The sequence below is a fragment of the Cibotium barometz genome, chromosome 43 (genome assembly GCF_041138505.1).
Source record: "Cibotium barometz isolate CiBa-2024 chromosome 43, ASM4113850v1, whole genome shotgun sequence".
NCBI lineage: Eukaryota > Viridiplantae > Streptophyta > Polypodiopsida > Cyatheales > Cibotiaceae > Cibotium > Cibotium barometz.
This window is the reverse complement of record NC_141088.1, coordinates 4,067,320-4,211,498: the sequence shown is the minus strand read 5'-3', so window position 1 is coordinate 4,211,498 and position 144,179 is coordinate 4,067,320. Positions and strand designations below refer to the sequence as shown.

Sequence of the window (144,179 nt, the reverse complement as noted above, 5' to 3'; positions counted from 1 at the left end):
CACATGAGGGCCATGAGTCGAGGTGTGAGTTACCAAATGTGAGTAAACAAAATGTGAGTATGCCTTGAAGACTTGTAAGGACATAGCTATTCATGTCCTTCAAGGATTTTTCTGTCATATAATCTGTACTAGCTACAACTTTTTAAGGAAAATTCTTGTCTTTATTACCCATAATAATTGAGCAACAACCCTATCACATAGCTCAAATTTTAAAAATATTTGGTGTTAATCATCGAGATTTAGATTTATCCCAAGCTGACCATGGCCAACAAGTAGCTGACAACCACAATTATAGTAATCATTGAGACGTCCCTTTTACTATACCATTAAAGACAAGCATTCCACAAAATTCCTAACATAGCCTAGACAACAACGGTTTTCGCTAATGCCATGGGAACCATGACATAGCTCATTTTGTTGGTACCAAGAAAAACCCAATAGGGTGGACTGTGGCACCACGACCCCATGCCAAGGCAACCATTAACCCTACTAGCCCCACCAATCGCTCCTCAATTGGCACAAGCTCTAGTTCCTACCTACTAAAAAAGTTTATTGAGAGGAATGTATAGACCATATTTTCCACATATATACATCTTTGAGAGGAATGTATAGACCATACTTGCCACATATATACATCTTTGATACTACCATCTCAACTAGTTTCTCCAAGAACTGCACTAGTATAATATAATCGATGAATTTGATTGTAGAGGCAAAACCCATGAACAAGAGAGCTATGAGTCTTATGTATAGGAAGACTCATACAAGCGGAAATAATATGATCCCTATGGGTATCCTAAACATTCTTCACCCATAGACTATGCCTCTGTTTAAAGCCATGGTATGTGGGCCATCAATACAATGCTTCCAATGTAAAGTCCCACACTATATTATAGAGTGCCCTCACAAAGACCTTGCACCAAATCCCTCAAGGTCTCCAATGATGCACATTTTACAAGTGCAAATTTGGCCATGCTTAGGACTACACTCGCCCCAATTACCACATTAACGAGCCTTAACTTGTTGAGGACTTATTCATACATTCCCTCTTATTGCCACCACAAGGCTCCAAGCCAAGATGAGGACAACGGTCAAGGGAACATCCAAGGCTACACCAATAAGCAGAAAATTCAAGCTTCAACTTCAAAGCAAGTAACAAAAGAGTTGAAGGAATAAGCCTCGAAGGTCATAGTAGCTCCTAAAAAGGCTAATGAACAAGAACCAAAGGTCTAAAAGAAGACCTCTAAGAGTGCACAAAAACATAAAGTGTAATAAGTTCAGGACAATGACATCATGACTATTAAAAGTTGTTTAGATAAGAGTTGTGAAGTTGCCTCCTGCATAGACAACATGTGACCCACTCAAAATTGCTCTTCCCCACAAGAAAAGAATAACCTTTTAAAGAAACTCAAGGAGTACTCCAACCCCATGTGTTGAAAAAGAGAGAATAAAACAAGCCTAGCAACTTGTACAGAAAGTAAAAGATAAACTACATCTAGCCCTTGAGCAAGTGTTCAACATCCCAAATCCTATACCAGAACCAATCATAGAGCCAATTATGAGGGAACCTCAGAGCATGCCAAAGGCCTTGACACAACCCATAACCATTCTCAAGAGGCTGCAAAAGAAGCAAGTTCTGAAGCCTCTATCTTTGGAACCAATCTAATCAGATCCCAAATTACTTGATGCAATGGAGAACTCAATGGAAGGAGAAAGTTGGCCTTCCATGGGTCATTGTAGTCACCATAATATGTTGTCTAAGGTGATTCGCAAGACGACTTCATTTTGTCCCCTTTTTAGAGGCACCACATCCTAGGGAAGGATCAATCCATATCCCCTACACATTGGTAAGTCCTAGTCCACCTTAGAGTGACACGAGCCACGCGAGTGCAAATATTTGGCCACGAGACATAGCAGGGGCCTCACAGCCTTCTTGTCTTTGGAAGTTTGAGTTTCGGTAAGTTGTCTTTTGCAAGAAAATTTTCAATGAAGAGACTAATCCAATTGCATGAATGGGAACCTAAGGGCCCACACAACTGGGGATGAACCTAAACCTAAAGAGGAGGAGGATGAATTATGCCATATTGAGCATCCTCTCTCCATAATCAAAACCAAAGGACAACCAAAAATTTCAATGAACATGTTGGGGTATTATTTTGAAAGCAACAAAACAAATGTTGTGTTACCTATCATATACAAAGGAATGACAGTCTCTGTGATCTTGAATGGTGGTGTTAGTGTCAACATAATCACCAAGGACTATTATGAGACACCACTCAATGGCATAAGCCATATTGTGGTCAAGCTTGCCTAGAGAACATGGCTAAATCTTAGGTGTCCTTGCAAAATGCAAAGTTTAAGAACTTTGGACTAAATACACATTTGTGGTGATGCATTTCCAAAGAAGAGGTTCATACACCATGATCCTTGTCGGAAGGCCGTACATGAGAGAAGCATGGGTAGTTCAAGATTAGGAAACAATCACACTTGCATACACAAAGGTAGCCAAACCTTGAAAAATAAACTTAAAAACAATGAAGACTCATCCCATGGATCAAGGAATTCTCACTAATGAGTAACACAATTGTCCAAACCACTTCAACCGAAACCACATAGAAAGCCTAAGAAGTACCTTCTCCCTATGGATATGGATCTTCATTGGCTTCATTATGTTAAGGTCGTGGATTTACATGAGACCTACTCTAGGTATGGGAATATGACATAAACAAGATGACCCTTCATGCCAAGACAATGATGGCCAATAAAAGTGACAAGGAATCCATGAGCTCCGAGCAAACCAAGCTCTATCGAGCTACTAGTTGCAAGCTTAATAAAGTCAAGGCTAAGGTAGATAACGAACAAAAACTAAAAAAGATCATTCAGCCCCAATAGGAAGGTCTGAGGCAACGAGTACTTTAAGTCCTACAACATCGAGAACAATGTGAAACATAATAAGGAGTCTCAAAGAAGTGCAAGTAGAGAGCCTCATGCTTCATATGACATCCTCACAAAGGTCAAAGAAGGAAATTTTGATGGCCCATATGAAGAATCTAAGCTAATGTTATTTTAAAATACCTCATCCGGACCAAGAAGGAGAATCGATAGCCTTGCTCAAAGAAATTCAAGATGTGTTTTCCTAGAAACACTGGCATGAAGGGAATCCCTCTGACAAGTTGTGAAACACACCATCTCTCTCCATCAAGCTCTCCAATAAAGGTGAAAAACTATCCAAAGAGAGATATCCTACCACATGAATCCCAAGTATGGATGAATAGCTAGACAAGCGATATTTGTGTACAAAATTGAGCACATCTAGTGATTTTGTTCATTGATAGTAATTGTTTCTAACATGAACAAAAATCTTAGAGTGTGTGTTAGCCTCAAAAGGGTGATGCTGCCATGGTTCATGATTACCTCTTGCCTTACACTATTACAAAGAGTCATGAGAGAAAAATCTTACATCTCTTGGATAGCTTCTTGGGTTATAACCAAGTGACAATAAATCTAGCTTATCAATATAAGACATAATTTGCTTCAAACTAAGGAACTTACTCTTATCACCACGTCATGCCATTTGACCAATGCCTCCACCACCTTTCAACACTTGATGTTGTGTACAAACCTACTTTGGAAGATCCTAGACATATGAACATCGATGACCTACAAATGCAGTTGAAGTGGAAGGAGCATCTTGCTCATGTCAAGCAAGTATTTAGGAGTGTAGGCTCTATCACATCTCATTGAACCCACTCAAATGTTAATTCTGAGCTAAACATGGTGTCATTAGGGTAAGCCATGGTATAGGCATTACCTCTTGGCTACTACCAATTTTGTTTTCTTTGTGTCAACAAGCACTCCTTAATTTGGTAAATAAGCCTTACCCCACAAGGCACATCACATATGGTTACTCATCCTTGTGGAGTTTGATTTCACCCATTATTGTGTAAAAAGGGTTTGTTCATGTCCATGCAAATCGGCTTTCTAGAATTTCAAATGGAGAGAATCCCCTCTAGAAATGGAAGATAATCTTTCCAACACTCCATTATTCCATGTTGACCACATAAGTACTAGAAAGGAGTAAAGACATTGCCAACTTCTTTTTGGCCAGTGGATTTCTAGTTGGTTGTCCCATCCAAAAGGATAGAACTAAATGCCTCATTGGCGATGGTCTTTTTACCTAGATTTTTCTCTTAAGTTTCCCTGAGTGGCCCATTAGTACAACCATATGATCATAACATGTGATTAGGGTCAAAGCTGGTATACATGTGCATCCTATGGAGTTAACACATTATGTAAAGTTTGAATTAAAGTTAAGCATTTGGTAAATTTTGACCCAAGCGATCTCCTTTCAATTGATAATGGAAATACTTTACAAGAAGGGTCAAGACAACATCATGAGGAAATACATAAAGATGACTTTGTTGTTATTATTGAGCAACCCCATTCTGAAATATGTGGACACTTGCCAGAGACACTATTGCCCACAAGGTTTCTCCAAGCTCAACTATTGTGGCCTCTTTTGGAGACACTTGTCTTCGGACACTACTGCCCCATAAGGTTTCTCTAGGTTAGACTATGGTGGTGGTGGCTACACTCTTTGGAGGCGACGTAGATAAGTTTGTTCAATGTTGCAAAATGTGAATGCAAAGGTTCACCATGGTCTAAGATATGAATGCCCCTAACCCTCTTAGTTTTGAAACAACCATTTAAAAAATGGGGCGTAGACTTCGTGAATCCCATCAGCTCATCCGCTAAGGGAACCTAGGCAAGTTTCATAATTGCCACCGATTCACTTCACGAAGTGGGCTACGCCCACAAGTACACAAAATGTGAATGAAGACCTACCACCAAGTACCTTTATGAAGGTAATTAATATTTTCTATTGCCCACTAGAAATAGTGAGTCATCACAGTACACATCATAAACAAAGTGGTGGATTTCTTGATCAAAGAGTTCCTTGTGGTGTGTTTCTTGTGGTGTAAAGGAAATTACCAAGTTATTACTCACAAGTGAGCGATATAGTCGAGAGCACAAACAAGAGTTTGTGCACCATTTAAGCACCCAAATATTACAATCCATGTATAAATTAATGGTTAAAATACTACAGCCTAAGGAGTGGGTTGATGAACAACTCCTCAATGTGATAAGTGCATGAAGATAGGAGATATGGTACTTATGTATAGTGTCAAGAACACCAAATGACAAGTGCATGAAGGTAGACATGTTACTTATGTAGAGTGTTAAGAACACCAAACAAAAACTCAAGTACAAAGGCTAAGGTCCTTGAGTCACTCAAATTTCTCCTCAAGGTGAAGTAAAGATAAAGACTCTCGATGGGCTAGTAGGTAGAAAGGTAAAATGCTACTATGGACCTCTCACCCATGATATGCTCTATCAAATTCACAAGAAAAATAAGTAGACATGAGAGGATAACAATTAAAAATCAAGGGCATGCTCAAGGCAAACACCCGATAAAAATGGAACCAAAGAGGCTACAAGACCCCAAGCATATAGATCTTTATACAAGTAGTCGACCTTTATGAAATAATTTAGACACAAATGATGGTAGAACCTAGTCGTCTTGAACTAGAGTTCCCCCAAATAGACCACATAGCTATGTTCTCAGCCTTGGTTGACACTTAAGCTAGTCACAATGTCTTCTCTTAGGAGACCTGGACCTTGTCAAGCCATCCACCATCCTTCACACCATTTGCAGAGCAATGACCATCGCTACAGGAACACTGATTTTGGTGAGCAATTTAATGCAAGTGGAATTGACACGAGCAGTTGAAATCGTACCACATAGATACCTCTAACATTAATCTCTTAAACTCTCTCTCTAGCTCTAACATTACTCTCTCTCTCTCTCTCTCTCTCTCTCTCTCTCTCTCTCTCTCTCTCTCTCTCTCTCTCTCTCTCTCTCTCTCTCTCTCTCTCTCTCTCTCTCTCTCTCTCTCTCTCTCTCTCTGTCTCGGGTTATTGACACATGCACACACTAAAATACATTGCAATTGCATATGATATATTGAAAAAAGTTACTTCCATACATGAGACATTCAATACACAATCCATGGTAAATATCAAATAAGTCTTTTTGGCAACCAATGACATGGCCATCTCCATGACTCCTGTTCCATGTGGGGCACTAGCACTAAAGTTGCATGATCTTGATGGTTAGTGTTGGGTTGTGGTGGTCCCCCTAATTTGGATACTGAAATGGGAAGAAAGTTGTCGAGCTATTAATGGCTCGAGGTGGTGGTGGATATAATAAGAAAGTTGCCAAGCTGTAGAAGTAGCACTACATGGTACATATACATTGGTGTTGTCCATGCCAAGGTGCCTCCAACAATGAAGAAGAGGTAGTGTTCTTGCTTGAATAATCTTTTTAGATTATATTCCTTCACACAAATTGGAACCTAGGTCTATGGGCATAACAAATAACTTCTTTTTTAAAAAGCCATCATTACTAGCACTACCTTGGACTATAAATGTGACAAACCATTGTTACCTAATCCATGATGCATCTAGTGTGGTCGAATTGGATCCAAGCTCTTCTTAGATCACCTTTTCTTGAACGTCTCATTCTATTGAGATGAGTTCCATACCTGAGGCTGGTTCTTAGGTAGACATCTTGAAAACAAAACAACGATTAGTTTCATTGCCTTGATCTAGAAATCAGCTTCCATGAAAGAAGTCATAATTGCAATCCCTCTTCAAATGTAGCAAGTCATCATAGCCGAAAGATCAGACAAGGGTCCTTGGCGTGCATATGTCACTGACCTTCTCAAAACTTACAAGAGAAAATTTTAATCACTTTGTATATATGGCCTTAACAAATGCTTCATTAAATTCACTCACCACTTGTTCTCAACTAGCGGGCCGAGCTTTTCTAGCACATTATTGAATTCTTTATCTCCAAGGTCATGTCCTTGATCTCCTTCTCGGAATAATCAAGTTAGCACCAACTCCTTTGGCAACACACATCTGCACCTTTTTTAGGCCAATACTTGTATCAATTTTAATTACTCTTTGAACCATTACTTTAGTCTTATCAAGCAATGTCTTTGATGTTCCAACCTGGACACCATGTGAATGAATTCCAATGTGTATTAGGAGTGTTAGTGTGTCATCCACTAGGCATAAAGTGGTACACATAACATGCACAAGATGCCTTGCAAGTAGCTGGCTTTTCACAATAGTGACAATTGAGCATTCCAACATTAATGGTTGGGACACAAACTGCACAAGTTTTCTTTATGCACCCTTTGAAAGCAATGTCATTATGGAATCCATTGTTCAAATACCAAGGATATAAAGTGATTATTACCAAAGTATTAAATTAATAAAAATCCTTTATTTTAGAAGAATCATGAGGCATGGGCATCAAGCCCATAATATTGTACCCAAATTAGAGCCCCTAGATAATGATGTTAAAGAAGCTCTCCACAGTTCCCCAATCAAGACCGTTGCAAGGTGAAGGCAACAACCTCAGTGAGACAAAGCTAGATTGACTCTATGGATGAGTATTTTGATATTGCAAGGTATAATGCTTAGGAGTAAGATGGCTCTTGCTAGGTTAAAGTTTACTATTGTGGCCAGAAGGAGTTGGAGGAACTATCTTATATCTAACCTTCTTAATCAAGATGAGTTACAATGGGAAGGTCCATGAAGAACTACCTTCATCAGAGATTTTGCCCTCCTAGAAGAAAAGATAAATAAGTTATTCTTAGAACTTTCTCAAAATGGAAAACCTATCGAAGTGTATCATCAATATTATGCTACCCTTGTCAGATACACCCCAATAAAATGGATGATGAGTCTCTTCTTCATCGGTTCGTTAGAAGATTCTGCCAGGTTTTTGTGATTCAAGCCCCTGCCAATTTCCAAGGTAAATATTTTAAGCTTTGAATCGATTTAGATAGCACTCAATCTTTTATTTTGACAAGATACAAACATAAGTAAATAATCAGCCCCAACAAGCACTGTAAACTAATGTAAATGGAATTGGCAAGCTCTTTCATCCGCCATGTGATGGTGGACATAATTCAATTTTCCTTGGATTGAAGCTGACTGAGTGTAGATTAAGAGTCTTTTCCTTGAGTGTGTGTGATGGAATCCTTGTAATGGATTAATTAGCTCATGTAGAACCAAGATGATATTCATTATTATAAAGGGACCATCTCCTTACTAGATCTCCCGTGAGAAGCGCTAGGTCACCTGCGAAGGATCCTAGAGGGTGCTGACCATACGGTGCTTAGGCTCTGGGTCACCGAAGATACCCACACGTGCGTCGTGGAGATATTGGAACAAGGAGTAAGAGTTGTTTTCTGAAATCGGGCATGGATCTGGTTGATTGACCTTGCTGGTCAATCAACGGATGAGTCCATGGCTCTTTTATATGGATCTGTTGGTTGAACTTGCTGAACGGAGATTCCATCTTGATTTTTATAAGTGAATATATTGCCGGTTACTATGAGCTAGGAACTATCGAAAAGACCCCTGAGTGGACAGGTGGTGAGCGTTCTGGTTGCCAATGATGCCATAGATACACCGATGAAGGAATGATTGGAATTAAGGATTCAACCAGAGATTTTGAGGATTATGATCAGTGACACTATGGTTTCATTAAATGATTCTTTAAAGATAACTGAATCTGTGAAAAAGAAAATTTCATATTGGGTGTGTAAGTGGTGTGACTGGCGTTAAATTTGCATGAATATCCAGCTAGGGGACCTGGGAACTCTTTTCCCTGGTACCCGAGATAAAACCTAACCAAATTCCTAATTAGATCCCATTACTACAGTGGTTGGGGTGGCTAACCCATGGCACTGAGGCTAGACTGATGGATCCGTAAAATGAGACTCAATTCTGCTATAGTACGATAGATGAAATAAATCCCACATAGAAATTGTTCTATGGAAAAAGAATCAACGGCTGTGCCTCTCGAAGGGGAAAAAAGCATTGGTTTCTATGATCCAAGTGCAAGTTCCTTCCTTGATCTGACCCAAGAGACTCACAGTTTCGGTCGGATCAGTTTGTTAAGTAATGACCCTGACTACGTTAGAGTAAAAATATCATGGAGGAATCGCCCGCGCTTTCTGGGCGAGGGAATTTTTTCCAGGTTCAGTTTTTGAAGAACCGAGGGATTAGTCTCTTGTCCGGATATCCGTGGTGGGCGAGGCCCCGAGTGAGGGATCCTACCCCGCATAAGGAGTGCTACTTCCGCTGCTAGCACCCCCAAATTCGTTACGTGGAAGGGGCAGGAATCTTTTAGAGAGAGCCTTCAAAGTGTTATATTACTTCTCGATATGTGTTACAAACGCCATGTTATGCCATATACAGGACACACAAAATCCCAAGGGTGCATGGGATACTTTGGTAAAGTTGTATGATACAACTACATCACCAAAGAAGATGCAATTGAAGCAGAAGATTCATGGTGTGACTCGAAGCAATAGAAGTGTAAATGATTATGTGCAAGAGATCAAAGAATGTGCTGATGCACTAGCATCTATTGGTGCTCCTATGGATGATGATGACTTGATAGCAACGGATGGCGAAAGATTTCACCAAGGCCTTTGATGGCTTTTGAATACTATTGAAGTTCTTTAATGTATTGTAATGAAGTAATACATAAATTTTCATTTATGCTTAATTTATAATGATTTTTAAGCATTTCTCTCTCTCCCCCAAAGAATGGTCATTCCTATGACCTATTCTCAATTCGAATGAAGCTTCTCATGAAGCATTTCTCTAATCTAAAAGTAATTTCTATGCTTGTCTAATTGGAGGCCAAAATAATGGCTTTTTAATACTTTTATGCTATTAAATTTATGGTAAAATTAAGAATCAATCCATAACTAGTGGTTATTCTAATCATAGGGATATTACTAAACTTTATGCTTTCAAATTATTTGAGAATTATCAGTAATAGCAGCGGAGCTATGGTAAAATTTTTGAAAAAAAATTAACACATAAATCATTTTCATTCATAATATGAAAAGAGGACTTCCTACCATATTCTAGGATTAATCATCCTAGATTAATTAAATGATTCTCATTTTAATCATGAAAAATTTAATTTTTATATTTACACATAAATAGTTAATTAGGAAAAAGAGGAATTTCTAGTAATCCATTTTTATGTTAAAAGAGTAATCCTCACCATGACAATGGAAATCCATGTATTCCAATGAACTAAGAGAAAAATTTGTGATGCTAAAATAATGTATATTTTATTTAAAAATTAAAGAAAGATTCTAGTTAAATTTATCTTTTTGTATAGATAAGTTTAAATGATGAAAGGAAAATTTCCACCGTATTGGAATTCAAATATTTAAATGAGGAAAGTGTAATTTTTAGCATATTGGAATTAATGAGCATTTTATTTAAATTTAAAGATGAATTTTAGATAAATTTATTTTATCTAAGAGAAATATTTAAATGGTAAAAGAGGAATTCCTATGACATTTGGAATTCCATCATTGAAATGAAAAAAGAGAAATTCCTAGTATATTAGAATTAATGAGTATTTTAATTAAATTCAAAGATAAAATTAAGATAAATTTATTTTATCTAAGAGAAATATTTAAATGGTAAAAGAGGAATTCCTATGACATTTGAAATTCCATCATTGAGATGGAAAAAGAGAAATTCCTAGTATATTGGAATTAATGATGAGTATTTTAATTAAATTCAAAGATGAAATTTAGATAAATTTATTTTATCTATGAGAAATATTTAAATGTTAAAAGAGAAATTCCTATGACATTTGGAATTCCATCATTTAGAAAAAGAGAAATTCCTAGCATATTGAATTAATGGGTATTTTATTTTAGATGAAATTACTTTATGAGAAGTATTTAATGTGATAAAAGAGGAATACCCATGACATTGGAATGCAATTAATTAAATGTAAAAAGAGGAATTCCCATGGTATTTGAGATCCAAGAAATTATGAGAAGAAGATGAATTTTTAGTATAATTCAATTTATGATTATTTATCAAAAGTGGAAATATGGGTAGAATTGATTTCTGTAAATCCCATGAATCCTTTTATTCGAAAGAGGAATATTGAATTTAATTCATTTGAGAAATTGAGAATGAATATGGAAATAGTCGTCGAGAAAAAGAACCTTTAATTAGGCCAAGCAATTGGCAAAAATTTAGAAAAAGTCCCATTATCGGGATCAACCTCGAAAAAGCTTTTAAATGGGAATAGCATGTGAATGGATGAGATAAGGTGAAAATAGGATGTGATAAGATGTGTATGGGATGAGATAGGATGTGATAAGATGTAAACGAGATGCGATATAATAAGAATGGATGTGGATGTGTATGTGGAAGAATGGATGTGGATGTGGATGTGGATGTGGATGTGTATGTATGGATGTGGATGTGTATGTGGAAGAATGGATATGGATGTGTATGTGGAAGTATGAATGTGGATGTGTATGTGGAAGAATGGATGTGGATGTGTATGTGGAAGAATGGATATGGATGTGTATGTGGAAGTATGAATGTGGATGTGTATGTGGAAGATGTGTATGTGAAAGAATGAATGAAGATGTGTAAGTGGAAGATGTGTATGTGGAAGAATGAATGTGGATGTGTATGTGGAAGATGTGTATGTGGAAGAATGAATGTGAATGTGGTTGTGCATGTGGAAGATGTGTATGTGGAAGAATGAATGTGGATGTAGTTGTGTATGTGGGAGAATGGATATGGATCTGTATGTGAAAGTGTGAATGTGGATGTGTATGTGAAAGTGTAAATGTGGATGTGTATGTGAAAGAATGGAAGTGGATGTGTATGTGGAAGAATGGATATGGATGTGTATGTGAAAGTATGAATGTGGATGTGTATGTGGAAGAATGGATGTGGATGTGTATGTATGGATGTGGATGTGTATGTGGAAGAATGAATGTGGATGTGTATGTGAAAGTATGAATGTGGATATGTATGTGGAAGAATGGATATGGATGTGTATGTATGGATGTGGATGTGTATGTGAAAGAATGGATATGGATGTGTATATTAAAGAAGGGATGTGGATGTGTATGTGAAAGGATGTGATATCGATGTGAGTGAATGAATGAGATGTGATGTGATGTGAATCGGGATGTGAATAAATGAGATGTAATGTCATGCGAATCGGATGTAAATGTATGATATGGGATGTGAATGGATGGTGATGTTATGTGAATCGGGATAAGAATGAATGAGATGAGATGTGAAATGAATGAGATGAGATGTGAAATGAATGAGATGAGATGTGATGTAAATTGAGACGGATGTGAAATGAATGAGGTGTGATGGATTGAATATGGGTTGATGCGAGTGGATGAGATGTGATGAGAATAAACGAGGAAAGATGTGATGAGATGGAAAATGATGTGATTGGATGAGAATGGGTATACATATGAATTGGATATGGATTAAGTAATGTGGACGGATGTGAAACAATGTAAAAGACAAGAGTTAATTATAGGAACTGTATTTATGACCTGTTTTTAAATGATTGTTTTATGTCAAGAATGTGGGGAAAGCATTTTTGACCGTCTTGTGAATGAGGTCGTGGGGCGACCTAACACTAGTAAAGTTACAACAGCTGACGGAGAGTTGATGGAGGACGTCTCACGTAGCAAGGTCGCGGCCAAGGTCTTGATATGGTGAGCTTCCGGTACGGTGGATGAGGGACCAAGGAAGCGGCCTATGAGTGAAGCGCTAGGTCACCTGCGAAGGATCCTAGAGGGTGCTGACCATACAGTGCTCAGGCTCTGGGTCACCGAAGATACCCACACGTGCATCGTGGAAGATATTGGAACAAGGAGGAAGAGTTGTTTTCTGAAATCGGGTATGGATCTGGTTGATTGATCTTGCTAGTCAATCAACGAATGAGTCCATGGCTCTTTTATATGGATCTGTTGGTTGATCTTGCCGATCTTCAATGGAGATTCCATCTTGATTTTTATAAGTGAATATATTGCCGGTTACTATGAGCTAGGAACTATCGAAAAGGCCCCTGAGTGGAAAGGTGGTGAGCGTTCTGGTTGCCAATGATGCCATAGATACACCGATGAAGGAATGATTGGAATTAAGGATTCAACCGGAGATTTTGAGGATTATGATCAGTGACACTACGGTTTCATTAAATGAAGCTTTAAAGATAACTGAATCTGTGAAAAAGGAAATTTCATATTGGGTGTGTAAGTGGTGTGACTGGCGTTAAATTTGCATGAATATCCGGCTAGGGGGCCTGGGAACTCTTTTCCCTGGTACCCGAGACAAAACCTAACCAAATTCCTAATTGGATCCCATTACTACAGTGGTTGGGGTGGCTAACCCATGGCACTGAAGCTAGACTGATGGATCCGTAAAATGAGACTCAATTCTGTTATAGTACAATAGATGAAGTAAATCCCAGATAGAAATTGTTCTATGGAAAAAGAATCAACGGCTGTGCCTCTCGATGGGGAAAAAAGCGTTTGGTTTCTATGATCCAAGTGCAAGTTCCTTCCTTGATCTGACCCAAGAGACTCACAGTTTCGGTCGGATCATTTTGGTAAGTAATGACCCTGACTACGTTAGAGTAAAAATATCATGGAGGAATCGCCCACACTTTCTAGTAGGTGAGGGAAGTTTTTCCAGGTTCAGTTTTTGAAGAATCGAGGGATTAGTCTCTTGTCCGGATATCCGTGGGCGAGGCCCCGAGTGAGGGATCCTACCCTGCACAAGGAGTGCTACTTCCGCTGCTAGCAGCCCCGAATTCTTTGCATGGAGGGGACAGGGATCTTTCAGAGAGAGCCTTCAAAGTGTTGCATTACTTCTCAATATGTGTTACAAACGCCATGTTATGCCATATACAGGACACACAAAATCCCAAGGGTGCATGGGATACTTTGGTAAAGTTGTATGATACAACTACATCACCAAAGAAGATGCAATTGAAGCAGAAGATTCATGGTGTGACTCGAAGCAATAGAAGTGTAAATGATTATGTGCAAGAGATCAAAGAATGTGCTGATGCACTAGCATCTATTGGTGCTCCTATGGATGATGATGACTTGATAGCAATTACATTAAATGGCTTGGATAAAGAGTACAAGGCATTTGAAACCTCTATTAGGGTTAGAGGTGGAGACCCCCCCGACTTTAATGAGCTGATTTGATTGCTTATTGTGGAAGAGATGAAACTTGGAATACGTGCCTCATCTAGCACAAATGAAAGTTCAAGGGATCAAGCATTCTACACTCATCGTGGTGCTAGAGGCAGGGGGAGATTCAGCCCAAGATGGACGTGTAGGTGGCCGTGGTTGGCAGGATGGATCACCACAGTCTCAACAAAATTTTCAGCCGTCATTTGGTGCTAGAGGTGGTCGTGGTTTTCACCCTCATGCTATAGGGAGATCTATATCTAGAGGCAGGGGGAGATGGCAAACATCGCAACAGAATGCTAGTAGCATTAAGTGATACTATTGTGGTGAAATGGGACATATGGCTAGAGACTTCTATAAAACGCAGAATGACTTCCGTGGTGGTGGAAGAGTGCAGCATTGGCAATTATGCATCATCTAGTAATACAGAACATAAGGAGCACTTGTTTGCCATGAAACATGTAATAGGTACTATGACATCACAAAGGGAGAGTGATGATATTTGGTATATGGATTCTGGAGCATCAAACCACATGACATGCCATGGTGTGAGTGGTTTGACAGGATGACGCCTACACATAAGGGCTATGTTGCAAGAGGATGATACTCAACATCCTATTACACATGTTGGTAGTGTGCCATTGTGTATGCATGATGGCAAAGTAAAAACCATGTCAGATGTGTTGTATGTGCCAACAATTACAAAGAATCTTGCATCGGTTGGTCAAGTGGTGGATCAAGGAATGCAAGTCATATTCAATCAACATGGCTGTTTTGTTGAGGACTTCAAAAATGGTTGCAAGTTAATTGCAAAGGGGGAGAAAGAAGGTAGATTGTTCAAATTGAGTGCAGGCATTCGAGAGTTGAAATCTGCCATGTTTTCAAAAAGTGAAGGGGTTGTGCCAGACATTGAAATTTGGCATAAGAGAATTGGGCATGTGAATATTCAAAAGCTGAAATCGATGCAAGCAAAAGGTATAGTTGGTAGTTTGCCTAGGTTCAAATAAGTAATCATATATGTGAAGCATGTAGATTTGGGAAGTAGGCAAGGTTTCCATTTCCAAAAGATGGTCAAATCAGCAGAAGACCATTGGAAATCATTCACAGTGAAATAAGGGGTCCTGCACAGACTCCAACTATCAATGGTTACAGGTATTATGTCACATTTATTGATGACTACAGCAGGATGACTTGGATTTACTTCTTGAAAGAGAAGAGTGAAGCACTTGGGAAGTTCATTGACTTCAAAGCATTGGTGGAAAAGCAGTATGGTCAATGGATCAAGTGTTTGAGGATAGATGGTGGTGGTGAGTACACATCCCGTGCATTTGATGCCTTCTTGAGAGAGCATGGGATAAGAAGACAAATTACATGTAGGTACACACCACCTCAACTGAATGGTGTTGCTGAGAGGAAAAACAGGATCATTAGTGAGATTGTAAGAGCTATGCTTAATGAGAAGCCTATGCCAAATTATTTTTGGGCAGAAGCATGTGGTACTGCAGTGTACTTGTTGAACATGACTCCTACCGCAGCTATACATGAGAGTACACCTATTATGAGGATGACAGGATTTAGGCCGGACATTGGTCACTTGAAAGTCTTTGGATGTGTTACATATGTTCATGTACCAGATGAGAGAAGAAGGAAATTGGATCCAAAGACTGAAAAATGTGTTTTCATTGGGGTATACACAAGAGAGAAAAGCATACAAATGCTATAATCCAGTGACAAAATAGGTTGTCATTAGCAGAGATGTGATCTTTGATGAGATAGGAAGCTGATGACATAGATGCAAATGAGGATGTGAATCTTCCTATATGCAAGAATCTATGAGTATAAGTGGACCACTTTAGTCATCCAGTGATAATGTGAGTCCATGGTCAGGAAGATTAAGACATGATGTGAGCACTGAGAGTAGTGTTGTGGACAAAGAAAAGAAGAAAGTGGAAGGAATTGGTATTGGTGCTACAGGTTATGATTCATCAAGCTCAGAAAACCTTGATGAAGAATTGGGGATTCCAAAAATGAGAACTCCAGGTGTTATGAATGACAGGTATGTGCCACCACATGCTAGAGAACATGGAGCTCATAGTGAGCCACAACCAGTGAGGAGATCACAGAGAGTGAGATACCCAGTACTACAGAGGTTGACATACAGTGGTTATGCTATGCATTATGCATATATGACATCAGTGGTAAAGCATGTAGAGCCTTCATGTTTTGAAGAGGCTATTGGCAAGGAGACATGGGATAGAGCCATGGATGAGGAGATGGATGCCTTGGTGCATAATGACACATGGGATTTGGTAGATTTGCCAGATGGCAAGAATGTGATTGGTTGTAAATAGGTTTACAAAGTGAAGTGTAAATCAGATGGTTCAATAGAGAGGCATAAAGCAAGGTTGGTTGCAAAAGGATATGCACAGAGACATGGTTTGGATTATGCTGAGACATTTAGCCCAATGGCTAAGATGGCTACAGTTAGGTCTGTGATATCTATGGCTACTTCTCGTGGATGGAATCTGTTTCAAATGGATGTGAAGAATGCCTTTCTCAATGGTGAGCTACAAGAGGAAGTATTTATGGAACAGCCACAGGGGTATGTACACCCTAAGTATCCCCACACGTGTATGGAGATTGAAGAAAGCATTGTATGGTTTAAAGCAGGCACCAAGAGCTTGGAGTGACAAAATAAGCAAGTATCTTATGAGCATTGGTTTTCATGTGGGAAACTCAGATTCTTCACTTTATGTGAAGAAGACACAGAATGGAGGATTGGTTGTGATAGTCAAATATTTTGATTGTGACAGATGATCATGGGAAAGACATTGAGGATATGAAGACATCTTTAAGCACAGAGTTTGATATGAAGGATTTGGGTGAACTAAGATTCTTTCTTGGCATTGAGGTGATCAAGACATCTCATGGTATATGGCTGGTGCAAAGGCAGTATGCCTTAGACATGTTAGCAAAGTATGGAATGACAAGTTGTAAGCCTATGATGACACCTTTGGAGCATAATATGAAGCTTATGGAGGCTGATTTGGGTGATGAACTGGAAGATGTCACCATGTACAGGAAAATGGTGGTAGTCTTATCTACTTGACTATTATGAGGCCGGACTTATGCAATGTATGCTGTGGGACTAGTGAGTCAGTTTATGCAAAGTCCCACAGGAAGCCTCATTTGGATGCTGTTAGGAGGATTATGAGATATGTGAAGACCACTGCCCATTATAGTGATCTATTTTATGAGTTAGGGAAAGAGTTGAATGTGTATGGTTACACAGATGCAGATTGGACAGGAAGTTCATATGACAAGAGATCTACTAGTGGGTATGCGTTTAGCATTGGGAGTGCTGCAGTGAGTTGGAGCAGCAAGAAGCAACCCACAGTTGCCTTGTCTACTAGTACAGAGGCAGAATATAGAGGTGCAGCTATGGCCGCATGTGAGGTGATGTGACTGAAAAAGCTACTTGATGATTTGGGTCAGCATTGTGATGATGGAGTTGTCATACATTGTGACAACATGAGCAGTATACAGTTGGCTAGTAACCCTGTCTATCATGAGAGGACCAAACACATAGAGGTCCATTATCTCATCAAGGAGAAAGTGTTAGATGGACAGATTGATTTGTCTTATTTGAAGACAGATGAGCAAGTGGTTGACATATTCACTAAGTCACTTGGGAAGTGAGTACTTCCGAGACAGGCTTGGAGTACGAGAGATGGATATGATGAGCTTGAGGGGGACTGTTGACAGCCCAAGCTCATCTTCTTCATCTATGGCTATACATCATGAGCTTGAGAGCGACTGTTGAGATTACAATCTTGATGACAGCTAGAGCTAGGCACGATATGTGCTGGCATGGTAGATAGCAGCATGTGTGTGATAATAAATGACCGCGTCCAGCTGGCCACAGTGTGTGGACATTAGATAGGGTTATTTGGTGTGTGAACACAGCACATTGAGTGTGTGGTGTGTAGTTCTCTTCTATTATGCAATGTGTGAGAGTGGATATGGCTTCCCTCTTTGGTTAGGGTTACACTAATGGATTAGGGTTTGCTCTCTTGTGTGTGTGCTCTCTCTTTATCAATCTTTTATCACAATCCCTTGGTTGTCCTGGCCTGGAGACTTTAGCACTTGTAGATGAATAAGATGATTAAAGCTGCCTAGTCCATTTGCATATTTGGCTATGAGCTTATTGAGATGAAGCTCCATGACTTGGATAAACACTTAATAATAGGAACCTTTTATAAGTGTGATCCACAAAGGCTGGCTAACTAGCTCTATGCTTACACTAGTGTAAATCTTATACTCGTTGGTACCCTTAATTAAGCTATCCTATGGAGTGCCTTTTATATACAAGTGGCACGATCACACACGTAAAATAATACATTACAATTATTTAATGTGAATTTTAACTTTTGATGCGCGTGGTTAAAAGAGGTAAAAAGGATGGAGTGGCCAGTGTTGATAGTAGCTATGAGGTCTCCATCTCGAGGGTTAACATACCACCCTTCTCGGTGCACATTCTCTCCTTGGAATATGTCGATGAAGATGAGTTGATGCTGCATGCAGGATAGGTTGGTGTTGCTTGATTGTGGATCTCATGGAAATATGTTGAGAAGTCTGGCGATATCTACATGACAACATGGCAACTAATAAAGTGTTCTTATTGGCAATACTATAACTTTAACAATGATTTAATACTTAAACATGTAATCGTGAAACTTTGTTTATGGTTGGTCATATTTCCCTAGTTTTTACATGGAGTCATATTAAAGTTGGTCCAAATTCTATCAAACCAAAACTTATTTAAGAATATGCCTAGGGTCATGGCCTAAGTCTCACCACACACTCACTTATGTGAACCCATCTCTCAAGCTATAGTCTAGTCTTATAACTAAAATCGCTAAGTGATTTATTTATAAAGCCTTATTTTTAAATTATATATATAATCTAAAATAAATAAATAAATATCCAAAAATAAATAAGTAAAAATAAGGCACCATCCTGTAGAGACCAAAGTAATGGCCTAGAGATATCTGTTAAGAGTAATTAAGAATCGCTTAAGTATCACTTGATTATGGCGAGCGATGGCTTTGCTTTAGCCTTTTTTTACACAAGGTCCCACCCCCTGAAGGTCAAGGCTATAGCCCCAAGACACCGGTACTAGGAGCTAAAAGACCTACTAAGATCTAACATGGTGATGGTTATCTTCTTGGTTCCCCTCTTTAAAAAAAATAGATTCTAGATTTTTGTTTTTTGTTTTTTGATTTTAAATAAAACTGTCCTCACCTTTGCAACTCACGTAGAAGTCTACAGTCTAATTAGAGACTAGAGAAGATGCAATAAAGGAAGGTGGAGTACTTGGAATACTCCTTTGGCATACCTTAAGTTCAATCTAGGTAAAGATTGAACTAGGACCATTTTCAAGAGAGGAATTTAGTAGTTAATGATCATCCAAAGAATAACCATATGAAATTTGAACCAGTCATATGAAAGATAATTAGGCACTCAATTAAACACTATTATTTTTAAGAATTAAAAATAATAGTGGCATGTGAGTGATTGGTTTTGAATGCACCTAGTTGATCATATGGTTTGGAAGTTGCTCTTGTAGAATTGTATCTTATATTATGTAGAGACTTCTTTCCATGGTTGCATCCTGCTAAACCTATAAAAATCTTTAATCTCATCGCAAAACAATTCATTAGATAGCTATGATTCATACACCAAGTCCTACTCAGTTTCACTAGGGCCATCCTTCTTCTCACAAGTTGCCTCTAACAAGTACACCTCCTCGAGTGTATGGGGCAATGGTATGAGTGCATGCTGACTAGGGCCATCCTCCTTCTCACAAGTTGCCTCTAACAAATACACCTCCTCGAGTGTATGGGGTAATGGTATGAGTGCATGCTGACTATAAAATGGCATAGGTACTACAGGCAAGTGAGCTAAGTAGCTACCTCTTTCTAAGCTAACAAGGAAATCATCTACTATGCTCCAAAGTGGACAAATGGTTGGCAACATTATTTCATAAAATGGTTGGCATAGGTACTACATGCAAGTGAGCTAAGTAGCTACCTCTTTCTAAGCTAACAAGGAAATCATCTATGCTCCAAAGTGGACAAATGGTTGGCAACATTATTTCATAAAATGATGGTGTGAGTGCATAATATCTTTCATTTCTCCATTATTCTATGAGTTCTTCTTGGGCAGTCCTTACTTGATAGAGTCCACTAACTATGTAAAGCACACTAAGGCCATCATGTCGTTGTGGGGTTTCTCCTCCCAAGGACTGAAGGAGCCCCATCCCATAGCGCCTAAAGTAAGTTCTACAATGCCATCATCATCAGTAGGATGCTGTGGGGAGAGCGTGTGATGCTCACATGCAAGACACCATATGGTGCAATGGGGTGAAATTGTAAGCAAAAAAAGTCAACACAGGTAGTTCCACAACATCTCTCTCTTAATGATGCATAAAAATAGCGCAAGTGAGTTTGGAACAGGGGAATAGTTAACTCCCCTTGATAGTACTAATCCATACAATCCATGTCCAGGATAGGGATAGCCGAATCAATCCATGATGAAAAGTCCATGTTCAAGGCCTATAGTAATAAAAGTAATATAAGACAGACTTACATTTCTCTCTCTCTCTCTCTCTCTCTCTCTCTCTCTCTCTCTCTCTCTCTCTCTCTCTCTCTCTCACACACACACACACACACAAATTTGGCTCTTTCTCATTATCTTAAAAAAATAAACAAATTTGTTTTTTGTTTTTTGTGTATGTGTTATCTTGTACATGTTAGTGCAAGTAATATTGTTATGGGGCTAGCTTTTCCCAACAAGCTCCCTCCTTATACGGGCATGAAATTGTCAAGGAGAAAAAACATGGGATAGAAGTGTAGCAAATAGCATGTTTTTCCCTCTTCCTACATCAGTGTTAGTTGTTGAGAGGTACACCTTTGTTTACTTGTTACAGCACATTTAAGGGTGGTAAAGGCTTTCATGAGACTGAATGGGTCTTCGGAGCTTTCCTCATGAGAGCGTGCATGCAAGGTGAGTTCTGTTTGTGTGATGGGCCCCCCTTAAGACATGAATGGGGTTTAGGTTTGGATATTTAATGAGGGTACTGTAACCTTTTACGTAGAAGTAGAAGCTTCCCCGGGCATTCCCCTTTCTGAGGTACTTGTTGACCTTGGGTGTCTTTAGGGATCCAAATTTGCTGGGGTGATGATGGTGAAGGTTCATCAAAAATTTTCTTCCCCTTGTCTAATTTTGAACCTTTAGAGCTTGTGACCACTGACAAGACTTGGGAGTTTGTTAACAGTGAGTTTGTTTAGGGATCCAAATCCAATGGGTACCCTTGTAGTAGAGCCTTGAGCTTCAATTAAGCATGTAGGTATCCATTTTGGGGTAACTCATAGTGTGGACCTTCTAGAGAGATTGTCTCTTCAAGATTTTCCTTATTAGGCTAGTTAAGGTGGCATGGATAGTGAAATTTTAGGAACCCATTTGAAGGTGGATCGGGGTTACCAATTTTTAGCCCATTGGGATGGTTGGTTCTTTTGATAAGGAGGTTTTAAGAACATGAAGGGAAAAGAACTCAGAGTTCTGATTCAAGAGGTTTCTTTAGGCTTAGACGATGGTGAGGTGTTCTCCTTGTGATTCTTGATAAGAGTAAGAGGCAGCAGAGTGGTGAGTTATGTGTAGAGGGCCAAGCAATGAGGGTTGGAAATTCCCCCACAGAGACACGCTCTGTTGCGACCAATTAATAGTGCACTTTACATCTTTCATCCACCTACTATGACCAAGTATTAGTGGTTCCTTTAGTGTTCTTGTGGGCATAACCAGGAAGTGTCCCACTAGGTACTTATTATCACAATATATGTCAGTTTGTAGTTTTGCAAGTACTTTAGATTTCCTACCATTGATACCTTTCACTTTCAAAGAAGTATCTACAAGTTGAGGCTTCCCCCCTCTCGTTCTATGTATTAAAAGAGAGTAAATTGGTACTAGCTCTAGTATCAAGTAATGCATTATAGAACACTTTACCATAAGAGCTAGTCAAAGTACAAGATCTCCAATTTTCATTTCTTTATCCTTGAGATTATTATCAAACCATTTCATAGGAATCTGTCTTTCTTCCTCAAGTTGTTCAAGAATGAATAATCAGGTTGCCAACATATTACCTTCAAGTCTCTTGGCTATTGTTATCCTTAAGCTAGGTATCATCAATTCTCAAGGCATTACTACCTCAACCCCGTATCCTTAAGCTAGGTATCATCAATTCTCAAGGCATTACTACCTCAACCCCATATCCTTAAGCTAGGTATCATGAGCATTACTGCCTCAACCCCATATACCATCTTAAAAGTTGTGCAACCAATTGCAACTTTGTAAAAGGAGGTGTGATAAGCCCATAAAGCTATGATGAGCTTAAATTCCCAATCATTAAGCTCAGCCTCAACAATTTTAGTTTAGTATAAAAATAAGGACTTTGTTGGTGCTCTCGGCTTGACCATTTGCTTGTGGCATGGACTTGCAATGTGCAATCATGAACGTTGTGGTAAGATGTTTAATTATATCATTTTTAAAGTGCTTTCCTTGGTCACTTACCATTCAAAAGGACAACCAAAATGGGTGATAATGTTCTCATAAAGAAACTTAGTTATAGCCATAGTATCTTGTTACCATCCTCAAAGCTCTTGCTTCAGCCCATTTTTTTACATAGTCTAGCTATTAAAATGTATCTTGCTTGGGCGCTACATGTGACTAGATTGATGGGCCCCACAAAATCAATGCACCATTTTATAAAGGGTTCTTAAACTTTGACAGGGTGCAAAGGCATCATGTCCTTTTTTGTGGTTTGGGACATCATTGGCACTAGTCACATTCTCTAACAAATAATTTACAATCCTTAAAAAGCATGGACCACTAATACCCAAATTGAAGTATCTTTTTTGTAGTAATGTCTACCTACAAAGTTTCCACCACAGCTGCCCCTTGGTGTATAAGTATTCATCCTCAGTGGGGCAACATCGTAGTATGTCATCCTTACCTCTTCTATAAAAGGTTCCAACAATTAATTATTAAGGCTCTACTTCTTTTAGCAATTTCCTTGCTAGATCTCACCTGAAATTCTTCAATTTTGGAAAACCATTAACTAGAATGGTAAGAATTTTCTCACTCCACTATGGTATAGCTTCAACCTTGAATAGTGTAGTATCGGTAGATCATCATCTACTCCAATTGGCATAACTTCAACCTTGAATAGTGTAGCATCAGGTAGATCATCATTTACTCCAGCTAGTGCTTCATTATTAAGCATGAGATAGATAATTAGCCACCATGAAATGTTTTTTTCCAAGTCTCACAACCACTATAAAATCAAATTCAACAACCACCTAGTGATTCTTCCTATGGGCATGGTTTATTAACAAGGTATAATAAGACTTGATGGTCAACATAGAAAACAAACTCATTAGCTAATAGGTAATGTTGAAATTATTCACTGCATACATCATAGCTAATCCTTCACGATCTGTGGTGGCATAGTTTATCTCAACCTCACACAATTGTTGGCTAGCAAAACTTATAGGGTAGTCTAGTTTGTGTTCACCAAGTTGAGCTAGGATGCATCCAATAGCAAAGTTAGAAGCATCTATATGCCCATGGAATATAATATCCTAGTTTAGCACTCTCACAAGATAGGAGAGCTAGCTACAGCTTACTTTAACGTATCATAGACATGTTGGCACTCTTTTGTCCACTCAAATATAATGAGAAGCTTATACAGCAGACGAGAAATGCTGACATAGAAGAGAATAAACAGTTTGTAGTAACTTGCATGTCCCATAAGCCTTTAGACTCCCTTGTAGTTCATAGGTGGGGGTAATTTTAAGATGATTTTTATCTTGCTCCTCATCTGTGGAGATCCCATTTTTTGAACACTATATACCCTAAGATGACTCTGTGTTTTACCTAAAATTGGCACTTGTTGAAAGAGTTTAAGGATATGTGATAAAGTCTACATTGTTCAAATACCTTACGTAAATAAGATAAATGCTCCTTCCATGGCAAATGAATGCATAAGTCATCTAAGAAAGGTTCAAGAAACTTCCATAGAAAATCCTTAAAAGCAGTATTCATAAGTTATTGGAATGGGGCTGGTGAACTTGTGAGACCAAATGGCATAGCTCTATAAGTGAATACACCATGTTCTGTAACAAAAGAAGTCTTAGCTTGATCCTCAGGAGCAATGGAAATTTAATTATATCCCAAGTATCCATCTAAAGAGCGGTATGCTTCCTTGCCAGCTACGCATTCAACATGTTCTGAATATGGCAAGGCTAATGGTCTCTTCTTGTAATTGCATTTACCTTCTTGAGATCAACACATACTCTCAATTTTCTATTCTTTTTAGGTATAACCACAATTCATAAAACCCAATCTGAGTGTTCAATCTCATAGATGAATTCACATTCAATAATTTTGTCACTGTCTTCCTTAACAATTTTAGTTTACTTGGGATTCGTAGGATACGGTCGTTGCTAGATTGGTACCATGGGATTATGTGTTGAATAACCTCGAGTGCTCCCTTCATGTCATGGGAAAGTCCATGCAAAGTAATCCTTATATTATTTGAGAAGATTGGTTCAGGGTCTTCCCCAGGTTCAATCAAGTCTACTTCTTTTACTTTAGCTGGGCCATCGTAGACTCCTTCTACCTTGTTGGTTTTTATGTGGAATTATACACTAACTTATGGTCCCCACCGTCAGGTGTTAGTTCATGATCTTCTTTGAGTACTTTAGCTATAGCTTCTACTCCCTTCTCCTTTTAGGGCAGCTTTTTATTTTTCTTTCGCCTGGCCAAAATGATTAAGCTTTGGTTCGCCCCAGTGATATCCATTTTAGCTATTAACTCAGTGGTGGGAGGAGGGTGGCAATACATAACATTTTGTAATTCGTCTCCCTAATTGTAAATAAACTTGCAATGTGCATTAAATGCACTAACATACTATAGCCATTGGGCAATAGTCATCCTTTTTTACAGCCTTTTATGATGAGACGATTGGCCATATAACACTTACATCTCTGTAATTTTTTGAGATATTCCTTGGTTTTTTGAGAATGCTCATTTCTTTCTTTAGATTGGGACTTAGTGTCAATTTCATAGCTGCTAGTTTTCGTTCAATATTATCAGTGGTGTTTTGTTCATGGTTTCTATAGAGTTGGTGTCGGTTTTGGTTTCCATTTCAAACTCATCACCACCTGTACTTATGTTAGAGTTATCCCATGTGAATTGAAGCTCATTATGTGCAGTCCCTTCAATATCAGAGTGTACAGCACGCAACATTCGTAATGGTACAACCTTTGAGAGTTCACCATTAGGTGTAACCCATGTAGACCCTCTTGTTCCCCAACTATCAATTGTGGCTATCATGTGTATAAAATCAAGATCATCTTCAGGTTCTATGGCTTGTTTTTTAGCATCCTTGTAGGGCGAGTCCTTCCCTACATTGGTCTCTTCTCTACAAGTATAACAATATTTTAATGGAGCTGAACGGATGGTGGTGTCAAAATGATTTTCAAATAATCCTCCATTACCCACATAGGATGTATGGAGCCGGTGACAAGATCAACCCTAATAACTAAATCATTGAATTAGAGATAGACATGGTTCTTATACTAGTTGTGTACCATCTTTGCTTCTCTCATGAAAGGACATCCTAAGATCATTTCATACAATTTAAGTTGTTTTGAAAAGTCCATAACAATGAAAGTATGTTTAACTCGATGTTTAAGCACCCCGATCCTAAGATCTCGCAATAACCCGACATGTTTAGCGACTATTCCATAAGCCATATTAACAATAATATCTACGACTTCAAGACACAATTTAGCCATATTTTCCCAATATTTTTTTGGTAATTATGCTTACTCCTATGTTTCCATCTAGGACTCCCATTATTGTAATACCCTTTATAGTGACTAGTATAGCAATGCATTAGACTCATCGCCTTCAAAATACTGGGCTAGTTTATTGAGTGAAATTTTACCCCATAAAAAATGTTTTCTTCTTCCATGGGTTGATTTGAGCATGGCTCGAGGTGTTTTCATCGCATAATGGGGATGTTCCCTATACATGCCCATGAATGGTGGTAATCCTATGTTGAGTTATCCATTAAGAGGAGCTCTCATTTTGCTACAAACAAGTCCGGATCTTCACTCAACCAGGTTGTTATAGTTGTGCTTATCTATGAAGTTATAAAATTTAATACTTTAGGGATGTTTAGAGGTAAACCCGTCACCCCCTTTTCATAATAAGGAGGTGTGTGTGAAACTACAATATCCATCTCTGAGATAAGCTTAGTGTTATTGTACTCTAATTGTCCCTTGAACTAATCAAGAATTAAACTATGAGTAGTGGACACCTTAATCTTTTCTATTATGACACACTTGGCACTTTTAAGGGTTTGTAAGTCTCGGTATGTATTGAGGTGTTATGGTGCACAGTGTCTAAGAATCTCGCCTATTTGGGTTTTGGTCCTAATTCATCTTGTGTCTTAATAATTAAATCATTGAGCTCTTAGACTTGCTTAATCTCCTTTTGAGGGTCAAGATAAGAACCTGCTTTGCCTGATTTAGTTTCAAGAGCTCTAGTTTCCTCTAGCGTCTTGATTTTTTATTTCCTTGGTTTTGGTTTGTATGTCCCTCTGCTATGTTCAAAATCAGCTCATGTATCTAGGGAATCTAAGTCCTCTCTAGGTCCCTTATGAAGACTGTTTCTTATGGTATTCCCAAGTTTTTCTTTTCCGTTTCTCTTACTTTTCCATTCTTAACCAACTTGTTTTTCCTATGGCCCTTCTTCTTTTTTGACCCTACTATCGAGGCAATGGATCGTTGTTAGAATAATGGTTTTGAGCTTGTAGCCAGGTGATAGCATTCAAGGGTGTAAGATCAAGTTTTTTTTTAGGTTTTCTTTTACATTTAATCACTCACTCCAATCATTTTTAATGGTGTAATGATGGGTCCCATTTATAGATTTGTTGTCATAGGTTTGTTGTGGGGAAGTCTTTAATCCAATGATCTATGCCACAACGATTACAAGTGGCTGGTGGAATGTTTGAGGATGTAGCCTAGTTAAGTTGAGGAAACTTTATAAGGCACTCCAAGACTCAATAGGGAGTTTAGCACTGGTGGTAACAGTGAAGAGGCATCCTTTTTCTTGTAGTATTTATGCCATGGCCTCTTCCTATAGTATTTATGTCCTAGATCCTTCCTACAATGTGGCAAGTTAGTAAATTGGCTTAACTCCTCCCCTACCATCAACTACATAATAGTCAAGGTAAAGTTCCCTGGGGTCCTCAAACAAGTATGTGATAGGTTTTATGTCAACCTCGTACTCTTGGTAATCACAGCGCTTCAAAGCTTACTTAATGATGTGGTGTAACCCTTGGTGGTGGTGGATGAGGTCCTAAAACTGATGAAGGTAATGATACATTATGCATTGTTAAGGCTCTTAGATATAAGTTGTGTGAGATGCTCAATAATGGCCTGATTTGTTATGGGCAGGTACTAGGGCTAATGTTTGTGGTACGCCCTTGGCAAATTGAACACCAATGATTCTCTCTCCTTAGGTACATGTGTACATTATCAAGAGCTTTGTTGGTCTTCATTTCCTCTTACAAAGCCTTTGAGAAGTAATTCTAGGTCATTTTCACTAAAGTACTACCTTCAGCTATAGGTTTTACAGTTGTGGTGCTACAACTGTGGGCTACTGATGTAACAAACTTATAATTTGAAGCTCTGAGTCCCTTTATTGTTAGATTATCCTCTAGTTGGATAGCAATAGCTATGACTTCATCCCATGTGGTGATACCTCTAATGACCAAGCCATTATAGATATACTCATGCTTAAGCCCATGGATAAATCAATCAAGTAATTGATTATTTGAGAAGTGCTCATGTAGTACACAACAAGAGTTCAAATGTTTACAAGACTCCTTCATGCACAATATTTTTAGGAATAACCTTCTAAGACCCGTAAAGTTTAGATGCTTCTCAACTCTCAGGGTTTGATACCAATCACCTGCCTTGCCATCTCCAAAAGGTGTTGGTCTTTGTAAGTTTATTTCTCTTGCCTAGGGATTCAAAAACTTGATCAAAACTTTTAAGGTGTCCTCTAGGAGGGTCATAAAAAAAACTCCAATAGGTGTGCTGATGAAATATGGGCTAATGGTGCCAATGTTCTAGTTGTTTGTGAAGATATCCCCCTTGCTGTTGGGTGCATTTGTGGCAATGGCAAAGTAGAGGGAGATGCAGTGAATGGAGGATATGGAGTGAAGCTCCTAGAGTGGCCCTAGTAACAGGTGATATGGATGTGTTAACTAGGCCTAAAGCAATGACTATGGGAGTTGCAAACAACCATGATTTTGCCATAGTTGTGACCAAGGGCATGAGACTAATAGGTAACGTTGTGGGGTTGGTCATGGGTGCTATTATGAGTGGTGTAATAATCAGCACCATAGGGTCTCGAATGGTGCTAGTAGCAATATCTTATGTAGGCACATCTCTACGGTCTAGAAATGTGAAGCTTATGCTTGCAAGTTCTTGGAATCCCACGTAACCTTGTCGAATGGAAACTGGAGCTTGGTCTATGGTGTAGCCAGGTGTCACCACATATGTGGGATTGGTCGAGCTTATCGGTGGTATCTCTATCTGGCTTAGAGTAGGACCTTGTGCGTTGCTCGTCCAAATTTGTCTAGGATGTCAAGAGGACATGGTGTTTCCATGTCTCAACTTCTCTTGATCCACCATAGCATGACTATAATCCATGACCATTTGAAGATGCTCTTCCTCATCCTTAGTAGTAGAGACAATTTACTTAATTTCATCCCAACTAATAGCATAGATGAGGCCCGTAGCCAGGTCCGTCAGGGTTTCATGAGTTGCATCAAATTGCCAATTCTTAGTCTATAACATTATATCTGAGAATATTATGCTCGGATCCGTTTTGGATACAAATCTGTTGGAATCACGGGGGTTCATTATGATCAAGAAGATTCATTGTGAAGCATAATGAATGGCTTAAGCTAAAGATATTAAGACATGGATTAACTAAATCATACACATGATTAGTATAATCATGCTCACTTTTGTATTAACTGACTTGCCTTTTAAATAGGTATCATGGATACATTGACTCACCGAAGGAACTCGTGAGCATGAACCTAGGGAGCATCTCCTACATCTTCTCCTAAACCTCCTCCATAAGGCCTAGAATCTTTTCACCTCTCCATAACTCTTGGACTCTGATTTTTAACTCAACTACTTGTGCTTTTACATGGATAAAATGATTATGAACCTTAGTCCCTTGCTCCCTAATATCATAAAGGATATTTTGGTGTATTTAATCCAACACCCCCTCAACAAAATATCAATGACTAAAGTTAATGACAATGCTAGTCCTAGTTACTGTTTACAATGATGGATATGATGACCATGCTGGTGCCCATAGGTCTTACTCTTGTTAGGTTTAGGGTTTAGGGTGCCTTGTTGATGATGCTAGATGCTAGACCCTAGTTATGTTTACATCTAGTTTAGGATAAGGGGATGACTATAGGAGGGTCACTTCTCTTTTGTTTAGAAAGCCTAGCTATCTTCAAGGTAGTTAGCCTCATGTGAGGCTCCTGCTTCTTCCTTTCCTTCATATCCACTTGAATCTACTTCCTTTGCAAGTAAGGCCTTTTGAGCCTTTTTCTTGGGAAAACAATCCTTCTCTTCGTGTTTAGTTTTCCTATACAAGTTACAAGACTTCTTAGAAAACTCCTTTCTCTGAAATGATCCTATGAAAGATGCCTTTGGTACATGTTTCTTATAACCTCCTCCGGGTTAAAGTAAGCTTCCTCCTTGTAATAGTGACCTTTCCTCTGCTTGCTCTTCTTCTCCTATTTGAGTAGAGAAGCCTATATATCCAGTAGTTGATAAAGAAGGGAGGTTGGTAAGTGTGGTAACAATGTTACCATACTCATCTTCTTGTGGTAGGCTCTTTAGAAGTACTACAATAACTTCATTATCTTTAAAGTGTTTATTAATTCTTGTAAGTTGGGTTGGAATGCTCTTCATATAGTTTGGGTGAGTTGGAAGAGAATCTCGCACGTTCATTTTTAATTCAAAGAACTTTATATAAGAAGAGAGATTTTGGAGCTCTTGGCTTGTGCTCCAAATAGTACATCAAGTTTTTCTTAAGCTTCATTCGAGGTGTCCTTCCCATCGATATGGTGGATGAGATTCTCACTTAAGCCTAAGGTTATAATGGCAAGTGGTTTTTCATCTTTGGTTAGCCATGTAGCCTTTGCGCCCCTTGTATACTTGGTTTTTTGTCTGAACAAGCATAACTAGGAGATGGCTCGGATAATGATCCGTAAAGGAAAGAACGAAGGCCGAATCTCTATGGAAGACAAGGATAATCTGAATCTAGTTAGAAAACTACTACATGAAAAAGGGTTAAATTGTGTGGAAGGTGTGGAAGGTGAGGAGGAAGAGCAAATAATGAGGGAGAACCCCGACCTACTCTCATTGGTTGAAGTGAATGTATAGAAAATTATCCTAAAATATAGTCCGAATGTACTAGTAGTCCATATAGAAAAGTAAGTGCAAGATAAGGCATGGTGAACGTGGATGTAAAGAGTAACAAAAGACAGAACCAAAGCTCCAACTCTAAGAGGAAGGGGAAGCCATATTGGTAGTCATCAAGAAAGAGGGTAGAAAGCACTATGGCAAAGTTTAAGAAGATGAACTCACATAGATAAGTAGATAAACTTGGGAGATGAAGAAGTGCAAAACAATTAGAGTTAGTGCAAAGCTTGGTCAAGACCAGAAGGAAGAATTAAGAAAATTACTAAATGCATATACAAGGATGTCTTTACTTGGAGTTATACAAACATGAAAGGCGTTGACCCCAGAATTTAGCAACACAAGATCAACTTAAAGGAGACAACTTGAAGGAGGATACGATTCCTATCAAGTAAAATGGACAGGAATACAAGGATGTCTTTGATTGGAGTTATACAAATATAAAAGGCATTGACCCTAGCATTTATCACAACTTGAAGGAGGATGAAATTCCTATCCTATCAAGAAAAATAGATATCGGATAAACCAAAATTATGCCAAGTCGATGAAGGACGAGATGGCTACTAAGGGTTGGGTTCATTTACCCACAATAGATAAGGTAGAATGGCTATCACCCATTGTCATTGTCCCCAATGAAGAATGGAAAGCTTAGGGTTTTTATAAATTACAAAAAACTAAATTCTACTACTATTACTGATCCATTTTGTTACCTTTCACAATTTCATTACTAGATGTGGTGGTAAGACACGAGATGCACTCATTTTTTGATGGATTCAGTGAGTACAATCTGGTCTAGATGGCACCAAAAGACCAAGAAAGAGTGCATTTGTGATAAAATTATGATAGAAGCGCCATATTTTGCATCAAATGTTATGACATTGGCTTGAAAAAAGCACCAGCAACATTCTAGAGAATGGTTCAAGAAATATTTAATGAATATTTAACAAAATTCATGAGAGTGTTTGTGTGCATTTACAATTACAAGTGGATCCCTAATAGGACACTTAGTGTTGGCAGATGGTTTGGCAGTAGACCCAGCCAAGGTGAAAGTGATTGAGAAACTACAAAGGTACCAAGGAGTATGAAGAAACTTGCAAGATTTCTAGGGCAAATCAAGTGTTACAACACGTTTCTCAGATTCTTGGCAAATGTGGCAACATCACTATACTACAAAGTATGTTAGGTCTAGAGGATGGAAGCATTCTAGAATTTGAAGAAGATGGTTGTTTTTCATCTGTATTACACCAACCAAATTTTGACCTCATTTTCCATGTGTTTGTTGATGCATCTGATGTGGCAATTGGAAGTGCCTGATCCAAGAAGCCTGGGAAGGGTTTTTTCAACCTGTACTATGCAAATTGTAGGTTGTCCACAAATTGAAAGAAATTATTCTACTACAGAAGAGGAAGCCCTAGGGATGATCTAATCCATCAAGAAATTCAGGCATCATTTGTTAGGGAATCCCTTTGGGTTTTATATAGATCTCAAGGCACTACTATTGATAAAGAAGCTGGAAGTTGGAAAGCTTGCAAGGTGGACATTGTTACTTCAAGAATTTAGCTTCAGCATTAAGCATACATTGGGTGCAGTGAGCATGTTGTGGCAGATTTCCAATGGAGAATGGATCAAGAGAAGTGCAAACAAAGCAATAGGACTGTAGGATAACTTCCCAGACACTCAATTCTTCATAGTCACCCAAAACAAGAGCAAATGGTATGATCAGATGATGGAGTTCTTAATTGACCTGACATTTCTAGAAAGCATAATGAATAGGGACCATAATAAAATACTAATCCTCAAAATTAAGTCATTCATTCATGATGATATCAAGATAATTATATAAGATGGGCATTGATCAGGTCTTGAGAAGGTGTGTTCTAGATCATGAATAACAAGCTATGTTGGCATAAGCACACCAAGGAGCTAGTGGAGGACACTTCTTCAGAGATATAAGTGTAAAGAAGATATTCCAGATTGGATTATGGTGGCCACCATGAATGGTGCTCAAGAATGCCCATGTATTTACAAAGGAGTGTGACACATATCAAAGGATGGGACAAACCAAATGCATCAGATAAAATGTCTCACCATCCTATGTTACCCCCAGGAGTCGTTCCACAAGTGGGGTTTGGACTTTATATGATCTTTCAAACCTATAACTCAAAGGACAAGAACAAGTATATTCTAGTTAGCCAAAGGCTACAATAAGTGGATGGTAGTGAATACAACAAGTTTTAACATGGTTCAGCAGAAGCAATAAGAATCAAATAAGAAAAATTAACAAATCTAAGAGAGCAAAAACGTATGACCTGACTAATAACAAAAAGTCCAAGAAACGTGTTATTACATGTTACAAATGTCGTCAAAAGATACATTATGCTAAACGTTGTACAATGAAAAACGAGTTCGTTCCTCCATGCATAGCCAATGCAAACATCTCAAGCAAGAGAGGAACATCATTGATAAACAATTAAACAGTGGAGGTATCTACTCAAATCCTTTTTATAAACATTTCATATTTGTTTCTATATTTTTTATATCATTTCTATAACATAAAGACTTATAGAGTAAAACTTAGAAACCCATAGTTCCAAGGTTAAGTTTTACTCAAATTGAGTAACTGAAGAAACATTTAGATTTTATTGTGTTAAGTTTACCAAGATATTAATACTTTAAGAATTATCAACACTCCAAGATAAATTACCAAGATATTAATACTTCAAGAATTATCAACACTTCAACACTCGTGTGCCATGCCAGTGTAGGTACATGTGATTTGATATTATGGTTGCCTATTTCTCGTGACAATGTTGGGATTGATTAATGTATTCAATTGATTGTTTAAGTAACATGGATCATGACTATGGGTATAGGTAGTAAGATATGCGAGGGTACCAATTGAGATGTCACACTGGATCATGACTATGGGTATAGGTAGTAAGATATGCGAGGGTACCAATTGAGATGTCACACTGTACGAGAGCACCGATTGAGGTGTCGTACGGATAGTGGATTGAGCGGAGGTGTGAAGACAAAGATCATGTACTAATTCTGATATTTTTGCATTAGCATTTAATTGATAATTTGTAGCCTATCATATAGCTAGAGTTTATGTGCATATGTGTACAAGGTTATTTTATGTGTATATGTGCACAAGATTATTTAATGTGACTGTGTGCACAAGTAGTTGTGTATGTAAAAGTTCATTTAATTTATTATTGGGCAAATGTTTAAGTATGTGTAAACATTTGAAACTTTGGACAAGGTTATTTATATGTAAAGAAAAAGCCCAAAAGTGAAAAAGGTGCTATTATTGGTCTCAACAAGGGCTTAAAATATGAATATGACATAAATACCGCGTGTGGGAGAAGGCACCACACATGTAGGGGAGGAGATTGTGCCCAATGTCCTTGTTCATGTGCTAATAAGTAATTTCTTCTTCTTTGCTATGCTATGGATTGTTAATTTACTGTGTACACCCTTGCTTATTTGAATTGCAAGCTAATTTATTGTGTACACCCTTGCTTATTTGAATTGCAAGCTACGCAAATACTTAGAGAAAAGATTCAAGTTTCAATTATGTAACAAAGTGGCTTGAATCAAAGGTGATGTGAAGACTGCAAAAGGAAAGAATGTGGCCCTGTTCTTAGACGAGAATATCATTACAAGATTTGGTAGCCCCTTAGTTGGTAAGCGATCAAGGAGCCCACTTTATTAATCGAGTCATTGAAGAACTTTGTGAAGTATACAAGATCCGTCTCATGAAGAAGTCCACCCCTTACGACCCTTGTGAAAATGGTCACAGTTAAGTGAAATTCACCAATAGGATGTTATGCTTCATCCTTACTCTCACGGTGGCAGCCCATAAGTGGGACTATGATGAGAGATTAGTAGAAGCTTTGTGATTGCACATAAGGTAACAATAAGCCAAACCCCATGTATGAAACCTAAACAACCTTTCTAGTGGATTTGAAGTTATCATCTCTTAGAGTATCTTTATCAAAGGTTGGGAGAGCAAGAATCCATGAACCAAAGGCTACTTCATTTTGAGAATGTTTAGATGAGATTCAAAGGATGTCCTTGCAATGCATAGAGGCCACACAATTAAGATGAAAAGTTTACCGTGATAGGTTCCTCAAGCCAAAAGTGTTCAAAGAAGGTGAGCTTATCCTCATCTATGATTCTAGGTTTGTTAAGTTCCTAGGAAAGCTCCAGCAAAGATGGATGTGACTCATTCTGTACATCTGAAATCCTTGCCTCTAGCCTGGAAAGAGTTCAAATTTATGTATGGTTGTGGCCTAATGATGTATTAAAAGCCAGCCATGAGCCTTGTATATAGGGGTAGAGATAGGCAATGGGCACCCACTTAAGTTGGGTGGCTAGTCAAAGTCTACTTATATATATACAACTTTTGATAATGTGAATGGGGGAATTAAATCATTTCTCAAATGTAAAGCTTTCTTCTTCTGTTTAGCTCTCTTCTTCTTGCTTGTTTGCTTGGTTGTAGGATGCATGTTTGTGTGTGCGATTGGAATGTGTTGAGTGTGCATGCTTGCTAGCTTGAGTGAGAGTGTGATTGAGAAAGAGTGAAGAAGCAAGGTGGTTCAAGATTTCTACCTTTTGGAAGGATCAGTTAGTAGATTGAGAGTGGAGGAAGGGCTCACAAACAAGAGGGATTGACACACCTTTTTGCCTCTTTTGCCTCTCCAATTGGGACTTCCACAATCCGAGAACTCTTTGTCTTTTACTCTCAAATGTCTAAAAAATGCGACAAAATTTAGAACATCAAAAAGTTCTAACACTACCTGTGTAGAAATGCCCTATTTGGCGGCAATTTAAAAATGGAGGAGGAGATGGAGCGAAGCATGCATTTGCCTCTCCTCATGCAATAGCCTCAAAGATGGAGCCGGTCTTTGATGCAAGCATCCAACCTACGGTGATGCAAACAGAGAGACCATCTATCCCTTGGGAGACACAATTTAGCAGAGGAAGCAGATATGGGAGCAGTATGCAACCACAAGCCAACGTAGTATGAGAGAGAGAGAGAGAGAGAGAGAGAGAGACGTGCACAAGGCACGTACTAGAAAATTTCCAAAAATCCCTACTTTCTTAAAAAAGTAGATTTAACCTTAATAACTCACAGGAAAACCACTGCGGCCGGTTAATTAATTAATGCCAAATAAAGAAAGATTTTAGTGGTCTATTTGGGGGCAATTTAAAAAATGGAGAATTTTTTCTTAAAAAATAATACGTGGATTAATCTATGAATTTTCAGCGCACTCAACACTACTCATATTCATGGTGCCACACTCCCGGCCCATACATTTGTCCAAGCCTTGCTAAGGGTCGCAGTGGGTTTGCAGCCATGCAGCACTCCTGGACGAATCCTTTTGCAGTGAGTTTTTGTCTCGTTCTTCTTCGATTGCCCCCGTGTTGTGGTGGTTATCTGGGCGATCTTGCTCTATCGGGAGCTTTTCAAATTTTGTTCCTGCAGGAAAAGCGCGGGAAAATCAATTGGCAAAGCTGTGCGGGTGACCTATCAGACGGTATGCAATTATAAATGCCTTTACATGCATTTGAGATGCTGATTATGTGGAATCATTGATCGCCTTCTAACCTTAATTTGCATTTTGTATATGTGTGTGTAGATGATGACAGCTGCCCAGATCAAGTTGTCTATCATGAAGACCACCTGGAAAACTTGTTCGGATTATACAATCGGTCTGAAGAGGTACGCACAGGAAACCACCCTTACGTGCTCAGCCCTGCCGTGGGAAACACTTTCAGCTAAGCACCTAAATGTGTGCCCTTCTCTCAGACATTTTGCACCATTTTTGTCCAAGAGATTTGGGCACGTCTTCTGCAAGGGCCTGCCTGGCCCCAGCTGATGCCTGGATTGCTGATGTGGATGTTGTCCTGTCCTGGCTGGAGATGGTCACCATCCTCAACCATTTCATACGTGGATTTAAGGCTGTTTGCTCTTGAGGTTTAAGAGAGATTTCACAAGCTTTTGTGCACATAAAGCTCAAGCTAACTGACAGACTGGAAGCAGATGGAGGTTCACGACTGTGGAATGAGCCCTCACCATCTGACCTGCAGCATGATCTGCTCCAAACTGGATGATGAAAGGCTCAACAACCTGGATCACATCAGGTTGCTCACCAGATGATGATACATTATCTTAAAGGGAGTATGTTTCTAGACGCTCAAACAATGTCAACCCATCTGTAGCCCATAGATTCAGCTCAAGACCTCCCTTCAAGGATGAGACCATACAAAGAGCCCTTCCACATGCTCATAGAGGATGCATTCTTAAAAATGCTGTTATCTTAAAAATTACAGACCAGCAGATGTCCAAGGCATAGAGGAGGTGTTGACAAGTGAGCATTAGGAGCAGAGTATGTGCTAACCACGAGGTGAAAAAAGGGGAAGAAGCTATACTTAGCTGCTTAGTGTACTATGAGCTCCAGGACATTAATCTTGCCACTGGAAACCATCATGCAAATTTTAAGGTGTCTTTTATGGCTTCTTCATGAAGATTGCAAATGATGTTTTCTTGGGGCAATTGCTTTGTCCCATCACGTTTCAAAGCATACGTGTAAACCTTTTCCTTTGTGAACTTATGCACAGGCTAAACCTAAACATCAAGGTTCTTCACAAATTGAGTTGGCGGAGGCAGGTATTCTCTCAATCCCTGAGAATCATGTCATTTGGCAAATTATGGTTTACCGTGTGGTTTGTGTGAGTTGCATAAGAATCATGATGTTGTATGTTCTTTGAGATGAAAGCAACTTTTTGGCGAGTGTTGCGTAATTTCCTAGCTTGGGTTCTTTTCGGTCCATCTTTTTAATGTCTTACAATGGACCAGAGAGGATTTGGGTTTTTTTGTTTTCTCCTTCCCCTTCAGTGCAAGACCTGATCCCAACTTGTGATGGGATGCCCAAACTGCAGATGTCACATTTAAGGAGCAGGTGATTCTCTTCCCCCAGAGCATGAGCGACATGTGGATCATAGAAATGGTCGAGAACTCTTGGTGCATTGTGTGTATTGAGTTCAATTGATAGTAGGTACTAGAGCGAAAGGAGCGTGGTCCCATAGTCACCAAAGAACCCGTTTTGGTCTGGCGAAACTTGCGAAACGTTTTGTCAATTGCGAAACGTTTTGTGACAAAACGTTTCTACAAAACCTTCAAAACCTTTGACAAAATGTTTTGTTCACTTTTAAAAAGTCAATTTTTTTCGTTTTTTTTCTTCCAAAAAACACGTGCGACTTTCGGCTGCGCCCATTTGCCTGCTGCGCTCTTCTGTCACCGCCTCACCTTCGTGCGAGTCTGCTGTAAGTCTCCACGTTGCTACGCCCAGGCCCCACATCTGCCCATGCTGGAGACCACAATGCCCCACATCTGTGCCCTGTGCCCCTTGTTGCCGACTGCCACTCCCTCTTCTCCTCCTCCTCCTCCCCCTCTTTGCCCTCCTTACCCTGATCTTCTCTTTCCTCTCTCTTCCCTCTACTATGTATATATAAATTAAAATTTCATATATATATATATATATATATATCCAAAACTTGTGGTTTTGTAGGTGACGGACGAAACCTTTCGAAACAAAAAACCTTCAAAACTCAAAACGTTTTTGGTGACTATGCGTGGTCCCCATACTCCGGAGTGGTTTTTCAGAGTCTTCTCTTCCAAATAGAAAGAGGAATCTACAGGTACTTCGCACCTACTTACACTACAAGGTGATGAGGAATTGGTCAGAAGTCGAGTGGACCTGCTTGTTGGGTTGGATTTGGGCTCACAACATGAAGCCATTTTGCTTGGTGATTGACAGCCACTTGTTATGTCCCAAGGCCAGAGGCAGGGTAGCGGACAATGAGGGCATGGGACATGGCATCTAAAGGGGAGGGGTCTAGATATGAAAAGGGCCAATAGGCTAAAAATACCTCCTAGTTATTGGGGATTATACAAGTCAGTTACTGGGGTCAGCTCAGGGGATTGATCATTAGAGTTTTGGACTCAAGGCCCAGCAGGATCTACTCCATTGAATGACACTTGAGGGCTGTGTCATGGTGGAATGGAAACACCAGGGCTTATGGCACTTGGAGCCATGTCTCTTGGATGCCTCTAGAACTCCAGCTCGGGGGTGAGCCTAAGGGGTTCAATGGTTGGGCGGTGAGCTATATGCTAGGTTCAATGTGTTCCTATGTCATGTCCTGAAGCTAACCACTGGTCACTGGTGGTTTACAGATTGTGATCCTTCTGATGGTATCAGAGCTGGACCTATTGCTCTTGAGCTTCACGCACAAGGCAAATACTGACTGGGAAGTTTTTTCGTTATGCTTTCTCCATCTCATCATAGGATTCCTTTTGACAAGAAGGGAGGAATTGTGATAAGAGATGGAGGAGATGCTTCTGTAAAAAAAAAAGGAAATTTTTGAGGTGCTTTTGGTAGGAGGACAGGCTCTGCAGGGCAGGTCGTACACAACTAGGGCTGTTCAGGCCACACAACAGAGCCAGAAGTCTATGGGAAACCTAGATTAGGTGATCGAGTAGGTGGCAGGTTTCCCATATTTGAAAACCTTGACCTAGTAAAACTCGTGACTTGGGCAGATTTTGAGTGCGTGTTTTGGGTTGGAGTTGTCCAAGGTGCATATGAGTTTGGGTGTGCAGCAAATTCTTTGACTTAAGAGATTCGGAATGTCTTTGGACACTTAAGTGCAGAAACTCCATTGACTTCATATATGTGGATTCTTTGATTGTAGCCTATCTCGTGTTAACCATATATTTATGAGGGATTGATAGCACGAGAGAGGATGCTGCTATCCATTTTGTATGATCTTCGTTTGAGACTATGGCCGGCATTATTGTGTCGAAAATTCCCTCTGATCACCACAATTCACTTATTTTTAATCTTGAAAAGGCCGTCCATTACCAATCCTCGACCCATTTGCGAAGATATTTCATCAAAGCTGATAACTATTTACAGTTATTATTCGTTTCCCGTTTAATCATTGATCTTGTCTATTTTGAAATTACTGATTATAACGGGGCCACGATCTTATCTGTTGGTGAGATGGACCATGGATAAGATTGTACACAGTCCTTTGTTGTATTGCACATGTTTTAGATCTCAAGGAGTACTGTTTTGAACATTTCTCACATATGAGAATCCAACCGAGTTTTCTAGCATTATGCTTAGGTTCAGTGTTGCTTCATGATTGCATGAATATTAGGGAGACACCGTTGAGTCAGAAACTTGGGAAGCATGTCTTGATCATTATCAAGACTGATTCATTGATGGGATTTTTTCTGTTGGGTGTCTACCAATTTTCACCTAGTGATTGCCATGTGATAGCTGGATAGTTATCATCATGACAACACCTATTCACTGATGATATTTTTTCTGTTGGATGTCTACCAATTTTCACTAAGTGATTGCTATGTGATAGCTGGGTAGTTAGGATGTTTATATCACAGTTGGATATATTCTTGGGGTGCACGCACTACGTTACTAGTAGTTTCGGAATGTGTTGTTAAGGTTATAGGGAATATATTTCCTTTCCTGAGAAGGGCTGACCGATTGATAAACTGCAAGCTGTGTTTATTTTATTAAGTTAGTTTGCGTACGGAGTTTACACCAGAGCCGTATCGCTGAAGATGATGTCTTGATGACTCAGCTGGTCATTATCTGATTACTTTTGGTTCACATGTATGCGAGCTCGTTTAGATGCAAATGTTGGTGGCTAATCCTCTTAAGGATTGTTCGGTACATTTGTGGTTTACCTTTTGAGGTGATATTTTTGGAATTTTACAAATCTCATTATAGGTTCTATTGGGGCACCTACAACTGGTTTAGACATTTTAGAGACGCGAGTCCTTAGGATCTTGAATTGGTGAGTCCTTAGAATATCTTTGAGAGAACTTGATATCAAGAGATTTTGGATCCTTGGGTTTGGGAGCAAGCATTGGTTTGCGGATTCAAAGGGTGGAAGATTTGGTCAGTTTCCTTTGATTGATTGAAACTTCGTGATGTTGGGATTTCCTGTTTCTTTTGAGAGTCAGGACGATACTATTCTTTGTAAAATTTTGTTTCCCAAGGATTTCTTCTCTATAGATTTGGACAGATGTTCAAGAGTCCTTGATCCAAAATGAGAAGCTAGATGACACTTCTCCTCTCTTGTATTCCTGTGAAAGACTCAGCTGTTGTAGCTTCATGTATCCTGGCTAACCATTTATGGTTGTTATCGGTGTGAATGATTTAGCTACCGAGGGTGGATTCACTGTGGGGTTGTCAACTTCTTTTTTTAAAAGTACAATCAAACTTTGGGAACCTCAGATTTGAGGGAGATGATGTTGGGAATGTAGAGGTAGATAGATTGATGTGTAGTTAACCTGAAGGTTCAACCATGACATTCAGATGGAAGTCTAGTTACATCAGGACAGGGAGTGAGAAGGAATTGATCACTCTGACCCAACCTTATGCATCCAAAAGCGCCTTATTTGGTGTATATCCTGATGGTATAGGATGCTAGGATCTATCACTTTTGGATAGATGTTTTTTTTTAAAAAAAAGAGTGAAATTTTAAATAATTGAGTGATAGTAGACGCTTAATGATCCTCTTCAAGAGTTCCTTTTATTGTGCTATGTTGTGTGATTTGCCGGTTCCGTTGATGCACTTTGTCTTTTTGTTTTATGAGCAATCCACAACAAATTTCACGTCGAAGAAGCATGGCTTGTGACATGAGGGTGGCTTCCTAGTGGGAGATCAAAGCCACCTGGTGCATGGTTTCTTGAGATGAGTCTCCTCAGGGCCTTAGTGTCCCTGAGAGTGAAGCAAAACAATTTGTACTGGAGGGGGGAAGATGGTTTGTAGGAATGGTGAGACTGGTAGCCTTCCGCTCATCATTAGCACCCACAGCCCTTGAGCAGGTGTCTTGCCTACCCTCCTGAGTGTTAAGAGTGCATGGGGGAGGCGGTTGCAAGGGATGATGCTGGCTGTGTGCATGCCATAGTTGCAATGAAACATTGCATACATAACGTATATGAAACATTTGAAATGTTTTTTGGGTTTTGGCCTTTTTAAACTAAAAAAATCATCTGGCCATATTAACGTATGGAATGTCAAATTGACCTGGTTCTTGAAACTTGTGCTGCCTGTACTTGCTCCCAATGATCTGTAAGCTGCCCGTACCCTTGCGATTGCTCCTGGCACTCTCCTGCTCGCTTCCAATGCCATACCTACACCCTGGGAGATGGATTAAGGAGCTGATAGCTCTTGATGATCAGGGAGAGCGACTCAGGAGTGATAAGCCTTGACTCTTGAGCAGTGAGCAAAGAGAATAGCTAGAGGCTAGCAAACAGACTTTGTTTTTCCGTTTCATTGATGGTTCATTGAACATTTATTATGATTCATTTCACGAGTCAAGACCATAAGCCATCTTTTATTTTTTAGTTTTAAGTTATCATTCAGGAGTAATGACATTTGGTGCTCACTAATGTAATTGGTCATTTCAGTTCTGATTCGTGAATCGTGAATAAATCCAGCTTTTATTGGGGTTTGCAATTCATAATGTACGTTTTTGGAATCATTTGGTACATGCTTAATTTCTGCAATTCTATCTCCACTTCGCTTGCCGTTCGATTGGTGGAGAGAACATGAAAATAGTACCTTGGTGGCAACCCTAGTTGTCTCTTTTTGTGAATTCAGAGCTCTGTATTTTGCTTTTCTTTCTGATAAGGGCTGCAGCCAGAAGCTAGTTAGGGCTATGCACCATGCCTTCTACCTGAAATGTGTGGTTGTGTACTGCAGACCTACAAACTCACAAAAATCACTTTCTGCCGGTGCTTCCATCAGCCCAAGAAATGGCAGTATGGGATGCTCTAGAGGTGCGTTACTTGTGGTCATTATCCATTTCAACTGAGCATTGGTTTCAAAAGCTTGAAAGATACTAAGATCCTTCTTGTTAATCAGGGCTCCAATCTAAGCTTTCAAGAAGCATTACATGCTCCCCAATACGGCGACAGTGAGAGGTACTGGAGTGATGGTGCCCCCAAATCTACTGTACAAGAACATATCCTTGAGGCTCCTCTAAAAGATGGGCTGACAGAGGACGTAGAAGATGAGGTATAGCTAATTTTATAGATGGTCCCATGGTTGCATTCCCTTTTTTGATCTAATATACTTGCTTTAGTTTACTACAATTTTAAATGGCCTGCCCTTTTAAAAGCTAAGTTTATAAACACACATAATATATATATATATATATATATATATATATATATATATATATATATATATATGTATGTATGTATGTATGTATGTATGTATGTATGTATGTATGTATGTATGTATATGTATGTATGTATGTATGTATGTATGTAAATTGCACACGCACACTCACATACACACATTTTTTTAAATAGTAATTCTTATATTACCAGTGAGAAACCTCATTGTGAGGTGAAAACCCACAAACAAAACATCATGATACAACCCTGGCCCCTTTGTCGGGGCCAGGGATGTGATTGCCTAGCAACCTTCAAAGAAGGCCGTGTATTGCTGGTCATCTATTTGTTGCAAGTTTTGGCAGTCATGTAGGGGCTGTCTCAACAAGGGTCGGAAGTAGGTCTGTTGATCAAGAGGAATGTGTCCATAATGAAACCGATCCCGTCAAGTGGGAAAGACTCCGTTGGACACCCACACGCTTAATAGCACAACTTTAAAACCACAAATATGAAATGGACAACTTTAAAACAACTTGAATTTAAATGAACAGAAATGGAAAGATGGACACCAGCACTGGGGCCGGAACGGGCCGACCCCCCCCTCAATATATAATATATTTATTGGGAGTATTTTAATGAATACAATGCTCCATGGGTTCTGAGAACCAGATAATGTCCATGTACATATGAAAACAGTACCAAACAAATAGCTCGAATTTCGATGTAGAAAACTCGAAGCAGATCGACCACTAGTGTGGTCCAATCGCTACGGTCCTGTGCTTTCACTGGACTCCGCGGAGAGCACCACACTGGTGTTCCGAGACCACGCACAAACAGGCGCTCTCGTACTAACGCCTGGCTCTCCCGATCTCAGCACCTTTGGACCGAGGTTCGCCCATATAGCTTGGACAACCCGGCACCGAACGGGTGTAGGCCGAGCGGGACGAATCTTTTACCAGATTTAAACATATAATACTTTACTCAAATCTGAAAATCACTTACTTGTAGATGGTTGATTAGAAAACCGATACTTGTGGTGTGATGAAGATGAAACCACCCTTGTTGAAGAAAGAGTAGCCTCGTGACGAATCACCAAGATAAGTTCCACCACAAAAGGGCACAGCCTCCTGCTGTGAGAGAGAAACTTCCACTTGCAAGAGAGGAGAGAGACCTGGCTGCTGATCGGTGATGGAGTGCACAACCTCTTGCTTGATTGGAGATGGAGTGCACAGTCACTTGCAGAAATTCATGTGCAGCCAAGAGTTTGCATGAACAGTAGAGAAGCATGAATGGTAGCCAGTCGCCTGCAAGGGAGCATGAGGAGGTGCAACCAGTAGAAGATGGCCAGCTTGCAGGTACTGTCGCCTGGCTGTAGCCTGAAGAGTGGATACGCCTGGAGGAGCAGCTGGCTGTAGTAGAGTCTTCAAGTGGTAGCAGCCGCCTTTGAGTAGGCAAAACAGCCTATGGGAAAACAGGCGCAGCAGTACAGGGGAAGATGGCAGCCGCCTGCAGCTGCAGCCAGCCACCTGGGGAGAGTGAGCAGCGTGGAGTAAACAGTCAGCCGCCAGGGGGAGAGAGCAGCGTGGAGTAAACAGCCGCCTGTAGTAGCACATGCGCAGCCTGAGATGGTCGATGTTTGGAGGAGTAGCGCAGCCGTCAGCAACAAGCGATGAAAAAGCACACAAAAATCATGCGTGCCCAAGTGGTCGTGGGGTTTCTTCATTTAATAAATTAATGTGGAGTTAACTAGATGATATCCATGTTTGCATGTGGGTGGGGAGTTTGGGTAGGTGCCCATGCCCACCCCCACATTCACTTAAGTGGGGCTCCCCACCTTGGCCCCAAAGTGGGTGCCCAAAGTGGTGCCCACATTTAAATGAATGTGAACACTTCACCTTATAAAACAAAGGGGTTAGAGATAAAATATTAAAACAACATGTACCATATACTTACCACCTGTTCACATGCACTGAAACTCGTCAGAATACAGAGCAGACTTCACGACTCACTGGCAGGCGTCCCCGCTCAGTAAGTAACACGTCAAGCAGGCAAACACACAAATACATGTCATACGAAAACAGTTTCAAACATGCAAATCATGTGTGCATGTGCAAATAGTAACATGGACATATCTCCCGTTCATGGAACATGTACAAAATATCTGTCGGCACAAAACTGGCACGACATAAAAAACATAAAATCCTGGTCTTCCTATGGAGTGACAGTCCCATAGGTAAGACACAGTTCGAGGCACGAGTTTCCCTAGGTGTGACAGTCCCATAGGTAAAACACGGCACGAATACTGGCTCTTCCATGGCGTGACAGTCCCATGGATCGAGCACAGTCCAGGTCATACACGGGTGGCACTGATCTGGCTCCCGTCCATACGACACCATCCTGCTAACACACGGGTGGCACCAGTCTGGCTCCTGTCCATGTCAGCAAAATACTGGCCTCTTCACATGAGACACCGGCCTGGCCTCAAGTGAACGAGACGCAAAAACTAGGAATGGACCAAATGGTCGGCCAATTGGTGACATCCCCCCGGGCTTCTAAAGAGTTGACCTCAACTTAAAAGCCTCAAGATATGCCTGCAACAATTGCGGATAATCTGCAAAATAATCCTCATTTACCCATTTGGCATCAATAGGCAAATAATTTTTAAACTTCACAAGGTATCTCCTGGAAAGCTTTCCTGCAGGTAGCTTTCTCTCCTTGTGAAAAACAATCTGTTCTGGCTGGAGGATCTCCTCAAGCTCTTCAATTTCTGGCGGATCTTCTGTGACAGGCTCATCAGGATCTGGCCCCACATATTTCCGAAATAGACTCACATGAAAAGCATTGTGAATCTTCCAATGACTAGGTAAAGCAAGCCTGTAGGACACTTCATTGATCTTCTGAATCACCTTGAAGGGTCCATAATAGCGAGGAGAAAGCTTAGGATACGATCCTTCTCGTCCTGGCCTCTTCCGAAGCCTAGCCTTCTCAAATTTCAGCAATACCCAATCACCTTCTTTGACTTCCATGTCCCTTCTATGCTTGTCAGCAGCCATTTTATGCTTATCCTGAGATCTTGCAATGGCTGTCCGCACTTGACCAAAGGCAACATCCAAGTCACGAACATATTCATCAGCTGCAAAAATCTCATCCTTTGTACGAAGGATGGGTGGCAATACCACTCTGCCATAAATAATCTCAAACGGAGCCTTTCCTGTGGAAGCATGGATTGTATTGTTGTAGGCAAACTCAACAAGTGGAAGATACTTCTCCCATGCACTCTTTTGATCTGCCACATAACACTTCAATAAATCCAACACAGCTGAATTTGCAGCTTCACTTTGGCCATCCGTTTGGGGATGATAAGCTGATGAAAACTCAAGCTTAGTACCCATATTATCAAACAAAGCCCTCCAAAATAGGCTAGTAGTCTTGGGATCTCTATCCCCAACAATGGATTTAGGCATACCATGATGCTTGAAAATGTTAGCAAGAAAAAGCTTTACCATATGATCAGCTTTAATGGTTTTCTTGACGGGCAAGAAATGAGCTTGCTTGCTAAACCTGTCCACAATAGTCCAAATAGCATCATTCCCATGCTGGGATCTAGGCAAATCCATAATAAAATCCATCGTGATACTTTCCCAAGGTTGCGAGGGAATAGGCAATGGCTGAAGCAAACCTGGAGGCTTTTGCCTGTCAAATTTCACCTTTTGGCAAGTGATACATGCACGCACATAAGCCTCAATGTCTTTACGCATGCTTGGCCAAAAGAAATACCTCTGAATCATGCGAGTAGTAGGCATAATACCTCTATGACCAGCATAAGGTGGAGCGTGACATTCGTCCATAACCTTTGGACGCAAATCCTTCACCACACATAGGCAATTATCCTTCATGAGATAACCCTCATTGATTACATAAGAGGCATGTGAATGACCAGCCATCAAATCAGTCCATATATGGCAAAAATCAGCATCCAAATGATACAAATCTCTCATAGCAGATAGATCTCCATGAGAGGCCACTGAGACTGCAGCAATATAAGGCCTCCTAGATAGTGCATCGGCCACCACATTTTTCTTTCCTGGGGTATGCACAATCTGAAAATGAAACATGGAAAGAAAATTTGCCATTCTCATTTGCTTCTCTGAAAGCTTGGTTTGAGATAGAAAGTATCTCAAGCTTTGATGATCTGTCTTGACTACAAATTCAGCCCCAAGAAGGTAGTGTTTCCAAATCTTTAAGGCGTGAATTACAGCCAAGAGCTCTTTCTCATAGATATCCATATGAAGCTCAGCATCATGCAAACGACGGCTCTCGTATGCAACTGCATGCCCTTCTTGATTTAGGACAGCTCCTATGCAATCACCACAAGCATCACATTCAACCACGAATGACTTGTGCAAGTCAGGAACAATCAATACTGGACCATATATGATGCATGCTTGAGCTGCAAGAAAGCATCCTGTTCCTTTGAAGTCCATTTGAAAACAGTTTTCTTCTTCGTGAGATCATGTAGAGGAGTGGCAATCATAGCAAAATGCCTTATGAAACGCCTGTAATACGAACATAATCCCAGAAAACTATGTACTTGATGTACGTTTTGCAATTCGGGCCAATTCCGAATAGTCTCGATCTTTGCAGGATCCATTGTAACTCCATCCTTGGATACAATATGTCCCAGATAATGAATCTCTGAAAGGAAGAACTCACTTTTCTTGGCATTGACGAAAAGTTTGTGCTTCTGCAACTCTTCGAACACTGTGACCAAATGAGTTCTGTGTTCCTGCTCATTCTTGGAGAAAACCAAGATATCATCAAAGAAGACTCCTGTAAACTTGCGATGGGGTCGGAATATCCTATCCATCATACGATTAAAAGTAGCAGGAGCATTGGTGAGACCAAAAGGCATTACCAAGAATTCATATAATCCGAAGGCTGTCCTGAATGCAGTCTTATGGACATCTTGTGGCACCACGCGAATCTGGTGATAACCACTCTTCAAATCAAGTCTGCTAAAGCAAGCTGAACCATCAAGCTTATCCAAGATATCATCAATACGTGGAATAGGGAATCTGTTCTTGATGGTAAGCTTGTTCAAAGCTCTATAGTCTACACACATACGGAATGATCCGTCCTTCTTTTGAACAAGAAGCACAGGAGAGCAGTAAGGTGAGGAACTGGGCTGAACCAAACCTTTCTCTAAAAGCTCGTTTACCTGCTTCATAATTTCTTCTTGTTGTGCAGCACTCACTCGGTATGCGGGTTTGTTAGGTGGAGAACTACCTGGCACAAGATCTATGCGGTGATCTTCGGGCCTTTGGGGAGGTAATTCACCTGGCAACGAGTCAGCAAAACAGTCTTTGAATGCATTGAGAAAATTCAGCCTATCATTAGACATAGCATCCACATTTTGATGATTTGGCACAAGACTATCACGCACAAAAACCAAGTACGCTGAAAGACTCTTTTTCATTGCTTTATTAATTTGGATGTGTGATACAACTGGGATAGAATCCCCTTCTTTGCCAGCATCAATAAAGTGCATGCGGCCTTTATGCATAAAGGAAATCATATTGGACTTGTAGTCTTTGCGGGGCTCAAGCCTATGGTGCCACGGCTTGCCCAACAATACATCACATCCATTCAGAGGAGCAACTAGAAAATGCTCATTATCAAGATAGCCCTGTATATGGATACGCAACTTCCCAATCAAAGGGGTAACCTGCACCTCTTTACCAATAAATGCAGCTTCGGCTTCAATCTGAGGTCCCATGTTTTCAACCTCAATACCCAATGCAGCTGCCATTTGCATAGAGATGAAATTGTCAGTTGCACAGTCATCAAACATAAAGAGTGCGGGCTGATCCTTAATTTGCCCCCAAGCCTTGCAAACCATACGCTCTTTTGCATCATGACCTGTATTACCTTGCACATCAGGAACTGCATGAACATTTGCTTTGGTGTGCTTGTCCTCGTGCTTTGGTTTGCGATCTGGGCATTGCCGAAACATGTGGTCTTTGCTACCACAAGAAAAGCATTTTCCATCCTTAGCATATTGCTCTCTTTGCTCCGGGGTTAATCCAAATTTGTTCTTCCTTGGGCCCTGTTCTTTAGATGTGTAATTTTCAGCTTTACCACCTTTGTAGGGCTCCCGGAAGTTCTTTTTAGGTGGCTGTCCACCCTTTTGCTGATTTGGGACAGCCTTGTCCTTCCCCTTATAACCTCCTTGATCTTGCTTGATCTTGAGCACCAATTGCTCTGTAGCAAGAGCAGAAGCTGTGAGTTGTTGCAACGTATGTTTTGGGTGCAATTCAATACCCGATCTATAAGCAGGTTGCAATCCAGAACGAAACTTCCTCTTTCTTTCATCCTCTGAGATTAGCATGAAGGGAGTCACTTCCAGCAACACTTTCCAAAATTTGTTAACATACTGTTGCACACTCTCATTGTCTTTTTGTTCCAGCCTGTCCCACTTTTGAGTGAGAGTTTGCTCTGCATTGGGTGGCAAGAACTGAGCATAAAATCTGTCTTTGAATTCCTTCCAAGTAGAGATGGGATCCTTGGTGATCTTTTCGGTGATCCACCAATGGGCAGCAGTGCCTTTCAGAAACATGCTAGCATGGCGCACTTTTGATTTTTCTGTAAAGTCCTCATCGCTAAAAGCAATGTCGAACTGTGCGACAAACGCTAACACCTTAGAAGCATCATGTTCACCATGAAAGACATCAAATTTGACAGATTTATCACCTGCTTTGAACTCCTTGAGCTTCCTGGCATGAGGCTCATGGTCCTCTCTTTTTCTTTTCCCCTTATCCAACGGGGTAGCCCTGTCTGCATGGGCTCCATGGGCCGTCATAGAAGCTTCATGGGGCACGGTGGCATGTGCTCCACGAACTCGAAATTCAGATGCATGTGACTTACCTGCATTTGGCATGGTCTCTCCATGAGACAACTCAGAAGGCAAAATTTTTCTGGAAGCAGACCTGTCACCGCGAGATACATATCTTGCATGCATGTGACTTTCGTGCCCTCCATGAGCACTGGTATACATAAATCTGTCAGGCTTAGTGCCTTGGGGAGAAGATGCATGACGAGAGGTGACAGTCACCTCTTCCTTTTGCATAAAAGATTTCAGCCTCTGGGATGCGGGATCTCCATGCTTCAAACGAGGTGGATTTCTGAATTTTAGTTCTCCGTCATCCCCCTCTTTGATATCTCCTTTGCGAAGGAGATAGGCAAGTGCCAACTCCCTTGGTTTCTTGCCCACTTCACGAGCCATTGATTCAAAGGTTACATCAACCATAGCATCAGCCTTCCTGGCTTCAATAGCACTTTGTAGATGAGGATCTTCATGCAAAAACTTCAATTCTTGCTCTTGAGCCTGCAAAAGTTTTCTCATATGTTCCATTTCAGCTCTCATAGCATCAGGGTCTTGTTCAAGCATAACTGTCTTCCCTGGAGACAGTTGACCCTTGGATTCACTATCAAGAACCCTTTCAAGGGGCTTGTGCCTACCACGCAGGGCATCAGACCCACGAGAGGCACTAGATGGACCCCTCGAATTTGGTACTTCCAAAGGGTTGCCTTGGCTGTCCATTGTGTTCAAAGTTTGCTAAAAGCGGGATGTCCAGTACACAGGTTCGTTTCCCCACTAGGAAGAGGGAAACAACCGTGCTCTGATACCAATGAAACCGATCCCGTCAAGTGGGAAAGACTCCGTTGGACACCCACACGCTTAATAGCACAACTTTAAAACCACAAATATGAAATGGACAACTTTAAAACAACTTGAATTTAAATGAACAGAAATGGAAAGATGGACACCAGCACTGGGGCCGGAACGGGCCGACCCCCCCCTCAATATATAATATATTTATTGGGAGTATTTTAATGAATACAATGCTCCATGGGTTCTGAGAACCAGATAATGTCCATGTACATATGAAAACAGTACCAAACAAATAGCTCGAATTTCGATGTAGAAAACTCGAAGCAGATCGACCACTAGTGTGGTCCAATCGCTACGGTCCTGTGCTTTCACTGGACTCCGCGGAGAGCACCACACTGGTGTTCCGAGACCACGCACAAACAGGCGCTCTCGTACTAACGCCTGGCTCTCCCGATCTCAGCACCTTTGGACCGAGGTTCGCCCATATAGCTTGGACAACCCGGCACCGAACGGGTGTAGGCCGAGCGGGACGAATCTTTTACCAGATTTAAACATATAATACTTTACTCAAATCTGAAAATCACTTACTTGTAGATGGTGGATTAGAAAACCGATACTTGTGGTGTGATGAAGATGAAACCACCCTTGTTGAAGAAAGAGTAGCCTCGTGACGAATCACCAAGATAAGTTCCACCACAAAAGGGCACAGCCTCCTGCTGTGAGAGAGAAACTTCCACTTGCAAGAGAGGAGAGAGACCTGGCTGCTGATCGGTGATGGAGTGCACAACCTCTTGCTTGATTGGAGATGGAGTGCACAGTCACTTGCAGAAATTCATGTGCAGCCAAGAGTTTGCATGAACAGTAGAGAAGCATGAATGGTAGCCAGTCGCCTGCAAGGGAGCATGAGGAGGTGCAACCAGTAGAAGATGGCCAGCTTGCAGGTACTGTCGCCTGGCTGTAGCCTGAAGAGTGGATACGCCTGGAGGAGCAGCCGGCTGTAGTAGAGTCTTCAGGTGGTAGCAGCCGCCTTTGAGTAGGCAAAACAGCCTGTGGGAAAACAGGCGCAGCAGTACAGGGGAAGATGGCAGCCGCCTGCAGCTGCAGCCAGCCACCTGGGGAGAGTGAGCAGCGTGGAGTAAACAGTCAGCCGCCAGGGGGAGAGAGCAGCGTGGAGTAAACAGCCGCCTGTAGTAGCACATGCGCAGCCTGAGATGGTCGATGTTTGGAGGAGTAGCGCAGCCGTCAGCAACAAGCGATGAAAAAGCACACAAAAATCATGCGTGCCCAAGTGGTCGTGGGGTTTCTTCATTTAATAAATTAATGTGGAGTTAACTAGATGATATCCATGTTTGCATGTGGGTGGGGAGTTTGGGTAGGTGCCCATGCCCACCCCCACATTCACTTAAGTGGGGCTCCCCACCTTGGCCCCAAAGTGGGTGCCCACATTTAAATGAATGTGAACACTTCACCTTATAAAACAAAGGGGTTAGAGATAAAATATTAAAACAACATGTACCATATACTTACCACCTGTTCACATGCACTGAAACTCGTCAAAATACAGAGCAGACTTCACGACTCACTGGCAGGCGTCCCCGCTCAGTAAGTAACACGTCAAGCAGGCAAACACACAAATACATGTCATACGAAAACAGTTTCAAACATGCAAATCATGTGTGCATGTGCAAATAGTAACATGGACATATCTCCCGTTCATGGAACATGTACAAAATATCTGTCGGCACAAAACTGGCACGACATAAAAAACATAAAATCCTGGTCTTCCTATGGAGTGACAGTCCCATAGGTAAGACACAGTTCCAGGCACGAGTTTCCCTAGGTGTGACAGTCCCATAGGTAAAACACGGCACGAATACTGGCTCTTCCATGGCGTGACAGTCCCATAGATCGAGCACAGTCCAGGTCATACACGGGTGGCACTGATCTGGCTCCCGTCCATACGACACCATCCTGCTAACACACGGGTGGCACCAGTCTGGCTCCCGTCCATGTCAGCAAAATACTGGCCTCTTCACATGAGACACCGGCCTGGCCTCAAGTGAACGAGACGCAAAAACTAGGAATGGACCAAATGGTCGGCCAATTGGTGACACATAATGCATTTGATTTCTATTTTGCCATATTTTCCACAGTGCCCAAAAAGTAGTCCACGCGAAGAATACCTCGAAGACGATATATCGTTGTGGGATCCGAGCGAAAAGCCAAAATGTTTTCCTAAATTGAGCTCTTGAGAATTGCATGCAAAGATGCCTTGATAGTCTATCGAGGAGGGCACAAGAGAAATCACAATACCATAACAAATGGGGCATTGTCTCATCGCGCAACGGTGACATCTTGCCACAACGATGTACCTCTTTTCCAAGACTACATCGATAGGCAGAACTCCCACAATGCATCTCCAAAGGAACAATCTTTCTTTCAGTGGAAAACCATTTTTCCATATTCTCCTCAAACAATCACACTCCACCATCTATCTATTTTGTGCATTGTCCAAAGTGCATTAGCATGATCCGTGATCCAAGGAGGAGCAACTAGTTTGATGTAGACCCTTTTAGCTGTTAGTTCATGTAACCTTGTAGCTTGTGGTGGAGCGACTTGCTAGTCCTTCAAACGCTCCTCACGATTCAACGGAGGCACTTGCTGAAGAGGTTGTAAGAGGGTGCGTATGAGATGCCATAGAGGCTTGTAGTGCAATACCTCCTGTGTGCTGCTGGGAAGGAGATAACATAGCCTTCATCATTAACCATGTCTGCCAGGAAACCTACATCCTTTTGTGACACAAAGAAAGCTTTCTGTGGCTCAAGAAGGCCTAATGGAGCACGAAACAGTCTACTCCAATGTATGCTTTCCAACTGCATGGTGTTTCCAACCTCAAGTGGTCTTCCATGCCATTCTATCTTCTCTGTCTGTAATTTCCAGTCCATGAGTAGCCTAGAGCTGTAGGGGTAGCTTGGAATTTTCCCTCTAAAGTGCCCGAAAACAACCTCCTACTAATGTGTGGTCCATGCACCGAATGTGGCGGACTGCAAAGTGGTGCACATGGTTGTGAACATACGCACGCACGCACGCACGTGCTCGTGCGCGCGCGCACACACACACACTTTTTTAGTGAAACCATTGTCTCATTAAGAAAAAAGAAATATACATTCATAGGTGTCAGCTTGTTGTGGGAAAATACTTCTAATTGTTGGAAGGTTAGTCTCCCGATTTCATGGGAATCTCTTAGAGGGGCTGGAAAAGGGCTCTCTGGAAGTAAACAAAACACCGGATAGAATCTCCAGAGGAGCAGTTGATTCCAAGCATGATAGATAGTCCACAATGCCCAGAATCTGGTCCAATTAAGGAAGTCTGTATAATCTGGTAGGGGAGGAGAAAGGCAACCAAAAAGCCAGAACATTTGATCAAAACGCCTCCCCAGAAAACGAGCCCGAAGACGTGCAGACAAATCATCAAGAAAATCACGAGTGCGAACAATACCACAGAAGGTGAGGCACTGTCTCTGTAGGATGAGAGCACCGCCTACAAGAAGCAGTGGCAATGTTCCTTCGTATCAAAAGAGATCCAATTGGAAATACTCCATTCAGACATCTCCATAGAAATAATTGTTGCTTGAGGGGTAATCCACTCTTCCCAATTCTTTTCAATTCAACTTTCCACCAAAGGCGATTTGCATGATCCTCAATCCATGGAGGTGGTAAGAGCAATTTATAAGCCTTAGGCAAACAAATTGGCAAATGATACAGGAGTATATCTTGGAAGTTGCCTATCAAAACACCAATCTTGAATTCTCAGCGATTTTTCAAGCATTGGGACCAACTGAAAGGGATGTATCATTTCCGAAATGTGTCTCTAGATTGGCCTGTGGTGCATTCCCAAATTGCATTGTTTGACTGCACATGTGAAGGTAAGAACATAACCATTTTCATCCACGTCGCATATGCGATGAATTCCCAATGTTGAAAGATTGTAGGCATTTCTTGGTTGAGAGTCGAGACAAAGCAAGTGGTGGATCACGCCTGCTCCAATGAATACTTTGTAAGAGTAGTGAATTTCCTTGATTTGGAGGTCTACTTGACCATTGCAAGTGACATAATATAGCTTGCCAATCTCGAATGAGAGTAGTCAAATATGGAGAGCCTGGAATACAACCATGAAAATTCCCAAAGATCATATCATCATAATTGATTATCCAATGTCCATATGCATTTGTTTGCACGTCAGTGAACAAAGCTGCCAACATGCGTGCCCATGGCTTGACTTGCTCTATAAATGCAAGTAGAAGAGTGGCTATCCTTGCCAATATATGATAATGAATGTTAAGGACATTGAGCTCACTATGCATCTTGGGCGACCAGATAAGGTATTGCCTTAACAAACGTAATCCTTTTCTATCTGCCTTGGTTTTCCACATGTATTCCATTGCTTTAAACATGAATTAATCAATCTGTTTGCTCGACCAAGGTAAGAGTGGAAGATAGAACTGGACATATGCTATGATTATTGATTGTACTATACACAATCCCACATGTAGAGGCCATGTAGATAATTTCGAGTATTCTATTTTAGAGTGCAATTTTGTCATCACCCATTGAGTTTCATCTCTCAAAGACAATTCCCGACCAATGGGATAACCAAGATGCTTGACTTTCTTTTTAGGTGGGATGATTTGACCCGGCCACAAAGCTGATGCCAATCATAATCTTTCAAAGGTAGCAACTTTGATTTTTGAAAATTTACATGTAATCCTGCAGCCAAACCATGGAGGGACAGTCCTTTCATGAGAGTTCTTACATCAGTCTCCGTTTTCTTGGGAAAAAAGAAAGAGGCATCAGCATATGCTTGTGCCACAAATTGTGTACCATTAGCCATCGAGAGACCATTTAGCTGTCCATCTCGTGTCAATCTATCCATGTAAAGGAGCATTGGGTGAGTCCCAATGGCATACAAAAGTGCACTAAGTGGACAACCTTGCTGAACAGATTTCCCAAGATGCCATGAGGCTGAAAGTTCTCCATCCAAAATGCATTTAGTTGATCCCTCTTGATAAAGCCAAAAGATGCCATGAGGCTGAAAGTTCTCCGTCCAAAATGGAAAGAAGGTTTGTTGAAATTTTTGTCCAAAAAACAGCTTTGTGAAGCCGTTTCAGATTGGTGTCCTATCTCTTTAATGCTAGTCGTATATAAATTGGTTACCAAGATGCTTGTTAATAGAATAAAAGGTGTCTTGCATGTAGGTAGGTTTGCATCCTGTGCAATATGGATTTGTCCCTCGAAGACAAATCACTGACAATATAGCAAATGTGTATATTGGCATTGAATATGCCAAGTATACAGATCACGATGTACTTATCATGTAGGTGGACATAGCTAAGGCTTTTGATACATTACAATGGGAGTTCATAGCTCAAGTGATGGACATAATGGGATTTGGGCCTAAAATGAAAAATGTCATCTTTTGGCTTTATCAAGAGGGATCAACTAAATGCATGAGGATGGCAAGCATCCAACATTCTAGCAGTGATTCACTATAAGCCGAATTGGTGATCTCAAAATATCCCATAACATTTGAAAGAACTCCATTGTCAAACCATCCTAGCCTAGCTTCCATTTACCTAGCTCATAAAGCATCATCTAGTTCTACATCCATGAGGGCTCATCCATGTTGGAAAATATATCATCTCCAGATGGTCTACATGAACCCTAGCATGCTTGTACTGGTCATTTCTATGAGGCCAAATGCATCCATATGTAAAGCCTATTTTTTTTGGGTATTTTTAGGCATTTATTATGCATTTATTTCCCATGATATGCTCTCGACTTGCTGCCTACTGGCTGACTAGGGCATCATGATGGTATATATAGCATCACACCCTTCTCATCATTTCCCATCTCACTTTTGCATATCTGCTGGAGGTCATTGGGTGTTGCAACAGTCTCTTATGCTTGTAAGCACCTACGGGCTTTCCTCCTGCTTATTTTCAGCAATAAACGTCTGTCTACAACCTTCTGGAGTTTGTACTTGGGCCTACAACCTGTGTTTTCTCTTTCTTTCTGGGTATCAGAGCCAAAGATGACCTGCAGGCAGGGACTTCTGCGTTTTTCTTCTTGGAGTAGCCGTGGGCGAGCCCACAGTCTTGGCTGTCCCTACTTTCAAAAGCAACCGGTCTACCATCTTGAAATAGAGCTGCCCCGATAGCATAGTTATTGGTATCAGTTTCAAGAACATAAGGCGGACTAGGATCGGGTAATGCTAAGATAGGTGCTTCCTTGACTTTATCTTTCAAAAGTCTGAAGGCCATATCCAAATCGTTATTCCAAGTGATAGGCTGATTTGACTTACGTCTATGACCTTTCAATAAGTCGGTCATCGGTAGTGTGAGCTGAGAGTACTCCCGCACAGATTTCCGAAGAAAAACTACAAAACCGAGAAAAGAACGAAGTTGTTTCATTGTTGCGGTATAGGCCAGTCCAGAACCTTCTGAACTCGGTCATAGTCAATGCTCAATCCATCTCGAGTGATCCTGTGTCCCAAGTAAATGATTTCTGTCATAAAGAACTCACATTTACTTAATTTAGCATATAGTCGATTCTGTCTTAAAATAGATAAGACAATCGTGAGGTGTCTAACATGATCCTCAAGAGTACGACTATATATCAAAATATCATCCAGGAACACCACCATAAATTTTCCCAAATGTTCACGAAAAAGATCGTTCATCAGTGGCTGGAGCATTGGTTAACCCAAAAGGTAATACGAGAAACTCGTAATGGCCATACCTAGTCCGAAAGGCGGTTCTTTCGACATGCCTTTCATGAATACGTATCTGGTGATAGCCAGTACGTAAATCGATCTTCGTGAAATATTTCGTTCCTGCTAATCGGTCAATCAGGTCATCTGATCTAGGAAGAGGATAACGGTTCTTAATGGTTAGCTTGTTCAATCTCTTGTAATCTATACAGGAATTGTCTGAATTGCTAGAAGTCTCGGTACTTGGCTGGTGTCATAGTTGCTGTCTCATGAGAGATAGATTGTCGATCTTGGTTCCCATCTTGAAGTCTTGGGTTGGCCTCATGATTGTCCCTTTCAATAGGCCCTTGGTATCCCTCTACTCCTGCCATGGTTCTATCAACCCAAGAAAGATTTCTTCAAGAGAAATCCTTGCTCTGATACCATTGTAAGCCCAGCCGGGCGTGCATCGACAGACTCAACCACGTGTCCAAGAAATAAAGGTATAGAGAGAGGGGAGAGAGAAGGGAATGGGGACCTTGCACAATACACCACACTCAGCGGGGAACAAGCCCTGCCTCCTTTCAAGAATTTATTCAGGAAAAATCCACAGGCTTTTCCAAGCCAGGATCAATACAACAAATGAATACAATATCAAACAAGTATGTCGATGAAGAGGCTTGGGTTGAAGTCGGTGTCGAGGCACAAGATCTCTGATGCCTGAGCACACCATGAGGATGACCCACAAGAGACTCTTCACCCGGCTAGTACCAAAGTATGAGTAAAATCCCAAATCTGAAAGAGAGGGCGACGCTCCAACAGCGGCGGCGTGTGGACGAGTTTGATGAAGATGATCTTTTTTGCTCTCCACAAGGTTTATCTATATCATCAAAAGCGATCCATGCTTCTTTTATACTTGAAGGGGGTCCTTGCTTTTGTGCCATGCTTTGCTTTTGCTTTTGTCTTTTATCTTTTTAATATTTTAATAATAATCAAATATTGCCCGAAGTTCCTGATTTATGCTTTTCTAACTTCAAGGCCTTGCCTTTTAGCCTTGGAGTTGCTTTTTGGAAAAGCGGCTTTTAGCTTTTTGATCCGGCTCAATCTCCTCTTTCCAATGGTGCCCTTGGCTCACGATCAACTCAGTTTGACTTTTTGCTTTTTCTTGCTTTTTGACAAAAGTGATGCTTTTACTTGTGCCTGCTTCATGAAGCTTGTTCTCATGCTTTCATAATTCTGTCCATGTGTCCGGGCATGAGTTCCATCATGTGAAAAGAGCTAGGAGGGCCAAATAGTTACATAGAGGCTACACCTCAACTTGCATGGCAGCTTGACTGGTGAAGTCACCATGCAGAGGACGTTTGGCAGTATGAAAATCAGCCATCTTGTAATATTGCTTGGAGTGTCTGGCACAGGGGTAGGCGAAGCAGATGTAGAAGCTGCTGCCGTCCGGTTGTGAGACCAGGGGTCTTTGTTTAGAAGATATTGTTTTTTGGGAGTCTGACATGTATCAGAGTCAGGTTTGTCTTTATCTTTCACATTCATCAAATGAGAGCCTGTCACACGGCGGAAACTTTTAATTTTCCTTTATCCAAACTTGCATTCTATGAACGATTTACATTCTTGCTCTTCTTAGTTTGCACAGATGACATAGGAGCATAGGAGCAGTTTGAGGAGAGGGCATGGTTGCAATAGGCAGTCGCTTTAAAAGCGAAGGACATTATGATTGCATATGTCCCAACTTTTTGCAAGTAAAGCAAGAACCAGCAAAATTTTCCCATTTAAGCTTAAAGAAAACTTCTTGCGTCGGAATCCCTTGTATTTCAATATCCATTGCAACCTTGTGAGGGGTTGTTTGTCTGTATCCCAAAGGATACAGAATTTGTTAACACTACCGGAAGATCTGGGAGGGCATACAACCTTACTCAGTGATCCAGCCAGAAAAGGTAATGCGGGGTGCATATAAACTAGCCACTTTAACCCATACAGGGCACCTGTGTTTGAGAAAATTTTGATAATCCTTGGTGGGTGACCAAGGGTACACATGCACCATTTGTTGTCCGAAGAACAAGGGCCACTTTTCCAACATCATTTGTTTATGCTTGGATTCAAGGAGAATGACCTCATAGAAGCCTCTTGTTGCAGAGTAACCCCCTTCCACAAAACATTGACCAAGCATGGCTTTTATCCATTGGCCAACATCTGTCTCGCAACAGGCATTTTACCAGGGAAAAAAAAGGATTACCACTTTTTGAGATAATCTCGTAACAGGGGCAAAGAATACATGACCAAGGTAAAATATAGAAACAAGAGCTAGAAACTGAAAACTAGAAGTGAAATAAAACAAGACTGAAAGACAAAGAGTTACCTTGAGATGAGTGTAGACAAGACACAAGCTAGATAGATTGCAATGATGTGACCCATGAATATATGGGCCAAAGTACAAGACATAGAGCAAGAGTGCTTATGGGATAATTGTAGAGGTGCCACATGGCACACACTCAAGACACAAAGAGTCAACTGAGACTAGACAAATGTAGACTAGGGAAATAGTACACCTAGTGTGTACTTATCTCCAACACCCTCCTTAAGTGGACACTAGGAGAAAGACAGAAAGACAAGACTAGAAGACAGACATAAAGACCGATAGACTGAGAGACAAGACAGAAGACATGACAGACAAAGATCCTGAGACACCCCTCCTCAAGTGATATCCTCATATGGGTCCACAAGGATAGGGACAAGATGGATCTAAAACAAGACACAGTCAGATTGATAGACAAATAGACAGACAGACAAGACTAGATAGACAGAAGACTGACTGTAGACAAACAGATGGACCTTGAAGACATCCCCTCCTCAAGGGCAATCTCTGCCTCTCGGGTAGGGACAAGAGAGAGGTCCTAAAGCAGAATGAGTAAGACATAGAACCCCTTGACCTACATCATCGGTGGTCAAAGTGGTAAACAAGAAAGATGAAGTAATCAGAAAGCCCACTCCTCATCATTTGAGGAATGTACAACAAGATTTGCTGATGGAGATGCTGCAGCAACATGGGCTAAGGTAGATGCAAGGGCTGATGTAGAGGTTTTAGAGTAGCAGTCCTTCTCCCGGTGATTATCACGGCCACAAATAGTGCATGGATGAGCCTTGAAGCAGTCCTTCTCCATATGATTAGTTTTTCCACAATGGGTGCAAGGCTTTCTTACCTTAGAACTTCCTTTCTTTGCTAAAAATGCAGTGTTAGTTACCTTTTGTTGTTGAGTTCTTTCCTCTTCTTGGAGAGCATTGATGATACCTTCAAGAGTAGGATTATTGTGATACTTGAAGGTAGTGACAAGAGTAGCATAGGTGTCAGGTAAGCTTTTGAGAAGCACAGCAATAGCAATATCTTCGGAGATGGGGGACTTCACTGATGCAAGCTGAACCATAAGACTGCGAAAATAATTGACATGAGAGGCTATAGTAGCTCCCTCCTGCATATGTAGATCAAAGAATGAGATCATAAGTGCAATCTTAGAGTTTTTAGAGCGGGGTCCAAAAAGGGTATCCAAAGTGATCCATGCTCGAGAAGCAGACTGTATGTCGGAGATGTGATGAATGTAATCATCTCCAAGACCGAGCAAGATGACAGCATAGGCTTTGTCATTCTTGGCAGTGGGAGCATAAGTGATAACTTGCTCAATGTCGGAATCTTCGGGAGCAGCATGGTGAACAACGTCCCAAAGCATGGTGATCAACATCCCAAAGACTTTCTTTCATAAGATGGCACTTGATTTTGATTTGCCAAGTATGAAAGTTGGACCCATTGAATTTGTCGATAGACATGAGAGAATGAGTAGAAGAGGCCATGTGGGAAGGTCTTACCTCTTGCTAAAATGCAAGGGCAGTGTCTATTCCCTTACAAGATTGCAGAAATGAATGAAAGAAGAGATCCAAACTGTTTTTAGAAGCCGGCTCTCTCACCACTTGTCAAGGCCATAGCATGTGACAGCCCATCGAAGCATGAGGAACTAGCAGTTTGCAGATATGAGGATAAGAAAAGGACTGACCAGCAAACTGAAGGAGACAATGCACAGTACCTTGTAGACTCTTCAAGAGGAAGCGATGGCAGAACTGAATGCAGCAAATAGCTCGTTAACAGGAGGAAAGTCGATCTGCAGCTGCCTCTAGATGATGCGCACCCTTGAGTCGATGAAGAAGGCAGCCAAAGGAGAGCTGCAACAGTACAGCGGGCTGTAGCAGTTCCAATATGACGGGCAGCAGCAGCTATTGGAAAACAGGCCGGAACAGGGTGGACAGCAAGAAAGTGGGCGGACAGAAAGTTCAGGCCGGTGGGCCTATTCAGAATGTGAATAGGCTGGTCCTAAAAGCTGAGCGCAGCTAGGGAGATGGTGGCCTGAAGCTATGGTGGGCAACACAGGGCAGGAGCAGCCTGCTCTGATACCATGTTAAAATATAGAAACAAGAGCTAGAAACTGAAAACTAGAAGTGAAATAAAACAAGACTGAAAGACAAAGAGTTACCTTGAGATGAGTGTAGACAAGACACAAGCTAGATAGATTGCAATGATGTGACCCATGAATATATGGGCCAAAGTACAAGACATAGAGCAAGAGTGCTTATGGGATAATTGTAGAGGTGCCACATGGCACACACTCAAGACACAAAGACTCAACTGAGACTAGACAAATGTAGACTAGGGAAATAATACACCTAATGTGTACTTATCTCCAACAGGATTTTCAAATGGAAATCCAGTACAGGCATATCCCATGCTCGTTGGATGTTTGCAAAGCCTCTTGAAGAGTGTCGCAAAACTGTTGCAATTCGGGATTATCACAACGGAAAGGTTGTGAATTAGAATGCAATTGTTTGCGTTTGGGATCAACAGACAATTCCCTTCTATGGTAAGTAGCTACAGATTGGGCCTTAAGGAAAAAGAGAGGAGAAACACAAGTGAAAGATACAAGAGGCACAAAAAAAACGAGAAGACACAGACACAAAGAAGAAGGAAAGGGGAGCAAAGCAAAAAACAAGACAAAGTCAGGCAAAATATTTAACACATAAGAAATAGGAGAGACAAGGAGAAAGGGTGCACACACACACACACACACACACACACACACACACACACACACACACAATTGCACCCAAAAAGATGACAAATGGAAGATTATGAGAGGGAGCAGGCGACAGATGGCAGGTACGTAGGGCTGCAGAAACAGCGATTGGCGGGTGCAGGCAAGGCAGTCGACGTTGTAGAAGCAGCAGACAAGAGGAGGGCAACTAGTGCTGCAATGATGACAGGTGCCCCACATTGCAGACACAACGAAGGACAACAGGCAGGGCTGCGTAGGCAGAAGGCGGGGCTGCATAGGCAGTTACACACACACACACACGCACGCACGCACGCGCGCGCGCACCACACACACATACACTATATACATACATATATATGTGTGTGTGTGTGTGTATGCACACACACACACACACACACACACACACACACACACACACACATTTTTTTTGTGAAACCACTATTTTATGTTATATTAAAGAACCCTCACAGTGAGAGGCTCTCATTAAAGAACATCTAAAAAACAATGGAAAACACTTTAGAGTTCTGTTGATCAATGTGCTACGTCTCAAAACTGTCATGCAATGGCTGATGTATGATCGCGGAGGTATACATACTTGTTGATCTAAGGTTGTGCAAACACCTCATAATTACGATCCAGCCATATTGTCCATATAACCCAATATCTCGCCCAGGCAAAGAAAAGAGCATATTCTTGCAATGTGGAAGGATATCTTCCAAACATCCAAAACATTTTCCCAAATGTCACCCTAGGGAATCTCGTTCGTATATCCGAAGATAGACGATTCAGAAAATCCCTTGTGTGAGTGCATGCCCATAGCAAATGATAAATACTCTCGATTCGATGATTGCACCGCAAACAATTTCGAGCCACAATTTTTCGCTTTGCCAAATACTCTCCTACCGGGAGCTTTCCTTGTGAGACATCTCCACAGAAAAACCTTTTGTTTTAAAGACAATTTGCTTTGCCATATCTTTCTCAAATTACCTTTCCACCAGTCTAAGGACTTGTTCATATGCCATACCCGATCGGCATGTCCCTTTATCCAAGGGTGTGGAAGCAATAATCTATATGCCCTTGCCGCTGTCAACCTACAAAGAGGAAACTCCGTAATATAACTTGGTTGGCTGTTCTTTAGCAGTCAATCATCCTGTTGTTGCCCAACCGATATATACGACATTCCCCATGTCTTGCTATTTGAGTAACAACAAGTCTCCATATAGGGTGGTAATCGGCTCCCAATTGCCATCGTCATTGTGCTTGTGGAAACGATGATGGTTTGCCTTCAATCGATATGACATCTCGCACTGTGCAAATTCCTTTTTGTGCTAAGAAAAAAGTTTTTCTTTGCTTAGCCATTGCCAATGGCATATCAAATGATCTGCGCCAATGCACATTTTCAGCTACCACTGTGTTTCCAAGATGCACTGGCCTATGTGCCCATTGCAAATGTACAAGCATAGACTTCAAGTCTTGCAACAGTCTGGAACAGTAGAGGTAGCGTGGGATTTTTCCTTGTACCTAACCTACCAACTTACCAAGATATCCTAGTAGGAGAGCTTCTAATGCCCAAAAGAATCAACCTTGTAATGCGCACATATTGCAGCTAGCATCCGTGTCCATGGCTGTCCTTGTTCCACAAAAGTTATCATCATGGTATTTTTCCGAGCCAATACATGCTAATGCACATTCAAGATATTCAGTCCACCATGAATTTTAGGATTGCATACATGCTCCATTTTCAATAGCCCTAAAGCGAGTGCTTGTTTTTCATAACAGTTCCATTGCTGATGACATGAATGCATTGAGCGATTTTTTGTCCCAAATGGGCAACGACAAGAACTGTATGTAAGCCATTATGATGGATTGTACTATTTGTAGCTTGACATGCAAAGGCCATGTAGACAAGTGCTAGTAATCAACCTTTTGTTTGACTTTTGTGAGCACCCAGGCAATTACTTCTTTGAAAGATATGTTCCAACCCAAAGGATATAAGCTCTGTAGATTCAGGTAATGAGTTAAGGATGATGTTATCATGTCCTTTTCAAGAATGACATTATCAATTTTATGAACTTGTTCTTTCAAGTCTTGTAATTTTGTTAAATATTCATTTATAGACTCCTCCTCTTTCAAATTTTCATTATCAAGTTGCCTTTGGAAAATGGCAATCCTTATATCATTTTTAGCTTGATACATAGTTTCTAGAGTATTCTAAGCATGCATGGATGTTTTACAAGAGCGAATGTGTAGAATGAGTGGCAATTGCATACAACATTGCACTTAGTGGGCAGTCCTGCCTAACCAATTTTCCCGAAGTCCAGGGTGATGATAATCCATTCCCAATGATACATCTAGGTGTGTTGCTTGCATACAACCAGTAGATGACTTCTGTCATTTTTGGACCAAACTCTAGGTGTTTCATTGTGGCAGCAATAAAGTCCCTCCTGATGAGTATGCTTGGCATACTCTATTCCCTCATAAGCAGTACATAGCAAAGACTTACTGGAAATGTGCCACGCATTCCCTTTCGAGATCATTTACATCATTGGTCCAATGATCATCAGACTTCTGCACATGATGTATGCTTTGCTTCATGCATTTACTCATTTAGCATACACTGCAGCACAATGTATCTACCGAGGGGATCATTATAGGCGATCATTGGTCTCAAAGCTGTTCGTATCATTATACATGTGCTTGAGTAATCGACAATTCCAACATAAAATATACTAAAATATCTTTAATAGCCTACTTTTCTAGCAAAAGCATGCTAATTATGTTCTTGTAAGCAAACCACATTCGGATTTGCTGAAGCAACATAATCCTAGAGCACCCTCCATTTATTTGGACTAGACAAACCGTGTACATTATATGTTACATAGTTACATGGTGTCATGTCCATCACGCAAATTGCATATAATCATTTGCTAATACCATATCTCTTTGTAGCTCTCCATGTATTTGTTGCAAGTATTCCATCCCTCCATTGCGTTCAACCAATTCATGGATATACATGTGGCTGATTCGCTTGAGGTGGAGGCCATAGATATGTTATCCTAGTGCCTCGCAATCAATGGCTTGTTTCTCAAGGCCATTGTTTTTCGAGCATTTGGTGTTGTCCAACCATTTGCATCTTTTCTTTGGTTGATTTGTTTGTTTTGCACATTGCTTTTATTTTGTGCTTCTTGTAGTGCTTTCCCTTTATTTTGTGCCATACTTTGTTTTGCATTTGCATTCATCGCATTTAGCATTTGTGTTTGTTCTGGTAGTGTTTGTTGCTCCTGCGCCAATATGGGAGGAATTGAGTTCTCAAGGGCTTGCAATTTTAGGGTCAGGCATTCCAATGCAAAATGCCCAAACTTGTGATATTTAAAACACGACCCAACAAAAACAGATCAGTTTAATTCATATGGCTTTTTGCCCATGGGAATATCAACTATCTGGATTTCAATGCTTTCGGGTGTTGGTGCATCCGTATCCCACATCACACAGAATTTGTTTCTATTGCCCATGATTCTGGGTGCACACGCTACTTTTCCCAATGTTTGAACTATCTGCGGGAGTGTATCCTGTAGATCAGTGGGGAAATCCACCACCTCAACCCATATCTGGCATTGATGTTTTAGTAGCCCTTGATCGTCAGTAGTAGGCACCCATGGCAACATTCCTCCAGGATAAATTTTTCTCTAATGTAGTCAGAAGCCTTAACTAACTGAATTGATTTGACCGAACCCGTAGTATCAAAGTTAGATCAAGGAAAAGATTGCACTTGGATCATAGAGACCAACACGTTTTTCCTGATTGAGAGGTACAACCGTTGATTCTTTTCCATAGAACAATTTTTATCCAGGATTTACTTCATCTATCGTACCATAATAGAATTGAGTCTCATTTTAGGGATCCATCAGTCCAGCCTAACCCCATCCAGTCCCGTGGGTTAGCCAACCGCCCAACCACTGTAGTGATGGGATTCAATTAAGAATTTGGTTAGGTTTTGTCCTGGGTACCAGGGAGTTCCCAAGCCCCCTAAGCCGGATATTCATGCAAACTTAAAACTAGTCACACCACTTACACACCCAATATGAAATTGCCTTTTTCACAGAATCAGCATCTTCTAAAAACAATCTTTTAATGAAACCATTGTGTCATTGATCATAATCCTCAAAATCTTTGGTTGAATCCTTATTTCCAATCATTCCTTCATCGGTGTACCTATGGCATCATTGGCAACCAGAACGCTCACCACTTGTCCACTCAGGGGCCTTTTCGATAGTTCCTAGCTCATAGTAACCGGCGATATATTCACATATCAAAAATGGAATCTCCGCTGAAGATCAGCAAGATCAACCAACGAATCCATATAAAAGAGCCATGGACTCATCCGTTGAGGTGCACCATTTGCCTGGCGTAAAAGAGAGGTGCAATCTCAAACAACTTTTGCTTTGCCTGCATTGAGTTAAGCAGGATTTCTGAGAATCCTCTCGCTGCATAGTAAATTCCATCCACACATTCTTCAGCCAAGAGATTGTAGACCCACTGACGAATATCCCTTGCTGTGAGGGCATATGTCTCGGAAAAAACAATACTGCAGCTTGCTGTGAAAATTTCCTCTTTTTAAGCATTATGGTTTCTCTCTGCACTACCACTATTATAGACGGTTTTGCCTTGCTCCACTTGTTCTATGCCAATTCATAATCTTTGTGCAGGACATCATAAAGAAATTGAATTTCTGAATTCTCTGCAAGTTTGGCTCGTTTCACTTCTGTTTCCTTGGGATTAGAGTGGCATGTGGTATATACATTATGAATCTGCTCGAAGAACCCATCTCTGTACACACATTGTGACTCACACACACACATACACACAACCCTTGAGGGGGAGCAGAAGCAAAGGCCCGGCTACTCATCAAGATAAATAGAAGGAAAATTTTACAGAAAGAAATTGTAATTAAATTAATTTAATAAATGTATGCCCATTTATTTATAATTTAATATTATGTATCACTAATTAATTCAAAAACATATATATCATATGAGATTCTTTAGTATCCCATATTTGATATAGAATATTCAAGATTTTATTAATTTTGTGTTAACATTCAATTACAAATCTTAATTTTATTTGGATCAACATATATTAAAACCAAAGGAATGCCTATTGAGAACCCTTATTTTGTTTGAAAAACAGTATATTTCATTCGACAGTGCCCAATTTGCAACAATATCAGGGGAAGTCCCAACTGATGTCAAAGTAAAGCCAAAGGACGCTTGGGATTGTGTAGCTCGAGAGTGTGTGGATTTTGATGATATTCATGATCATGATTTTGGTCTGTCTGCAACAAGGGCCAAAATTTATTGCTTTCCAAAGCAGCACAAAGGTGATGGGGTTCTCCTATTTCCTCAGCCAAGACTGCCAAGCTTCATGCGTGGAATGGCTAGGCTTTGTATAATACGACAATTCCACTATATGGACATTTGCGATTTATTGACCTCTTGAAAACACTTGCTCTCATCCAGGAACTTACAAGAAAAAACTGAACTTTAATTTCCGACCAATGAGCAACGTCCCTAGTGTGCATCATGGAGTTGAGCAGAGAGATGAACAATCAAAGCTATCTTTGGCACAACAGCTTCAAAGCCTTGCTGAAGCAGATGGCCCTCTTGCATCAAGAATGAACCTGCAAAATGGACCCAAGTATATGACTTTGCGCACAAACGTCCCCATAAGTGAGAGGCTGCTTGGCCTTGTTCGACAAGACTCACAGCTTAAGTCAGACAAGAAGGTTTACTGATCTTACTTGTGATTTAATATCTTTTTTTGCAGTTATAAAACTGAATGAGGAAAAGTGCTTCCATTGATCAGGTTTTGACGCAGGATGCTAATGGGTGAAGCAGGCAAGAAATTATTGTAATCAGAAGGTGAACTCTTTCAAGCCGTTCATCAATGTGGAGAAGATTACTGAGGGGGACGATACAACCGACCACCATGATGAGAGGGTATGATCATCTGAGATGGGAACCTTCAAAATTTTTTTTTTCCCCGTGATGGAATAGATGTGTGTCTTAGTAGGAAGTGACCATTAAGATCAGCTTTTGTAAGTATACCATCCTCTACTTTTTCTCCCAGGAAGCATTTCCACTGGTTCATCAGCTCGAGTTACCAGTGGAACTGATTGCAGCTGCAATAACCCTCTGCATTCTAGAGAAAAGGCCAGAGCAATCCACGGGAGCAATCTATTACTTTAAATTAAATGATGGTGTGTGGATGTAGATAACATCACCACCTATCATAAAGACCGCATCAATATCATGTAGTGAAGCTCCAGAATCCATATCTTATGAAAACAATTGGATATTGCACTGAAAGCTTGCTCCGGATGAAGGTGGATAACATCATAATCAGCAAGCTATCAATCTTTGCCCAGTCCTTTCTAGGAAGACCGAGGTTGTCTGTAAATAGCTGCTTAGTGAACCATGTAGCCAAGCTTGTGAGATTGGAGGAATTTTGATAGAGAAGCATTACCTCTTCATATGCCCTGTCTACTATGAGAGGCAGGGTAGAAATCACTCATCTTGTCAGGGGTTTCACTGTTAGCCAAGCTCAGTGAGTAGTGTGACGGAGGATGCATAGGCTTTTTTGTGCCGCACCTGCAGATTAGCAGACCCAGGCCAGGCAGCCTCCATATGGACGGGCTGCCCACCGGAGCCAGACATGGGCTGCCCTGGGCATTGGACAGGCGGACAGCAAGATGGTGGACTGCCAGTGGTTCGGTGCTGGCCATGTGTGGATACGTGTGGGAAGCACGGTTGGGACAGGTGGCGGCTGGCTAGGCAGTAGGTAGGTCAAGTTGGCAATCGAGTAGCCAACTTAACCAGCCGATCAGCAGATTGGGGGGTGTAATGGCCATATAAATAGGCCCTCCCCTCTCCTCTTCAGTCATCAATTTATCTGCCTCCTGATGAGTAGTCAAGCAGTTCAAGCAAGAGTTCACAAGCGTGCATGAGAAAGCAGGTAGCAGCATAGTTAGCCCCCAATGCTTGGGGGACCATCTGTGTTTCACCAACTTGGGGTGTTTTTCTGCAATTGGTCACCTTTTCTTAAGGTTTACAGTCTTAGCAATGAACAATTTTTTGTATTGTGGAGCATTTTCTCACAATAATAGTAATACAGGGATTACTAGTACGTTATGGATATGCTTACGTTTGTATGTTTTCAGTCTTGTTGTTAGTTCCTCTCTGTAAATGCTCATAGCTAGCCAATCCAATAGTCTTTCTTACATTTTTTTTCCCGGAAAAAAGATCCTTCTATTAGTTAATGAAAGACAGCTACAAAGGGCTAGATACAACCGCGAAGGGTGAGATACAAACTCGCCTCATATAAGGGCGGGAATCAAATGATCATAACGGGAAGAGACACTTCTCCTCTGGCTGGCCGCTCTGTGAGGAGAAGGCTATTTCATCCAAGGGGAAGGGGAGGAGAAACAACCACACAGGTGGTCAGTAATGCTAAGTGGGGTCACCACCTCTATCTGTGAGAAATGGGCCAGGCCTCTAGAGCCTCAAGAAAGCTTCCCGTTGCTTCCGCATGTGGGCAGAACCTCCCTATAACATCCCCCATTGACTGCGGAGGGTGTGAATGATGTCGAGCCAAATGCTCTTGATAGACTGGGCCTGCATCTCTGTGAAAATCCATCTGATACTTTGCAGCCAAGGGCCCCTAGACTTGGGGTGCGGGTTGAAATCTGGGCCAAGAGGAAATCCTTCCAGGGCTCACCATCAAGAAGGAATACTCTAACGATCAGCTTGCCCAACAGGGCATGGCTTTGAATAGCGGGGTCAATGAGGCCTAGTCTCCCTCTACGATGTGGCTGAATGATCATTCTCCATGCGACCTTGTCTCTAGTTGGCCTCCCGTCATTGTCGGCCCATAGAAGGTTCCTGATCAACCGTTGTACCTGGCCAATACATGCCCGAGAGATGGCCCAGCATGAAGTGATGTACCACATGGTGGCAAGAAGAACCTGGTTCGCCACCACCACTCTACCTGCAAGGGAGAGCCTCACAGAACTCCAGTATAAAAGTTTCTTCTGAATACTCAGAAGAGGGGCAAGCTGCTCCTTAGGAGAGATGTCAATGCCAACCTGGCAACCAAGATAGCGAAGTGGAGTGCCCCTCGAGATCCACTGGAAAGCCTCAATTGGGCACCAAGTTGGGGCGGATGTAGAGCCCACCCAAAAACCACACGACTTGTGCCAGTTGATCTGTGCTCCTGATGCGCGGCAAAAAATCTCGATCGCCTCTGCGAATCTTTGGAGATTCCCCACATCTCCGGAAAGGAAAGCTGCTGTGTCATCTACGAACTTTGAGTCAAGCAGCTCCTCCTGCTTGCGAAGGGGGAGACGCAATTCTTGAAGTCTTGTCTCTTGGGCTGATAGAAACCTACTCATGGCCTTGGCGACGAATAAGAAGAGGTAAGGTGCCAAAGGACAGCCTTGCCGAACCGAGCAGGAAAGGGGAAATCTGTCGCCATAGGCTCCCTGAATGAGAACCTGGCTGTGGGAGGCTGAGTAAAGTCATGACACTCCATGAATCCCCTCCATGGGGAATCCCATCCAGCTCATCGTGCCCTCGAGAAAGCTCCAATCCACCCTATCATAAGCTTTCTCAAAGTTTAGGAGTAGCACTATGAGGTCCTACTGCCACATCTTGGCCGAAGTTGTCACCTCCTAGAATGTGAAAGTGTTGTCCAGAATGCTCCGATCTTGAACAAAGCTGGTCTGAGTGTCATGAATCTTGTCCGGGAGAAAGGGTTGAAGTCTCTTGCTGATGGCCTTGGCCAGGATCTTATAGCCAGTCCCTAGAAGAGTGATGGGTCTCCACTATTGGATCTCCAATCTGTCACCACCCTCCTTAGGAATCAAGTGTATCAAACCCTCTGAGAGCCTCTCTGGCATGGCACCTATGATCATAATCTCGTTGAAGGCAGCTCGAAGGCCGCCTTCCAAGAGGTCCCAGTGACGAAGAAAGAAAGAGACTGGAAGCCTGTCCGCCCCCGGGCATTTGCCCTTGGGTAGTGCCATCACCGCCTCCGCCAACTCCTCTGCAGTGAATGGAGTCAATAAGAAGGACCGAAGAGAGGGGGGAACCACCTCTCTCGTGTGCCGCTAGACCCTCTCGGGCACGTCCATCACCTGTGGGGATAATGGGGCACCTGTGAGTGAGGAGATTTGAAGAAATCAGTTGCGATGGCTCTCACATGGGGGGGATCAGAAACAATAGCTCCGTCCTAGCCATGCAGCCTGCGATACCATCTCTCCTCTTGTGGGGCCCCGCTATCTCAAAGAAATCCCCTTTCACTTTGTCACTGGCCTGAGTCTAGAATGAAGCTTTGGTGTGGTATCTATACTCCACCCTCCTCTGCTCAATGGATCCAATCTCCGTGCGGGTGGCAACAAGCTGACTCTCAATCCATGGGCTATCTGGGGAGCACTCCTGAAGCCGCTCTTAAAAGGCCAAACCCCTCCTAAGACTCCGCTCTTGCTCCCAAAATTGCTCCAAATCTGCTCTGGGCTGCCTCCTGCAAGAAACCGCCGATCTCCCCTAGGCCAGCATCCAATGTGCATGCAGTAGAGCCTGTGGTGGTAAAGTCCAGTCTTGTCCAAATTTGCTCTATCCTGTTGCAGATCTTGGGGTCCTGAATGAGGTTGTCAGGAATCCTAGAGCTCGAATGCCTATCATGCCTCCAGGGGTCCTCTAGGGACATAATAATCGTGGCGTGATCTGAAAAAGTAGTGCCTGCCAAGATACCAATCATGCCCCCACGGCTGCAAGCCCACTCATCAACGTAAAACCTGTTAGGTCTAGAGAGGTTGGGGCCGGTGTTCCTCCTATCCGATCGCGAGAAGCTAAGGCTCCCAGGGCCTGGGCCCTGTCCCCTAAATACCCGTATCATCTCCTCCTAGGTTTTAGTCACAAGGGACGGAAGGGACGGTAGCTTGGGACGTCGGGATGCGTCTCGGGACGCGTCAAAAATGGGGACGGAAGGGGACGGTCGGACGTCCCCCTGGAGGCGTCCCTCACAAGGGACGGGGACGATTGCTGGCCGGGGGACGGCAGGGAGCCGTTGTGCCCTGCAAACGGTTGTTTTTTTGCCCCTTTTTTGGCCGTTTCTAGCCGTTTCTGGCTGTTTGGGTGGCCGTTTGGGGACGCCTTGGCCTTTGAGGCTTGGGCCTTGGCCCTTGCCTGTGACCGCTCCCAACAGGAGGCCTACACCAGATCGGAAGACTATATACATATTTAGAACACTTAATTTAACTGTTATTAGACCATGGAAACAACATTTGCAACACTAATACTGGAAATATTGAAAATACAAATGACACCAGCACTGGGGCCGGAAAGGGCCGGCCCCCCCCCCCAATACTTTTTGTATTTCTTGGAGTATTTATATTTGTACAAGTGTCATGGGCCTGACAGGTCAGATTTCTCCACAAGGGAGTGAAAACAAAAAAAAAAAAAACGGGTTCAAGTCGATGAAGAGGTGTTGGGCAGAGTAGCCCCAGATCACAGGCTCATTCCCACCTTCACTGGGTGGACACCTGCCTTTCAGTGGTCTTCCGAGACCATGCACCAACAGGCACGCCTGTACGGACATAGGCCAAAGAGTACACCGCGGAGGGAACGTGGCCTGGTTCTTAAGTGGTGCAACCAAGAAATGCTCATGATCAAGGTAACCCTGGATATGTATGCGCAACTTCCCTATAAGTGGAGTAACCTGCATCTCTTTACTAACAAAGGCAGCTTCTGCTTCAATTTGAGGCCCCATGTCCTCGACCTCAATACCCAAGGCGGCTGCCATTTGAATAGAGATGAAGTTATCTGTTGCACAATCATCACATAAATAGGGCGGCTGATCCTTGATTTGACCCCAAGCTTTGCATACCATCCTCTCTTTTCCGTCATGCTTTGTGTTTCCCTGCACATTGGGAACTGCATGCACATTTGCCTTGGTTTGGTTGTTCTCATGCTTTGGTTTGCGGTTAGGGCATTGTCTAAACATATGCTTTTTGCTGCCAAAAGAAAAACATTTCCCCTCCTTGCTGGCATATTGCTCCCTTTGCTCGAGGGTCAAGCCAAATTTGTTTTTCTTTGGCCCATGATCCTTAGATGAGGTATTTTCAGCTTTACCTCCCTTCTGGACCTCGCGGAAGCTCTTTTTAGGTGGCTGTCCAGCTTTTTGCAATCCTCGGAGATTTGCATAAAGGGAGTTACCTCAAGCAACACTTTCCAAAACTTATTGACATATTGCTGCACACTTTCATTATCTTTTTGCTCAAGTCTATCCCACTTTATTTCACGGACTTGTCCCCTGCCTTGAACTCCTTGAGCTTTTTGGGATGTGGTACATGTTCTTCTCTTTTTCTCTTCCCCTTATCCAACGGGGCAGCTCTCTCTGAGCTTCATGGGCAATGATAGGTGTTCCACTAGCCAAAGTGACATGGGTCTTTGATTCTTGTGGCCCCACTGCATGCGACCTCGCTGAGAAATGCCTTGTCTCGCTGCCGGGACCGTGCACCAATAGGCACGCCCGTACTGACGCAGGCCAAGGAGTACACCGCGGAGGGAAAGTGGCTTGGTTCTCCCCAATGAGCTTTGCTCCCAAATTCCCTAGTGAGTTTAACCTTCACTGGCTCTCAGAAGCTCTGAGAGCGCGGTTAACAACACCACACAGGGAAATATACTAGCCACACCAGGAAGAATTTTCCTGAATATGGCCAGCATATACATGCCATGCTCCTGCACTGGTACGGTGAGTACAATTCAGATACAACCGGTAATATTTGTAGCCGGTACAATCAAGCACTTTAGGTTCTTCACAAGTGTGCAAGTACAACCAACCAGGTACTATGCAAGTACCTGTACTTGCAGCAGGAACAGTAGGTACACCAAGGCAGCCAACAGGTACAGTAGGTACACCAGGGGCAGCCAGCAGGTACCGTAGGTACTCCAGGGGCAGCTAGCAGGTGTGGACAGCAAGTACACAGGGGCTGGTATAGCCGTGGACAGCAGGTACAATCAGAACTGGTACAGCCGTGGACAGCAGGTACAGGCGGACAGCAGGTACAGGCGTATGCAGCAGGTACAGGTGATGGAGAGTAGGTGGGTACAGCCAGCCATCTTCGGCCGTGGGCAGCCGTGAGGAGGCAAAGGAGAAAGAGGAACCACCAATCCACCACGTGGGGAATTTTTAAGAAATGTTCCATGCAAAAAGGCTTATCCAAGGTTATAATACCTTAATACAAAATTTATACTTATGGGCACCCACACTAGGAAGTAAATGTCCAGCCCAACTTTAAATGTGTGTGAACACATTAGCTTATAACAAATTAAGGTTTACTCTAGTTCATGGATTTCACCTTCTAAAAAGGGGAAAATGAATATACTTACCACCTGTTCACACGCCACACCACCAAGTCAGCAAACAGCATTGGGGGCATCCCCGTCCAGTGTATTGGCACGGCATAAGAGGCAGACACATGCAAACAAGTCATGCAAAAACAAATTTATGCATGCAGGCATAAATGCATGTGCACAAATAGTGGATGAAATCTCCCTTTCATCAAACTTGGACAAGAGGTTCTTGTCGGGCACAAAACTAGCGCGACAAATATGAATAAATATGTCCTGGTGTTCCTATGGAGTGACCCATATGTAAGACACCATCCTGGCTATACACGGGTGGCACCAGCAGGCTCCCGTCCATACAGCACGAAGCAAATCACACTGGGTGACACGAAACTGGTTCCCATCCATGTGACGCAGCACTGGTCGCACACGGGTGGCACTGATCTGGCTCCCGTCCATGTGACCATAAAACTGGCCCTTTCACATGGGACACTGGCCTGTCCCCATGTGAACATGGCACAAATTTGGCCGCTCTATGGAGTGACAGTCCCATAGAAGTGGCTCCAAAAATGGAGATGGACCAAATGGTGACATTGCCTCTCTCTTGCCTTGGCCTTTGAGGCTTGGCCCTTGCCTCTCTCTCTTGCCTATCTATTATCTATATAAGAGCAAGGCTACAAGGCTACAAGCACACACCCACCTTCAAGCAACTCTCTCTCTCTAGCCTCTTGAGTCTTGAGTCTTTGGCACTTTGCACGTTTGCTCATTGCTCAAGCCTCAAGCTGCAAGTGGTAAACCACACTCTATGGGTGTATCTACTCTCTCTAGTCTCTCTCCCTCAAGCTTCTTCTAACGTCCAAGTTCCAAGCCTCTCACTCAAGGCTCTACTCTCCACTATCTAGACTCTCTCTCACAGACATTGTATCAGATCTACCAATCGTTGTAACCATTTTGGTCTCATAGGTCATTTTGGCCTTTTGAAGACGTTAATATACCATTTCATTTCATTTCATTTCTCTCTCTCAGGAGCAGCTAGCTCACTTACACTCACACTCGGAGATCATGCTCCGAGGTATTTTTTCTCGCCATCGCCTATGTATCACATATTACACCCCCATTATGGTACTGTTTGGAGCTAGACAGATCTGCATTGCATTCTTGTATACCCTACGCATATAGGTTGCATACTGAGCCTCTAGCAGTAGTGCTCCATCCATCACACCCCCCCACTAGCTTAGCACTTTCATAGTTAATTTCATGTTCATTTTGTCCCTTTTTTTTTTTTGGACATCCAGAGGACATTGACAGTCGTACATTGATTTCTCTCATAGGTCGAGTTCGGCCTCTAGTAGACGTTAATACAGCTTTATTTCTTTCTTTCCTTGTCACCTCTCCCTCAAGCCTCTTGAGTTCCAAGTATCTAGGCTTTCACACAAGCACTCTACAGTCTAGTCTCTAGTTTCTCTCCCTCAAGGCTCAAGCCCCTCTCTCTCTCTCTCTCTCTCTCTCTCTCTCTCTCGGCTCAAGCCATCTTCAACCATGGCATCCTCCTCATGTGCCGGGGCTTCTCGTAGAAGGACGACGGGATGGACATGGTGGGAGGAGGTCAACTACACCCCATCCGCTCATGGGGGCGGTTCTCGGCCATGGGCATGCAAGCTTTGCCCGTACCGGCGAACGGGTAGCGTCGACAAAGTGCGAGCCCACCTGTTGCATGAGAGTGGGCACGAGGTGCGGTTTTGCACGAATGTCACGCCGAAAAGAGACGGGAACTTCTTGACAAGCTTGCCGTCTACGAGGCAGTCGAAGCGGCAAGAAGGACACCACGAGTGGCCGTGGATCCCGCGACGATGAGGAGGAACTCAAGCCTCTACGATGGAGTCATGTGGTGGATCGGGATCATGCACGCCATCACCTTCACCATTGAGTCGGAATGTTGCTCCATCCATGATGCCGGCACCCTCCATCTCCACGGCCTCTCAACCCTTGCGTGGCCCACGGCAACAATCTACACTCGGGGAGAATTGTAACCCCAAGTTGAAGGAGGAGGTGGATATGGCGGTGGCCCGCTTCTTCTTCCACGACCACATAGCCTTTCAAGCGGCTAGGTAAGTGCAATCGATCATTGCCAATTCATCATTCATGTTTTCATCATCCTAGTCCCCTTCTCATTAGTAAATTGCTTTCTTGAATAGGTCGAAATACTTCAAGGTCATGGTTAAGAAGATTGGGGAGTATGGCTCAACCTATATGCCCTCCTCATCCGAGAGCTTGCGCACTACATTGCTCGAGAAGGAGAAGCGCATTGTAGAGCAAGCGGCCGACAACACAAAGCGGCAATGGGAGAGGAACGGAGTCTCCCTCATTGTGGATGGATGGAGCGACACCCGCAAGAGGAGTATTCATGGCGTGGTTGCATATTCCCGCCGAGAGATGTACTTCATCTCATCTCATGATGCATCCGGCCCTGAGAAGAGCGCGGATGTGCTTGCGGCGGAGTGGGCTACCACCATGGAGATCATTTGCTCCGAGCCTGTAGTGGGCTTTGTTGCGGATGGGGAGCCTTCCAATAGGGTGGCGGGAGCTATCCTCCAAGGTATGTTTGGACATGTCACGGTGTGGTTTTGTATGGCTCATTGCCTAAACAACCTCCTCAAGGACATAGGGGCATTGCCATGGATCAGCTCGCTCATTGAGGAGGCCAACACCATGGTCTCCTTTGTCCTCAACCACCAAAGACTTTGGCATGAGTTCAACAAGAGGTCCTCTCTCTCTCTCTCTCTCTCTCCTCAAATATTCCGACACCCGGTTTGCCTACAACTTCCTCGTGTTGGGCCGGTTGAAGGATTGTAGCGGTGCTTTGAGGGGGTTTTTTCTTAGCGACGACGAGTTTGTCGACATGCAAGAGTCTCATACAAACACTGGCCAAGAGTGTAGGTTACGGGCGGATGACGCCTCTTGGTGGGAGCTGTGAAGACCATGGATGCTATGGTGAGGCCCATAGTCCACCTATTGAGGATTGTAGACGCTATGCAACCATGCATAGGCAAGGTCTATGAGGCCATGGATCGCATGATAGAGAAGTTGAAAGACTTCGTGCCTGACGAAGACAAATATAAGGAGATCCATGCCTTGTGTCTAGGAAGGTGGAATTCCTACTACTCTCCATTGCATGCGGCAACTTATGTGGTGGACCCAGAATTTCAAGGCAACAAGTAGGAGAGCGACTGGGAGGTGAGCACTTTATGGAGGATCATCTTGGACTTGTGCCCGATGCATCGGTTAGGCGCAAGATCAGGGACCGGCTTTCCATGTACAAGTCATTTCATGGCTCCCATGGTTGTCATGATGCATAGATCGACCGCTCCAAAGCTGGTGCTCCTCTATGGTGGGAGGACTTTGGTTCGGATTGACCAAAGCTCCAGCAGCTGGCCATCCGCATACTTAGCCAGGCCGTCAGCTCCTCTTGCTTGGAGCAACTTTGGAGCACCTACAGCCACATTGCCTCTAGGAAGAGGAACCGACTCGGGGTAGAGCGTGCCAATGACCTTGTCTTCGTCAGCGCGAACTTATGAATGCTTTGCAAGAGCGTGACCAAGAAGGCAGATCACTTCATCAACGAGTGGGAGATGAGTCAACAAGAAGAGCAACAAGAGGATGAGGTGCAGTAGCAGCATGCCAGTGAGGATGAGAGTAAGGATGAGCTTGATGCTCCTTTGGCACAAGCTACCCATGACCATGAGGCGAGCACTTCACGTGGGTGATCATTCATGGATCATGATTCATGGGCCTTACTACTTATCACTAGCCTCTAGCCTCTAGGCTTTAGCACTTTTTGTCATTGACTCATTTGAGTCCTTCCATGTATTCTGCCTCCTTAAGGCTTAGTCTTGACTCTTGAGTCATGACTCATTTTGTATCTACTTAATTATTAATACAATAAACCGTCAACACTTCACTCTTTGATCGGCCTATGTTAATATGACTCAAAAGCTTACCATTTTAGTGTAAATTTGTGCTGATTTTGATGTACTTCCAAGGTAGAATAAATGTAGAGTAGAAAAACTTAAAAAAAAAGTATTTTTTGAGTGCCGTTCCCTCCCCTGTCCCCGTTCCCTACTTATGGCCGTCCCCCGTCCCCGTCCCCCGTTACCGTCCCCCATGAGTCTTGGTGGGATTTGAGGTATTTGAGGGATTCGAGGTGTCAACGAACGCTGGGGTGTTGAGATCTGACTCAGAACTGAGTCAGCTAAGGTAGATAAGTAAGATCTCAGTCTCAGCAGGGAGTCAACATGGGTGTGTTGGCAGTTTCTGTGAAGTTCTGAGGCAAGTATTAGAAGTTTGTTGATACTGAAGGACAATTTGGGAGCTTGGCGGGCATAATTCTGATAGGGGTCAGCAGTAGCTGTCTGATTCAGTTTTCAGTTAGCAACTGATTAGTTTGTGTCAGTTGGGAGTGTTTTTGGTGAGTTGGTGGTCAACTAAGGTCAGCTTAGGGGTTTTAAGTGAAGATCAGAGCTATTGGAGGTCAAGACTGACTTGGGAGGACAGTTGGATGAGTTGGTTGAATCGGTTTGAGGCGTTTTGAGAGCTTTTTTGTATTAGCGGAAGGACTAAGGATATCACCTGAGTGGATTGGTGCCCTGGATTTGTGTTGTGCTGGTGTTGTGGTGCTAGTTCATAGAGCCTTCCCTACGGTGGTGTGTTCGGATCAGCTATAGAGGCAGGTCTCCCCTGACACATCAGCTTCTTATTTTAACCGTTGCTGCTCCATGAGAAGGAATAATTTTTCTAATTCTCAGAGTGTTTCTGCTTCTTCTTTGGCTTTTTCAGTTGTTGCTGCTTTGACTTTTTCAGCCTCTTCCTTAGTTTTTTTTTTCTTTGGTCGCTTCTTCTTCTTGGGCCTCGATTTGTTGCCTTAGCAACCTGTTTGCCTCCAAGAGCAATTTGATGAAGTCTTCATTGCTTTGCGGAAGCGTTTCTATAGTGGTTGTGTCTTCCCTATAGATCTGTTCTTCTATATCTTCTTTGTAGCTTGTTGATGATGTCTTTCCTGACATTGCTTGGGTGGTTTTTCCTGATTGCAGTTTTACCATCCATGGAATGCTCTCACTTTAGGGTAGCCAAGTTGGGTTACAACTTGCAGCTTTGATACCAATGTGGCATGCAATAGGTTGATCGTTGTAACACGCAACAAAGCCTTCTTTATGCCCGTGAGTTTATGCAATTCCACTTTGAGAGAGAAGAGAAGATAATAGTCAACATAGTATTGGGTCCCAATTACCCACTGAAGGGCCCCCCCTTGCAAGCAGGAGTATTTGCTTATATTTCTTTGGAGAACTTTTACAATGAAATTGAATGATGACTGAGGACTGCCAAATGCAAGGACGAAGAAGACCGAATGCATGCTGATCCTCCTTGTGTGGCTCTGCGCCCTCCCTCCTCCCCCCATGAAGACTCCCTCTTAGAGCGTCCAGCCGGAGAGGGAGTCCCCCCTCTTATTTTTCTGTTACACCTCATTGGAGGGTTGTACATATCACTCGACTTGAGAGTTGTTTTGTAGTCCACTTCTGGGATGTTCTTTCTGTCATGACTAAAATAGGATCTTTTCTTGGGAAAAAAGCGATGCAATTGCCCAACCAGCCACTGTGGGGGGGTTTGTTTTCCCTTTGGCCTTCCTCATGGCTGAGTCTACCCTTCACCTCCAGAGAAGTGATAGAAGTTCAGCTTGATGGTTTATCTTGAGGATTTGTCTACTATGATGTCTTATCTTTATGCATGAACTTGCACCTACTCTTGAGCGCTGCTGACATGAGTGAGGATGCTATTGCATGTAGTCTATGCTATGTATCGTGGAGTTGGTTTAAACCTTTGTGCTTTGAGTCTCAAGAGTCAAGATCACACTTTGGATTTTGTTGAAGTTGGGAAATAACCTGAGCTTTTCTATGGTGAATGGTTCAGAAACATCATGCTACTATACAAGACTGTATTGAGCTTGTGTAAGTGCAAACCAACTGCTAATGTCTTGTTGTATGAGGTTGCTATTGACTTAATAGTTTTGTGTTTGTGGCAGGATAGTGATCCTACAGGGGCAAGTATCTTAGATGCTAAAGTGCCCAGCAAAAGCATAAATGACCAGTTTCGAAATGCTTTGCTAGCAGCTCCTCCTGCAAGCATGGAATATCTCAGCAGACAGGGCAAAATGCAGGGATCAGTGTAACGTCAGAAGGCTTTGGAATACCCCTCTAATCTTGTCTGGTTTCTTTACTTTTCAGTTAAAGTTCGTAAGGAGGTTTAGACTTAGAGCACAAGGTGACTGTTGAATTTTTTGGACCAGATTTGGGTTTGCAGCACGGCTACAGAAGGTGCTAGAACGTGTCAAGAATGATCGAGCTGCTTTTTTAAAGATTCTGCAGACAAAACATGACCTTCAAGGTTCTTGGACATCTTTTTTTTCTCTCTCTCTCTCTCTCTCTCTCTCTCTCTCACACACACACACACACACACACACCCACACACTTTTTTGGGGTGTAAAAACCACTATTTCTATTAGGTCAAATGTACAGAAAGAGACATCCTTCAAAGCAACAGAGGTCTCACAGATGTTGAAAACTAAAAACAGTCGAAAAACAAATCCAAATGAGGCTATTGTAGCTGATAGTGATCATGTAGAGATTGTTGCCAATGATCGATGGAAATACTGATACTTGTCCAGGTCGGCTGGAAAACCAGTCAATTACGAGCAATCCAAACTGTCCGAAAAGCCCAAAATCGTGTCCATTGGAAAAATGGAGCCATATGTGCAAATCTGTGCTCATATCTGACAAATGCTAACAGAAACATGCACCTGGAAATCTATGCGAGGACTTCTATTAGTGATTTATAAGACATGATTAAAAGACATAACACTGAAAGTAAGATGCTTAGAGTGGAAAGCTGTGCGTTGCATTGAGACACAAGGCCTTGTTAAATAGAGCTTGAAGAGGTATAACTGAAGAGACATCCTTGATGAAAGGGTGTGACACTTGAATGAATAGTTATGTCCTTTGGACGTAGAGATGCGTCCATTGATGAATAGACGTGTCCTTTGGTAATGATCCATGTGACAGGGTGTGACCCTTCACTGGTGTCCTTTCAATGATTAAGAGTAATTAAGGGTAATTAAGAGAGATTAAGTCACAATCGTGACATTCTCTCCCACTTAAAATAAGACACTTTTGATCTTCGTCATTAGGCCATTTATGCTTGTGGTGAAGCTCACACTGAGCAATATTGAACAAGTTTTCTCTATTGTCCTGTTGTCGTGCTTTAAATGCTAAATCCCAAGTCGTAGCCTCATTTTTTAATGCCTTCTTATTTGTCTGATTCTAAATGTTGGGCTTGAAGTTGACTTGGCTATGTTGTGGTGTAGAAGAATCTGAAGGTTCAACCATGAGTTCTCTCAATGATACGTGAATAGTATCTATTGAAGTGTTCTGCGTTCTAGTAGTGAAGTACTCATCCAATTTGTTACAAGAATGCGTGAAATTTTCTGTAATGTTGAAAACATTATCCTCTTGCTTGATAACATCTTTGCCATCCCATGTAGGTAAGGTTGAAACAAGTGTTATATCCACTTGTGTCTTTAAAGAAGTCCATCATTGGTGACTCATCAATTTGAGATAAAGAATCCAAGGACTTTTCAATAGCATCTTGCTGTTCTTTTGAAGTCACGTTGGAAGAATTCTCGAGGACATCATCAAATGACTCATGAGTCACTTCACTCTGGTATAGCTTCGACCACCTTGAATAGTGTAGCATAGGTAGATCATCATCAACTCCATTTCACCATTAGATACACGTGATAGATGATCCACCATGACATGTTTTTTGCCAAGCCTCATAACTACAGTGAAATCGAATTCAACAAGAATCAATAACCACCTCGTGATTCTCCTTATGGATTTGTTAACAAGGTACAAGAAGGCTTGATGATCAATTTAAAAAACAAATTTATTAGCAAGAAGGCTACCAAGATTAAAGGAGATCTATAATACACTAATCTCAATGCTAACTCACACAAATCAAGATAGCATCAATCTTGAAAAGCTACATAAAATTTAATCCAAAAATGATTAAGGTTTAATCACCACCCAAATCAAAACCAAACTATCAAGAACAAAGTGAAGCTACCAAGATAAAAGGAGAGCTCTGATACTAATGAAAAGAGGCGATCGAGAGGAGACTTGTTTACATATATATATATATATATGAATATGTATGTATATATACATACATATATGAATATGTATGTACATATACATATACATATATATATGTAAGTAGATACATGTAGAAGTATATACATATTCATATATGTATATATAAATATGTACATATACATATATAACTTTAGTTTCACAAATCTGTTCCATGTTAATATGTAAACCCTCTGAAGAAATGATTGAAGCAAGGCTAGCACTAACATGAAGTGTATGAGCTACTGCATGTTTTCCTTTTGAATTATCAGACTAGTCTTTTTGAAGTTAAAGATTCCGCATTATGGTTTTGAGTATCATTAGGTTGTTTAGGGCATTCAAACCATCTATGGTTGCCATTACAAATTGTGCACAATCTTGTCTTTTGTTGGTCACGAGAAGATGAAGCTATTGCAAGACGAGGAGTGCGAGATTACTCACGTCCAGAGTCTCGTCCACGATCAGATGCACGTGGTTGACAGAACTCTTGATACTTAGAATGATTAAAAGATGACGTATCTTGTTGGTGACATTGTTGCAAATGTTGCGAGTGCGAGTTGGGTTGGAATTGAAAGTTGCTTGATGAGGATTGTTCATAACCTTCACGAGTCATACGTAAACCATTGCCATACCAACCTTGAAAGGCCGATGTTTGAGAATTTGGATTCAGATCTACGACACACTCAACGTAATGAATGGTGGTAGCAAGGTCAACAAGGTTATACTTTTGTTCGTCCACACCAAGATTGGAATTAAGATCCTCGACAAAGGCATGCAGCTCGTCTTCAAGGGTTATTGAAGAGATCTCCAGTGTCAAACTAGTGAACTGTGAGATGTAAGAGGCTAATGATCCGGTTTGGGTCAAATGGTGTAAACGAGATCGTGCTTGGAAATCCGCATTGGCAGGTATAAATTGCGTATGGGTGACACGCTCGAACTTATCCCAAGTCGTGATGGACTTGCCATCAGTCAACCATCGTTGCCACCATATAAAGGCAATATCTTTGAGAGTAAGGAGGCGGCAAAAGTTAGTTTCTTTTGTTCGGAGAGGTTGAAATACAAGTGAAGCTGGTATAGTCACTGTTTAAAAATGCGTTTGTTGTGTTGGCCTTTGAATGCTTCAGGGAGTTTAATCTTCAATTTCTTAGAATGATTTGCTTGAAGTAAACAATAAAGGACTTTAAATTTAGCATCATCTATCTCTGCTGTTATGTTTTCGAGAATTGGAGCTGGTGTGTCGACTAAAGCACGCAAGTTGGTTGGTTGGTTGGGAGAATCCGCGTTGAAGCTATTGCATCTGCGTTGTAAGCGTTGCCAATTTTGATTGAAGTTGAGCTTGCATAGCCTCCATTTGGGTTTGCATGTTCTGTTGCCATGGGGAGAGAACTGGTGCATCTTTCAGAATTTGTTCTTCCATGGTGATTATGTTGGTAGTGTTGGAGCTCCCGAAGGCACTATTGTGTCCTAGTAAGAACCATCTCTGGGAGGGTGAGGTTGGGCCATGCTGGAATATGGTCGTGCTGTGGTGAGGCTGTTAGTGGAGGAGCCGCTAATGACCACCCAGTGTATCGAGGATGATCAGGAAGGGTGGTTAAGGTGTTGGGGCTGGCAGCTAGTGGTGATGGAGTATTTGTCCGAGGAGTATAGGTTGGTGATGAGGGTTGGGCACTGAATGCGAGGGGAGCCTGCTCTGGGTATATACTGATCTCGTGGAATACCAGAGATGCCTCTGGGATGGCAAGGCCAAGATAAAGATGACGTTGATGTGTCGGGGGAGTCTTGCCTCTATAGCTCGTCCGAACACACCACCGTAGGGAGGGCTCTATAAACTAGCACCACAACACCAGCACAACACAAATCCAGAGTACCAATCCACTTAGCTGATATTCTCAGTCCTTCAGTTGACACAGTCAGACACCTTAAAACCCCTCAAATTGATTCAGCTGACTCCACCAGCTATCCTCCCATGTCAGATTTGACCTCCAATAGCTCTGATCTTCACTCCTTACCCCTCAGATGACCTTAGCTGACACCCAGCTGACCAAAAAAACTCCCAGTTGACTCTCAATTGACAAATGCTGACTGTAACCTGAATCGGATAAGTGCTGCCGAATCTAGTCAAAAATATGTCCTCCAAGCTCCAAAAAAGTCCTCCAGTATTAGCAAATTTCAAATTTCTTGCTTTCGAACTTCACTGATCCTATCAGCTCTCCCTTGTTGACTTCTTGCTGACTACCAACCTGAAATAGCTGACCCAACAGATTCAGATCTGACTCACAACTCACCAACCCCAGTGTCCTTTGACACCACTACACTCTCAAAAACCTCATAAAACACCAAGAACCAACACAACGAACGCAACATTGACAACAATTGATTGCCTGTTGACCCTGAGACACCTTTAGCCCACAACTAAATTTGACCAACTGTTGCTGCTGACTGACCTCTGACAGTCAGACCAAGCTCTGAGCCATTTCCCTTCAAACCAAAAAGATTATATCTATCCTTGTATACTCTCCGATGACTGCTTCTGATATTCAGCTGATCCTATCTGACCCTCTTCTGACGTGAATTAGCCCTCAGTTGATACCTAGACCACCATCCAGTCCACAACTTATCCGTTTGACTTCCAATAGATCTCTGATTGTTAGACCATACTTCAGAGGCTTCCAACAAGACAAGATCTACTCTTCTATAGCATCAGTTGACTAATCCAAATTCCAAGCTAAATCCTGTTAGATCCTGTTGACTCAAAGTTTAACTGTGTGACACAGTTCTGATTCAACAGACTTCAGCTCTTCACTCACAATTGATTCTTTTCAACAACTTCCATCAAAAAATAACACAGATAACACCAAAGCATAAAAATTCATCAATCGTCAAGCCTTTTGCATATAAGAAATTGAGCCAATCTCAACAACCCTGAGATGTGGGGTTCCAACAAAGAGAGAATGCACCAAGAAACAGAGGGAATCTCCACAACTATCCCAGCAACAATGGTTCAACATCACAAAACCAAGAAACAACGACCTCTTAGAGCAGGTCTCAATCTTTAATACAGAGGGGAATTATTGAGCAAAACTATGGAGTGTTCCAAGTTCTTACAGAGCTGCATCCCAAAGATCCTAGGGCATCAACCTCCTACAAGATCCTCGGCTTCCCCTTGCGCCCTCTGCTCTGGACATATGCAAGATTCCTCACCCAATTCCCACCTCTTCTTCACAAAACAATCTTGTTGTCTCAATGTCCTTCAACCCAAACAGACAAAAACAACAAAATAACTATCCAACAAGCTTCCACACAGCTTCTACACAATCCCGGCAATCCTCTCTCTCTTGGCTAATTCGCCCTCTTCTCTCCTCTTCTGGCTCCCAATGCTCCTCTGCGCCTCCTTGGCCGTCCTCGTTGACTACTTTCTTTCTCCCATGCATGCTAGAGCTCCTTCTTCACTTAACTGGAACTGACAAGAGCTAGTTCTATTTAGAAGGTGGCCATGCAAGAACCAGTTATTTCCTAAGGTTCTACTCATACGCGATGGGCTTATTCTCCTTTCCGGGGTTTTGGGAGGTACATGTTTTGGCATGAGCATTCAAACACAAATAAACCTATCATTATTTGCTCAACCCCCCTTGGTTAGAGTATTCATGCTCAACCACATTCTTGCAAAACTTAGTCAAACACTTCGGCTAGCTTAAGCTCCTACTAGCTGATTCGTATGACCACCACATCAGTGTGATCCTCCACGTGGATCAAACGCAAAACAAGGGTGCAATCTATGCATATGTACCACATACTCCACCCCTCTTGGATCAAATGGCATGTCTGTGGCCATTTCATGCATCACATCTACATCAATATAGCTTTCATCACTTTCTTGACTGCCCTGTAAGTTCAAGACACCACCCATAAACATCGATCTCACATCAAGCACTAGGGGGCTCTTATAAAATTCCATGGAATCACCTTGCCTCAAAACATTCTAATTGAGCATATCAGGGGAGTCCATAGAAGCATCTAACATCATCAATAAACATCATCATCAACCAAAGGTAGGCTATTACACTTGCTCCTTAACATAGCAGTCCTGGTATGTGCATGCTGCACGTTCACCTGCGCTTCTAGATCAAGCTCCACTTTTGGCTCATTCTCACTGAAATCATCAATATCCCAGTCATCATGCTTACTTAACACCATATCATCTACAAGATTGTATTTTTCCTCCAAGTAGTCACAAGCAAAGTCCTCATTTGCATCTTTGTCACCTGGAACACCTATATCAACATCCTCATAACCATAGTTTTTTCATACGGCAACCATACGGCAAACGCATATGAGTATGGAAGTACGAAAAAAGTACGGTTCACACCCCCAAGAAATTCCGTACATTGGATACCATACATCACCCTAAATTTAAGGAAAAACATGCTATAGATGACACAAAAAACCAAAGAAACTTGAAACTGCAAAGATTTTGGGTTTAGAAAAAATGTAATTGATGTAGAGCCAGAATCCAAACTCCGGACTTTATATTACTGTAACTTGTTTACATCATACATGTATGATCGATGATGTATCATGTAACATGTTACATAAGTAGGGACTAGGAAGTGTGGAGTGGGCAAATGCCAAAACCTGTCACCTGTAGGCATAGTTTTTTCATACGGCAACCATACGACATACGTGTATGAGTCTGGAACTATGAAATAAGTATGGTTCAAACCTTGGAGAAATTCCATAAGTGGGATTTCATACTTGATTCTTAAATTAAAGGAGGGTAAACATGCCATTTTCAAAGAAGTGAACCATGAGAGACTTAAAATATGTGAAAGCCATGATAGATGGTCTATCATGGTTTTCACAAATTGACCATGTTTCATCTGTCATGACTTTCACACATTGACAATTAATCTCTTTGTCTAGAAAAGATGAAAACCATTTTTTTTGGCTCGAGTATGAAAAGTTTTTCCATACGTGACCATACGCATACGGGTATGGAAGTATGGAATATTTTCCATACGAGTATGACAAAAACTATGCTCATAACATGTGTACAAATCCATATACATACTGTCAAGATGCATCTCCTGACTATCTTTCTCACTGATCTCATGGTTACCACTCCCTGATAAGCAATCTGACATCACTTCTTGGCTTTCCATCTCCATGGGTATCTCTTCATGTGGACAAACACAAGGCTCCTCCGGTCCGCGACCTCTGCACATAGTTGCGTAGACAAGCCTTAAAGGTCTAAATCTGGTTCTAACAATTGGACCTCTTCCCCATTATCTTCTGAGCTAACCTCTTCAGTTTTCGAGTCTTCTGTAGAGCTTGTTTCCTCATCCTCTTCTTCTGAGGTACTGTTGTCCTGAATCAGCTCCGTTCCCTTGGCCATATCATACCTAATCTGTGTCCTTACAGGCTGGTCCAGCCCCAAAATCACATGTCCTCTCCACCAGTCCTGTCCTGCCCTCATGGCAATCAGCCATGGCCTCCCAAGGATAAGTACGTAAGCGTCGGACTTGGTTGGCGTCACATGTACATCCAATTCAGCTTCTTGTCCCAGTACATTCACCTATAGCGTCTTCACAATCCCTCGGCATCTGACCTTTGCATTGTTAGCCATTCTGACTCTGAATTCAGAGGGTGCATCTACCTTCAATCTTAAAGCTTCCATTGTTTGCTGTGTCATCACACATACTTGTGCACCACCATCTATATACACTTTTGGGACTTTGTGTTTATTCACCCAAGCATACATAATGGGCAAATAGTCTTTATACCCTCTTACTTTCACCACATTAATTTGGCCTCCTGCCTTCTTCTCTTTCCTGGAGCTTCTGGTACTGACCAATTTACTCCACATTCTCTTAAGTCTGAGGCATACTTACAAGAGCTGGGGCCATGTCAAAGTAGGTCCTTTTTGTTGAAGATCTCTCATCAGATCATACTTCTCCTCATGAGCACCTAAGAGAAAATCCTGCATGCCAATATGTCTCCTAGATCTGGTCTTCTTCTTACCCTCTTTGGGATGATTTTCCACCTGTTTCGCTTGCTTCCTTCTAGAAGATCCTGGTTCATCCTCAATCTTTGTCCCTCTAGTCCTCTTATTGGCTAAGATATCCACCACTTCATCCACTCCAATCAGGTTCACCTCTCCCTACCTAGGACCATTTCCTAGCTATTGTTGAGCTTGTGGCACCTGCTAGTTTGGCATCACCTCCCCTCTCATGACATCGTGTCTGTCTTTTTTTTTTTTTTTTTTGGAGAAACGATCCTTCTATTAGTTAATGAGAAAACGCCATATGGCTACAAAGCTCACCTCGCAAGGAGGGATAGAAAACACAATGAACACCTGAGCTCCCCCCCGTGGCTGGCCGCTCTCTGGGGGGGGCTACCTAGTAGTACATGAGGGAGGTGAGAAAAGCCAAACTGGCGGCCTATAGTGCCAAGTGACATCCTCGTCCCTCACGGTGAGGAAAGGGCCAAGCTGCCAAGTGCGGAGGAAAGCCTTGCGGCGCCCTCTCATGCGATCCGAGTCGCCCTGGAGTTTCCCCCAGTGTCCTCTCAAGGTGTGAATGATGTCCACCCAGAGGGCCTGTATGACCTCCGCCGGTGGAGTCGCCTGGTGGTCAATGGCCTCCCTGCATCGGGCTCTCCATATGTGCCAAGCCGTCATGCTGCTGATCATCTCCCATCTCTGCCCGACCCCCTCCTGAGAGGCTGCCGAAGAGAAGTCTGGCGTCGGAACCACCGCCATCGCCCTGTCAGAGACCTGGATGGTCACACTGCCAGGGACGTCCTCATATCCAAGTGCAGGGCCGCTGTCCGTGGCCCAAGCCACCGCACCCCACGTCACCAACATCTCACCTGGTGAGCCTTCAAAAACCATCCTGAGAGCGCGCTGCCAGACCTGCTGTGCCTGTGGGCAATCCCATAAGCAGTGCCGCTGTGTCTCCTGTGCATGGCCGCACCGAGGGGAGGACGCTGGGTGTCTGCCAAAAGCTAGCCAAGCCCCCACAGCCAATCCTCTATGCGCTGTGAGCCAGAGAAATAGCGTCACCTTCCGGGGCCGGAAACTGGCCCAAAGGCGCTGCCAGAAGTCCCTAAGAAAGGCAGGGGAGAGCCCCTGTCGCCGCCAATGCTCGGCCGCTGCCGGGGTGCTCGCTATCCTGTGTCTCTGAATCCGCCGCCCCAGCCTCGCTGTGTACTGAAAAAAGGGGATGGCAGGGCTGGTAGGGGCCGAGTAGGGATCTCGCCAAAACCACTCACCTGGGTCCCACTGAAGGCGAATAAGAGGCCTGCTGTCCCAAGCCCATAATCTCCAAGAACAGTCCTCCCCTATCGAGGCCGGTGAGGGGTCTACATGCCACTGCCTCTGATGGAAGCCGACCACCCGTACCCTCTGAAGAATGCAACCCTGGAGCCCATCCAAATCTAGTCGTGTCCTCTGAAGCTGGCCACCCTCTCCCACCTCGAAAGTGAGTGGGGTGACTCTCTCCGCTGTGCCGCAGACCGCTAGAAGGATCTCATGCCGAGTAAAGACACCCATCCACTGTGGAGGTGGAGGGTCCTGTACTGGGGTCCGCCACTCCCGGGGGATGGCCGCCTCAATGTCCTGTCTCATCAACTCTCTGCCCCTCATCCCACTGAGCCTCCTCTCCTGAGCCTCTGGAGGCAGCTCCTGAAAGCATATCCAGTCATCTAGGGACTGGGCCGGGCCGGAGCTCAACGGGCCCCACGACACGTGAGACCGCGAGCCAACCATATGGCCACTGGGAAGTCGAATCAAGGGGTTCCAGATCAATGGCTGCCTCAGGCGCTCCTCATCGGTGCCCGGGGGAGTCTGGAAGAGGGACGGCCTCAGATGCGCCCAGGCCCTCAGAAGGCTGGCTGCAAAACGCTCCTCGAAGCCGAGGCCCACTCCTCTGGATCGCTGCTCCGTAAAGATCCACCTGATGCTGGGGGTCCAGGGGCCGCTAAGAGAAGGAGTGCGGCTGAGCATCCTGGAAACAAGAAACTCCTTCCACGGCTCATCGCCTGGTTGGAGACCACGAACTACCAACTTGCCAAGCAAAGCTCGGCTTTGGCAAATAGGATCTACAATGCCCAGGCCGCCTCTCTCCCTCGGCTGAGTGATCACAACCCATGCCACCTTGGCCCTGGCGGGTCGCCCGTCGCCTCCGGACCAAAGAAAGTTCCTGATGAGCCTCTGCACCTGGCCGATGCACGCCCGAGAGAAGGCCCAGCAAGAAGTGATGTACCACATGGTAGCGAGCAGAACCTGGTTGGCCACAACTACTCGGCCAGCCAGAGATAAACGAGCGGTACTCCAATACAGAAGCTTCTTCCGAATGCTCAGAAGAAGGGGGGCTATCTGCTGCTCCGGAGATATATCAATGCCCACATAGCATCCCAAATAACGCACTGTAGTGCCGGGGGGCAGCCACTGAAAACCATCAACTGGCCTCCAAGTCGGGGGGGGCATAGAGCTGACCCACAGCCCACACGACTTGTGCCAGTTGATCAAAGCGCCCGAAGCTCTGCAAAACCTGTCCATGGCTGAGGCGAAACGGCGGAGGTTCTCCTCACCTCCCTGAAGATAGACAGCAGTGTCATCCGCAAACTCCGAGTCTAGGAGCTCCTCCGAGGTGCGGATGGGAAGCTGGAGGCCCAAACCTGTATCCTGTGCCGTCAAGAAGGTGCTCATGGCCTCCGCCACAAAAAGAAAAAGAAAGGGCGCCAAGGGACACCCCTGCCGCACCGAGCGCGAGAGCTGGAATCTCTCTCCGCACACGCCCTGTATCAGCACCTGGCTATGAGCCGAAGTGTAGAGTGCAGAGACCCCACGGATCCACTGAGGGGGGAAGCCCATCCTCTCCATAGTGCCTTCCAGGAAGGCCCAGTCCACCCGATCATATGCCTTCTCGAAGTCGAGAAGGAGCACCGCCAGATCCTCCTGCCGAAATCTAGCCAAAGCCGTAGCCTCCCAGAAAGAGAAAATGTTATCCAGGATGCTCCTATCCTGGATGAAGCGGAAGTCGCCGAAAAGGAAAAAAGGGGACGGGGGGCTGAGGCAGGGAGAAAGGGAGAAGCTTGGACGGAGGGCTGAGAGGCCGACGATGCGAGGGGGGGGGGAAGAAAGGAAGGAGGCGGAAAAAAAGGGGGGGGGGGAGGCGGAGGAAGGAGGGCAAGGGGGGGCTGCGCAGAGAAGGCGAAGGGGGGAAGAGGAGGGCGGCGCGGAAAAGGGGAGGGAGGGCAAGCGGCGCAGGCGGGGGGGCTGAGGGGGGCAGGCGGGATGAAAGCGGGAGAGGGGAGGGGCTGCGGGGACAGGCGGGTGAAGGAGAGGGGGGAGGAGGCGGCGGCGACAGCGATGGGGGAGGCGCAGGGAGCAGCGGGCTCACGCACGTTCCTGACGCGTTTTCATGGTACGCATTGTATCGTGTCTGTCTTCTCTCCTGAGTGGCAAAGGGTAAATGTCACCTCCCATCCTCCTGGGATAAGGGAAGTGGGGAGAAATATGACCTCTCTCCATGCAATTGAAGCATTGTACATTCATATTGGGTCCTTCCCTTCCCTTGCCTCTTAGACCATCCTTGTCTCCTACCCTAGGAGCATTCTTGCCCCCTTGCAAAAGTTTCAAATTAAAATTCTCCATCTGCTGAGTCCGATGGGTGTCTCCCTGCATAAGCTGGTTTGTAACTACTAGACCTACTGGAGCAACTTCTTCTGCTCTTCTCTCCCCGGGCACAATTGGTCTTCTTTCAGCTTGAATCTCCCTTTGCTTCTGAGCCATCCTCTGCAACTTCCATTCTTTCTCCCCAACAATCCTCAAAGCTTCTTCAAAAGTCACTGATCTCTTCAGCTCCACCTTCTCCCTTAAATCTACATGGAGAGACCGAATAAACATGTCCTTCTTTAGAAGAACTAGTGGATGCTCTGCTCCCAAAGAATTGTCCCATCTTTCCCACAAATCTTCAAAATGGTCTGCAAACACCAAAGCCACTTTGATATCCTCGTATGTGCCCTTGGGTTGGCTGAGCTCTCCATATCTGCAACCATCTTTTAGCATCCCTCCTCAACAACATAGACAACAATGTCAACTTATCTTCATCCGTCTCCTTACCAAAGGTGAAGGCTGCAAGTTCCATCCATGCCAAGAACTCTTCTGGATCTTCACCAACATGGCCATGAAACACCGGATATGTCATCATAGCAACCATCTCAACTACTGAGACTTTCTCCAAGCCTGCAAGTAATCTGAAGGGTGCTTTCAGAGCCCTCCTTAGTGGGGGAACCAAAACAATGATGTGTCGGGGGAGTCTTGCCTCTATAGCTCGTCCAAACACACCACCATAGGGAGGGCTCTATAAACTAGCACCACAACACCAGCACAACACAAATCCAAAGTACCAATCCACTCAGCTGATATCCTCAGTTCCTCAGTTGACATAGTCGGACACCTTAAAACCCCTCAAACTGATTTAGCTAACTCCACTAGCTGTCCTCCCATGTCAGATCTGACCGCCAATAGCTCTGATCTTCACTCCTAACCCCTCAGGTGACCGCAGCTAACCAAAAAAACTCCGAGTTGACTCTGAGCTGACAGTTGTTGACTGTAACCTGAATCAGATAGCTGCTGCTGACTCCAGTTAGAAATATGTCCTCCAAGCTCCAAAAGAGTCCTCCAGTATCAGCAAACTTCAAATTCCTTGCTTCAGAACTTCACTGATCCTATCAGCTCTCCCCTGGTGACTTCTTGTTGACCCAGTTGATTCAGATCTAACTCACAACTCACCAACCCTTGTGTCCTTTGACACCACTACACTCTGAAAAACCTCAGAAAACGCCAAGAACCAACACAACGAACCCAAGACTGACAGCAGCTGATTGCTTGCTGACCGTAAGACACCTTCAGCCCACAACTAAATTAGACTGATTGTTGCTGCTTGCTGATTGACCTATGAAGGTCTGAGCCACTTCCCTTCAAACCGAAAAGATTATATCTATCCTTCTACACTTTCAGATCACTGCTTCTGATATTCAGCTGACCCTATCTGACACTCTTCTGACCTGAATCGGCCCTCAACTGACCATCCAGTCCACAACTTATCCGTTTGACTTCTGACAGTCCTCTGATTGTTAGACCAAACTTCAGAGGCTTCCAACAAGACAAGATCTACTCTTCTATAGCACTAGTTGACTAATTCAAATTCCCAGCTGACTCCAACTGACTCCTGTCAGATCCTGCTGACTCAAAGTTTTAATTGTTTGACACAGTTCTGATTTAATAGACTTCAGCTCTTCACTCACAATTGATTCTTTTCAACAAGTTCTATCAAAAAATAACAAAGATAACACCAAAGCATAAAAATTCATCAATTCAACACACAATCAAGCCTTTTGCATATAAGAAAGTGAGCCAATCTCAACAACCCTGAGATGTGGGGTTCCAACAAAGAGAGAATGCACCAAGAAACAGAGGGATTCTCCACAAATATCCCAGCAACAATGGTTCAACACCACAAAACCAAGAAACAATGGCCACTTAGAGCAGGTCTTAATCTTCAATATGGAGGGGAATGATTGAGCAAAACTATGAAGTGTTCCAAGTTCTTATAGAGCTGCATCCCAGAGATCCTAGGGCATCAACCTCCTACAAGATCCTCTGCTTCCTCTTGCACTCTCTGCTCTGGACAAATCCAAGCTTCTTCACACAATTCCCACCTCATCTTCACAAAACAATCTCGTTGTCTCAACGTCCTTCAACCCAAACAGACAAAAACAACAAAACAACTACCCAACAAGCTTCCACACAGCTTCTACACAATCCCGACAATCCTCTCTCTCCTGGCTAATTCACCCTCCTTTCTCCACTTCTGGCTCCCAATGCTCCTCTGCCCCTCTCTCCTTCCCCCACGCATGCAAGAGCTCGTTCTTCACTTAACTGGAACTGACAATAACTAGTTCTATTTGGAAGGTGGCCATGCAAGAACCAGTTATTTCCTAAGGTTCTACTAATACCCGATGGGCTTATTCTCTTTTCCGGGGTTTTGGGAGGTACATGTTTTGGCATCAGCATTTAGACACAAAAAAACCTATGAATGTTGCAAGAGAAATGTATAATGAGGTAAATCCTGTTCCGAGGTCTGAACCCAAAATATCCACACGTGGTATTCTCGGTCATGAGAAGTGGTTGTGGCTATCTGAATGTTGAAACGTGTCAAGAAAGCAGAGTTGGTACAGGTTGTGCGAGGAGGAGTGTCCTGAAGATAGCTTAGGTCATAAGTCTCCTCGGCCATAGGCCACCTCAGATGTAAATTTTATTGCCGGATGGTGAGATGCAGGTGAATGCAGGTAGGTGTCTTCAGCCCATAAAAAGTAATTTTGCTATCGGAGGTGTGATCTACCCGTAAGATTATGGAGTGACGGGTTTTTGTGAAGCAAGACCACATTGTTGTGTGTGTTGTGCTATTATATTGCTGTGTTGGAATTTTTCAGCCACAAAATGCTTGAAACAAACACACCTGAAATATATCGGCTTCATGCGATAAGATTTGAATCTTTACAAGGATTTGTAGAGAAGAGGCAGGTTGCTGCATAGGCATCTCTTTAGCTAGCTTCCGCCCGCACCGAGATTAGATCCGTTGAGGAGAGAAGGGTGGAGTACAGATACCATGCCAGAGCTTCATTTTGGACCAGAGGCCGGGGACAGAGTCACAGGAGATTTCTTCGAGATAGCCGGCACTCATAGGAGGAGAGATGGTATTCGCAGACTATGTGGCCAGGATGGAGCTATTGTTTCTGACTCCCCTATGTGAGAGCCATCGCCCCATTGATTTCCTCTGTTCTCTTGTCACAGGTGTCCCATTATCCCCACAGGTGATGGATGCACACGAGAGGGTCTGGCGAATTACGAGAGAGGTGGTTCCCCCCTCTTAGGTCCTTACTGACTCCATTCACAGTGGAAGAGTTGGTGAAGGCGGTGACGGCACTACTTAGGGAAAAATGCCCGGGGGCGGACAAGCTTCCAGTCTCTTTCTTTCTTCATCACTGGGACCTCTTGGAAGGCGGCCTTCAAGCTGCCTTCAATGAGATTATGATCATAGGTGCCATGCCAGAGAGGCCCTCAAAGTGTTTGATACACTTGATTCGTAAAGAGGGTGGTGACAGATTGGAGATCTGGAGACCCATCACTCTTCTTGGGACGACCTATAAGATCTTGGCCAAGGCCATCAGCGGGAGACTCTAGCCCTTTCTCTCAGACTTGAGTCATGACACTCAGACCGGCTTTGTTCAAGATCAGAGCATTTTGGACAACATTTTTATCTTCTGGGAGGTGACAACTTCGGCCATGATGCGGTAGGAGGACCTCATAGTGCTACTCGTAGACTTTGAGAAAGCTTATGATAGGGTGGATTGGAGCTTTCTAGAGGGCACACAATGAGCTGGATGGGATTCCCCATGGAGTGGATTTGTGGAGTCTCAAGACTTTACTTAGCCTCACACAGCTAGGTTCTCATACAAAGAGACCATGGAGACAGATTCCTTCTTTCCCACTTGGTTCGGGAGGGCTGTCCTTTGGCACCTTACCTCTTCCTATTCGTCGTCGAGGCCATGAGTAGTTTTCTCTCAGCCCAGGAGACCGGGCTTCAAGCATTGCGTCTTCGCTCCACACGCAGGAGGAGTTGCTTGACTCAGAGTTTGCAGACGACACAACAGCTTTGCTTTCTGGAGATGTGGGGAATCTCCAAAGATTCGCGGAGGCGATTGAGATTTTCTGCCACACATTAGGAGCGTAGATCAACTGGCACACGTCATGTGGTTTTGGGTATGCTTTGCACCCGCCTCGGCTTGGCGCCCAGTTGCCCAGTTGAGCCTTTTCAATGGATCCAGAGGGGCACTCCAGTTCGCTCTCTTGGTTGCCAGGTGGGCATTGATATCCCTCCCGAGCAGTAGCTCGCCTTGCTTCTTCTAAGTATTCGGAAGAAGCTTTTATACTGGAGTTCTGCGAGGCTCTCCCTAGCAAGTAGAGTGGTGGTGGTGAACGAGGTACTTCTTACCACCATGTGGTAGATCACTTCGTGTTGGGCCTTCTCTTAGGCATGTATTGGCCAAGTACAACGATTGATCCGGAACTTCTTATGGGCCGGCAGTGATGACAGGAGGCCAGCTAGGGCCAAGGTGGCATGGAGAGTGATCATTCAGGCACGTCGTAGAGGGGGGGCTATGCGTCATTGACCCTGCTATTCAGAATTGTGCCCTGGAGGCCCAATCGCATGTATCATGTGCCTTGAGCATAGGACCACCCAGGTCTCTTGGAGATTGGATTGCACACAGGCAATTATCCCCGGAAGTGTAGAAGAGAGGTCTAACAAGGGTCCGGGGTAGAGATAGGCTCAGCATCGTCATCGACTCAGCTATCCCTTAGGAGTGGCTGACTCCTATCCTAGACCTGACTCCCCCCAATGTGGTTGGGTGTGTTTACCAGACATGATATCCAGGAAGTAGATGAGGGCAATGGTCTACTCACTTTTTCTATTGGATCCCATGGCAGACTAGAGAGATTCGAGCTTCCCTTGGAGGATTTTAGTGGTTGCACCTTGCAAAGGGTGAGGATGATTGGTTTTCGGGCACGGGAGTGGCACATAGACCCAGCACCGGCCAAGGTGGCCAAGGAGAGGTTTTGGCAGCTATGGATATGGGAGTGCCGACCTCTCACGCGCCTACAGTGGGATCCGGGAGAGTGGACTTGGCATGACCCCGCGGATCGGGAGGAGACTCTGGCCCCCTCTTTGCATATACAGCACGGCTAGGCCGCAGGATCCAGATGCCAGAGATTGATGGCACCCCGGCAGCAACTGCACATTGGCAGTCAGAGGTCCTCCTCCTTTAAGATTTCTGGAAGAGGCTTTGGGACAGTTTTCGGCCTAGAAAGATTAGCCTCTTTCTTTGGTTGATGGCACACAGAAGCTTGGTGGTTGGTACTTGGCTGGCAATTGGAGGTCGGCTATCAGCTTGCTCGCTGTGTGGCCACCCTCAGGAGTCTCAGCGACATTGTCTTTGGGATTGCCCGAAGGCTCAACAGATTTGGCAGCGGATTCTCCGAATCTTCACTATGGATAGGGCCTCTATCCGGATCATTACATGGGGCACTGTCGCTTGGGCCACAGATGTTGGAGTGGTCATGGCTTATGAGGAGGATGGGGAGAGATAGCCCTTCAAGTCTCTCACCATTGTATTTTGGCAGTACTAGTCACATCCCCACCTATTGACCAATGGCAACCAGGCTCATGCCAGAGATGTGAGATTTTGTGCAAGATGTGATATCCCCTAAGGGAAGGGTTTTATTTTTCTCGCAAGCTCAACGAAAATGGGGTTTGTGTGTGCATTACAAGCCTACATGGCAAAAAATCCAAACACAATGAAAGTCCATCTAGAATGCCGTACTAGACCCTGGCCAGGATAGACTGGAAGATTGGATATTCCATAGAGATGAGACTTTTGTTTCTGTGAAATTTCCTTTTCCACATATCACAACAACAAGGATCTATCGATTGATTATTTCACCACCTTGTGGTGCTGCCTTGATACACAGGATTTCTAGCATCATTTACCTAGATACTTGAATGCTAGATTGTCACGATTGTGACTTAATATCTCTTAATTATCCTTAATCACTCTTAATCATTAAAAGGACACAGTGAAGAATCACACCTGTCACATGGGTCATCACCAAAGGACACATCTATTCCAAGAGACACATCTATTCATCAAAGGACACATCTCTACGTCCAAAGGACATAACTATTCATTCAAGAGTCACACCCTTTCATCAAGGATGTGTCTCTTTATTTGTACCTCTTCAAGTCCTATTTAACAAGGTCTTGTGTCTCAATGCAATAACACATAGCTTTCCGCTCTTAGCATCTTACTTTCAGTATTATGTCTTTTAATCATGTCTTATAAATCAGTAATAGGCTTAGAAGTCCTCACAGTGGTATCAGAGCAAACAAACTCCAAGCTGTAGGACTCCCACCGAAAATCCTAACCCTAAAAATAAAAAAATCCTAACCCTAAAAATCAACCAACCTTAATCCTGAAATTGGCCTTAGCAAGGTTTGTATGGAAGAGCAGGAGAGAATGCCATGTTCAATTTTGGCCCCTTTGCCTAATTTTACTTGATTTATGATTTCCCCCAAAATTCTTTAAAAACCTCTTTTACAAAAAAAATGATGATGGAATGCTGGATTGTTACCAAGGGCCTTGTGGTCTCGTTAGGACTCTTCGTGGCACCCTCTCCGCCCTTTGTAAGCATCTCTATGTGTTGACGGCTTCTTTGTGGGTTGAATTGTCAGATCTTGGAGTCTTGAATGAGGCTTTCGAGAATCCTAGAGCTCACATGCCTACGTGCCTCCAGGGGTCCTCTAGGGACAGAATATTCGGGGTGTGATATGAAAAGGAAGTGCTTGCCAAGATACCAATCATGCCCTCACGGCTGCAAGCCCACTCATCAACGTAACACCTGTCAAGTCTAGAGAGGTTGGGACCGATGCTCCTTCTATCTGATCTCAAGAAGCTGAGGCTCCTAGGGTTGCGCCCAAACTCTGGAAGATGCCAAGGGTCCTGTGCCTTAAGTACTAGTATTAGCTCTTCCTTGCAGGCAGAGTACTCTACTTCTGAGATTGTGGCCGTACCTCCTCCAAGTCTGTCCTCTTCTGTCTCTATCATGTTGAAGTCACCACCCATGCACCAAAAGTCAGCTGGGGAAGGGCCTACCAAACTTTGCTGCAAAAGAGGGCTCTACATGTAGTGGTGTTTGGGGCATAAACATTGAGGAAGCCAACGACTCCTCCCTGCGTCCTTAAAGGGCCAAAGGATTGGGACTAAAAAGTATGACTCCTGCCTGGTAAAATCTTCCCGCATCGGCGAGTACATCCCTTTGAGAGGTGATGCTCTTGAAGGAAAAGAATGTCAATAGGTCCCTCCACGAGGGATCTCTGAAGCTCTCCTTTGAGGACACCTCGTCTATGAAAGCACTGAGGTCCCCCTAAACCCTGTATGTTCCACAAGACTATCCACATATCAATCTCTGTGTGAGGTGGAACTAGCGGAACTGCCCTCCACTTGAAGAGTCCTGGGCGAGGGTTTAGACGGGGAATAATCACAATCCGTCCTCGGGTGAAGGCACGCCAAGTGGGCACGGATCCTGTCCTCCATGTGACGCCACTCTTTCCGAGAGCGAGAATATGCATACTCCGGACTTCATCGATCATAGTGAAGGTACCTGTAAGAGGGGGGGAGAGGTGCTGCGACAAAAGTATGCGTGAACACAAATAGCAGCATCTCCAGGCTGGAGGCCACCATCTCCCTGTCCTGGTCTCTGTTGGCTGAGCCTCCAAGTTTCATCCTAGCCAATGATCATAGATGGGTGAGTACGTCGGTGATGCGAAGATCGTGAAGATGATGAGATAGCTCAACTGCCTTACCCTGGATGGCAGCAGTCTCACCGACTCTGAGCCCCAGTCCGTCCCTGGGGCTGCACTCAAAGGAAAAGAGAAGATCATCACGCCATTCTCTGGCGTAGAGGGTATGGAGTGGTGGAAAACCACACATATCGGAAGAGGTGCTATTGTCATCTCAAATATATCTGTCCCTTTTGTCTGAAGACAATAGAAGAAACTATTATCCACCGGTTGCCGTAACATCCTGGGGGGCCGCCTGGGGACTCTGGCGGAAGAGCCCTTACCGGGGAGGCAGGGATGGTCATCTCAACCGGCTCAGAGAAATAGTGAATCAATCGGCGAATGGAACTCGCCGGCTGCCTCCGCTCTGGGTTGGGGGGCGATGGGAGTTCTCTAGAGAGGTGGAGGGAGGGGAGAGGACTAACTTTGCGGCCTTGAGCTTCTTTTTAAAAAGCAGCTTTTAGCTTTTTGGTCCGGGTCAGTCTCCTCTTGCCAGTGGTATCCGTGGCTCGCGGTCAAGTCAATTTGACTTTTTGCTTTTTCTTGCTTTTTGAGTAAGATTGGTGTTTTTTCTTGAGCAAACCTTATGGTCCCTGTCCCCATCTCTTTCTTCCACCTGTTTGGTGTCCGGGCATGGGTTCCATCATGTGAAATAGAGCTAGGAGAGCCAAATAGTTACAAAAACAAGATATTTCAAGCTTTATGTCAAAGACCATGGAGGTTTTATGGCGAACAAAACATCATTAGAAAGCAGTGTGCCTTCTCAGATTTGAAAGAATGTGCTCAACCAAGTTGTATGATGGTCTCAATGTTTTTGATATTCATTATCATATGTTAGCATGCAAAGCAATCCTGCTACAACTTGCTTTGGCTCAACAATAGCCATGGACTCTCATGATTGTTGCCTCAATATTCACAAGCTATCAAACTTGCTCCTTTGGTAAATGGAAAGCAGTATTGCATTTTGTTCATTGGTCTTGAAGACCTTTTCATACCAGAAATTCATTCAAGTAGGAAAACATACATTGGAGTCGTGCTTTTGCTGCCCGATTATAGCTCCTAGATTAGCTTACTTTCTGTCTATCAAAGTCATATGCATTGTGCAAGATGTCATATCACCTGAGGGACGTGTTCTATCTTTCCCGCTGGCTCAACGAAGATGGGATTTGGGTACACATTACAGGCATACATGGCAGAAAATCCAAACACAACTTCAGCCCTTCCAAAATGTCGTATTGGACCTTGGCCATGATAGACTAGAAGATTGGATATTCCATAGAGGAGACTTTTGTTTCTGTGAAATTTCCTTTTTCACATATCACAGCAGCAAGGAACTACCGATTAATTATACCACCACCATGGTTTTTGGAGCATGGAAATATGCTATGGAATATGAATAAGTATGCGATATGGTGGGAAAAAACTTTGTAGAGGCTATGGAAAAGCAAGTTACCTCTCAAACAGAGAGTCTTGTTCTGGCGATGCATTGCAGGAGTACTTCTTGTTGGTAGCATTTTGGCAAAAAGAAAGATTGCTTCTGCTCATTGTCCAATATGTTCTTGCTTGAATGAGACCATTCATCACTTGTTGTGGTGCTTCCTTAAAACACAGAGGATTTCTTGCTTCATCTATCTAGATGCTTGAATGCTAGAATTCGAGGTGCACGTTTCTCTTAGCATTTTTGGATATTTGACAAATATGAGCAGATATTTGCACATATGTCTGCTTTTTTAGAATGGACACAATTTTGGGCTCTCTGGACAGTTTGGATTGCTCGTAAAATCGATTGGTTTTCTAGTCGACCTTGATTGACAAGTATTAGTATTTCCGTCAATCGTTTTGTGACAACCTCTATATGATTGCTACCAGTTGCAATAGTTAGACCAGTCTCATCTGGATTTGTTTTCCACTGTTTTCTTTCCTCGTTTGTGAGACCTTTGTTACTTTGACGGGGTCTCTCTCTATGCATTTCACATAATAGAAACAATGGTTTTTACAAAAAAGAAAAAGTGTGTGTGTGTACACACATATATACAAGGGGGACAAGTAGGTGTTCATGCTTTTTCCCTGGGAGGGTGGTATAATAGCCACTTTGGCAAGGGCTCACTGAAATGTTCTTCAAACACTTACTTGCTGTATGAAATTTTGCAGATCAGATGAGTTGCATGGAGGTCAAAATTATATCTAAAAGCTTGGAGGCCCGGCTTGCGGCATGTGTATGCAAAGTTCTTAAACAACCTGAGGTTAGTTTGTCCAAAAGTGTACTACAATTTATTTAGCGTACCAGTCCTAAAAATGGACCATCTTTGAGTCAAATTGAGTGCAGAGGATGAACATGGTCCTTAATAAACTAGATTTCTACACTAAAGATCAGATGGCCTTTGTGCAAAGTGAGTGCAGAGGATGAACATGGTGCCTAATAAACTAGATTTCTACACTGAAGATTGGCATGGCCTTTGGGCAAAGTGAGTGCTGAGGATGAACATGTGCCTAATAAACTAGATTTCTACACTTAAGATCGGCATGGCCTTTGTGCCAAGACTACATTCCCAAACGCTTTTTGCTTCGTCACTGAATATCTAGAGAGGGAGAGTTGGGTTTCCATCTTTGTATGATTTGAGTAGATTTTGGACACAAAACTGGCTAGATCAGATAAGTTTTGGTTCCATCCATGCACTTGTAGAAGTCTTTGCCCCTCAAGTATCAGTTTTAGTTAAATTTTATTTACACTTTTTTCCTAACTGCATAGTATGTTAGTTTTTTTCTCAGACTTGTGTTGTTGAGGCTCATGGAGCTGAAGAAACCAGTGATACTGACGTGATGGTCATTTTCAACATGCAAACACATGCCCAATTGGAAGTCGAAGTTGGGAGTGTTGTTCGTTTATATCCTCCCTGGTAAGCACGTATGAAGTCATGGAGTTTTTCTTTATAAGCTTTTACTTTGTGTGATGATCACTCATGGATATTTTGTTGGAATCCTGATATGCAAAGGCGGCTAGTCTTGCTCGTGATTTTGGACCAACATAGTCTTTGATATATACCTCTTGATTCGGCAGATTTTGTTGCTATTTTGAGTGGTGAAAAGTTCCAGGAGAAGCTCATAAAAGGTTATACATCTCATGACTCAGGCATACCAGTAGTCATCTACCCTCTGTGAGACCAGTTCCTTAGGGAGTTTAAGGCTGTGCATGGCAATTTCTGTTCACTTTCTGATTTATCCTCAAAATGATGTACCCTTCATTTATGTGACCTGCTAAATGATGCCTTTGTGTAGAGGGGCCGGGCTTCAAACTCTGGTGGTTTGAGGGATGGAGGGTTTGCTCTATTTTAGATGTAAAGCATGTTGACATTTAGTCTCTCCGCTTGGCGCTTTGCCAAATATGGGAGATCATTTAATCAGACCTAGCATGTGCCTCCTTAATGACTGCCGTTAAAGTGAAAATGTGACTGAAAGTGGAGTAATTACGTCTAAAACCAGCATTCCTTGATTCTCACCTTGTGGCTTTGTGCAAAAGAGCTCACCATGGACTTGAGTGCTAAGGCATAGATCGTTGTCATAGTAAGGATCGCCTTGATGGGTTATGTAGTTGCTTGATTTGATGGGATATGACTTATGGTGTTGAGAGGCCAAATCCAAGGAAAACCCTTAGCTCAGCTTCTCTGAAAGCTGAGCTAATCCACAATTTTTTTTGGTCGGGTTTGTATGGCACCATAGACACACGTGCCATGGTAGCTTGGCTTACAATTATTCAGCCTAGACGAGCGGGGGGGCTGAATATTATTGATCCGGATGTTTACTCCAGGGTGTCGCTTTGCAGACTTGTGGGTAGAGGTTTCCTACAAGGCACCGAGCCTTGGAAGGATTTTTTCTTATCTTAGATTTCTAGATGTACACCTTGTGTTGGGAGAGATTGCCTACCCATCGGACGGTTTTTGTTCACAGAGGTAGATATCAAAGCACCATCTTGTTCTCTTATTGTAGCCATTGTCAGAGCATGGAGAAGTATGAGACCTTTCTTGCGAGAGAGGCTTCCTAGGTCCTTGGATGAGGTGACCTACAACCTATTATGTGGAATGAGTTCATTACGGATGAGGCCGGTCGGCCACTTGGTGTGTCTCATTACATGAAGTGGTCAGGATGGGAGAGATGTGCATACATAGTTCTTGCTTGGAAGACTTCAAGAGTCTTCCGGTGGATCGGAGAGCTGCATCCATTCAGCATCTTAGGGGCTCTTGCTTAATGTATTGATCAGATTGATACAACTATACCGCATGAGTGGCTCTCTGGGATCTTTCATGGAGATTATCATCCGAGATGGTTGGGAGTTTTTTCTAAGATAGGCATACCTTTGCAGGCCATTGCTCTCTCGGTCCAGGAGGCTACAGATTGCATCATCTATTCTATCATGCATGGATGGAGATTGAGGAGGTGTAGCGTGGAGGGGATCTAGTCCAATGAGGATTGTTGGTCGTTCGGGGAAGCACTGGTTGATTGATCCTTCTCCTCAGATAGTGACTCATGGCTCTTGGTGTTTGTGGTTGTATGGTGGCAGTCCTATTGGATATCTTCAGTGGGATCTAGGTGAGTGGGAGTGGATTGATTCCTCTAATCCATTGAAAAGCCTTCCCCTTTTTGAGTTTCATGGTCCAAAATGCAAGGCTTCTCATCACTCGATAGATGCATCGGATCCCTACTCTCAGGCCTCATTGGGAGAGTTATGACATCACTCCAATGATACAACGTAGATATTGGCATAGGCTTTGGCATTCATACAAAAGGAGCCAGATCTCTCGTTTCTTTTGGTTATTTTTACATGGTGGTATCCCCCACCAATCACAGTGGAGATCGGTTTTTGGTGTAGCACCTACCTGCCCAAGATGTGCGACAAACTTTGAGATTGTACAACATTGTTTACGGGGATGCAGCATTGGATAGCATATTTGGGGTTCTATAGCACAACTTATGGACAAATTGAGTGGTTGCACCATGTATGTTACTGGGGAAGGGGGGGGTAGTTGCTTGGCTTTCCTAGTTTGGTCCGCAGCTTTTCTACGAGGGCAGTGATACATACACTGCTATTTTCATTCGTAGAGGTATTGCCCAGCATGGTTTGTTGTAGGATGTCCCTCACTCACATTATACACCCCCCTAGACAGAGGATTAACACCAGTTGGGAGATTGTTGCCAATATGACAGCATGGCAGATTTGGAGAGCTAGATGCATGGAGGCAATTGAGGGTGTCCATATTTTTTAAGTTTGAGTGTATTAGCACTTTATGGGGTGATATCATCCATACTCTCATGGCTACTTAGGCTCGTATTTAGGGTTCCTCTCGTTCTGCGCAGGCAAAGCGTGTTGTATTTATGTGGGAGTTGGACCATGGCATTTTCTTTTCCTCTAGTCCCATAGGTCTTTCATGGCACCATGATGCTCCTCAGTGGTTGAGATCACCTTACATATTGGGGTGATTCTATTCTATTCCGGCTTATAGCCGGGATTGTTGTATGCCTTTTTCATACTTAATAGAAGTCTCTTCCTTGAAAAAGAAAATACAAGGGAAATCATCTTCCATCCATAAGCAAAGAACTATGTCTGTACCCCCATCATGATTTGTACCTCTCCCATTATGGAGATCATGATTTGTACCTCTCGCATTATGGAGTTTCTAATGGAATTTTCCACATTGAATAATTGTGGAAGGTCTAGGATGTCTGAGAGATCTAGTGATGGTTGGTTTGGGACCTCAAGAGTTCCTACATATAGGGGCTCCATATGCAGGGTAGTGAAAGGTGTAAGGGAGATACCTTTCAACAAGATTGCATCTTCCGAGCTTGAGTGTTTGTACTGTACATCTTTACCAAGGTGCCTCAAGCCTCCTCAGGCATTTGTGCATCCTATATATGTAGAATCAAAGAGTTTGTCACACTGAGAGAGACAACTAGTACCTCACCTTTCTAGATCCTCTAACGTTTCACTAAGAACATGCTTCCTCAAGTGATCCCTCTTCTTTCAATGAAGGAACCTTTTTGTTCTCTTAGCATCGTTGGATTAGATAGGACCCCACTCTCTCATAAACATAGCACGCTTTACTTGCGCAGATCTAAATGGTCCTTGTACTCGAGTCTGTGTCGTCGTAAGAGTGTGAACAATATCACTCCATATGGTGTAGATGCATCGAGCATCTATATCTGAATACCCTCTAAGGCGTTTATGCTCTCCCAAGTGGTGTGAATGCTTTGTAGAGGCGGTGCCTGAGGAATATCTTAAAGTGTACACCTTTGAGCCACACCTCTACTACATAGCAAGATGATAGGGCCTAGACACACGAAGCCAAGGAATAGTGTCCCAGGTAACATGAGCTAGGCTATAGAAACCATCCTCTGTGTTGCTTTCCACCCCCATAAGCAATGATGTACTGTCTCTGAACTTGTTGTGCATGTGGGATAGGCTCGATTAGCACCGAAGAAATCTCTGCACTGATGAATAGGAAGCCAACCATGTAAGAATAACCAAAAGAAACAAAAGATTTGGCTCCTCGTCTTTGAATGTCAAAGTCTGTGCCAGAATCTCTTCTGAATGAGTGGGGTAATATTATACCCTTGCCAATGTGGTCTACAAGTGGAAACCCTCTGTCACCAGCCTGGACATTTTCCAATATGAAAGGGGTTTGGTGGACTCCAAGGCGTCTAAATATTTGGAAAGTACAAGCTTTGGGAATGGGGGATTATCTTGGAATACAATTTAGGAGAGTTGCTATTTTTGGCCTGACTCTGATGGAAATTCTGTTCTCGTCATTTCATTTGGAATTGAGCAAATACCAAGAGTTGCCAAAGTACCTATGACAAATGGGCTACCAGTTGGGATATTTTTAGAGATAAAGTTTATGGAAGGACCCATCTCTTAGATTGGGACATGTGGCAAGAAAGTGGATCAAAGTGAGACAAGAGGCCTCACACATGTCACTTCAGCTATTGTGTGGCTCTCCACTTGTCATTATAGCCTTCTCTTGCCATTTTAGCTCATGGGAGGCCTAAATCTATAAATTGCAGCCCTCTCTCTTCTTTTGGAGGAGGCACTCTTGCTGCACAATAGCCTCTACCACCGTTATAGGCTACCCTAACAAAGTGGGTAGTTGGATTAAGGAACCCACCATCATCACCAAACATCATCAATGACACACTTGAAGAGGAGAAAAGAAGGAAGATTAGGGCATTGAATGTGAGAGTGATGGGATGGAAGGAAGGAGCCACGCTGAAAGAGGACGCCATAGCACTATGCAGAAAGATGGAAATCTCTCATACCCCCTTCATCGAGGCATGGAGGGTGGGCAAAGACACCACCAAGAAACGTGCACTCATCCTCAAGTTTGCGGGGTTGGAGGCAAGGCAAGCATTCCTTGCCAAAAGGCGGGCACTAGAAGGAGAAAAGAGTTACCTTGAAGATGATCTCACACTAGCACAGATGGCATACAGGAGGGAGTGCATGCCACGCATCCTTGATGCACGAAAGGCAGGGAAATGGGCAGTGTGCAGAGATGGGAGGGTGATCATCACTGAGCGATGTGTCCAATGACGGTGCGAGACCTATGAGACCAAGCTAGAGATTGTGGTTTGGAACTGCAATGGCGCCTTGAGGACAGGTGCAGGTCTGTTCGAGGAGGCATTTGAAGGGAGAGATTGGTATTATACACAGAGACACATCAGTGCCAGGGGAGTAGGCTTCCAGAGGTGAGAGGATATAGATGGGAGTCTGTTCACCACCCACAACCAGGCACAACAGGGGTACTCGGGGGTCGGGAGAGGTGGCTTTACTATATAGGGAGGAGCTTCAGCATCTGATACAGGTGGTTGGGTGGGATGAGGCTGCCTCCACTTCTAAATATGCCACCTATGGAGAGTCTCCGTACCTGCCCCTTTATGATGACATTATGAAGTTTTCCAGTCTAGGGGAAATCCTCCTGGCTGGAGACTTCAATGCCCGCACCGCATGTGCACAGGTACCCTTCTTTGAGACAGATGATCCCATGTACCAGGAGATTGACACGGTGGGTACTGATCTGGAGCGAACATCACAGGATACAGCAGCCCGCATAGACTATGGAGAGTATCTCTTAGCCCTCGGCGGGGCACATAGGCTAGCCATTTATAATGGCCTATCCAGATGGCCTAGATCCAACTCCTTCACCTCCTACCCCTTCGGACATGGAGCCAGTACAATGGACTATCTAATGGGATCCCTCTCTTTGATCCCACTCATTCCGGAGTTTACCATCTCACCTCGCCCCATCGGTGTTGCAGTTGACCATGCATACCTAGCCTTCTCCCTCACATGCCGATACACCACCCAACCACCGGCTTTGCCCCATCATTGCCCGAGATACCACTTCACTAGAGAGACCTCTTCCATCTATTTTGATCACGTCCTACCGCATCCTTTCCAACCTCGACCCCCACATCCCACTTGATGAGCTTACCACACAACTCGTAGCCACCCTCCATACGTCCGCCTGCAACCGCCTTCTTGCACTCCAAACCCACCCCTACATCACTAGAAGGGGCTGTCCCATAGAATAGCTGGTACAATGAGGAATATCGTGATAACCAAGCCCGTATACAGCGGGAGGTGGCGCTAGGATCCACCACTCACGAGCAGGCGCGAGTGATCTTCTGCCATCTCAGACGGAGGAAGAAGCAAGCCTACCTAGCCAAGCTTGAGCAGGAGCTATACCAACTATTTCTTGGGAGGGATTGTAAGGAGGCCTGGAGGATCTTCCAGGATCATCGTCTGTCGACTCCGATTACTTCACTCGCCACCTGGTACACCTATGCGACCTCTCTCTACTGTGCCCCCGAGAAACCACCTCTCCCCCATCCACCCAAACCTTGTCCCCACACTCTTCCTTCTTTTATCTGAGCATGGTGAGAGATGCTATTGACAGGATGCAGACTGGGAGAGCATAGGACAATGATGGACTCCTCACAGAGCATTTCTCTTATGCTAGGGACTCACTAGCCCCTTAACTAGCTCACATGTTTAACAGGGCTCTACATGAGGGCTTCCTCGCCACCAGTTGGTCATCGGATACTATTGTACCTATCTTGAAAGAAGGTGACCCCATGGACCCCAGCAAGTACAGGACTATCATGATTGGTCACACCTTGGCCAAGATTTATGGTTCGATTTTGGAGCATGAGCTTAGTAGATGGTGCGAGGAGTAGAGACTTAGAGCACTGGGGCAAGCAGGCTTCAGGAGAGGGCACTCCACACTAGATCATATCTTTACACTATGGGGGATCATTGAGGAGGGGAGAGCTCATGGGCATCGGATATACTGCTGCTTTGTGGATTTCCCTACAGAGGAGGTATATGATGGGTGGAAGCCGATGGAGAGGCCCCTAGTGGCGATGATCTCGCGCATGATTAGGAGTAAGCCATCAATGCCACATGAGATTGTGCGGGCATATATGGGGCCTGCACCGATAGTGACAGAGGCTCTATTCCAGATAGTGACATACTGCCACAGGCTATGGGAGCTTCCACTAGATAGATACCCCCGGCGAGCGCTGGAGTCCTTGAGACAGCTGACACTTGAGGGAGATACAGAGTGTTGGTATGCACAGGTAGGCACTTGGTTGGCATGCACGACATGCAGACGGAGACACTCCCCCCGTTCTAGTACAACATAGAAGCCCCGTCATTTTCTCTCACCTGTACAGAGCAGAACATGGTCATTAGGAAGGACATTGTTAGACTGGATGCTTAGAGGACATGGTGTTCACCTAGTCGTCCATTGGGGACGAAGATGGCCTTCTATAGAGATCACCTCCTATGCTTGACAAAGGATGGTTTCATCATCCGCCCACGCTACATGGACACACACCTATCTTTTTGGGTGAGATGTCCGATCGGCCAGATCTGCACCTCGTCCTACCAGTCGAGAGTGGAGACTACCAGATATGGGCCCAGGGTGGCCGCACCAGAGGACAGGATATGCGAGCTCTGTCACACAGAGCCCGAGACAGAGGATCATTACATATGTCGATGCCTTGTATACTATGAGATTCGGGGGAGGTTCTACTGCCTCTTCCCAGTTGGGTTCGGACCACTTTCTAGGATCATGGACTTCCGGATCAGAGATGCTTGGGACTTTTCCCTCTAGAGCTCCGCAGATGCTGGGAGTCCTTAGTGAGATTCAGATAAGTTGTACTTGCTTGAGGACCAGCACAGAGAGCTCTCACCATAGTCAGAGGGGACGGAGGGGACGGACCCTTGGAACGGGGGGACGCCGTCCCGGGAACACTGTGGGACGGGGATGGACGGACGTCCCCAGCTGGGCTGCGAGACGGCTGCATGGGAACGCCTGCAGGTTACTGTTTGGGCAATGGTCACATTTTTGACCTTTTTTTTGGGCCGTTTGGGAGGGGATTTTCATGGGCCTTTAGCCTTGGCCCATAGGCCTTGAGCCTTTGAGGCTTTGCGCCTTGGCCTCTCTCTTGCCTCCCTTCCTATAAGAAGACACACACACACACTCCCTCTCACACTTCAAGCTTTAGCTTCACACACACACAAACTCTCTCTCCCTCAAGCGGCAAGCCTCAAGGGCCAAGGTCTCAAGTTTCAAGCTCTCACACAAGCAAGCTGTAGCCTCTCAAGACACTCTCCCTCACACACTCTCTCTCAAGCTTCACACACACACACACACACACACCCCCACCCATCCTCACACTCCAGTTCTCCCTCAACTTTCAAGGCTCAAGCCTCACTCACTCTCTTTCTCTCTCAAGCTATCAAGTGACAAGGAGGCATCCATCATCCATGGCATCCTCCTCGTGGCAGTGGCTCTTCAAGTTCCAACTACCCGTAGAAGGACGACGGGATGGACATGGTGGGATGAGGTCAATCACACCCCATCCCCTCATGGAGGTGGTGCACAGCCATGGACATGCAAGCTTTGCCCGTATAGGCGAGTGGGTGGAATGACAAAGTAATTTTTAAGTGCTGTTCCTACCCCCGTCCCCGTTTCCTACATATGGCCGTCCGCCGTCCCGTCCCCGTCCCCGTCCCCCGTTACCGTCCCCCGTCCCTTTGTGACTATGGCTCTCACCGACTTCTGCCATACTCGCACTCTGAGGGCCGATCCACCCACCATACCGGGACCATAGGCTAGTGCAGGAGCTCTCGGCCGAGAGGTGTGACACTCGACAGAGCCACTGAGTTATTCAGAGGTTGACACCCTAGACCCCATGGCCCTCGCCCACGACCACTTCACCACAGGAGGATCCGGGCCATCATCTCCCATCATCGTAGGACCTTGTTTTGCCGGCTCAGTTTTACCACCTTGAGCACCATGTCACAACGGCCCATGAGGGATGTATTAGGGTGATATGAGAGCTCTCTGCTCATGTACCTAGGTCAGATTTTATAGTTCAAGATTTTTGTTATCTTTCTTTATTACTATTTTGTATCCAGGATGATGTACCTTATGGATATGATGTCACCTTTTGGTCCGATAGGTCATTTTGGCCTCTTGAAGACGTTAATACAACTTTCTTTCTTTCGTTCTCTCTCTTGAAGGCTGCCCATGAAATCATAGTCACATGGAGCGTCATTCTCGAATGCTTGGAACGTGGGAACACCACTTAGCACATGTGGGGAGCGTGGGAACGTCATGGAACATGTGAGGTAGTTGGTCACACAACTCGTGTTCCAGGAATGGATGTATGTGGGGAGCGTGGAATGGAATGGAACCTCTCATTCCTATAGCTATGAAGTTACAGAGTGTCCACATTTTCTATCTTGCAATCTCTCTCTCTACTAACTCACTCTGCTCTTTAGAGTTTAGACTCTCTCTCTCTCTCTCTCTCTCTCTCTCCACATTTTCCTCTTGATGACTGGAGGAACATCATTGTACTACTTGTTTGTCTCATAGGCCAATTTTGGCCTTTTGCAGACGTTAATATATCTTTCTTTCCTTTCTTTCTTTCTCTCTCATGATGACGTGTCGTTCCCGTTCATGTTCCAAGTCCAAACGTCCCTGTTCCCCATTTCGAAATCGGGCCTCGTTCCCGTTCCACGTTCCATGTGACTATGCATGAAATATACCGGTTGTTGGCAATTGTTTTGAAGGCTTCCACTGTGAAGAAATACTGAAGACAAGGTATTTAATCATTTAATTATGATTTCCAGCTATTGTACTTGTTGTACTGGCTGTACCGGCCCTTGTACCTATTGTACCAATGACTGTATCAGCTGTACCAGATCTTGTGCTTGCTGTACCAGCCATTGTACTTGCTGTATCAGCCACTGCACCTACTGTACTAGCCATTGAACCTATTGTACCAGCGCATGCTATTGTTGTACATGCTGAATGGAGAGTTGTATCCGCAGTACCAGCTCTATTGGATGAAGACCCATGGTTTTTGGGGAAGAAACAGTACCCACACGGAGGTATATGGATTATATTGTTGGCTTGGTAGTCTTACAGCTGGTGCACCGGCATAATTTTATGGTTGTCTCGTGTTGGGCTCTGTTATGGCATTTGTATATGGATAATTCGGCATCTCCCGTGGGGAGAGTAAGGCCCTCAAAGCATGTTATATTTGTCCTTGGTTAATCAAATACTCCAAGAAGGGGGTCGGCCCATTCTGGCCTCTATGCATTGACATCTATCTCTGCACATCTTTTTTTTTTTTTCTTTTCCCCCAGTTTTGTGGACTAAGTGGCATATGTTTAAGATTGTGGCCAATTTCAGTGTTTAATTGCATTAATGGTCAAGTGCCTCGGAAGTTACACACTCTCTTCAAGCAAGAGCAGCCGAGCATTACGTACACAATGTAGCTGAAGCATAGTTGTTTCTCGTACCGGTACGAGAACATTCGTACCGCACGGTTCGTACGGTACAAGTTCTTTTTTTTTCTCCCCAATTTTTTTTTTTCTCAACAAAATTCCAAATGCTTAAAAAAAGTATAGAAACCTTGCTTAACAAAGATCCCAAATGCTCGCAATTCTTCGTAACTTTCGTGTCCACTCAGTATTCCATATGGGATTGTTGAGAGACCTAAAAAATCTGGCAAGGTAGACTGGTAGTGTACACTTGATTGGTAACATCACTTGGAGATCCCTGGTATAGGTAGGCTAGACAGTTAGATTCTCAAGTTATGTACGAGGGAGAAGATTTGGACATGGCCATTTTGATCTAGAGAGGAGTCCCTAAACCTATCACCCTAGATGCACTGCTTGTATTTGTGCAAGGACGGTCCCTTAATCATAAACACTACACCGGGAGACCTTTGGTATTGCATTACCCATCCAGGTTCTTTTTTGGAGACAATCGGGAGATCCAACTGGGAGAGACACATATCCATGTTCTGGTTCCTCAAGCACTGTAGACTCCTCCCCTCCCAACCTTCCCTCACATTCAAGCTTGAAGCTCCATAGGTTGTAAGTGTTAAAAAGAAAACCCGTATTTTATCGTACGGTTTCCGAAAATTTCATATCGTAGCAAAAATTCCTGTACGGTATCGTATTTTCATACCGTGATAACTATGAGCTGAAGAAAGGTTGGCTCTTCATGGAATTAATAGCATCAATTCACTCCCATTCACCAGGGTCCCAATGAAGATATCTAATGGGATAGCCACCATACAACCATAAACACCGAGAAGCCTAAGTCATCATCGCAGGGGAGGGTCAATATACCATGGCTTAACCGAGTGACCCACTACTCTCACTAGATGAAGCCCTGAGCCATGCATAATCTCCTGCATGTCACATCTAGCCAATCTCCATAGTAGCTGAAGAGAGTAGAAGACACGGTTCCCTTCCTCCACTTGTTTCCCCCCCCCTCCCCCCCCCTCCCCCCCCCCCCCCCGGCAAAGAGATTTCGATTAAGCAAGAAAAAATTTTACAAGAAGGGAGATTTTAGACCAAGCAAGGGGGAAATCTCAACCAATCTGGACCGTTATGTTGCCAGCAAGGTCCCATATGAGAGAGAAAAAAAGATTCCATGATCCCATTCTCTCATGAATTGGCCACATTTTCTCTCTGCAATCCTTGAAGATCCCTGAATCCTAGCCGAAGTGGCCATGAACGTGTGGATAATATCACACTAGATCCTGCAAATGCATTGTGTATCATAAACCAAAGTGCCCTCCATGGTCCCGGTGCATCTAGCCTCCTAGATGTACCAGGCTATGATGGTAGCAACGATCTCCCATGTAGTAGTGTCCAATCTGCTACTATAAGGTAAAGTAGTGGAGCTAAGGGGCATCCTTGCCTCACGGAATGGGAGATTTGAAAGCGCTCACCACGCCCCCCGGAGGTCAAAATTGTGATGTGGGCCTCCCTATACATGCAAGAGACCTCTCTGATCCACTGTTGGGAGAAACCTATCCATGCGCATCGTCCCTTGCAAGAAGTCCCAATCCACTTTGTCATAAGCTTTTTCAAAGCCTAGCAAGAGAATGGCTAGATTTAGTCCACTCCATAGCTTCCTAGAATGAAAAGATGTTATAAAAAATACTCCTTCCTTGGAGGAAGCCATTTTCTGTATCATGAATGACTCTTTGAAGAACAGGCTGAAGCCTCATACTCACTACCTTAGCTAAGATTTTGTAAGCAGACCCAAGCAGTTTTATGGGCCTCCACTGTCTAATATTGGTCTCGTCCCAACCTTTTGGGACAAGGTGGATAAGACCCTCCGTGAGAAAAGGGGGCATCATACCAGTACATGACATCTCATGCAGAGCAATAGTAACATCACCAATGTAATCCCAAAATTGCGAAAAGAAGGTTGGGGTGAGGTCATCATTCCTTGGGCATTTGCCTTTCAAGAGGGCGTGCATGTTCAAAAAGGTGCAAAAAATAAAGTATGCCGTTTACATAAAGCACTGTATGGTCTTAAACAGGCCCCTCGTGCTTGGTACCAGAAAATTCATACATACTTGACTGCCAAAGGGTTTCAGAATAGTTCTTCTGAGAGTACACTTTATGTACGCCACATTGGGAACAATGTTCTCATCCTTATTCTTTATGTGGATGACATGCTCGTCATTGGCCCTGAAGTGGGTGATATTTCAGCTTTTAAAGATTTGCAGCATGCATTTGATGTCACAGACATGGGGCATTTACATTACTATTTGGGCATACAGTTTATACCTTTCGAGGGTGGTATCATGTTAACTCAGTGCAGATATGTTGAGCAGCTTCTTGAGCGTTTTCACATGACAGATTGTAAACCTGTTTCTACTCCTATGGAACCAGGTCTAAAACATAGTTGCAAGCATTCTTTGCATTCGTGCATTCGCATTCGAGAATGCCGAGTTTGCAAAAGAATGCATTGAGGGTGGATGCATTCGCATTCGTGGCAGGTTAAAAAAATAAATTTTTTGGGCATAAATAGAATGTTCAAAGTCAATGCTTGAAAACACAATGAAAAACTTGAAAGCTTGAAACTTAAAAGATGTTAGAATTTAGAACTTAAGACTCAAGACTCAAGAGTGCTGGAAATGTACTCAATACTCATATTATCGCATAAAGAGTGAAGTACATAAGTCAGAGTACTAGACTGTAGTCCCAAGGCAAAGAGCCCAACACACTAAAAGTGAAGTGTGCTCACACGGGAAAAAACCCTTGTCCAGCCAAGGTAAAAAGTGCCCGTGTGTGAGAGGTCATGTACATGGTGAATCGTGATCATTCATCATCTTCCTCTTCAGAGGAAGAAGATGAAGTAGCATCCTCATCTGTCTCAACAATATCAGCTTCAGCCTGCTCAGTACCAACTGCATGCATGTCCTCTTCTTCCTCATCCTCCATAGACTCACGAGCCTCTTGTGAAGAAAGAAGTCTCTCATCATCTTTCTCCTTGTTGATCATTTCCAAAGTTACCTCCACTTTCTCATACCCTCTTGCCTTGATTTTGGAAACAAGTCGAAGGTTGGTATGTATGTATACCAATTTCTCAGTGTTTGAAGGTTTCAACTTGTTCCTCTTTTTGGTATGAATGAGTGAGAAAGTGCTCCAATTTCTCTCACATGGGGAAGATGTAGTTCCTTGAGAAAGCACTCGAATGGCAAGTTGTTGCAATTTAGGGGTGCTTGCACCAAAAGACTCCCACCACTTTACCCCTTCATGCATTCTGCTTTCATCTAGAGCAAGTGGGCGAGAAAAAGTACCTTTCAATGACCTGTAATTATCCAACTCATCCATCAATGCACCTTGCTCAACAACATCTCCATGCGTATAACGCTCAATAAATGTCATCCATCCATTTTGCACCTCTTCATCTGCTTCTTGTCCCTTGCCTCTCCAAATTGGATGCAATACATAGCCTGTGGCGTGAAGAGGAGAGTGCATCATGTCCCAACGGTCAACACATAAAGCCTTTACTTGGTTCAATTTGCATTCATCAACACCTGTCATTTTTTGTATGCTTTCCACCATCCTATCTGTGAGCTCATAAACTAATCCCATGGTGGCTCCCTCCCTATCAGCCATGCGAAGAATCTTCAAAATAGGTGCCATTATTTTCACAATCTGTCTTGCATCCTGCCAAAATCTTGTCTCTAACACAAGCCAATAACTTTGTTCTTCACCTGTCTTGCATTTGTCCATTCATCGCTTACAACCATCTTCCTCAAGCCAGTGTAGACTCTCTCATCTAGCAAGTTTGACAATACAATAAATGTGTAAGCAAAACGTGTCTCTGCTGGCTTTAAAAGCTCCTTCTTGCTGTACCTTCGAAACATGTCCAAAAGAGTTGGCTTCCTTGTTATAAACTTCACAATCTTCTTTGCCCACTCAAGAACGGGGGAAACCCATGTCAAGCTGCCAATGTCTTCAAATAGCAAATCCAAACAATGGCATGTGCAACGCGTAAAAAAGATATGAGGCCATTGAGCCTCGACAAGCTCTCCCGCAACCACACAATTTGATGCATTGTCCATGCATACCTGCACAACATTGGTAGGACCAACATGAAGAATAGCATCTTTAAGGATACCAAAGATGAACTCTCCCGATTTCAATTGACCGCTTGTGTCAATAGCTTTTAAGAACACACTGCCATAAATACATGATGCCAGCACATTAATGATTGGCCTTTTCTTGGTGTCGGACCAGCCATCACATACAATTGTACATCCATATTTCTTCCATTTATCTCTTATGCCAAGCAAATCTCTATCTATGCATTTGACTTCATCTCTCAACTCCTTAACACGCAATGCCTCATATGAAGGTGGCTTGTATGAGGCTCCGGCTTCGCCAATGGCTTTGACCATATCCAAAAAATACGGACTTTTCACTTTGCAATGAGCAATGTCCTCTGCATAGAAGAAACGCCGCACTGCAATTGTTGCATTTTTTCTTGCTTGCAATTGCCATGCTGCTCCCAATTTTCCTTGAGAATGGCTACCCTTAGAGACTCTTTGTCTTTTGTTTGCAGAAACTGCCTCGTTACATGTACTAGAAGAACCACATACATTTGACATTGAAGCTGCCACATTTGATACATCCTGAGCAGCATCCCCCAAATCCCCCACCGCATCATCAATTGCCTTTTTATCATACATAGGGTCAGCTTTGACATGCAATCGCCTGCATATATCTTTCACATCCTCTAGGGCATGCTCACATTTGTCCACACCGTGCCCTGAAATGGCTAGGATGTGAGCACGAATTCGCCAAGGCCCACCTATCCACTCATGAGGACAAAATTTACACCTGCACTGATACATCCCTCTTCCTTTCTTTTCCAAGCGGGTTACATATCCCCACTCCGGTCCCGAGGATTTTCCCATTCTCAAATCTCCAAGGCTTGAAGGCAGGAAGTCCTTCACTCGGTAGTAGAGACTCGAGAGAAGCTCAGGAGTCGGAAGCTCGCGGGTCGGAAGCCCCTTGGGCGGCTGGGCCTCGCTGTGGCCTGTAGGCTATGGCCCGTGGGTGAGTAGAGACACGCAAGGGAGCCCGGAGCAGAGAGCGTAGGGCCTAGGCGTGCAGCTGCTCGCTTCTGCTGGAGCCTGGAGCCTGGTCGACAGTGGACACTGGATAGCGCGGAGAGGGAAGAGCGTAGGGGTGTGCGCCCGCCGCCGTGTACTCCTGGTCGACAGCGCGCAGGGGGCGGAAGCGCTTCCGCGTAGGCGTGTACTGCTGGTCGACAACGCGCAAGGGGCGGAAGGTGTCCGCGTAATGTTAGAAATGCCCAAAAAGTGGCCCAATTCGTAAGTGTAAAAAAAATTGCAGGTAAAGTTTGCAAAGGGGTGCAAACTGCAAACGTTTGCAAACGTTTGCAACGCCTTGCATTCGCGAATGTTTGCAACTATGGTCTAAAACTGTCACTTGAGCATGCTGGTGAGCCTTTTGATGTTGCCACCTATCAGCAAGCTGTGGGATGCCTTATCTACTTATGCCCTGCTCGTTTGGACATACAGTATGCTGTTTCCCAGTTGAGCAGATTCATGCATTGTCCGAGCACTATGCATTGGCAAGCGTGTAAGCGTGTCTTTCGCTATCTCAAAGGCACTGCAAACTTTGCCTTGTTTTATGGCAGTTCTTCTACACTATGCTTGCTTGCATTTACAGACAGTGATTGGGCAGGTTGCTATGACACGCGAGTGTCAACCAGTGGTAACTGTTTTCTTCTTTGTGACTCATGCATCTCATGGCTCAGTAAGAAGCAGCCTACAGTGGCCAGTTCTAGTTGTGAAGCTGAATACAGGGCAGCCTTTACAGCTATTGTGGAATGTGTTTGGCTACGACGCCTTCTAGCCGATCTTGGTGTTGGACAGCAGTCCCCTACCACCATTTACACTGACAGTCAGAGTGCTTTGGCAGTTGCATGAAACCCAGTATTTCATGCCCGCACAAAGCATATTGAGGTTCACTATCATTATGTCAGGGGGAAAGACTCCATGCAGGAGAGATTGACTTGGCTTATGTGTCTACACATGCCAATATAGCAGATGGGTTTACAAAGCCTCTTTCGAGGGAAAAGTTTGAAGCTTTCCGCGAAGCTTTAAGCTTACAGCCTCTTCCAGGGTAGTCTGCTACACCCTGTCCTCCCTGTTCACACCATTCACTTGAGGGGGGTTTGTTGGTCATGACCACTCCCGGCTAGTTCAGGTGTGAACACAGCTTACTCACGGGCACTTTTTCCCTGTGATTGGACACAGGTTTTTTCCCTGTGTGAACACACTTATGTGTGTTGGGCACCTTGCCCTAGGCTACTTTATGTACTCACATTGTACTTTCATATCATTATTGAGTACATCTTTTCCAGCACTCTCACGTTTCTCCGTGCTTGAGGTTGTGTGTGTGTGTGTGTGTGTGTGTGTGTGTGTGTGTGCAGGCTAGCTTCCCTCCTACCCAACAGAAGCATCAAGCAGCTTACAGCCTGATAATTGTAAAGATGCCTCTGTATGCAGTAGTGTGTGTGATAGAATTCTGAGATGGACAGTGTGGATGGAGAGCAAAGAAAGACTAAAATTCTCTTGCAGCTGATTGACTGTATAAAATATTTTGAAGAAGGTTAAGAAAGGATATTGTGGAGCTGAAAGGTCTAAGGCTAAAATGTGCATGCCTCAAAAAGGAGAGAGCAAACTTTGTAAGAAAGCACCATGAAGAAGTCGTTGGAGATGGAGCGTTCATTGCGCAAATCCGTGAGTCAAGTGGACTGGACAAACATGACAGCGCAAAGGTTGAAAGCCGAGAATGCAGAGGCTAGAGCAGAGATGGAAGCAGCCAGACTAACAGCTGCTGAGTATGTTTCTGTTTGCCAAGAGGCGGCCAAAAGGGAGAACAAGTCTAAAGAAAGCTCATCTTGGGAGAAGCAGAAGACGAGCTGGATGAGGAGCAGCGGTACATAGCTGGCTAGTCTTCTGCAGAAATTGTCGCAGGCCCAAGAACACGGCACCAACAAGCAGAGATTAGTGCCAAGAACTCTTCCTGGATGGATACAAAACCTTCCCCACCCATGCCACGGCAGGCAGGCAGGTTGGACAGGCAAGATCCTACAGGTGGCCTGGATGACCCCCCTAATGGTGGGTAGGGGTTGGTAACTTGGTTGTGTCTCCAGCCTTGTTTCCTCTCTCGCTTTTTTTGGTTGGATAGCAGCCTGTCTCGCTTACCTCACAAAGGTGGATCGAGCATTAATGACTATTTGATGCAGTTTCCTGCTTTTATCTGGCAGATCTGAGTGGAAGAGGATGCAACGTGCAGCATATGCAAGAGAACACTCACAAGAAGTAGAATCTTTGACCACAAAACTTTAAAATTCAAATTTCACAATAACAAAGATAGAAGGAAGAATAATGTATTACTGATGTGATACAGTAGATGGCAGAGCCCCACACTTGTGTGCTCGTGTGAAGGGAGCTTCGATGGCTGATCAGGAATTGCTGAGATGAAGCTAGAGGAGGGCCAAGGGGGCAACCAGTTATATAGTGCCAACTCATGCATAGCTCCCATCTTCAACAGGTATGTGCCTAGTGATGTGTCCTGAATTGTCTGAAACCCGCTGTATGGCTAGCTCAATCTTTGAGAGCATCATGAGGTCTACATGAAAATCATAGATGTGCATGTGTCTGTTGGCTGTCCGGATATTGAAGTCACCTACCAGGAGAATGTCTCTTTGCTGGGTGAAGTCCACAATATCTTAAAAGAATGGGGCACATGGTGACTCTCCATTGTGTTCTAGGTTCGGTGCAAAGACATAAGTCTCTGGTGGAAAATAACATGCTGCAGTATGCATGATCCATGAACTAAGTAAAGCAAGGTGTATCCACATGAATCATCCTCATCCTCATCTTTTTGACCACTATGAAATGCCACACCTCCCAAACCCTGTACTCTCCCAGAAGTGCCGTGCGATGAGACTCAAGTCTGCCTGATCAGAATCGACAGGGCATGTGTCGCAGGTACTGTAGCTTCTGAATGAAGCCTTGTTTTTTTCTAACTGGCCTTTTTTTCCACTGCCCGTAGGTGCTTTTTTATCCGCCTGTAGCCAATGCTGCCAAGGAAGCACCTTGTGGGTTTTGAACCCAGGACCTCCTGGTCCTAGACAAGCAGTGCTATCACCCCATTGGCTTCTGAATGAAGCCTTCCTCTGACATGTGTAGGAAATGACCCTGATAAAACTGCATCGGGGTGAGCTCCACGGGCACAATCCATGTAGTATGAGTGTGTAGGTGGAAGCGATGTGCGGATGGGCCTTTTAATATTGTGATCTTGGAGAGAGAGAAGGGGTGCATCAAAACTGTAATGGAAACATCCATATGGAGCCCATGGAGGAGGAACCACTGGGTAACCATGTAGTACGAAACACCGTCCTGTCCCTGCTCTGCTAGTTGCATGGACCACTCCAGTGTCACCTTAGGAAGTCCATTCCTGCCCAACATGTAGATAGTAAAGATATGTATAATGTTATTATTTGGAAGAGTGCATTTACTACCAGGGGTGCTGTGCTAAACTCTGCTAATATGATGGAAGTTGTGGAGGCTTTGTTCTGAATCATGCGGTGGAACAAGATAACTTGTAGCCTCTCTATCCTGCTCCAGTTTCCTGCCCCTAAAAGGGTACCCCATATTACATCATTTTTGTCTTCTAAGGCTGAATACGGCGATTGAGGTCCAACCATACAAGAAAATGAAAAAGCTAAATGAAAAGGAAAGAGTTGGATGTGTGTGGACGTCCTGCCTGTGAGAACTTCAGTGATGTAGCACACAAGGTCTTCCCCTTATGAGAGAGAGAGAGAGAGAGAGAGAGAGAGTCTAACTTCAGTAGTATGCTTCCTATACAGGCAAGAATTGTTAAATGCAAGAGAGCTTGGAAGAACCCTACTTTGTACATATTTTTGTGAACTTCTATCCAAATCATGAAGTTGTTTTCGGGAGTTTGATTTTAAAAAAAATATAAAAAATATTTTATGGAAGTGAACTCGATCAAAAACCATGTTGGTGTCTTCTTTGTAAAGTCAGGAAAAAAATTAGCATATAATCTTGCTTGCCATTCCAAGACACCTTCAGCTACCTCTCATCATACATGCAGTTAGTGTAGAAATCAGCAGAGAGCCTCCCTCTCAAATGGAAATCAGCAGAGATCAAAAACCATGTTGGTGTCTTCTTTGTAAAGTCAGGAAAAAAGTAGCATATAATCTTGCCTGCCATTCGAAGACACTTCAGATCATACATGCAGTTACTGTGGAAATCAGCAGAGAGCCCCTCAAATGACGAGATTGTCACGCATTTGTGTAACCCATTGCCTTGACAAAACGAGCTCCCAAGCCTCCAAGAGCAGAAACATATAATCAGCGAGGTGTGGCACTAACGTGATATGCACATGCTCACACCTCACCTCATCTTTCCATCTTATTTTATCTTTGCTACAAAAGCTCTAGGGGATGCGTTAGGCATCCTCCCTTTTTACTGATGTTTACATTTATTATTACTTGGGTCTCATACACTATTGTGGACTTCTGTAAATGATATCACAGATTTCTTTCTTTCTTTCTTTCTCTCAGAGTAAGCTGCATCTAGACGCTCACAAATTCGTCTCAAGACATTTCAGAGACCCACAACCTTCCACAGACCCATTATTGGTGCAAATACAGACATTACTGAATGAAGACCACAAAGTCCAAAGGGCAGGAGCCTAGTGGTAGAGCGTCTGCTTCTTCATGGAGAGGTACCAGGTTTGAATCTACCCCTCTCCAACTGTGGATTGTGATGGCATTGTAATTTCTGTACCCTCTCTCACAATACAAAACAAAAAAGCCCAAAGGGGATTTTTTGCAGACACATGGATGATATGTACCAGGGACATACATGTAGTGTCCACCATCTTGCACCTTGAAAGGTTAAGATCTGAGCCTTCTTGGTAACTGACTGTTGTGATAGAGTCCCTAGGAGAGGCACGCACGGCTGTAGCTCGCTTTCGCTTCTTAGTCAGTGCTAGGTTAGCATGTGTTTTGTTACAAAGAATTGCACATTTCATCTTCTATTTTGTTATGCTCTATGCATATCCTATTAGGGATTGTATACACATTGTACCTCCTTGGCATCGTAGGCCATTGTATCTATACACATCACCCCTATAGGTGGATGTGTTGCTCTAGAGAAGACCTTCAAGCAGTGGCTTGAGAAAGGTCCAATTGTAGTAAGGTCCCGAGAGAGCGAGAGAGAGAAATGAAATGAAATGATATATTAACGTCTTCAGAAGGCCAAAGTGACCTATGAGACCAAAAAGGTTACAACAATTGGTGGATCTGATACAATGTCTGTGTAAGAAAAGCTAAAAACAACTAAACAACTAACTGAAACTGAAACAACTATGAGGAAAAGTACGGTACTAGGAGCTCCTAATGGATAACATCTGGGAGGAAAACTCCAGCAACAAAGGTAAGCATCATACAGATCACTATCCAAAGATGTCTCTCATCGGTCGATGGCGGATATCCTCAATGTCCTCCATGGTGAGTACTCTGACTGGACGTTTCCCATGCCATGCTAGTATGGTCTTGATCCTCTGTTGTAGTCTCCGCCGGTGTCGAGATGGGCCTCTCATCTTGGGGCGCCTGGACCGCCCTAGCTCTATAGCCCGATCAATCAGTGTACCTCTGGTGCGGCTATACTCTGGGGCTAGCTGCAATGCCTACTGGCCTGATTGCTCAATCTCTGGTCGAAAGAAGTCTGTAATCTGCCTCTGTAGGTGTCTCTCCCTCTCTGATCCCCTCCCTCTCAAGAGACCCTCTCTATGTCTACGAAGCTCCAGCAAGTATAATCCGAGGCATCTATGATCCTGGTATCTCATGACTCTAGAAAGTGGTCCGAAACCCTCTCTAAAGAGGCAGTGAAAACGGCCTCGTATCTCATAATATACTGGACAGTGATATATGTAATGTAACTCTGTCTCTGGCTCCATCTGGCACAGCTGACAAATCCTGGCCTCAGCTGGTACTCCTCTGAATCTGCCAGTCTCAATCTCTAGCTGGTGTGAGGATGTGCGCATCTGACCAATAGCACACCGTACCCCATGAGAAAGATGAGTATCCATGTAGCTGGGTCTAATCACAAACCCATCTTGCGTGAGCTGGAGAAGATGATCTCTATAGAAAGCCATCTTCGTACCAATCTCGTGTGTCGGCTGTATCCATGTCCTCCTAGTGTCCAGCTGAATCAAGTCCTGCCTGATAAGTCTGGTAATCTCTGCCCGTGTGAGACAGAGGGAGGGTGCATCTAGGGAGTACTGAAATGGAGGTAGCCTGTCCATACTAAAGCCATGCAGCTGGAACCAAGCTGTCATCTGTGCATACCAACATGATCTGTCTCCCTGTGATGCCAACTGTCATGAAGACTCTAGGGCTAAGCGAGCATATCTGTCTCTAGGGAGAGCCCAAGTGCTATGTATAAAGGAGACTGATCGAGTGAGTGCCTCAGCCATCTTTGCACGGATAATATCATGTGGTACGGAGGCCTTGGCCCTAATCATCCGGGAAATCATAGAAACCAAGGGCCTCTCCATATGTCTCCATCCATCAGTGCTACCAGCTCGGCTGTGGTGATTCACTGAGGGTCCCCATATCTCCACTCCATACTGCATGGCTGAAGTGACCAAAGTGTCAAAGAGCCAGAGCTTTGTTCGAGGTTCTTGAAACTGCACCTGCGAACACATCCTCTCTAGTCTCCCCAATGCTGCATAAGCTCTGGTCAATCTGGTCTCCGTTGCTCTTCTCAAGGAAAATAATGGGCCACTAAAAACCACACCAAGATAAGTATATGCATTTGTATAGTCCACTGTCTCCTGACCATATGTAAAGGTGGGTACTGACCTCCTAACCCACTGTGCTGTGGTGTTAAACACCATCACCTTGGTTTTACCAAGGTTAACAGACAATCCACTGTCTTGTGCAAACGTGTGCAATGCATCCAAATGACGCTGCATCCCCTCTGGAGAATCCGAGATCAGCACAATATCATCAGCATACAATAACAGCGGAATCCATGTCCTTGCTAGCTGTGCTCCTCTGTCACCCTCCCGCTCTACATAGTCTGAAACCTCATCCACGTACATCCCAAATAAGGTGGGAGAAAGGAGGCAGCCCTGTTTCACCCCAATAGTGGAGTGAACCATCTCAGATATACCTTGAGTAGTTCGTACTTGCCCCACAACTGTCCTGTATAAAGCCATGATTCCCCAAATCAGCTCTGTGGGCACTCCCATCTCCTGTAGTCTGCGCATCAGTCTGGCTCTCAGTACTGTGTCAAAAGCTTTGCGGAAATCCACAAAGCAACAATAAATCCTCCTGCCATATAATCTGCCCTCCTCAATAATAGCTCTGAGTGTCAAGATATGGTCAAGAGTGGAGAAACCTGTCCTGAACCCTGCCTGCCCTGATGCACGTATGCTCTCTCTCTCTGCCCATCTACTCAACTCCTGCTCAAGAATAGATGCATATAATCTAGCCAATGTGTGACCAATGATGATGGTACGATAATTCCCAGGAAGCATGGGATCTCCTGACTTGAAGATAGGCACAATCGTGGACATATTCCAAGTCTCAGGAAAACCCTCACACATGGCTCGGTTAAACATCATAGCAATAAGCTCTGCAAGCATATCTCTAGCATGAATAAAGTGTTCTGCTACCAAACCATCATGATCATATGCTCTTCCAGTCCTCATCCTGTCAATAGCTTTCCTTACCATCTCAGCAGTAAAGAAAGCACATGTCTCTGGGCATGGCTCCGATGGGTCTGGCAGGGGCGGCTGTCCTGCTGCTGTGTACAGGGATGCTGCATACTCACCCCAAATCTCTGTGGAGGTAATGGCTGGCGATGGTGAATGCTCATGGAATAGTCTCCATGCCTCGCCTGAGTCCTGACTCATAAATAACTGATACAAATCCCTCTCTAACTGAGCAAGATAGCCCTCTTCTTCCGTCGCACTAGGTGCCGGAAGGTAATCCGTGACTGTCTGTGAGTGGTAACACCCATCAACACCTCTCTCTGTAATCTGATCCTCATCTCTTTGCACTCCTCATCATACCAACTGTTATGGGGCATGTTCCCAGATCGTCTCCATGTAGGTTGTCTATGGGGATATGCCTCTGATGCTGCAGCATGAAGCGTCTCTATCAATATCTGAGTGAGCTCATCTAATGGCCGTCCCGGCTCCTCGGCACATAAGCGTTTGTATATCTCATCCATGTACACGGTGTAAGTCTCCCTCGTAAAGGTATAACGAGTGTGTGTGGAGACCTGTCCCAATGGAGTTGTGCTGAACTGAAAGTGAGAGTGAAGGACAAGATAGCATGATCCACTGCTATTCCAACCGGCCTAGTGCCTACCATAAAATCCTGAAAAGAGGGAATGAGACTGGGCTGAGCCATAACATAGTCCACTGTACTAGCACCTTGCCTATGTGGAAAGCTAGTGAAACCGCCCGATGTCGGAAATCTCTGTAGGCCATTCAGGACGGCCAATCCATGTGCAGTCCCCATGTCTATCAAATACGGCCCATACACTGTATGTTTCTCATCCTGTGAGAGTCTAGATAGGCCCATATCCCTAACATCAAGCTCCCTCAACATCTCCTTTGAGGTATCATAAAATACTGTCTGGTTATGGGCGGTCCTGGCATCGAAGTCCCCCAGGAGAATGATGTCACCATCCTTGGAGAACTCCCAAATGTCATCATCCAAAATAGAAAAGGGAGACTGCCCGCTAGGTGATGCATACACTGATGTACTAGGAGCAAAATAGCATATAGCAATGTAGAGATATCTGCCCGTCTCTGCCCTCAGTCTACCCACATATACCTAGCCTCCTCATCTCTGCGGACTATATGTATCAATGGCTGTAGCTCCTCTCTAAACAATACTGCCCCTCCTCCTGAGCCCCGTCCTCTATGCTTTGAACGAGTCTCCTATCTACAAGCTGTCTCCCATCGGTATCCACTAACATGTGGCATGGACTGTCCAGGAGCCTGATGCGTCTCACAGTAGAAGATGATGTCCCTCCTAGTGAAACTATCCTCAAAAGCCCCTACATCAAGGCGTAGAGATCCATTACAATTCCAAGTAGCAACTTTGAGTGTAGTCCCATAGGTCTCGCGCCGTCATGAAGAGCGCCTCTCCATAAACACCACTCTACCATCTCTATAGAAGGCCACTTTCCCTTTCTCTCGGGCTGCCCTTATCTCTGGCATAACTTCTTTCATGTGGGCAAGTTGCGAGTGTGAGGTCATCTCCAAGAAATATTCCCGTCTTCTTGAGTGTAGGACGTCTCTTCAAGAAGTCCTTCTTTGCTTCCATGGAGGGGAAACGAATGATAAGTGCTCTCTCCTCAGAAGATTCGCCACTACCTTCTCTCTTCTTTCCCACTCTCCATGCCTTTGTGTGCGTGGCTTCAAAGCCCATCATACAGAAGAGCTCCATGGTTTCCCCTTCCGCATCATCACGGTCTTTTAGACCGGACACTCGTACATGTAAGGTCCGGGTCTTCCTCCTTTGCTCCTCTTCAAGGGTCATGTTGATGATGGTGGGAGTGGGGATGGGTGGCGATTCTTTACCTTTCCCTTTCTTGGCGACCTCGATCCATTTCTCCGCCTCGTCCATCTTCTTTTGTGTCTTTGTGATCACCTCCACCCATGAAGATGTCTTCTCTTTATGTTGCTCCTCCTCCTCTCGAATGATCCTCATTTGTAATTTGATGGTAGTCAGCTCTTCAATAAAGGAGGGCTGAAATTTTCTATCCTCAAGCTTGCTTTTTGAAGTGGCTTCCAACTCCTTTTGAGGGCTGAGATTTCAGCCGCTTGAATAGGACCTCATCCTCACTGTCACCTGCATGTGACACATTGACTTCTTCAATCTTGACTCCACTTTTGCCCTTTGGCTTTACATCTTTGGCTTCATCCTTGTCTTTGTCTTTGCCTTTTCCCTTTTCTTTTTGATCATTTTTCCATTTGTAGCATTGCTTTTTGATGTGTCCCTTCTTGCCACAATAATGGCATTCCAAGTCCTTTTTCGAGCGGGACTTGCTCCTTCCCCTTTCTTGGCTTTTTCCCCTTTGCTGGGATCTCCCACGTGCATTCATTGCATTGGACTTTCCAGCAGAGTTGTTTTTCCTGTTCATCTCTTCTTGAAGAAGAGCACCCTCAACATCTGCATATGACAGTATAGCATTTGAATTGCTAGTGGCTGTCCTGAATGTGTCCCAACTCTCTGGCAAAGTGCATAAGAGAAAAGTGGCTTTGAACTCATCGTCCATTGCCAACTTTTGATTTATAACTTGGCTGACAATACCATTAAACTCATTTAGATGGGCTGCCATAGACGCCCCTTTCTTCATCTGAAGACCTATGAGTTTCTTCAACCAATACACTTTGCTTGAGGCACTTTGCTGGGCATACAAGTCCTGCAATCTCTGCCACATTCCCCAAGCTGTCTTCTCTTCACGAATGCTAAAAAGTAAAGAGTCTGACACAGACAACATGATAGTAGATCTTGCCAGCTCATCCATATCTTCCCACTCTTCAGCAGTAAGAGAAGCGGGCTTTACACCCCTTTCTTTGATAGGCTTGTGCTGCTTCTTCTGGAGCAACACATTATAGCACTGGGTTTGCCAAATATCATAGTTATGTGAGCCTTCAAGCTTCTTGATGTGAAGCAATGAAGAGCTCTCACCTGTGGTTGCCATAGCAATATGCAACCTGTCAATGCCTGACTCCCTGCAAAATGTGCAAACACTGCACCAAAAGCACACAAAGTGCTCACAGTTGTTCTCCCAAGCTTTATCTCCCACTGCGGAAGCACAAATGCAACTCTACTCCCACTGTATGTGATGAAATCACCAAAATCTGGTTGCTGCAGATTTAGGACAGCACCTTAAATGTGCTCTGTTGCCCTTCCAAAGTACTGTACAACAGTACCAAGTGCTCACCTGTGATGTACCAAACCTGTACCGACAGGTACAGCAGCTGAAATTGAACCTTTTCCTCACTCAAATCAATGTGCAGCCATGCCAAAACTTGTACAAAGCTGTACCAAATCTGTACCAATAGGTACAGTAGCAATAAATGCTCTGCTGGCTGTCCAAATGAGTGAAAATCAGACTTTTACAGTCCCGAACACTGCGTACAACAGTCCCGAACAGAAATTGGGCAAAAGCCCCTTGACTGCAAGCTGATTTCTGAGGATTCAAGGCATAAAAGTCTTGCTTGCTGCTTTGCCAAGCTTAACAAGCATAAAATCTTGAGAAGCCCCTTGATTTAAGATCAATTGCTGATCATACATGGTACATTGACGCACATGAAGGCATCCAGAGTCTTCACAGTGCTTCCCCCTGGCCACATATACATCCAATACATGAAAGTCCCTTGATTTACAGGCACATTGAGTGCTTGACAGGCATCAACACGTTGCCCAAAGCATCAAATGCGAGTGCTTGCATGCAAATCAATCCAATCGGCACAAAAGTCCCTTGATTTGCACTGCAATTTGCTGCAATTTTGCCCGAATGTGCGATTTCTCACATCATACAGCATGTATGAATGCTTAATTGCACAATTACATCAAAAGCCCCAAATTTCGACAACCAATTTCCTGCAAATTGATCCTGATTCTGACCAATGTCACCCAATTTTGCCAATTTTGCTCAGAAATTGAGCAATTCGGCACCTGACCTGCTCAATTGATGATTGTACCTGCTCAATTGCAAATTGGACATGCAAATTCCAAAAATTGAAGCAAATACCTCAGGTAATTTTTTGATTTTTCTTTGATTTGCAGGCTGAATTTTAGTTGATGCTGTTGCAGAAATCTGATGCTGCTGTATTGATGAATCGGATGCTACTGCTGCTGAGAAGGGTGCTGCACGTGTGTTAATGCTGATGCAGAAAGGGGGGGGGGCTTCTTGCTGATGTGCCTGCTGCGGTGCAGGTACGGACGGCTGGGCAGCCCTCGTTGTGTGCAACTCAGTAGACGGCGCCTTGGAGAAGGTGACGTGGAGCGAAGCGATGGACGCCCGCCTTGGAGAAGGTGACGTGGAGCTGAGCGCCGCCCGCCAGCACTACACGGCTCTGGTCAGATCCTTGAGTGTGATCCTCGAAGGATTAACTGCTCTCTGACTGCAGTAAGAAACGAGCCTCTATGTCATGGAATCTCCAACAAGAAGAGCCTGAGACAATGTAAATCTGGATACTCTATAACCCGAGATAATGGCCTAAACCCCTCACTAAATAGGTAGTGGAATCTCCCCTTGATCTCATAATACATCGAGCACTGACAAATATAATGCTTCACAAACTCTACTTCTCCATGACATAATCTGCCACGTCTGCTCTCTCTAGGGATCCATGCTGCTCTGTCAACCTCAATCACGAGCCTATATATGAATTGATCGTCTGTAAGCCTCAAAAAATGGTAACTATAGTACATCATCTTGAGTGGTAGGGGGCTCCCCTCGGGTATGTTAATGGCACTAACATACCTGAGGTGAAATACATTAATACTATAGGCTGATTTACATTGATGAACTGTAGAGATGCAATTAGGCACATGTCATTTTAGATCTTCTTTGTAATCACTATATATATATACAAGCACAAAGCACTCATTGTACGAGAGAAGGTTCATTGTAATACAGACGATGATACAGTTTTACAATCTATCCAATTATGCCTCGATGTTACGTTGTGTATTTTGTTGTATCTTTGTTCTTTGTGTAAACCTCAATAAGTGTTGGTTGACCCTCAACACTTTTGGCGATCCTATTGTTTTTAGCATGTACTCACGGGGCGAACGATTGTGTGAGCTCTCTTGGTGAGACGATGTATTCTTTTTTACTAAAGGTGACTGTTCTTATGTAGAGATCTTTGACGATAGTCGCACCCATCTCAGTCTACTATCGCCATATGTGTTCGCTCACACGTAGAGGACACTCAAATGGATGAGGGCACCACAATAGTGATAAGGATCCACCATCTCGCCCCTCAACTAGAGTTACCTTGCCTTCTCCCACTGTAGTTTGGAGAGACAGATGGCCTCATCCTCTTGGACCTCGAGCACCCTAACAAATTGATGAGATCCTTGTTTCGCCCCACTGAGCATTTGTAGCTACTACCTCGTCCTAGCTTCTCTTGGGCCTTGTAGATCTAGGGGCTCTTCGCACACCCTCACCGACGCTAGACATCCTTAATGGACCCCTACCACACATATCTTCCTCTCCACACAGCCCCCGTATCCTCTACACCTACCATGATGATGAGGATTGTGATCCTTCATGATGAGGAGGAGGATGATGATCCATACATATCTACATTTACCTAGGGGTTAGTGCTACACCTTTTTGTTATGTTGTCTTTTTTTTTTCACGATGAGAATCCATGCACATTGTATACCTTTTGTCTCATATACGTGTTGGGTCTTTTGCAAGACGTTAATATATCTTCTTCTTTCTCTCTATGTCTTTGTGTGTCTCTCTTGTATATCATATTAGGGATTGTATACATATTGTATCTCCTTTATGTTGTTGTCCATTATGGTTTTACACATCACCTGTGACCCATATAGGTGGATGTGTAGCTCTAGTGTAGACCTCCAAGCGGTGGAGAGAGAGAGAGAGAGAGAGAGAGAGAGAGAGATGATGAAATGAAATGAAATGAAATGTTATATTAACGTCTTCAAAAGGCCAAAGTGACCTATGAGACCAAAGTTACAACCATATGAACGAGATTACTCCCCAAACTTGAACCTGAACTGGCCTTTGAGAAGATCATTAAGGAGTGGGTGCCCAAGAATACCCTAGCTAGCCAAGGCAAGTATGATGCCAAAGCAAATACCATTTGATTTGAAGGCTACGTACGTGCCAAATCTGCCAAACAAGCACCAAGATATTGAAATAAAGATATTGTACTCTTTACCCAACCAAATCAATGTGCTAGAAGCTCAAGGCTTATACCAAGGAGACCCCTCTATTCGGGTCCTCAAAACTGCAACATCTGCACCACAACCCCCTAAGCTAAAAAGAGTTAAGTGATGACCTCGACACCTAATATCACCCTTAAAACACAACACCTCGATGAATCCCAATCAAGCTATTGTGGAAGCCCAAGGCTTCTATTAAGGAAACCTCTACATTTAAATTCCAAGGTCAAATAAAATCATCCCTCCAGTCTCTATAAACACACCCTCAAATGTCAAATCTATATGGATGTAGAGACCCAAAGCCATGCCTCTAATGCCACCCCCAAAGATTAAGCAAGAGTGAAAGCAATAATGAAGTAGTCAACAAAGCCCATAGGAGGTTTCACCAAGTCTAGGTGCAGTGTTCAATCCAAATCAAAGAGGAACCACCCTTGGTGCCAAGTCCTCCGATAGAGCCGCATACACACTCCGTCGGCGCAACCAAGTTCCCCAAGCTCAAACGGATTGCCACAGTCCCACAACACCCTCGTGCACACCACGCTACAATATTATCTCACTAATTGAAAGACCAAAGTTCAGATATGTGCATCAACGATGCTGATGGTAATAGCATCCAAGCTCTCGTCGTGGATTTCGCATCGACCAATGTACGTGCCAATCAAAAGAAGATGGTCCTAGTGCAAGTTCTACATTGTTGAATCCACACCACTCACCACCATAGAGATGTGGCTCTACACTAAAAACTTTAACGTCCTCTACTACACCAAGGTCCCCGACCCACTATAGTGGCCACATATCGGTTCCTCCACCTCAACACCCCCATCCTTGTGAAGGAGCTCAACCCCCAAGAGTGTCTGGTCTTTTGACCTCAATAACAATCTCAACTTCCGCCAACAACAACAGAGAGATCTTTACGCCATGGTCAAATACTTCCATACCCACATGGTGTTCACTTAATCGAATTCTGGAAGCCTTTTGATATCAATTATTTATGGGGCAAATCCAGTACAAGACCTTGACCCAAGGAGGTCCTAATAACATCAGATAATATCCAAAAATTTCATCCGTATTTAGTGCACAATAAGAACTGGGAAGTCAAATCCCACTATCGATATGTCTAAATGCCTTGGACAAAAGCCATGTGACTTAACTCTCCTCTACTGTATTATCTTCATTGCAAATAAGACAAACTCAACTCTGTAATTTCCAACTCCATACGAGTGGTATATCAGAGAATTTACCTATGATTTGACATCATTCCATACCACTCCTTTAATGGTTCTTTCCCGTAGCTGAACTATTCCTTTTGGTAGAATTGGTGCATCCCAATCCATGCCTAGTTGGACCTTGAAGAAGGTGCCACAACAAAAACAAGTTGCATGAAAAGAGTCAAAGAAAGCAAAAAACTATGGAGTCGAAAAAAGTAGTGTGTTGGAGTTTTCACCAAAAGGAACTTCTACACACAATCATACCTTTAGCTCCATGCCCATGCATGACACCTACATTATACAAGAGCTTTGGATTTAGTGTACACATCAAGCAAGAATAGGATTTTCTAGCTCAAGCACTTGCATAAAGCTTTATTTTTGACTTCGTCTAAGACATTTCTTGATAGGGGGACCATGGTGGACGCAAGCCTATGACCCATCACTTGAATTCTCCTCAAATCGACAGGAACCTTTCATAGCCTCTTCTTCAACCACACCAATTATTTATCATCATTGTTGCCTCTAACCCCAATACTCAATAATGCCAATTCTCTCAAGCCAAAGGATTGCCCAACTCCATTGCAACAACTATGGGTAAAGTTTGTTGACATGCATCAACATCTCATGACCTTGAATCCTCAAGAAGAGGGGTGTTGGGTAAATGTCAAGGAAATCTGTAAAAAGAGTCAAAGAAAGTAGTTGAGTTGGAGAAATCCTTAAGTTAGAAGAGTACACACATAGGGCACACCTTCTACTTGTTTGTCCATGCACGTTGCTTGCATATTTCACTATGGACATCATATTTTTGACATGGACACATGCACTCGAAATTAACTTCATCAAAGTAACCCTCCAAGTGCATCTCTTGATAGGGGGCCATGGGACGCAAGCTTGGCCCATGCTTATAGGTATCCCCAAGAGCTTAAATGGAAGTATTCTCTCCTTTCACTTTAGTTCCACATCCACACCTCATCCTTCGTGACGTATATGCCACGAAGAAGCCAAATCTCTATCACCATGATGTGAGGTCGACGAAGAACATCAGGTCATGCCAAGAAGGTCCAGATCGCCATCTACCCAAGCTAATCAATCCTTGGTAGTAATGGTGTCCATTCTACCAATCAAGAGCATGGGTCTCTTCTACAAACTGTCTGAACTTAGAGGACCCACACCATTTCCACAATAGAAGGTAGAGCTGTGGGGCCTCCTTCTATTGTGGAAATGGTGTGGGTCCTCTACCTTCACTCTCTTATCAAAGGAGCATTCTGATGTGACAACGAAGTGAGAACGCAACAGACGAGCTAACCACACCAAGAATTGCATTGTGACTCGAAGGTTAGACCTAGTGACACATGACTCCGCAAGGCTTAGGCAAGCACTTGACCTAAACAAAAACCAACAAACAATCTTTAACTTGAGGGTTGCAAAATTTCACCAAACTGCATCAAAATCAAGCCCTTTTTATTGAAAAAAGCTTAAGGTATTGAGAAAAAATATTGTTAAGTTACAACTAAAAATGTTATTACGAGGCCACCTATATGACATGCTAGCTTTGCTCATTATTTATACAAGTATTTGATGCCTATGAAGAGAGAGAGAGAGAGCCAAATCATTTATTTTTCAAAAACAAAACAAAGAAGATTTATTGGCGACTAGATAAGTCGTTTCAAAATGTCGGAGAGTGGTCCCAAAGCATTAGCATGGAAAACTTTTGTTTGAAACTTGGAAAATTTAATCAATACGAATATCAAAAGAAAACTCTTTTTGTTGAAAAAACATAGAGGTTTTGAGTGAAAATATTAAAAATGTTCAACAAAGAATGTTGATCGTATGATGTGCTAGATTTACTCGATATTCATAGGCATAACTTAGGAAAAATGAAAAATTCAAGAAATTCATATTGGGGTTTGAGGGGGTGGTTGGTTGAGGCGAGAGGAGTGTTCAATGTTAGGGGTTACTTGAGATGATGGTGTCTAGTTAGACTTGTAGTTGGGAGGATGAGACTTAGAATGTTGAATGGTTCTAGATGTCTTCGTTCACCACGAGTACACTAACCTTTCCATAGGGGAGCTTGAGTGTTATGGTTGTTTTTGCTAGTTGACTATGCAATCAATAGCCACGATCCACCTTCAAAGGGTGATGCACGTTCTCTTATTGTAAGCGCGAGTGTGGGTCACATAAAACGTACAAGCTGCAATTTTAGATCAAGTAAAAATCTTCGCTTTAAAACAAGCGATGATCATGGACTGGCGTAGTGAGGGGGATATTTTTGGCGAGCAATTTCGGGCGAGTAGTTCCTAAAAAATGGCGAATGGTTTTAAAATAATGGGTTTTTTTTTGTGTGACATCTACCTCTCTTTCTTTATGCTCTTACTAGCATCTTTCTTTATGCTCTTACTAGCATCTTTATTTGTCACTCTCTAGGCATCTCTCTCCCCCCACTCTTTCTAGCATTTCTCTCTCTCTCTCTCTCTCTCTCTCTCTCTCTCTCTCTCTCGTCACATGAGTACGTTCATTATTCTTTTCACTCAAAAGCAAAATAGAAGTATTCCATTAAAATGATAGCCCAAAACAATCTTACACTAATTCCATGAACCATTACCTAATGCATTTCACCAACACAATACTCTCTAGCATCTCTCTCTCTCTCTCTCTCTCTCTCTCTCTCTCTCTCTCTCTTTAGGTGGGTATATTCATTATTGTTTTCACTCAAAAAGTTGAATAAAAGTATTCCATTAAAATGATAGTCCAAAACACTCTTGCAATAATCACATAAACCAGTATATCCTAATCAAAAGAAAAATAAAGCTATTCCAATAAATTATATTAGAGAACATTCTTGCACATCCCATAGTACAACTTTGAAGTTATATTTGGAACATGAGTTATACACTAAACCAATTCAGAGTAAGCTCGTTCTTTACATAAACATTTGATTACCTCTATTTTTGAAAAAATTAGTTAGTGGATAAATATTTTTATTTTGGCTCAATCCCATGACTGTCGCGTACACAAAGTTTAAGTGCTTATATGCTAAGTAAGGTTTTGCTTTTTGATCCTTCCCTAAAAATCTAGACATGAGCATGATGGATGCATTTTTATGTGCACATCATAACTTTCCACATGAGGACCTTTTTGAAACATCTTAATGGTGAAAGCCTCATGTTTGGAAGATCCGAACACTTGCACGTGTATTATTATGTAATGCTTTATTGATCATTTTTGTAGCTTCTTCTAAAATGTCCATTTTGTATCTTGTACGATGTTTATCTCGTGACATATTATTTCTGAATGTGTTTGTCTCTTCCCTAGGCATTTTTGCTTGATTTGAGGTTATAGGAGTTTGTTGCTCCCTTTCTAACGTCTTACTTTATAAGTCATAGCTTGCAGAGCACTCCACATCTTCATCCACAAAATGTATTTTTATGTGAAGTCCAATAGGCTTCCTATCTCTCTCATGTATGTTGTACTCAAGTCTATGACTAGCATCATCATCCGCATCAATTACATTTGATTGTCGTCTCTTGTGTTGGGTTGATTCTCGATCACCTGCCAAAGGGGTTGGGGCCTTGTACATGCGTGTACCTCTAGTGGTGCTATTTACTATCCTTATAAACTTGTGTTGGGCTTGGAGTATGCGCATTTGTCCTTCCAATGAGCTTTTCAAGACTTGGATATGTTTCAATATGCTTGCTCATCATGTATGAATTTTTCTTTTCATCCTGTAACAAAGCATTAGCCATGTCTAATACACATGCATTGTAGAGTGCTATTTTTTGTTTGAAACTCTTCTTGGCTAACCACCTTTCATATTTAGACTTTGATAAGTTTGTTCTTGGTGCATACGACTGATCACCACACTTCTCCACCTAATCAATAGTTTGAGACATACTAAAAACATCACTAAAGACATTATTTTAAGTCAATGGTTTTTATACATATCAAAATCATTACATTGTCCCAATGTGCAATGCACACTTCTTTATAGCTTAGCCAAAGGTCCATGGTAGGTATATCTGAATTTGTTATGCCACAATTGTTAGATAAGTCGACCTTGAGCTAGTGTAGTCTTTTTTGTTGAGTTGGTCTGGCACTTCTCACACATGCTCTTATGTACACCTTAGAAATCCTTGATAGCATACTTTGTGGTATGTATATTTAAGCTTTATGCCCAATGAAATACATAAAAGCATTTTCGACCTCTCATTTCTTGTCCTTCATTATTGTAGACTTCTCTAATGGCATTTCAATTTGCTTGGGCTTCATTTGCCATGAAACCAAAAAAGTATGCCTTTTCAAAGCCATGTGTCACTATAACATAATTTGTGCACTCCCAAAATAATACTTGGGAAGTCTTGTTCAACAGTTACAAGCTCTTTTTGCAAGTTGCAAATAACAGTCAGTGGTGAAAAAGGCAACCTCTTGCAAATGAGCGAGCCCTTGATTATAGTATAATCAATCATTTTCTATGTCTACAATATCGGCGAAGCTCCTTGCATGCCTTAGTCATGACACCAATCCTTGCAAATAAATTAAGGACTAGTCCCCCTCCATTATATAAAAAGTTAATTTACTATGATTTAAAGTAAAAGAAATGTCCAAAACAAGAATAATGCACAAGAATCTTCCAAGAATCTAAAGCTAATTGAGAATATTGTTCAAAGATTCAGTGTCCGGTCCAAGAATTGTAACTATGGAAGAATCTACCAAGGAACCATTAAAGAGAAAACTATTAAATGGAAGGAGCAAACCCACTCAAAGACCAAGGAAGTACCTAGCATGAGTAAACAGGCTCAAAGGATAATCATGCATAAATAAACAACCATACCAAGAGTCATTCGCCTCGCAGGAAACAACCGAAGCCTGTTACAATCCCAAAAGCTTGAGAAGCTTGGGAGCAATTCTTTGAAGAATGTAATGATTAACCTTCGGAATTGATGAAGGGTGGATCAAAGTTTGGAAAAAGGATCGAAAAAACTTTCTAGTCAGGAAATTGTGAAGTCACAACTTAATGATTAACCTTCGGAATTGATGAAGGGTGGATCAAAGTTTGGAAAAAGGATCGAAAAAACTTTCTAGTCAGGAAATTGTGAAGTCACAACTTAATGTCTCTCCCAAAAGGGTGGATCAAAGCCTAAGATTGATCACCGGTTACATGGAGGTGCAGTATTTAGGAATTAAAACCTCGCTTAATGGAGAGAGATACTTTCTTTTTCAACCAAAATATGCAAAACAAATCATCAAAAGCCTCGACACAAAAATCAATGAAAGGTTTGTTGTTAACCTTTGTTTTCACAGATAGAGAGAGAGAGCTGTTGCGTGGAGGTTCCCTTCGAATTTTCGCGAAAAAAAAAGAAAGAAAGAAAATGCTAGCAAGAATGGTCAAGGGTAATAACGGTGTAAGAAATGCCACTTTTTAGCTACTCCAATAAAGTTTCCAGTCAATTGGCTGATATGGTAGTTAATTGCCACATCATATTGTCGATGCTTAGTAATATGACATGGCAGTTAGCTACCATGTCGTTTGCCACTTGGCATACATGGCTAGAGGTTATCGATAGGTCTAGTGTTCTAGAGATTGTTAAAGTTCTAAGCCATAAACTGAATGTTCAAGAATGGTTGACCAAGGAGATAGTAGAAGCATTGATACACAAGCTCAATGTATAAAGTATTATTGTGGTTCTAGAAGCCAACCATATTTGTATGGTTTATAGGGGTGTTGAGAAGCTAGGTAGCAGTACTATCACCATTGTGGTACTCGGGCATTTTGCCAAAGATGTCTTAGCAAAGATATAATTTTTCAAGACACTCTTTGGTAGTAGAAGTGTTAAAAGAACTTGTAAATTGAGTCACAAAGTTGGATCATGTCTCTAATGCACCTATTCATGGAAACGATGTGCTTCATGGATGGTGCAACAACTTTGGTTCATCTCGACATGGCCACAGAGAGAGGCCAAACATGCACAACAAACACACCCCCCCCCCAAGAGAGAAAGGTGAGGTGTGCGTATGTGTTTGAGAGAGAAAGAGGGCGATGGAGAGAGATGGGGTGTGTATGTGTTTGAGAGAGAGAGAGAGAGAGAGAGGTGAGGGGTGTGTGTGTGTGTGTGTGAGAGAGAGAGAGAGAGAGAGAGAGAGAGTGAGTGAGAGGTGAGGTGTTTGAATGAGAGAGGTAGGGAGAGTGAAGTGAAGTGTGTGTAAGTGTTTCAGAGAGAGAGAGGGGGGCATGTGGGAGAGAGAGAGAGAGGAAAAGATAGATAGGGGTGAGAGAGAGAGAGAGAGAGAGAGAGAGAGTGGGTGAGTGAGTGAGTGAGAGGTAAGGTGTGTGTGTGTGTGTTTGAGAGAGAGGGAGAGAGAGAGGGGTGTGTATGTGTTTGAGAGAGAGAGGGGTGTGTATGTGTGTGTGAGAGTGAGGTGTGTATGTGTTTGAGAGAGAGGGAGAGGTGAGGTGTGTGTGTGTGTGTGTTTTATTGATAAAGAGAGAGAGAGAGAGATATGTGAGGTGTGTGTGTGTGTGTGTGTGTTTTATTGATAAAGAGAGAGAGAGAGAGAGAGAGAGAGAGAGAGAGAGAGGTGAGATGTGTGTGTGTGTGTGTGTGTGAGAGAGAGAGAGATGTTGAGGTGAGAGGTGTGTGTGTGTGTGTTTAACAGAGGTGTGCACATGTGAGAGTGATGTGTGTGTGTTTAAGAGATTGAGAGGGAGAGGGAGAGGTGAGGGGTGTATGTATATGTGTGTTTGAGAGATTGATAGAGAGAGGTGAGGTGTGTGTGTGTGTGTGTGTGTTTAAGAGATTGAGATTGAGAGGGAGGGGTGTGGTATGTGTGTGTGAGAGATTGATAGAGACATAGGTGAGTGTGTGTGTGTGTGTTTGAGAGAGAAAGGGGGGGGAGGAGAGAGGGAGGGGGTGTGTGTGTGTGAGAGAGAGAGAGAGGTGAGGTGCGTGTGTTTGAGAGAGACAAAGACAGAGATGAGGTGTGTGTGTGTGTGTGTGAGAGAGAGAGAGAGAGAGAGAGAGAGAGAGAGGCAAGGTGTGTGTGTGTGCGTGTGCGTGAGAGAGAGAGAGAGAGAGAGAGAGAGGGAGGGAGAGAGAGGCAAGGTGTGTGTGTGTGCGTGTGCGTGAGAGAGAGAGAGGCAAGGTGCATGTGTTGGTGTGTGTGTGAGAGAGAAAGGGACAGAGGGACAGAGGGAGAGAAAGAAAGAGAGATGTGTGAGTGTTTTGTGTGTGTGTGTGTGTGAGAGAGAGAGAGAGAGAGAGGGAGGAGGGATGGCAAGCGAATAATTACAAGAACACTCAAAAGAATAATAAAAATTATAATTAAAAGTCTTAAAAAAGAAAATAGAATGTTACTATTTTTTACACTAAAGTTAAAATTGTTAACACTAACCCTAACTCTAATACAAATGGTAACATAAATGCTATGTGGTAATCATTTATTTAGGATCTTTGAATAAGTTTTGGTTCTTTTTTTTTGTATACTAGTGATTCTCTCTCTCTCTCTCTCTCTCTCTCTCTCTCTCTCTCTCTCTCTCTCTCTCTCTCATAACACACATATTCACACCATTTCACTTATGGGGGGCAAGCTTATTTTTCCCCACAATGAAACAGGTGAGATGAGGGTGCCTATAAGCAATGGCAAAGACTTTGTGAACAAGGATTTTCTTATTTAAAAATGTTTATCATCACAGTTCAAGGGTTTAAAGAAGGCGGTCACAATCACACTTCAAGGGTTTAGAGGTTATCACAATCATAGCAAATAGTCACGTGTTTCTCTTGTTCTACTACAAGATATAGAAGGTAAGGACTTCTATATTCTTGATGACCTAATCTCACTTACATATGAGGCATGTGTAACCTGAAAATCAAATACATCAATTGGTGCCTCTAATTATGTGAACCTTGAAAGTTCTATCAATTTTGATGATAGTCTACTACAGAAGATATATGTATTAGATGTTGTGCCTCTATGCACCCAATCTACTAAGCAAGAAGTAATTTCTCCTTTGAAATCCAAAAGCACTACGAACACTTTGACAAATTTGGTGAGACGTATAACATAGGGGTTACAGGTGAATGAGCCTCCTAGATTCTATGATGGGGATGTAATATTTGAGTTTCATGTCATCATAAGTTATGGAGGAGGAACGGATGGCATAGAACATAGATACGATGGTCACATACGGACAAAGGCAACTACATCAAATGTTAACTTTCCAGGGGTGTGTAGGATAATCCATTGTATTGGTAAAATTCATTGTTTATACACCACATGTCCTTGGTATTTGAACAATGGCTCCCATAATGACATTAGTTTCAAAGGTTGCATAAAGAAAACTTGTGCAGTTTGTGTCCCAATATGTTTATACACCACTTGAAAGCGTGCACTCCACAAAAGGAGTCATGCAAATACACTACCTACGTGTCTTGACCCCCTTAAGCAAATATGTGAGAGCTACCAAGAGGTCGGAGAGCTTGTCAATGTGGGTAGAATATGCTTGGCAAATCCCCACAAATGACCATACACTGTTTTTTGGAAACTCCCAATTCAAAAATTTTGTCGCGCTGGGCGAGATCTAATCGAATGACTTCCGCACTAATTATGCATCAAAGGTAATGAACCTTGAAAAAATAAAACTCTGATTTATTTTCATTGACATATAGCTCATTACTTTCCGACAACTTCATCAACTTTTCGACATAAATGTCATGTTGCTCAACTTTTCGACATCAATGTCATGTTGCTCAATTATAGTTAAAAAAAACTAGTATGTCCTCCAAGAAAATGAAGACACACTTTCTGAATAAGTCCCTAACCACACTTTCTGAATAAGTCCCTAAAAACACGCATCATCATTCGGTTAAATGTTGCCAGGGTGTTTGCATCGTTTAGTCCTAAGGGCATGACCACAAACTAGTAGTGGGCCCGTTCAATGCGGAAGGCTATCTTCAGGATGTCCCGTTTGATAATCCGTACACCTAGTGCTATCCACTTTTTAGGTCAAGCTTTGAAAATACCTTGGCTCCATTCAGCCTCTCTAAGATATAGTTATTCTGAGGCATTAAGACCTTGCTCTTAACTGTCAGTTTGTTCAGAGTATGACAATCTACACAAAGTCTAGAAGATCCATCATTTTTCTTAACAAAAAGGATCGGGGCTGTAAATGGAGACACACTAGAGAGTATGAATCCTTATTACAATAGTTCGTGGAGTTGTCAGTCCAACTCCAATTCCATAGCATTGCTCAGGTGATACAAAAACATACTCGGGGGATTTGAGCCTAGGAGGAGATCAATTTTGTGACCCTCCACATGCTTGGAAAATGCCATCCCATTGTATTTGCATTTCTAAACTGTATTAGAGACACACTAGAGATTATGAATCTTGATTACAATAGTTCGTGGAGTTGTCAATCCAACTCCAATTCCATAGCATTGCTCGGGTGATACAAAAACATACTCGGGGGATTCGAGCCTAGGAGGAGATCAATTTTGTGACCCTCCACGTGCTTGGTAAACGCCATCCCATTGTATTTGCATTTCTAAACTATATCAAAATTTTCCTTTCTTATTGTTTTTTAATTTTTACAACTATAAATCCAGGTGAGTATTAGTAAATTGGAGAACTGGTTACGTGTTCTGGCGCAATCCCTAAACTCATCCTCGAGCCACTCAAGGTAATGACGTGGTGGAGAAACCACTTCTTTGTATGTGGCATTGTAATATGTAATAGCAACTCAGGAGAAAGCACAACCATCGATTTAAAGCCATTTGATGCATTGAACAAGAGGGAAAATCACTATTTTTTGGAAGCTTCACAAACTAGAGAGTATATGCCCAAAGTTAATGCCATTGGAGGTGTGTAATGCACAAATTGGAAGCATTCATGTGTTGGGAGCATACATAGGTGGATTTCTAAGGTATGTGTGCACCCATTAATGATTGCAAAGCTTCCCAACTTCACTAGGAGTAGGCGGCGCTGAAAATACAGGTCCTTGGAGCAGATTTTTGTTGCCATATTATAGTAGTGATGTGTGTGAACACACTTAGGACCGCCGGGGCACTTTTTCCCTCACTAGGAGGTTTTTTCCCCCGTGCATTGTATATACGCCCATTATCTTCTAGGGCTGGACATCTTTCATTTTTGGCACTCATAAAACACTACTGTGTTGTGCTCAAACTTCCTCATCTTCTTGAAGTTGTGTGTGCATTCCTGCAACCCTAATTCCAACAATTGGTATCAGAGCAGGCTTCCTCCTCCCGGGCAGCATCACCGGCACCTGCCGCTTCATCTCCTCCGATTGCGACGAGGTTTCACGAGCGTCTGCAGGTTAGTATATGCCGTGGGAGAATCCGTAGGGCTCGGCCGTTTCAGAATTTTGATCTGAAGTCATTTCGCCCTC

General features: G+C 43.2%; 2 protein-coding genes and 1 non-coding gene across 12 annotated transcripts; 2 read left to right on the top strand and 1 right to left on the bottom strand.

Annotated features, from left to right (window-relative positions):
• The first annotated feature begins 14,048 nt into the window (after window positions 1–14,048).
• Window positions 14,049–14,173, top strand: LOC147613436 (small nucleolar RNA Z247). Its single transcript, XR_015263297.1, has one exon. It is a non-coding gene; the product is annotated as a small nucleolar RNA Z247 (small nucleolar RNA).
• Window positions 14,174–36,084: 21,911 nt separating this feature from the next.
• Window positions 36,085–122,622, top strand: LOC147613434 (kinetochore protein). 10 transcript variants are annotated; one of them, XR_015263188.1, is made up of 15 exons: window positions 36,085–36,200; window positions 36,300–36,351; window positions 36,454–36,536; window positions 37,436–37,484; window positions 42,614–42,690; window positions 42,776–42,928; window positions 67,738–67,927; window positions 68,067–68,332; window positions 68,445–68,546; window positions 81,028–81,170; window positions 81,292–81,389; window positions 102,805–102,896; window positions 103,423–103,550; window positions 103,712–103,762; window positions 122,451–122,622. XR_015263188.1 is itself a non-coding variant. In XM_086781368.1 (14 exons), exons 1-14 carry the CDS (start codon window positions 36,171–36,173, stop codon window positions 122,527–122,529), a joined length of 1,542 nt encoding a protein of 513 aa, XP_086637494.1. In that variant the 5' UTR covers window positions 36,085–36,170; the 3' UTR covers window positions 122,530–122,622. The 10 variants fall into 10 exon arrangements, 6 of the variants coding, with proteins under 6 accessions (XP_086637494.1, XP_086637492.1, XP_086637493.1 ...); XR_015263187.1 differs by having other exon boundaries at window positions 68,442–68,546; XR_015263186.1 differs by having other exon boundaries at window positions 68,442–68,546; window positions 103,411–103,550.
• LOC147613435 (uncharacterized) lies at window positions 59,778–61,713 on the bottom strand. Its single transcript, XM_086781372.1, has 2 exons — window positions 61,531–61,713; window positions 59,778–60,883 (listed from the first exon to the last, which is right to left on the bottom strand). The coding sequence occupies exon 2, from the start codon at window positions 60,877–60,879 to the stop codon at window positions 60,433–60,435; it is 447 nt and encodes a 148-aa protein (XP_086637498.1). The 5' UTR covers window positions 60,880–60,883; window positions 61,531–61,713; the 3' UTR covers window positions 59,778–60,432.
• Window positions 122,623–144,179: the final 21,557 nt, after the last annotated feature.

What these genes read in the sequence shown, in the direction of transcription:
- LOC147613435 (XM_086781372.1), bottom strand. Translation starts at nt 60,879, where the DNA reads ATGGTTCAGCTTGCATCAGTGAAGTCCCCCATCTCCGAAGATATTGCT.
- LOC147613434 (XM_086781365.1), top strand. Translation starts at nt 36,171, where the DNA reads ATGCAGCACTCCTGGACGAATCCTTTTGCA. An exon ending in TGCGGGTGACCTATCAGACG is followed by an intron (nt 36,352 to 36,453) that starts GTATGCAATTAT and finishes ATGTGTGTGTAG; the next exon opens with ATGATGACAGCTGCCCAGAT. An exon ending in GACAAAACATGACCTTCAAG is followed by an intron (nt 81,390 to 102,804) that starts GTTCTTGGACAT and finishes GAAATTTTGCAG; the next exon opens with ATCAGATGAGTTGCATGGAG.